Genomic DNA, 144,179 nt, shown 5'->3' with positions numbered 1-144,179 from the left:
GACCTTTCTAAATCGGTCTACTTGTTCAGGGACATAACAATTAGGCTGCCAAAAAATTACTTTGTAGAACTAGAAAAAATAATAACAAAATTCTTCTGGAAGAACAAATGATCAAGATTATCAAGAGAATTAATGAAAAAAGCATACAAATGATGATAGTTTAGCAGTACCAAACCTAAAACTATATTATAAAGCAGCAGTTATCAAAACCATTTGGTATTGGCTAAGAAATAGAGTGGTGGATTAGTGGAATGGGTTATATACACAATGCACAATAACCAAGGCTTATAGTAATCTACTATTTGATAAACCCCAAAACTCCAGCTTCTGGACTCACTATTTGACAAAAATTACTAGAAAAGCTGGAAAATAACTGGAAAATTAAAAATCTTTATAGGCTTACATCTTACACCCATACCAAAATAAAGTCAGAATGAGTACATGATTCGTGCATAAAAGATGATACCATGAACAAGTTAGGAGAGCAAGAGATAATTTGCCTATCAGATCTTTGGAGAAGGATGGAATTTATGACCAACGAAGAACTAGAGAAAATTATGAAAGGCAAAATGGACAATTCTGATTTATTAAATTAAAAAGGTTCTGCACAAACAAAGGCAACAGAAACAAGATTAAAAGGGAAGCATAAACCTGGGGGTCGGGGAGATTTACAGCCAGTCTAATTTCTAAACTCTATAAAGAACTGCATAGAATTTGTTTGTACCCTCTGGCCCAGTAGTGCCATTACTGGGTCTGTATCCCAAAGAAATCATAAAGGAGGGAGAAGGACCCAAATATGCAAAAATGTTTGTAGCAGATCTTTTTGTAGTAGCAAAGAATTGAAAAATGAGTGGATGACCATCAATTGGGGAATGGTTGAACAAACTGTGGTATATGAAGGTAATGGAATATTATTGTTCCATAAAAATGATGAACAAACTGATTATAGAAAGGCTTGGAAAGATTTACATGAACTGATGATGAGTGAAACAAACAGAACCAGGAAAAAATGTACTCAGTAACAGCAAGAATGTGCTATGATCAACTATGAAAGACTTGGTTAGTCCCAATAGACTTTAGACAGAAAATGCCATCTGCACCCAGAAAAAGAATTAAGGAGACTGAATATAAATCAGCATATGCTGTGTTCACTTCTTTTTTCTTTTTGATGCCCAAATACATCCTATCAACATATAAAAGATTTGATTATTGCATCAGTGATGCAACTTAAAAATGAGTCTCCTTTAACTGAGGCTTTGTCCTGGATTGGACAGAGAGTGATGTATTTTTTAGCCACAACTACTCTCAAAGACCCCCAATGCAAAGGGTATGGTCTAAGTTGGTGGAAGAAGATCCCAAAGCTATGATATGATATAACCTTAAAATGTTGAAATTTTATCTATATGCATGTTTGAATAGTAAAGGAGTAGAGGGGATAGAGCTCTTGGCCTAAAGTCAGGAAGATACGAGTTGAAAGCCAGCCTCAGATATTAACTAGCTAGGTGACTCGGGGTGAGTCACTTAACCTTAGCTTTCTCATTTGTGAAATGAAAAAATAATAGCACTTGCTTACTAGAGTCCTTGTGAGGTTAAATGAGATAGTTGTCAAGTGTTTTACAAGGCTATATAATTGCTAACTATTATTAGTTTTTATAGTCAAATATAATGTCATATTTATCTTTGTCTTTTCCCTCAATGTCTAGCACAAATGTTTTGTTGTTACTGTTCAATGGAAGAATGAATAGAAACATATGAGTAACAACTGTCTCATCAGTCTCATCTTTTAAAAGGAAAGACAAAACTGTGGTTCATAGAATTCTGGAAAATATATAAATTATTCTCTTGTATCACAGGGGAAGACACTTCTCAGAATATGATGATGGAAAGTCTGCATTATTCAGAATTCTGCAGGAAATATCTGTCCTTGTAGATCTTTAAGAATAAGAAGGACAATCTACTGATGAAAGCTAATAAAATAGCACAACCAGATATTTATTGATGTCTACACTCAACTAATAGATGTTTATACACACACACACACACACACACACACACACACAAATATATTTATTATCCCTCCAAACCCACCCCCTCTTGTGGCAAATAACATGCCTTTTTTCTGCTTGATTATTCCAAAGTTTTAGCGTTTGAGATGAAGATTTAAAAAGAGACTAGTATAATTCCTACATCCCTACTTCCCATTTCTCATCACCTCTTCTTCAAACATATAACTCATTGCTCTTTGGAGGAGGAGAAAAATAAAGGAAGGAACAAGACAAAAGGGAGGGAATAAACAAAAGGAATAACTGAAGAAGGAATACCCTGGATTATCCTAACTAAAGAACAAATATGTATTTGTTATTGAATAGTTTGGTTCTGTCATCATTAATTTTCTCTGTAACTTTTTGGATTTCACCTCTCTAAGCCTCAATTAGCTCATCTCAAAAATGAATGGGTTGAATTAGATGATTTCTAAGGTCCTTGCCCATTCTGCCATTTGAAGATCTCATAAAATGAAAAACATTGAAAATTCACATTTGTTTTTTTCCCTTCTCTTTATCTAGCCTCATATCATCACTTCAATTATTCTAGATATTTTATGTCAGATCATTGACTTCTACTATAATTTTGAATCAACATTTCTTAGAAGGGCATCAAAATTAAGCCAATTTCCTTTTGAGGCTTGGATAGGTTCACTTCAACATCAGTCCCTTGTGTCTTAGGCCATTTATTAAGAGAGCAGTGATCCTTTATTGACTAATAAAAATCAGTGAATAGGATGACAAGCTTAACCTCATGCTTTCATATTTTTCTCTTATGTTCTTATTCCAAGAAACACTTCTGGGAAATATCTTTTTACTGCTAGTGTGCCAGATTCTTGTAGTTTCTTTCCTATTTTTCATGTGCCCCTTTTAACAAAACACAAATAACTAAATATGAATTAGGTCACCACACAAGAGTAATTATAATGTCTTAAATACTATTTTACCTTCATATAAAAGGGAGACAAAATGTGATTGTAAGTCTTTTCAAATTGAATACATATGTGGATTTTGTGGAATCTGACTTAGAGTACAAAGAAATATTTCCATAATTTCTTGGCTCCTGGCCATTTTCTGAGTAACAAAATGTCACTAACCTGAGGTGGGTATAGACACTTTCACAGGAAAGTATCTTTAAAAATGACTTCTATTTTAGTAAGGAGAATGGAAGGACCATGGTAACTGGGATTTCACTGGCTAAGTAATAGAAGCAAATTATATATTAGGCTATCAGTGGAAATTCTCTATAGGATGCTATTTACCCTTAAGCACTGGTATAATGTGTAATTGATGTGGGAAACATTTATTTTTATTTATTTATTTGTTTATTTGTTTTTACTGAGACAATTGGGTTTAAGTGACTTGCCCAGGATTACATAGGTAAGAAGTGTTAAACATCTGAGAAAAGATTTGAACTCAGGTCTTCCTAAGTTCAGGGTTGGTGCTCTATCCACTGTGCCACATAGTTGCCCCAACAGTTATTTTTATAAAGGAGAAAGAATTATTTAAAGAATCACCTGAAAATTATGGATATTTTCAACATCAGTTATGATGACTTAGACATTTCAAAATCCAGTTGTCAAGGGTTTATAGAATCCAGAGGGTTTGTGTTGCCTTAAAGAAAACAGTGAAGGGGCGGAGCCAAGATGGCGGAGAAGGCATACACAACTTGCTAAACTCCTCACATCCCCTCACAACCAACTATTAAATTCAGCCTCAAAAATAGCGCTTGACTGCTAAAATTCATGAAGATTAGAAGCACACAATTTACCAGCTGAAGGTAATCTGGAGGATAACCAGGAAAGGTTTGTCCTGAGGGGCCAGGAACAGACCAGCACAAGCAGGGAGAGATTAGCATCCTCAGCAGACCAGGGGTGGGGGTGATCTCTGTGGCTAGAGAAGTTATAGAGACAACTCTGCTATAGGCTAACTGCTCTGCCTTGATTACAAAGCAGTAAACTGGCAGAGAAATTAAAGCCTAAAACAAAGGGTACTCTTAAAAAATGCCAGAACCTAACAAGATCTGGCTATAACCACTCAAACCCAGAAGTGACCCAGGCAGACCCATAACACAGCCCTGCAACCCATCCTGCACTATGGGGATTTTTCTGGGCAGTTACAAATGTGGACAGCAGTGGGGCACAGCCAGGTGCAGCCTCTAATCTGTGGAGAGCTCAGCCTGGGGCAATAGACTGTGCTTCCCCAGCAGACTGTGCTTCCCGGGACAGAGGCACATCCAGTCCCTGCAAGGCTATTCACTGCTCAGCCGCTAATACCCACAGCCCCAAAGTGGGCTTTGGCTTGAGGTAATGAAAATTTCACTGCTCAGCATCTAGTCCTAGGGCAGTTGTTAACCCACACAGCAGGGTTCTTTGCAGGGCAGTTTCCCAGCTTAGCCCTTGGAGGCCTGAGTTACTTCTGGGTGGGGAATTCTGTACCTCTTTGTAGCTGTTTGGCAGGACAATCACCCATCCATACACCTATCACTGCTCTGCAGAGGAAGCTAGTAACCTCCTGGCCCTGAAGGCAGACCCTACAGGCTTTAAAAAATGAGTAAAACAATCAAAAGGATGATCGATAGCTTCTATACAGAAAGAGAGCAGCTTTTCAACCCCAAGGAGACTAATAGCAGACAGTCTCCAGACAATTGTTGGTCCCCAACACAAAAGGCGCTCCTAGAAGAGACTATTAAAAACCTTAAAAAATAACTAGAAGAAAAATAGGGAAAGGAAAGAGAAGCTATGCAAGAGAGCAACAACCTGAGATGTGAATTGGAAAAGGTAAAAAACTCCCAAGAAGTGCAGGGAAACAGAATTTGTGAATTGAAAAAAAGAAAATAACTCACTAAAAAAAAAAAAAAAAATTAGTGAAATGGAAAAAAATTCCATAGAGCAAAACAACTCATTTAAAAACTCAATTGGACATATACAAAAAGAAGTTTTAAAAAGCTACTGAAGAAAATAACTCACTAAAAATCAGAACTGAACAAATAGAAATGACTGATTCATTGAGAAATCAAGAATCAGTCAAGCAAAATGAAAAAAATGAAAGATTGGGAAAAAAATGTCAAATATTTACTTGGAAAAAGAAACAGACCTAAAAAATAGATCTAGAAGAGATAACCTAAGGAACATTGGACTACCCAAAAATTATGATGAAAAAAAGAACCAAGATACTATTTTACAGGAAATCATCAAAGAGAACTGCCCAGAAGTAATAAAACTGGAAGGTAAAATAAGAATTGAAAGAATTCACCAAACACTTTCTGAAAAAAGACCCTAAAATAAAAACTCTGAGGAATATTGTGGACAAATTTCAGAATTTTCAGACTAAAGAAAAAAATATTACAATCAGCCAGGAAAAAAACAATTCAAATACTGTGGTGCCACAATAAGGTTCACTCAAGATCTGACTGCCTTAATATAAAAGGATGGAAGGACCTGGAATCTGATATTCCAAAAGGCAAAAGAACTTGGATTGCAGCCAAGAATAAACTACCCAGCTAAGCTGAGCATTTTTTTCCCATGGAAGAAGATGGACATTTAATGAAACAGAGGAATTCCATTTGTTTCTAAGGAAAAAACAAGATTTAAACAAAAAATTGATCTTCAACCACAGGACTCAAGAGAAATAGAAAAAGGTAAAAGGAACTCTTGAGAACTGTATTTCTGTTGTGGATATACATAAAAACCACATGTATAATTTGATTTTACTGATACAACATAAAAAAAGGGAAGTAGAAATGGAAAGGGGGTAGTGTCAGAAAAAGGGAAAAGGAGAGATAAAAAGAGAGAAACTATATCCCACAATGAGGCAAAGGAAACCTATCATATCTGAGGGAACTTAGAGAGGGGGAGGAACTGTGAATCTTACTCTCATCAGAGTTGACTCAAAGAAGAAATAATTGACATATTTGTATTACAGAGAATCTTCTCTCATCTCATTAAAAAGTGGGAGAGGAAAAGGGAAAAGGAAAAAGAGTAGTAAGGGAAGGGTAAAAGAAAGGGGGAGGGATTCAAAGGGAGAAAGGAGGGATCGTAAAGAGAGAGAGCTGCATGACGCAAGTGGGACCTATAAGTTTAATACCAGGGAAGGGGGTAAGAGGGGCAAGAAAAAGAAAAAGCATAATCTGGGGATATTAGGATGGCAGGAAATACAGAATTAGTAATTTTAACTGTAAATGTCAATGGCATGAACTCTCCCATAAAGCACAAGCAGATAGCAGACTGGATCAAAAGCCAGAACCCTACAATATATTGTTTACAGGAAACACATTTAAAACAGGGAGATACATATAAAGTAAAGGTAAAAGGCTGAAACAGAATCTATTATGCTTCAGGTGAAGTCAAAAAAGCAAGGGTAGCTATCCTTATCTCAGATCAAACAAAAGCAAAAATTGATCCAATCAAAGGAGATAAGGAAGGAAACTAGATCTTGCTAAAGGGTACTATAGACAATGAAGCTATATCAATATTAAACATATATGCACCAAATGGTATAGCATCTAACTTCCTAAAAGAGAGACATTAAGAGAGTTGCAAAAAGAAATAGCAAAACTATAATAGTGGGAGATCTCAATCTTGCACTCTCAGAATTAGACAAATCAAACCACAAAACAAATAAGAAAGAAATTAAAGAGGTAAATAGAATATTAGAAAAATTAGGTATGATAGATCTTTGGAGAAAACTGAATGGTGACAGGAAGGAGTATACTTTCTGCTCAGCAGTTCATGGAACCTGTACAAAAATTGACCATACATTAGGACATAAAGACCTCAAAATTAAATACAGGAAGGGAGAAATAGTAAATGCTTTCTTTTCAGATCACGATGCAATAAAAACTACATTCAACAAAAAGTTAGGGGTCAATAGACCAAAAAGTAATTGGAAACTAAATAATCTCATCTTACAGAATGATTGGGTGAAACAGCAAATTATAGACACAATTAATAAATTCACTCAAGATAATGACAATGATGAGACATCATAGCAAAATTTCTGGGATGCAGCCAAAGCAGTAATAAGGGGAAATTTTATATCTTTAGAAGCTTACTTGAATAAAACAGAGAAAGAGAAGATCAATGAACTGTGCTTGCAACTTAAAAAGCTAGAAAAAGACCAAATTAAAAATCCCCAATCAAATACTAAGCTTGAAATTCTAAAATTAAAAGGAGAAATTAATAATATTGAAAGTAAAAAAAGCTATTGAATTAATAAATAAAACTAAGAGTTGGTTTTGTGAAAAAAATCAATAAAATAGATAAACCTTTGGTAAATCTGATTAGAAAAAGGAAAGAGGAAAATCAAATTGTTAGTCTTAAAAATGAAAAGGGGGAACTTTCAACCAATGAAGAGGAAATTAGAGCAATAATAAGGAGTTACTTTGCCCAACTTTATCCCAAGAAATTTGATAACCTAAGTGAAATGGATGACTACCTCCAAAAATATAGGCTTCCCAGATTAACAGAGGAGGAAGTAAATGGCTTAAATAGTCCCATTTCAGAAAAAGAAATAGAACAAGCTATTAATCAACTCCCTAAGAAAAAATCCCCAGGACCAGATGGATTTACATATGAATTCTACAAAACATTTAAAGAACAATTAGCCCCAATGCTATAAAAGCTATTTGAAAAAATAGGGAATGAAGGACTCCTACCAAATTCCTTTTATGACACAGACATAGTACTGATACTGAAACCAGGTAGGTTGAAAACAGAGAAAGAAAATTATAGACCAATCTCCCTAATGAATGATGCTAAAATTTTAAATAAAATATTAGCAAAAAGATTACAGAAAATCATGGCCTTGATAATACACTATGACCAAGTAGGATTTATATAAGGAATGCAGGGCTGGCTCAACATTAGGAAAACTATTAGCATAATTGACTATATCAATAACCAAATCAACAAAAACCATATGATCGTCTCAATAGATGCAGAAAAAGCATTTGATAAAATCCAACATCCATTCCTAATAAAAACCACGTGAGAGGATAGGAATAAATGGACTTTTCCTTAAAATAGTCAGGAGTATATATTTAAAACTGTCAGTAAGCATCATATGCAATGGGGAAAAACTGGAAGCTTTCCCAGTAAGAGCAAGAGTGAAGCAAGGTTGCCCATTATCACCATTATTATTCAATATTGTATTAGAAAGCTAGTTTGGCAATAAGAGTTGAGAAAGAGATTAAAGGAATTAGAGTAGGTAATGAGGAAACCAAACTATAACTCTTTGATATGATGGTATACTTAGAAAACCCCACAGGTTCTAATAAAAAGCTATTAGAAATAATTCATAACTTTAGCAAAGTTGCAGGATACAAAATAAATCCACATAAATCCTCAGCATTTTTATACATCACCAACAAAATCCAACAGCAAGAGATACAAAGAGAAATTCCATTCAAAATAACTGTCATTAGCATAAAATATTTGGGAATCTATCTACCAAAGAAAAATCAGGAATTATATAAACAAAATTAGAAAAAAAAACTTTCCACACAAATAAAGTCAGACTTAAATAATTGGAAAACTTTAAGTGCTCTTGGATAGGCCAAGCTAATATAATAAAGATGACAATACTCCCTAAACTAATCTATTTATTTAGTGCTATAACAATCAGATTTCCAAGAAAATATTTTAATGATCTAGAAAAAATAACAACAAAATTCATATGGAAGAGCAAAAGGGCGAGAATCTCAAGGGAATTAATGAAAAAAAAAATCAAATGAAGGTGTCCTAGCTGTACCTGATCTAAAACTCTACTATAAAGCAGCAGTCACCAAAACTATTTGTTATTGGCTAATAGATTAGTTGATCAGTGGAATAGGTTAGGTTCACAAGACAAAATAATCAACTATAGCAATCTAGTGTTTGACAAACCCAAAGATCCTAACTTTGGGGATAAGAATTCATTATTTGACAAAAACTGCTAGGAACGCTGGAAATTAGTATGGCAGAAATTAGGCATGGACTTACACTTAACACACGTACTAAGATAAGATCAAAATGGGTCCATGATTTGGGAATAAAGAATGAGATTATAAATAAATTAGAGGAACATAAGATAGTTTATCTCTCAGAGTTGTGGAGGAGAAAGAAATTTGTGACCAAAGATGAACTAGAGACCATTACTGATCACAAAATAGAAATTTTGATTGTATCAAATTGAAAAGCCTTTGTACAAACAAAACTAATGCAAACAAGATTAGAAGGGAAGCAATAAACTGGGAAAACATTTTCACAGTTAAAGGTTCTAATAAAGGCCTCATTTTCAAAATATATAGAGAATAAACTCTAATTTATAAGAAATCAAGCCATTCTCCAATTGATAAATGGTCAAAGGATATGAACAGACAATTCTCAGATGAAGAAATTGAAACTATTTCTAGCCATATGAAAAGATGCTCCAAGTCATTATTAATCAGAGAAATGCAAATTAAGACAACTTTGAGATACCACTACACACCTGTCAGAGATTGTCTAGAATGACAGGAAAAGATAATGCAGAATGTTGGAAGCTATTCCTTCCAACATTTATCAATTGGAGAATGGCTTTCTTCTGTGAGAAAACTGGGACACTGATACATTGTTGGTGGAGTTGTAAATGGATCCAATCATTCTGGAGAGCAATTTGGAACTATGCTCAAAAAGTTATCAAACTGTGCATACCTTTTAATCCAGCAGTGTTACTATTGGGCTTATATCCCAAAGAGATACTAAAGAAGGGAAAGGGACCTGTACGTGCCAAAATGTTTGTGGTGGCCCTGTTTGTAGTGACTAGAAACTGGAAAATGAATGGATGCCCATCATTTGGAGAATGGTTGGGTAAATTGTGGTATATAAATAATATGGAATATTATTGTTCTGTAAGAAATGACCAGCAGGATGAATACAGAGAGGCTTGGAGAGACTTACATGAACTGATGCTAAGTGAAATGAGCAGAACCAGGAGATCATTATATACATCAACAACAATACTGTATGAAGATGTATTCTGATGGAAGGGGATTTCTTTGACAAAGAGAAGATCTAACTCTAATTGAAAAATTGATCACTGATGGACAGAAGCAGTTACACCCAAAGAAAGAACACTGGGAAATGAATGTAGACTGTTTGTATTTTTTTTCCCAGGTTATTTTTACCTTCTGAATCCAATTCTTCCTGTGCAACAAGAGAACTGTACGGTTCTGCACACATATAGTGTATCTAGGATATACTGTGACATATTTAACATGTATAGGATTGCTTACCATCTGGGGGAGGTGGTGGAGGGAGGGAGGGAAAAGTCGGAACAGAAGTGAGTGCGAGGGATAATGTTGTAAAGAAATTTTTTTCAAAATAAAAAAAATTAAAAAGAAAAAGAAAACAGTGAAATAGGACAGCTAGGTGGTGCAGTGGATAGAGCACCAGCCCTGAAGTCAGGATGACCCAAGTTCAAATTTGGCCTCAGACACTTAACACTTCCTAGCTGTGTTACTCTGGGCAAGTCCCTTAACCCCAATTGCCTCAGCAAAAAAACCAAAACCAACCCCCCGCCCAAAAAATAAAATAAAACAGTGAAATTACCTTGTCAGACAGAAGAGGCAAAATGAAAAAAAAGAAAAAAAAAAGGCAAATCGTTCCTAATTTCTCAGGGCTTTCGTATTAGAATTTTGTAGATAGCCAGAGTAACCCATATGGCTAAGATTAGAATCTGGGGTGAGTAACATAAAGACTGCTGATCTTAGAGTCAGGAAGACCTGGGTTTAAATACTACCTCTAATATGTATAATCTAAATGAGGCTGGTAAAAACAAAGGAGGTTTATTTAGGTACAGAAGAGAAGGATATTCAGCAAAAATACAGCATCGATTCAGTTGAGATCAGCTTCCTTTTGTTTGTTTTGGCTATGTTTGTGTGCCAATGTGGCAAAAAAGAAAGGAACTTCTGCTTCCCTGTGGTCTGACTTTTGTATTTAAACCACTAGAAAGCTAAATCAATAGGCTGAGCTTTAATCTCCTGAACTAATTAAGTCTTGAGGTCTTTCAGTATCTTTCAGGGAAAGATTTAATATACATGATAGATAACTTAGCTAAATTGTTGTCAATTTGAACTCTATGGCAGGGCTTTCTATGCTGACAGTCAAATATCCTTTATTTAGTTGGGTCCAATTAAACTGCACCCATAGAGAGCCATATAAAATTGTTTGATCTGGTCACTTCCATTGCTTATGGAAATAGACAATAGTATATTAGATACAACCAATCCTTATCTATCCACAACCTTCAAGGAAAATTCTACTTTGTATTTCCAGTTTTTCTGGATACCCACTTTAAGCACTACAAAACGTTTTTTAAAAAAAGCAAAGTTGGATAAAAATCTTTCTACAACATCTTACATATTTTCCTGCTTTCTTCAGTAGTATTTACTTTAAATACATTAAATAATTGTAATGTGATTAAATGAAACTTTTAGGTTCTATTGAGATTTTTGACTTTTTCACTAAATTGTCCCCATAATATATTTTGTTTTTAAGTGTCATTTCTTTTTTTTTTTAAATATCTTTTTGAAAGAACCCATGCCAGGGTAATTTTTTACAGCATTATCCCTTGCACTCACTTCTGTTCCAATTTTTCCCCTCCCTCTCCACCCCCTCCCCTAGATGGCAAGCAGTCCTATATATGTTAAATATGTCACAGTATATTCTAGATACAATACATGTGTGCAGAACCAAACAGTTCTCTTGTTGCACAGGGAGAATTGGATTCAGAAGGTAGAAATAACCTGGGAAGAAAAACAAAAATGCAAACAGTTTACATTCATTTCCCAGTGTTCTTTCTTTGGTGTAGCTGCTTCTGTCCATCATGGATCAATTGAAACTGAGTTAGGTCTCTTTGTCAAAGAAATCCACTTCCATCAGAATACATCTTCATACAGTATCATTGTTGAAGTATATAATGATCTTCTGGTTCTGCTCATTTCACTTAGCATCAGTTCATGTAAGTCTCTCCAAGCCTCTCTGTATTCATCCTGCTGATCATTTCTTACGGAACAATAATATTCCATAACATTCATATACCACAATTTACCCAACCATTCTCCAATTGATGGGCATCCATTCATTTTCCAATTTCTTAAGCTATCATTTCTTGTTGCTATTCATGTATCTCTCCCACAATTCTTCTTCTCACTGCTAATATGCTGTTTCTAACTTAATTTTGGGCAAGAAATCAGATAAACAATCATGACAGAATAGGGCATAAAGAACAAGTAGTTCCTGTGTGAATGATTGAGTTTCAAGGTATTGGACACTTGCCTTGAGTAGTTAGAAATTTGTATTTTTTGGTCTATTTCCTAAATCCTAACTTTAATAACATCAGTCCACTGTATTTATAATTGCTTATAGATGAGGTATTCCTAAGTATTTTCAGGTAAAACCTTTAATTAATTTGATTAGAAAAAGGAAAGAAGAAAATCAAATTGATAGTATCAAAAATTTTTAAAAAATTAAACTTTCCATCAATGAAGAAGAAATTAGAACAATAATTAGGAACTATTTTGCCCAATTGTATACCAATAAATCTGATATGTGAAGAATTTGTGAGTATTTAAACTAGGAAATTCCCAGCATGTGAACTTCTTCCACCAATGCAAATTGCAATCAGTTATGGCTCAGTAGATACACCTGAAAGAATTTTCTGTGACATCTAGAGGTTAAATGACGAGCCTAAGGTTATCCAGTTTAGTAAGTAAAAGGCAAGATTCAAACCTAGCTTTTCCTAACACTAGGTCTAGCATTCTATCTACTAAATATTGACTAAAATTAAAAATATCCATGAACAAAAGAATATGTACTGCATTTGAATAGTATATTTATTTTACAAATATAATCAACCTTAATTCCTTTTGTGGGATATATTGGGAAATTTGATTCTAATTTATTTATGGCATAAGTAATATTTAAGATTCTAGGTTTATGGGTATTACATTTTAGGAAAGACATTGAGAAAATAGAAATTATCAACAAAAGGACAGTGAAGATGACAAAGGCCAAAGGATCACAAATTTTAAAATGAAAGAAGAGTTATCTACATATAATTAAATCCACTAATTTTCCATATGAAGAACTGAGGCCAAAGGATATTTAGTGACCTAAGGAAAGTTCAAAGAATTAGAACTGTCTTGAACTAAGGTCCTTTGAATCCAAATGCAGAAGTCTTTCAAGAAAACCACATTGCTTCCTTTCTCAAGTTCACATAATATAAGAATAATCATTTGAAGAAACTAAAATATTTAGTACAAAAAGAAGACATATGGAGAACATAATAGCTATCTTTAAATTTTGGAAAGGCTGTCACATGGAAGAATCTCTAAACATCTCTCAAGTACGATATCACAATAGGATTTTAATTGCTCTCCTTGATTCCAGACAGACAAAACAAATATAATCCTTTTTCTAAAACATGACAGCCTTTTAAATACTTGAAATTTACTGTCATGTTGTTCTTTCCTCCTGCTCTATACAGAATTGCCCTAATTCTTTTAATCAATTCTTGTACGGCATAAACTCAAATTTCTGTTTTGGTCTCCTTTTTCTGGACTTTCTTCAGCTTATCCATGCATTTTCTAAAATTCCAGATGCCAAAATGACCTTAATATAATATATGTAATCTGATTAGAGTGAAATACAGTGCTGTAAAAACTCCCTTTTCATATAAGCTATCAGTCATCAAACAGTTATTATGGATTTACTATATGTCAGATACTATACTCGGTAATGAGGGTGCAAAGAAAAAATAAGTATTTAAGTCCCTGCTTTCAAAACAGGAACATTCTTTATGATACATACTATCACAAGAGGCATATTTATAATAAGGAAAGGAAAATACTAAACGGTAGGGGGGACAGAAAATGTTTCATGCAGAAAATGGTGCTTCACCTCAGGATTGGAGAAAACAAAACATTTTTAAAAGGGGGAATCCATTTAAACCATGGAGAAAAATCCAATGTAAAATTATGAAGACTAGAGTCAAAATTACACCTCTAGTTAAGAAGTCTAAGATTATCTTTCTTCTGCCTTCATATTATACTGTTGACCCATATTGCACTCCCAGTATATTAAAATGCTTAGAGACATTTTGAATGAACTTCTGTCTAGCCCTACATCACCCATCTTGTATTTAGAAAATCAATTTCTTAAACCTAAACACAAAATTTAAATTTATTATTAAATGGAACTGATTAGATGAAGTTTTCTCAGTTTATGAGCCTAGACCTAAGACACATGATCCTTATTCCCAGAGCCAGAATATCAGGCCTTGAACCCTGGGATGCAGAAAGGCACACGAAGTAAGTAAAGTTACAGGAGGTGACATGACCCACAGGAAGTAGACACTATCCAATGAAAAGATTTGGGTCTTATCCTATTTAACTGATCTTCTACTTCCTCCTACTTGGGTTGAACACATGGTGAGAGCTGAGATTTGCTGGGTTTGCTGGGCCTCTCTCTGCAAGGTCTAAATAAATGCATTCTCTTTGTACCTGAAGATATCTGATTAGTTAATTTGGGGAAGGGGATCTAGGATTGGTCCCACACATTACTATGAAATTTAATTTTATTAGATATGTTCCAGTTTCCTAGCCTGTCAAGATCTTTCAGTCACTTCTCTCTGTTATTCCAGGTGTTAGTTATTCGTCAGAACTCGTGTCATCTGCAAAGTTGCTAATGATGTCATTCATCTCTTTGTCAAAATTACTGGTAAAAACTTTTAATTCCAGCTTTAGAGTGCTCTATTTGAGCTTACCTTTCAATCCCAATAGAATTATTCAAATGATTATTTGAGACAACTCATTCAATGAATTCCTAATTCTTCTAACCTTATTTTCTGGTCCACATTACTTTGTTTTTTCTACAAGAAGAGAGGGTGATTATTGCCTCTTGAATAAAATATAAGCTCCCATTAGACATTTAAAGCCTTTCTCAAAAGCTATCTCTTTAAACTAATTTCACATTATTCTCCTTCACACCCACTATATTCTGGTCATACTGTTGGACATGTGATTCCTTATATGCATAACATTACATTTCCCACCTTCCCCCTTTGCATCAGTTGTCCTTCATGTCTAAGATGCTTTCCATTCTCACAATAGACTCTTGAAATCTCTAGTTTCCTTCAAGGCTAAGCTAAGTTATCATCTTCTTTAATTGGTCTTCACTGATTGTCCCCTGTTATTAGTACTTCTCAATTATTTTGTATTTATGTATGAATATATGAGTTTGTACATAGACATACAAAAATATTTACTTATCTCTATAGATGTTGTATTAGTACCACAAACACTACTACCTGTAGAATATATGCTCATTGAAGGAAGAGCTGTTTTGTTTTCTATCCCCTAGCCCTGGCATAGTACTACAGATGCTTACTAAATACTTATTATATGAATTGAATAAATGAAAAATAATTAGATTTATTTAACTGTCCTTGATTTGGTGGATGAAGTGATGAAGTGATCAGGAAGACCAGAGTTCACATCTCGTTTCAGTCTCCTATTAGCTATGTGACCTTGAGCAAGTCACTCAACCAATGTATGCCTTAATCTACTAGAGAAGGAAATGGCATACAGTTCCAGTATCTCTACCCAAGAAAACCCCATGGATACTATAGTCCACAGGATCATGAAGAATCTGAAGAAAGCATAACTAGGAACAGAACAATGAGCAAAAGCTACACAGATAAAGGTATATGCTTAGTGTAAGGAAAACAAAACAAAATAAAAATTTTTTGGTGGTTCACATTATACAAAAATTAAAGGACATGCTTCCAAAAAGAGTAATTTCCTTCTCATTGGAGTGCATCAAGAAAGATTAGCTACTTTCCATATATGGAAGATTCTTGCTAATAAAAGATAGTATTTATATAATATTTAAGGCTTTCAAATGCTTTTACATGTTATTTTGTTTATCATGACCTCTTTGAAAAGTAGGTATTTTTTTAACATTCGAGGAAACCAAGATAGACAATAGTTAAGCTTACCCAGATTGACATTGTGTCTGAGGCAGAATTCAAATTCAGCTCTTTTTAACTCCTCATCTAGCATTTTATGACCTAAATCATCTAAATGCCCTTGTTCAGGTATACTTGATGACTAGATGACTTCTAGTCAGACTTGATGACTTCAGACAGACTTGATGACTTCTAGTATCTCTTCAAATTCTGAGACTGCTTACAATTATATTATACTGTTAAGATTTACAAAGAACTTTTTTCACTATAAGTAATATAATTATAATCTTCAATTTATAGATGATTGTTAGGATTCTTACAAGGTACTAAGTAAATAGAATTGAGGAGACAGGGGTTAAATCTAGTTTAGCATTGATTTAATCCTACAACAAATAATGGTTTCCTAGTGATATAATGATTGATGTATACTCAGTGTACAGCATATAAGCAAGAAGCTCTCAGAGCCACATAAGCCTACTAGAAGCTCTCGGAGGAGGAGACAGATTCATTCCATCTTCCACCTTTGTGCTGGCTGGAGGCTGAAGCTGGCAGAGGCAAAGGACTAGTGGCAGGAGCTCTCGGAACCAAGGAGAGAGATAGGCCTCTAAGAAAGCTAACCGGGCCCAAGGAAGGAGACAAGACTTGGAAAGAAACAATAAAGGATTTGGACTTTAACACCTGGCTGCATTTGGGATGATTACACTGAACTGAAATGAAGGCTGCCTCCCAGAAGCCCCCAAGAAACCTGCTCCCAGCGAACATTAAATTTTAGAGAAGAATATAACAGATGATGAAAACTGAAGCATAGGAAATTTATTTAATTTCCCAGTATTCCAGGAAGCTTGATACTGAACATCAGAGATAGAACTCTAACTCTGAATTTCTGACTCCAAAATCAGTGTCCTTATTGCCTCCTGAGAAAGAAGTCTTTGAGGTAATAAAAAAAGAAACTTTCTCTTTAGGGACCAAAATTAGTGATGGAAGCTCTACTAACAATAACTTAAGAGCAGCTTTTGAAACCAAAGAGGCTGAGTCCTCTCCTCAACATACCTCCTAATATTAGACATGCATGGTTGAGTACTAATTGCCTTATCTATATGTATCTATGCCCAAGATTCATTATATTAGGAAGAGTTGTATCATTAGAACATTGCCTGTCAATTTCAAAGGAACAACAGACACTAAAGTTGGGAACATTGCCAGGAACTCCTTCCTAAAGCATCTGATTCTCTGCCAAGATCAGTTCCCAAAACTCCATGAGTGAAAGATGGAATATGACCCATCCTCTGGACAGTGGAGTTGAGAGAGAGTTACAATGGCCAACAATTGATTAATTTTTGCCCATAGTGATTTCTTTGTCTTCAGTGAAGTATCAGAAAGAAAAGCAAGACTAGCAGCAGCTGAGGGTCCATGATGATTTAATACGAAGATGTCAATAGTCAGTTTTTAGAAATAAATATAATTGGATCTAGTTTAAGAGAATTGTGAGAGAAACTGAGGTTTAAGGAATATGAAGTTCTAGCATAACCCTAGGGGCACAAGCTATAATCATCTAGCTTGAAAAGTCAGGTAATTTTCAAGCTGGAGAGACCTTAGTCCTCATGTAGGTCAACTTCTTCATTTTATTTGCCCAAAGACACATTGCCAATTAGACAGATCCTCGACAGAATTAGAACCAACTCCCAACCTGCTCTTCTTTCCAAGTTTCACAACTTCCTCATTATTTAATGTTCCTCCCCATCTGTCAGTCAATACATTTTAAACATTCTGAAAAGGGTTTCCATTACTTATTTCACATTTTAAAGTCTTGGAAATTTTTGTAAATAAACTGAATCTCCCATGCAAAGGTAGATTCTCATATTCAGCTTTAATGGACAAAAGGAACAGGTGAATTCTTAGATCTTGGGCAGACTTCTATACTTCAGTTTACTCATTTATAAAAGAGATTGGACTTGACAATCTTGAAGGTCCATTCCGGCCTTTTTGATTCTTTATGATTCCATAATTCTGTAACTGTTTCATGAATAGTCAGAGAGCATCCTCAAAAATACTTATGATTAGAAAAGAATGCAAATGGTCATGTAAGAAAATTAAAAAGTGAAAGGATCTGTAGCCATACTATATTAAAGGAAAAGCTAGGTGAAGGCCTCTAGCATGGAAAACCAAATACTCAATAAAGAATTTGTGGAAATAACTTGTGGAAGAATAATAACATAAGAAGGCATGAATGAGTCATGACTTCCCTCTGCAGAAGAAATCCAGACTGAGGAGACCACAGATCCAGACATTTGCTAAAGTATGATTTACTTGAGTTAGTGTTATTCTGTTTTTATCAATCTTTCATTTATTGGAGTAATTATCTCAATTCATTCAGTATGTCTTCACAAATTATACTACTCTTTAATGTAGACTTGGAATGAATATCTTTTTTTTTTCTTTTTTTTTTTTGCTGAGGCAATTGGGATTAAGGACTTGCCCAGGGTCACACAGCTAAGAAGTGTTAAGTGTCTGAGGCCAGATTTTAACTCAGGTTCTCTTAATTTCAGGGCTGGCACTCTATCCACTGTGCCATCTAGCTGCTCCTGGAATGAATATCTTTATACTCATCCTCTATCTCCATGTAGTCTTAAAAACCATCCTATTTGGGCATTGACCCCTTACTTTTGACTAGCCAAGAGGGGAAGTGAAATCCACCACCATCTTCCCCTACAACAAACTCACAAAAGGAAATGGCTCTTGGAATATCCTGATTGTTTCTAAATCTTGGGGGTTTCTGCGGTTATTCTGTTCAACTCCTATTCCAAATAATAAATTGGGTTTCTTGGGAACATTTCAATAACAGTCCTGACAAAGACACATTCCAGAACTACTCAAAATAAAATGTTTTTGCTTCTTCCAAGCTCTATATCAAAAATATAGCTTAGTGTTGTTGGGGTTAAGCTAATGTAAAGCTGAATAAGCTTGACCTTACCCAGAAGTTTGAAAGCTACACCCTACCTCCCACCCCCTTCCACCAGTGAACAGCTGGGAGCTCTTGCGTGTGGGGGGCTTGACTGACATTCACCCACTAATTTTCCAATCCTGAATATACACAGTGGCCTCAGATGGCATATGAAAAACTGGGGTGATTTAAGCCTGGCCAAACTTAATTGTATGTCTCCCTCTCTAAATCATACGGTCTTCTATTCTTTTAAGCATTTTTTGAGATAACAGAATCATATGGCATAAAATTTTCTCTTTTAATTTTAATAGCCTTGCTTTAATTATGGATATAATAGCTCATGTTTATTTTTTTTTACTTATATAACACTTTCCTGGCAAATAACTCTATGAAACAATTAATACAAGTAATGTCATATTCTTTTTACAGGACAGAAAACTAAAGCTCAGAGATGAAGTAACTTGCTTATGATATAATTAACACAGGTGAGCATACACCTTCTTGACCATAGTCATTTCTTTGTCTTCAGTGAAGTGTCTGAAAAAAGAGCAAGGCTGGAAGAAGCTGAAGACCCATGATGGGTTGCTAAGAAAAGGTCAAAATTAATCTATTAGAAATTAATATAATTGAATCTAGTTTAAGAGAATTATGGGAAAATTTGAAGTTTAAGGAATCTGAAGCTCATACAATCATAGATCTGGCATCTGTTGTTACAGATACAGTCAGTAAGCTGACTGGGGGAAAATTCATAAACAGGATAAAAAAGAGAAAATAAGACTATGCAGTAAAAAAAAAAAATAGATTGAAAACTAGGTAATAGTATTAGCTTTTATACTGCTTCTACCACTAGAATACATGATTTCACATAACTGAATTTATTTCTTCATCTCTAAAATGAGTGGGATATAACTTCAATCAAGAGCTCTCCACTTATTTTATGTCATGGATCCCTTTTTAGAGAAATAATTTTAAATAATTGATTGAAAGGCTAAATTTCAGCTAGAGACTTGTAAAAATAAACTCATAATTTCTTCACTTACAAATTCATGGGTTCTCTGAAATCTATCCATGAACACTTAGGAAAGATGGGAGTAACTTCAAGTTAAGACTCCCCTTGGACTAAATGATCTCTGAGATATCTTACAGATTTTGCATGTTCTGGTTCTAAATGCAGAAAAAGCCTTTACTTTCATTCTATTTCTTTTTGTCACTCACATCTGGTCTATTTTTCTCTCCAATTCTATGGTGTTCTAAAAGTTTAATTCTGAAAGTCCCTTATAGTTCTAAATTGATATGATTCAATGAACTACATATATGACTGAACTAATATTAGAATTTAATAAACTTCATTGGTTGCACATTCTGGAAAAAAAAAAACAATATAAGAAAAGGGATCAACGAGGGAACAGCTACTTGAGATTTGAAGGAAATCAAATGGAGTGACCAGTAGATCAGAGTGGAGGTGATGATGAACCAGAAGCAGAATCAAGTTGAGAGGAAGAAGAATATGATAGCCTGAAAGAAAAAAAAAAAAAAAAACTAAAGTAGGAGTGGAAAATGTAGAGTTCTATTCCCTGATCTTGACCAGGGACATGTTCTATGTCACTTGTAAGTCATAGAGAACTTTGAAGAAGAAAAAAAAAGGGGAAAAAAACTCTGAAGATATGGGGAAGAATAGAGGAAGAGAAAGAATAACAATATGGTGAAATAAAAGGGTAAAGAAAAGAAATAGATACTACTTATCTGTTGATTTAGCAAGAGGGTATGAAGGATAAGGGCAGCGACCTAGCAAGAGATTATATGGGAATATTGTTTGTTTATTCAGTTAGAATAAACCTCAAGGGAAATAGATGAATGTATTCAAGCCTTTGGAAGTAAGGATTTTGATGTGACCTTCAGATTAGTAGATAAATTGGATATATCTTTTGGAGAATATACCAGAAAAAGAGGGACCAGAAGTACATGAAAAATTCTGGTCTGTAATGTTCTTGGTTTTTTGGAGGTCTTGGAGCAGCCTTCCTTTCAGCAAAGTAATCACCACGAGAAGAGCCAGGTATTAAAGTCCAAATCCTTTATGATCGACTTTACAATCTAGTTTCCTTGCCTAGGTCCTGGGCCAGCCTTTCAGACCAGCCTTGGTCTCGGTGGGGGAAATACAGGAGACCAGCCACCATGATGTTGTGAGATGAAGTGAATGAATCTGCCTCTAAGTCCCTTTCAAGTTTGTGTCTGGCCTTTCTGAGTTTCTCACTTTGGCTGAGTTTGTTGCAGCTTTATATGCTCTATTTAGAGTATAAAACAATCATTATATCACTAGGAAACTTATTTGTTGTAAGATTAAATCAATCATATTAAATTTAGAGAACTATTAATCACCATGCTAAACTAGATAACCATTGTCTCATCAAATCCACTGAATTAACAACTTGTAAGAATCCTTGTTTTAAGTACAGAGTTCTGGCCCATAACACTGGTCCACTTAAGGCTAAACACTTAATTCATTTTTATTGAGAATGAGGGTACATAAATACAAATTCAAGCTAGGTTAATATGACATTTAAAGTTTCAGTCAAAAATAGTATCTACAATCTCAAGCAACCAATCCCTAAGTACACCATAAAGAATGCTATTGGAAACAACTGATCAAGATAATTTTGATACTTTCAAAGATTCATTACTTCATCATCAGTTGAAAAATTATCTGTATTGATAAACTCATGAAAGAATATGATTCTTGACAATGTCTTCCATTAATTTCCTATCAGTTATTTTATCCAATATGTTGGGAGGTTTGCTCTCATCCTTTGAGTATTTTGTGGTTCCCACACTGGTTATCACTTGCCATTTCATTCTTGCTACATCAAAATGAGGCACTTAACTTGGCTAGGTAGGTATTTTACACCCTTCTCCTGCAAAGTTATTTGGGGTGATACAGTACAACTGATTTTTTTCTCTATCATCTGTCATTCTGTTGCTCTTTGGATTCATCATTTTGATTGTGGTATTCTATGATTCATAGACAGATGGTGTTAGTAGAAGAAATGTTGCCAAAATTTTGGAATGGGGAATGAGGGGAGTATATTATGCCACACAGAAAGAATTTATAGGATTTTGCTGTTCTATGTAACTTATTGGATCCTGGGGAAGATCAGATAAGATCAAACTATATAGAAGCAGAACTTTGTTATTGAGATTGGGTCTCTCTAATCCACTCAAACTGGAAGTGTATTGATAACTCCCAGAATGGACCACACTACTGATGGTGTGGAAGCTTGGACTTACTCTATATCCAGCCTGGGTGAGTTTGACCCTTCTTAGGTAGCCTGGTGTCCTCTGCTTTTGGGGTTCAAACTACAGTTCAAAGCTCCTGAATTCAACTCCTCACCTCCCCAATGGCAGGTCCTATTGACATGTTCCATTGTTTCCTCAGAGGATTGTAAAAGCAAAGAAAAGGGAAAAAAGAGACAAAAGAATCATAATGTTACTGATAGAAAATGCCTAGGTTGACAGAAATATTAAAGTTATTATTTGTAAAAGAGTCAATAGGGGAATTGATCAGAAGGAGGCAAATGTTTTGTATAAAAGTAGAGACTAAAATAGGTGAAAGAAACAGTAAAAAATTAAGGTTTTGAAATAATATGAGATCAATCTATAACATTTATGAAGATGTTATTGATTTCCTAGCAGGAAAAAGAATTATAAATATATACCTGCATATTTACATACATAAAGGTTCATCACCAAGGCCTGTTGTCAGTAGGGTAATGAATTTTTCAGACTCAGCAATTCTATGACCATCTACTGAGATGAGGAAGCGTTACTATCTGCATTTTATCTGTATCACCATCATCAAGCACAGAGACTGGCATGTAGTAGGCACTGAATCCCTAGGAGTCCCCAAACTGAAAAATATTTAAAGTATAATCATGGATTATAGATAAATTACCTAGATTCAAGTCAACTCTACTTCATAATGTTCTTGTAAAAGTCATGGGAATCCATTTCTTAAGTTGTAAAATGGGGTGATTGGATTGAATTCTTTTAATTCTAAACAAATGATCTGTGCAGCATAAGATGATTTATATAACATTTTAAATTTGCAAATTACTTTACTTAAATGTCTTCTTAGTTATCCTCACAACAACCCTGTGAGGTAAAGGCTGTTATCATACCCATTGACCAGATGGAGAAACGGGCTCAAAGAGGTTGTATAAATGCCCCAAGTAATACTGCTAGTAAATAACTGAAACAAGTTTTAAAATCAGATATTCCTGACTCTGAGTCCAAAGTTATCCATTCTGCTACCTAGTTGGCCTAAGATCCAATTATATATGCTTTGTATGGCAGATAGATCCAAATTTTCAGGTTTTATAGTGAATGTAGTAATGAATATGGAGCAAAATGGCACAGATATACAATTTTTCTCAAGTATTTATTATCTATATGAACTTATGCTTCCTCTTTTACCTCTCAGGGGTTCCATTTTATAGATGTAGTACTGGAAGGAAACTTAGTAGCCATCTAGAACAATCTCCTTATTTTGGAAATAAGGCAATGACAACCCAAGGAAGGAAAGTTATTTGTTCAAGATCACAGAAGTAGTAAATATCTGAGTCAGGATTTCATCTTAATTCCTCTGGCAAGAGAGTCAGTATTTCTCTCTCCTCCTTTTCCCCCCTGCCCCCAACAATTTCATGCTATTTTCTTTTCCATACTTATACAATAAGAGGGTTGTACAAGATGCCTTCCATCTCTAAAAAGCATGACTTGAGCTAAACAAACTAGTATATAGTATTGATTTGTGTTTCTAATATCTTTGGCCACATTTACTTTCACAAAAATAAAGTTCACATTAAATCTTAAGATGAATAAAAGTTGTCATTATATTTATTTTATTGTTAACATGATTCAATTCACTGATGACTATATGGTTGAAAAAAATGATATTCATGAATTTCTTTTTCCTATAACTTTATAGAGTTGGTTAAGATTTTCAGATGATGAACATGGCAAGGATTGATGTGTACTTTGTTTTCCTAATTCTGTCATTTAGAGTTTGGAATTTATATTGCCAATGTACTAATATTTTTGAAGATAGTTTTAGAAGTTGAGACATATATTGGTGTATTGGGTAGAACTTCTCCTGTTCTATAATGGAGGTCTAAGTTGATGATATACCATGATCAATGGTGCCAACTTCCATTGCAAATTTCTTTGGTGACTATTGCTCAAGTTCAGTGACTTTACTTATTCCTGATATGATCGGAAAAATTGCAGGAACTGTAGTCGAAATCATGAGTTCAAACCACCTCTGACTCCTGAACTATCATAATCAAGTCACTTAACTTCACTGAGACTGAGTTCCCGCAGCTGTAAATAATTATACCTGAAAGATGTAAACTGTATAAGGTATTCATGAAATCCAAATGTGATCCATTCTGTAAACTTTAAAACATTATATAAATTGTACTTATTGTTATTATCATTTTTACCTGCAGTATTATAGGATTAGGAGTTAAATGTGACCTGAGGGATTTCATAATATTACAGATGAAGAAATTAAGCTAAAATGACTTGTTGATTCAAGATTTATATCCAGGTTTTCTGTTTCTAAAATCTTGCTGCTACACCACTTAACTGCTTGATGTAATAAAAATAGCTCTGAAGTAGGAATCAATTATACTTGGTTTCTAAATCAAATTCTGCCTTAACCAACTATATAGCCATGAACAAGAGACTTTACCTCTCTGAACCTTGATTTGCTCATCTGTAGAATTAGAAGGTTGGACTTGATGACCTTTTAAATCCCCTACTATATTTAACATTCTATGATGAAAGAAATATGAAGAAATGAAGAAAGCAGGAATCTAAAGGGCTTGCTAGCCATAAAATCATAAAATCTACCACACCTTTGGATCAGGCAACTGTATGCCATTCACATATTACTTTACTTTTGTTGTTCTCCTCCTTTATGTGTCTATATATCCACAGAAAATGTCAATGCCTTTTTTTTAAATGAAGTATTTTCTTTATCAAATAACAATTCGTATTGCATTGTACTTTAACAATTCACATTTGCAGTGTAATATAAAATTAATTGTTTAGCTTTCTCAGAACATTCCCAAGAGGCAGTGTAGTTTTGAAGTAGTGTTTTTTCTTTGAAGTCAGAAGATGAGTTCAAATCTTTGTTTCACTAATTGCCACCTTTCTAATTTGAAGCTAAACATTTAACCTCTTCTTGATCTTGATTTTCTTATCTGAAAAATTATAGCAGTGGACTAAATAATCTCTAAGGTTATTTCTAGCTCTAAATATATTCCTCAAACTTGGTGGTATAAGCATCATTAGCCTCATTTTATGAATAAATAAGTAGATACTCAAGAAAAGTTAAATGAGCTATACAAAATCAAATATCTACCAAGTATTGAGAAGGAGGATTGAACTTATTTTCCTCACTGCAAGCCTAGTACTCTTCATATTGCTCTTATGTTGCCTCTGGACATAACATTTATTAAGGTCATTTAAATAGTAGATCTTTGTTGGAAAATAATAACAATGAGGGCAACAACTACATTTAATGTAATACTTTAAGATTTTCAAAGTATTTTAAATATCTCCTTATATCTTCAGAACAATTGGTGACGTAGAGATAATTACTCCCATTTCATAGGTGGGGAAACTGTGCCTAAAAGAGCTTAATTAACTTATTCAAGATTACACTGATAAGTAAGCACAGGCATACAAACCTAGTTCTTCCTTGATCCAAGTTCCATACTCTATCACTTGTACCACCTCCCTGCCTTAAGAGAAGAATTACTATTTTCCTTCTTTATTTCTGAAGCTAATGGAATTTTACTAAAACTCACTTACATTTAGTTCCTTGAAAAAAAAATTACAGGTGATTGGAATTATTTGCAGTGTTAGAAGTTTTGGGTTTCTTAGCTTACATTAAATCTGACACTGCCAAGCATAAAACACAATGCTAGAGTATAGATTCTGACTCCAGGATAGTGGAAACAATAGGCAAGAGACTAAAATGTGCAAAGAAGGGGTAAGAATATCACTGTTCTGCACAGAGCATGCAAACCCTATTTATCAAATTGGAGAAGACTGGAACTGCATTCTAAGCAGACTTTTTATTGAGGCTTTATTGAACAGAGGCTGGAATAATCATACATCTTAGCTGTGCACTAGAGAGAATCAACTTCATCCTTTGATGATAGCATCTAATTATTTACTGATCTCTCTGCTGATAAATTGTAGGTATTTTGTGAAGTTTCTTAGAGCAAAATGGATAGAGTCCAAGTTGCCATCTTGATGATTCTCTTGAACTTTGAAGTAATGATATTACAAAGTTGGCTTTTTTCCAAATTGGAGAATCTTTATAAATGTAGCAACAAGTAATTTATTTAAGAAGGGGCATAAAATGTCCCAAAGAATCTATAGTCTGCCTCTCCCTGTTGCCAAGATACTGTCATTTTAAACTGAAAAGTTTGATTTCATGGATGTCTTCTATACAAACTATATAGGATGTGATTTGACCATGAGTGGGTCATTCTAATTTTCTGAGCCTTGGTTTCTTCACCTATAAAAAGGTGATAATAAATCTCATACTAATTTTTTGTTAGGATCAAATATAATAACTTACATTTAAATCATTTTTCAAATCAGAAAACACCATCTAAATGTGAGCTGTTCTTACTGCATCACAATTTCCAGACATTAAGTATTATATAAATACAATGTCCAGATGATCAGCAAAATTATTATTTGACTTTGACAATTAAAGTATAGCCAAGGGAAATTCTACCACAAATAGCCTAGAAGCAGCTAAGTGGCAGCTAACTAGGCCTGGAGTCAGGACAACCTGAGTTTAAATTCAGTCTCACTGTGTAATTCTGACAAGTCAATTAATACCTATTTACCTCAGTTTCATATTCGGTAAAATGGGATAATAATAACACTAACCTTCCAGCATTGTTGTGAGAATTAAATGAGATAATACTTGGGAAAAACTTCACACAGAGCTGTTGTTTAAATGTATCAATTGTGTCTGATTGTTCATGACCTTATTTGGGGTTTTCTTGAGACTTCTCTAGCTCATTTTACAGATGGAGAAGTGAAGCAAAGAGAGTTAAATAACTTGCCCAGGGTCAGACTGCTAGCAAATGTCTGAGACCAGATTTGAATCCAGGAAGATGAGTCTTCCTGACTCCAGTCCTCTCATTCTATCCACTACCTCACCTACCTGTCCAATCTGGCACTTTTAGGTACTTTATAAATATTTCTTTTCTTTCTTCCTTTTTTCATTTTTTCTATTCTTATCACAATGCAGATACAGTCATAGTATTTCTAATTTGAAAACTCAACATTGTGAATGAGTACCCACTGGGTAAAAGTTAAGTCAAAACTAAAGCTGTTTCTGGTGGGCACAAATATCTGGAAGCAACCATAGCTTTGCCATGGGCAGAAAGAAAAACAATGGAGTAGGGTAGGAGTGGCCAAGACCAGAAGCCAAGATAATCAGACAGTGAGGGAAAAAATATTTTGGCATGCAGAGGAAAGGCCACACTTTGGAGGAAGAAAGGGTCACACAGTAAAATCACAAAGGTCGGCGTATATACCATTAATCTAATGGTTGAATATGAAGTCAGAGGCTAGAATGTCAGACTCTAAAGGATGTGTGTCTGGCTATTCTGGAATCAGTATATAGAAATCCAGATCAGACAAAAAAACAGCCAAAATTGTATACTGAGTTCATAAGCAAACTCTATAGATGTAAGTTGGGCATTATGGTGAAAAATATGTTATGCTACAGTCTCCTTGAATTGTCCTACCTCAGTTACTCTGCCCCAAGACCTCAGGCTATAATCATTCCTCTTAATGTTTGATAGGATAAATTCATTAGAATATCAGGAGCCTCTTCCCATCTCTGGTACCTCCCTCCATTATGTCATCCCCATCCTAGGTACTTCTCCCCATTATGTCATTCCCATCCAGGTGCCTCCCCCATTAGTTCATCCCCATCCCAGGTACCTCCCCCATTATGTCATCATTCTTGTTACCCTATAAAAGAATCTTTGTATCTGACATTCGCTGCTGGATACTTTCAGATGAGAGTCCAATCCAGTCAAACTATCCAATAAATTAATAAATTAAATTGTTCTCTAATCTCTATCCTGACTCAGTTTTTCTGGCATTACAAACAGAGTTGAGGAATAAACTCAAAATCAAAAACCTGTATGCAGGTCCTAATGCCATCACCACTAATTCCTAAATCTTGGTCCTCCATAGTCTATATTGATTTTAAGCAATCTCAGTATCCACAAATAATAAGTGGCAGTTCTGCCCTGATTCTGAGCTGGACAGAGTTCTATCAATGTTGATGTCCTGGGATGTCCAAAGAGGCTGAGAACTCAGACCTCTGGGAGGTTCTTCAAGTTCTAATTAAGTTTATATTCATCTTGTTTAATGACCTATGGTTTTAACTTATCCAGAGGACAGATCAGACCATAATTTTTTCTTACTTTAATATTTAATTTAGGAATGTAATTGAGAATGTTGGTAAACAAATCTTCACCCATATTATTCAACTGTGTTTCTAAGGTAAGTGAGGTAAGGTACTTTAATGAAAGGTACTGTTTGGGGAACAGGAGACCTGGGTTCTTTTTCTGATTCTGCATTTATTGGTAGTATGACCTTGAGCCACCCACTTAACCACTGTGTTTCAATCATTATCCTCATCCCAATATGGTATGGTAGCATTGGGGTAGGGGATAAAGGTAGAACTACTTCCCCTAACGATTATGGGACCATGAATCACTATAAGAATAATATAATCTCAAGACAGAATTTGAACAAAAAGAAAACTTTTTTTTAAAGGAAAGTGTCATGTTCTTCTTCTTTTATATAATATATGATGGTTCTCTGTGAGAGCAGGTTTCTTGGGGAAGTTTTCTGGAGGCAGCCTTAGTTTCAGTTCAGAGTAATAATCACTCCAAATGCAGCCAGATGTTAAAGTAGTTCTTTATTATTTCTTCCAAAACACCCCAGTTAGCTTCCTTTGGTTCCGAGAGCTCTTGTTGCTAGTTTCAGTCTCTCTCTGAATCTTGGTTCTGCCCGACTGCAGATTAGCTTCTCCCCAATTTAACTCTCACTCTGTCAATATTCCGAAGTGACTTCTGGCTCTAGCTCAACTCCGACTACTGGCTTCTTCTGAACTGACTCTGACTGACTCACAGAAGCTCTTTTATTCTCGGTGTAAAAGGTTGACTACTTCTCCGAGAGTGATATTATAGGAGGTGTGAATTCACAAAGTTACAAAGTTAACTTTGTGTATCTCCCGTACTTGTGAACTCCAATGTGTGAGCTCTAATGTGTGACCTCTAATGTGTAAACTCTTAAAGGTACAAACCCAAGCACACAAGCATTGCTTCCATCAATTCCACTTAGTACCTTGTTTCAAGTTCTAGCCCAAAACATCTCCTTGTAGGATCAGATCAATCATACTGAACCATGCTAAATTAGATAATTATTGCCTCTATCAATTCTAATGACTTAACACTTTGTAAGGATTCCAACAAGAAAGCTCTATTTATTCCTATGTTTTCTAGTTTTTTTTGTTTGTTTTAAACAAATACAAAATAGGAAAGGAGAGGAAAAAACATTATCAAGTACACAGCAAAACATGACAGTATTCAAAATAAAAAGCAAAAAATTTCCATTTCAAGAAAGCCAATATAACAAATACTACACATCATTTTCATAAATATCTTTTTTATTTTTGCTTCCTTGCAGGTTTTCTTTTTTCTCTGCTACACACTTTTTACTTCACTCTTTCCCCTCTCCTCCCCGAAGGCTATAATTAAGCATGGAAATGTGTATATATATATATATATATATATATATATATATACACAAATGTATGTATGCATATACACATTATATATAGATATACACATATATATAACCATACACATATATACATTTATATGCATTTATGTAAAACTACTGCTTGTTGTTCTTTTCTTTCTCTGAAGCTGGAAAATATCTTCCTTCTTAAGTCCAAGTCTTTCCATGTTTTTCTAACCCCACCAATTCACCATTTCCTACATCAGAACAATATTTCAACCTTTTGCGATCTAGTTATTTTTTAATTAACGTTATATTTATTCAATATTTGTCAAAGAACATTTATCAAATATTTATTTTGAAAAGTGCCAGATACTGGGCTAAGTACTGAAAAATATTATTTAGGAAAGATTTAAAAGGAAAGCAATTCATTGTAATAAAGATAATACTTGCCTATATGCTGTCTAGTTATTTTAAATAGCCTAAAAGAGTATTGAATAATTAGGCTAACATATAATAGTTAGATTTTTTTCCTCTTTTGATTTAAATATATTTTAGCTTTAACTTTGCCTAAGATCATGATTACTATCCCTGCACTTTTACATAAATTCTACTCCTGATTTTTATTATGTTTGTATGTATCTCTTATTTCTTATTCCTCTTGACTCCTTTGCTTTATATTTAACCACTATCTTGCCATCCTATTACTTACCCTACCTCATCCTCCAAAGATTCCTCCCTTATTCTCTCCCCTCATACTTTCCCTTTGCCTTCTTTTTTTCTGAATTTAGGACTTTGATACCATCTATGTTTGTGTGTGTGTGTGTGTGTGTGTGTGTGTGTATGGATGGATATAATATATTCTTGTTATCCCTTTCTTATTAATTACACACCTTATTCCTTTCTATTAATCACAACTTTTCTCTACACCTCTTTATTTTATTCTCCTACTCTCTTATTTTTTTATAAATTCAACAGACTTTTATTGTTTTCTAAATGTATATACTATCTTCTCTTTAACCCAGATCTGATGTGAGTACGGGCCCTTCTAAAAGTCCTGCTCTTATCCTCTCCCTCTCCCTATCCCCTTACCATCTCATTTCTTTCTGAATTTAGAAGATTTTTATACACACACACACACAATTTCCTTCTTTAACCCATTCCCAGAATTACCTGCTTTCTTCCTGTATCATTTTCTGTTCTTCCTCTCACACTTATTTGTATATGATAATTACTCTTTCTACCCTTTCCTATACAGTTTCACTTTTTATACTCACATCATGCTCAGTTCTATCCCAATCTTTCTTTGGAACTAACCAATTATTAATGACAATCTTAGGCATATGGTTTACATTTCCATGTATAAAATAAACAGTTTGTCTTTATTGGGTCCTTTGTAATTAATCTTTGATATTTGCCCTATATTTCTCTTGAATCTTGTATGTCATTTTAAAAATTAAGTTCGGGTCTTTCTGCAACAAAATTCTGAAAATTTGGTGATTATTAAATATCCTTTTTTCCATTCAGCATTAGGCATAACTTTGCTAGGTATGATGTTTCCAGCACAATCACATTCTTTTCTTCTTCAATATATAGTATTCTAAGACCTGACATCTTTTAATGGATCTTGTGTGATTTTATGATATTCCTATAGGTTTTCCTTGTAGGATCTTTTTCAATTAGTAATGAAAACATTTCTTCTATTTCTATTTGGCTTCTTGTTCTACTACTTCAGAACAATTTTCTTTAATCATTTCTTGTATCATAGTATCAATTTTTTTTTGATTGTACCTTTCAAGTAGTCTGGCTATTCTTGTGTTTTCTCCTCTTGATCCATTCTCCAGATGCATTATCTTTGTTATTAAATGTTTCATAATCTCATATTTTTTCACTCTTCATATGTTATAATGTTGCTGGCTTCCCCTACCCAATTCTTGTTTTCATTGAGTCATTTTCTTTCTTAAGATTCTTGATTTCCTTTCCTAATTGGCATTCTTTGTTTTCATAATCTTCTTGGGCTTTTTAAAAATTCATTTTTAAGTTTTCCTCAGTCTCTCTCATTTGATTTTTTTAAGTCTTTTTTTTTTTTTTTTTTTTTTTTTTTTTTTTTTTTGGCATTTCAGCAACACAGCTAACCTTGATGTCCCTTACCAGCAGACGTCCTCTCAATCATCCTGATTTAGATACTGGATTTCTTACGGTGTTAGGAGGGGTTGGAGGGTTAGGGAGTAAAGTTATGCTTGTGTGTGTGAAAATCCACTAGACTGGGGCAAAAGCTTCCTTCCAACTAGCCTCAGGGCTCAGTGTTTACACTTCACAGGGCCCTAACCTCCACTGTGGTATGCTTCTTTGTATCTTCTCAGTTATACCCAGAGGACTACTGTTCTGTCCCAACTCTTGTTTATTTTTACTGCTCTACATTTGCTCTGAGGCACTTTTCTGTCTTGTTTGTGGGAGAGATTTGAAAAATTTGGAATTTTATGACCTACTTTGCCATTGCCCCATAATCCTCCAAAAAAGAACTTTTCAAAATGAACTGTTATCTCTGGACTGCTTAAGAAAACTTAAGCATGGCTGCAAAATGAATTGAAAGTATCAACTTCCTTCTTTTGGTCTCTGAAACATAAAAATTAGAAAAGAACATTTACTGAAGTACTTATAATAATAAAATAAAACTTTTCCTACTATTGTGTTTCTAGGAAGCAATAAGAAGTAACAAGTGTAGTAAAGGGTATGTGTGTTTTGTTGAGACAGACATTGTTTGCCTGTGAATACATAAAATCTTAAAATAGGTTTAAAAGAGATAAAAAATGGGTGAATAGTGCTCTTTTTTAAAACAAGTTGGTAAAAATATTAGCTTGCTGATTTTAACCTCCCCGAAAATTGATTTATTCCTCCAAGTATTTTCTTGTTTGATTTTCTTCTCCCTGCCTTCCCCACTTCCCCATCCCTGTTCAAACAGAAATGTTTTAAACATAGCAAAACAAACAAACCAAAAAATATGTGTCAAACAAGATTAGATTTGATGATCTTTAAAGTCCTTTCAACTCTGAATTCTACAAGTTTTTGTTTTGGAATGGGATTGAGGCAAATTGTGCCCCCTTTGACTTTGGGGAGAAGCAATGAGGATGAACTCTGAGAAACTCTCCTCTAGGAGAGGCCCAGCCTCAGGGAATCAAGATAAGCAGTTTCATTCTGTTGGAAATCTTGGTGGGAACTAGTTGCATCCTATATTTAGTTGAAAATTATCCAGGAACACTCCCAGTAGCTCAAACTCTCAGTTAAGTGGTCTCATTCAGTTGGAGATCTTGACCTGATATTCCTATTGAGTAGCTTGAAACTCCAAAGTAAGTATTCTCTTTTCAATTGGAAATCTAGGCCTGGGAGAATTAACAAGATTGAGGGATTCTCATTCAATTTTGAATGGAAGCCCGAACCTCAGAAACCTAATAAAAGACAATTCTGAACTCCAAATCTTTGCAGAAGTCTGAAATAGGATTAGGCACAGATGCCTGCCAGGACTCTTGCCCACTGTGAAGATATTCTCCTCAGTATTAACCTTTGCCATTTTCCCTGACAGGACCTTACCACTACAAAGTTTGTCTTCCTAACAAAGCTGGCTTCTCAATGCCAACAATAAAATTCTCTTTTGCCTCAGAATTTCAGATTTTTTAATTCTTTTGCATTGGACCTGTGTCAACCAGAGGGTATTCCCCACCTCTTCGCTACCACTAGCACCACATCAAGATGATCAAAATTACCCTCAAATGTTCAGCATTTCTATAAGAAATGATAGTGAAAAAGGAGACAGAGAAAAATTTAGACAAAGAAAAAAGAATATCAATCAAATTCTTTTTTTAAAATTTAAACATTGACCAAACACGTATTCATGTGTCATCAATTTTATAACAAAGGACACCAAATTGTGAAAGCTTAGCCATCTAATTGGTCTCACTGACTTCAGTCTTTTCTATACAAGTGCCAAAAGAATTACCTAAAATGCAGATTTTTATGTCACATTCCCATCTCAAAAACCTTAAAAAAAAAAAAAAAGCCTCCCTATAGTTTCTAGGATAAAATCCAAATTTCTCAGTCCAATATTTCAAAGCCCAATATATTTCAGCTTCAACTTATATTGTCCTGTTTACTTTATGTTAAACTCCTTCATTTATGTTTCATTTCAGCAAAACCATACTACTAGTTGATCTAGATATTTGAAATCACATCTTATCTTCAAGCATTTCAACTCTTCAATAGAATGTGTTTCTGTCTCACTTTAACTGCTCAGATTCTTACTACCCTTCAAAGCCCAGAACTGCTTCATGAAGACTTCCTTGGTTTTACCAATTGTTGCTTTTTCTTCTCAAATAATTATAGATTTACTTATGTTTGTGCTTGTTATATCTCACCAGTAGAATGTCAGCCTCTCAAAAGCAATATTATTTCATCTTATTCTGTGAATTCCCAGGACTGAAAATAGTGGCTCACACACTGTTAAAGTGAGTCACTAGAGGTAAAAAGACAAAAGTGAAACAATTCCTCTGTTCAAAGAGCTTACAATCTATTCAGAAAAATCAATATGTACATATATAGCAGGAAGTCATTCCTCCTTAGTTTTTCAAAAAAGACCAATGATTTCATGAATGAGTGATGCTTTACTTTCAGGTGAATTGGATTTAAGTGAGGCAGAGTTGTGCAAATTCTCAGTCTCATTCTCTCATCTAGAATTATTAAAGTCCAGAGGCAAGACAAAAGTTCAGATCACTCATGATGGCCTAGGAGAGAGTGGATGACCTTGGAATCTTCCAAGTCTCACCAAGCTTTAAGTGCTCCATAACACTTGTTTCTGGCACCTCCATGGTTATTAGAACAAACTATTCTTAATCGTCCATTCCACTGAAAATCTTCACATGCTTGGTCTGCAGCTTAACCAAAGCTATCTACTTAGATTTTAGATAGATAGAAAATAGATAATTTTGAGAGAAAACAGGTAGGGGGATTAAACAGAGTTGTGAAGAGCAATGCTTGAGCTAAGGGCCATGAAGAAAACTAAAGATTCTAAGATGAGAAGTGAAACAGGAGACAGAGTGTGATAAATAAAGGAAAATCAAGATAAAAGTTCTGGGAATGGAGCCAAGATGACAGAGTAAATGCAGGAAGCTGCTCAGGCTCCCCCAGTATCTGTCGAAAACCACATGAAACCAAGCCTCTGAACAGAGTCTGAAGGAATGAAATCTCTCTCCAGCTCAAAGTAGACTGGGAAAACTTCAAGAAAGGTCATTCTCACTGGGATGAAAAGAGTATTCAGCCCAGCTCAGACTAGTTCTGGGAGAGCCAGGGAGAGGATCTGAATCACAGCAAATCAGTAACTAAGACCCTCGTCCTGGCTCAGTTGAAGAGCAAATCAGTGGGGCGGTTTCCAGTCCCAGCTCTGAAGGAAAACTCTAAGAAAGCAGGTTGTTTCCTGGAAAGAGTAGGCAAAGCTAATACCTACAAACACAAGGGGCACTGTGCTCAAAGCCAAGCCTCAGAACTGCACAGGAAGCTTGGGACAGTGCCCCCTTTACATCAAAAGCAGACCTCAACCTCAAAAGTAAAATAATAATAATAATGAAAATACTAAAAGAACAGGAAAGAAAATGAGCAAGAAACAGAAAAGAACCTTGACCACAAAAAGCTACTATGGTGACAGGGCAGATTTCTCTCCCAATATGATTCATAAAACAATAAGTATTAAAAATAAATAAAATTACTACACTAAATAAAAAAAATAGTAAGACATCTGATTTGGTTAGATGATAGCAAATGTGTAAAGACATTAATACAAAATGAAACTGAAAAGTTAGGTTTAGTAAAGCAACACAAGTACACAAGCAGTCTGGGGTTCCCAATGATGCAAATGGGCATATCTCTGATTCAAACTCTGTCATGAGCTTAAGAGTAATTTTATTGTGGAGAATGCTTTCACTAATTGCCACCATAATTATTGAGCCATTCCCAATATAGTTCCCATTTACACAAAAACCAATCACTATGACAACATTAGTTTTTAATCATAACACATTCACTCAATGTGAAGTTACTTCAGGAATAATTAAGATATCATACTCCACACATAAATGTACATCACCCTCTCCCACCTATATACTTGATGTCTACAAGAGAAGCAGTCAGATAAACATGTGCCAAACAAATTAAACCCAATAGGGAGGCACATGAATGAAGAAATTCTGTGTGCTAAGGTAACTCACAACTCTGAACTTCAAGTCATAATATCTTTGCTCTATTCAGTAACAACCTGAACTACATAAAGAGTCTTTTCTTTTCTTCTAGCTATTCCCCTTCTGGTTTTCACTGCTCTCTTGCTGGGCAAATGCATTCCTCTTACATATTTCAAACTGCTGAAGCAGAGACAAGCTCTTTTTGCTCATAAATATCCTTAAAAGAATTTTTTTAAATGTTACACTTTAATAATAACAAGTCAAGGAACTTCAAAGTTCCTATAGATGACTCTGAACAGTGCAGATAAGTTCAAGCAGTTCTTTACTCAGAAGGATTCTACATTGTCGAATCAGATTCAAACCTATTCTGTTAGATATAATATATATCATTCCTTCTTTTTTCTCCTCTTAAAAAAGGGGTAGTAAAAAAAAAAAAGGAAACTCTGAGATGTTTTTACTCTCTTAAACCACAGATAAGAACCAAGGTAATAGATAATGCTATAAAAGACCATTATGGATCTCTTCCAACCAGCATACTCCCAGCCTTTTCTATAGACAATCCATAAAACAATGCTTCTCTGCCAATCAATAGGTTCCAAGTCCAATAATTAGTCTTCCTGTCAGTTGAATATTTTTGCTAATACCTTCCACCTCAGTTTCAGTTTCTCTTGTTATTTTATTCTTCTCTTGATTAATTCTTTGCTTCTAATGGTTCAAGAGCCTCCTAACAGGTCAATGACATATTTCCCTTTTGAGACAAAATTAACAAAATCTAATTTTTTGTCAGTGGTGAATCTTCCAGTTATCTCCAAATAATTATTCATTTTCAACTTTGCAAGTTGTAGCTTTTCAGACTCTAAAAATAGTCACATGAAAATGATCTGAGAGATCATAATGTCCTATATAGTCTTAGCAATTTTTCTGTCCTCAAACAGGTCATTTTATCCTTTCATCTGAAAGATTGTTCTTATTCTAGAAATCTTAAAACATATATCTGTCCTCATATTTTAATGAGGAAAAATTCATTTCTTCACACATGGATTTATTTTTCATGCCCAAAAGTTCTTTTTATTTTCCCTTCAGGAACCAAACTGAATTCAAAAGGAGCAGTTTCCTAAATCCTTTAGAAGTTGATTTAATTGTTTTCCGTATTTTTCTTTCCTTTTTCCACAAAATTAATTTTCTGTCCCCCCAAATTCATTTTCTGCCTCTTTCATCAACCAAAAGTCTGACATATAAAAGGATCATTACGTTGTACTAGAAACAAGAGAAATATCTGAGAGAAATTTGGGTAATAGAAATGAGTTAGGATGATATGATTTTGAACTAAATCTGGAAGAGGCATAAAGGATAAATTGTTTCTTTCCCAATGATATATTTATCAACTCTTAGCTAAAACTGTAATGAGGGACTTTTCCATAGTTTTATAGAATCATAAATTTTAATGTTTGAAAAAACTTTCACCATCCGTCTCATACCCAAATGGAGTCTCCACCTTATTATCTCATTGGCTTATTTTTAACTATGTTTTTTTTCTCTTTCTTAAAAAATTAAATTGAAAAACTACTGAAGGGTATCCCCAGCCCCAAGCAGCCCAATATTATTTTTCTGCCTATTTAATCTTAAAATCAAAGTATCAAAAAATTAGAGGTCATGTTATCTATTCATCTTTTGCTAAGTTTTGAGTAATGAAGACCTAAATTGAAACTCTGCTTCAGATATTTACTAGCTATGTCATATTGAGCAAAACACTTGACCTTATTGTGCCTCAGTTTTCTCATCTGTAAAATAATAGTTAGATTTTGTAGACTCTAAAGTACTTTCAAGCTCTACATTTTTGATCCCAGAAATCAGGAGCAAGGAAACTTGGCTTCTAATCTTCACTCTGCCATTAACTATTGTATGACCTGAGCATGTGACTTAGTTTCAGTTTTTTCATTTATCAAATAGAAATAATAATGCTTTTCCTACTTACCTCATGGAGTCTTTGAGGTAGCTATATGAAATATCATGTAGCAAAATAATTTGAAAAACAAAAAATATTTTGTTATGACATGACACTATTATTGTCATCATTATTATTGTTATTATTGCTATTAATATTAGCTTAAGTTTACTACTACTGGCTCAAAAAAATCAATTCCTTAATCCACTCTAAAAGCAACTTCACTTTGATCAATTTTTTTTATAAAGATACCTCCAACCTCAATAAAAGCCACCCCTCAAAAAAAAACAACTCTTAATTTTCCAGTTGGCTACATAGATCTAATTAAAGCTAAATTATGTGAAAAATTGATTTACCCAGGAGATTTTCTCATCAGTGAAACTGATGTGCATGTTAATGAAGTGCAACAGTAAAAGGATTCTGTCTGTCAAGGCACAAGAACCATATCTGAGGGTGGGCATTAAAAGGTTGGGTAAAAGATTCATTGATAGATTGAAAGGAGCCTTAGCAAAATTGAGGGATGTTAACCAGCCAAGGTCTTGAAGTATCTCATGGAACTCCCTTTGAGGAGAATAGCAATCTCTGCATTTGGGGCTGAATCCTAATTCATTAGGCCTTAGAATAGTGGATAAATAGCTGGCTTTAATAGAACCATACTGTTCATTTTAGGTACCATCCTTTCTGATATATCACTGAAGGATTTGTTAAAAAGTCAATTAGTCATTGCTCTTAACAATAACATAGATTAATGATAAAAAAAAAAGTAATAGAGAATGCTATATTGAATTCTCATATCATGGGGCATGAAATATATTCTATCTGCCAATGAATACCTTTTTCACAATCCAAGTATACTAAAGGCAGTTTATCCCAGCCAGAGATTGAGATGACACCTGTAATTCACTTTGAGCATCCTAAACAACAGCACATATATTCTTTCTTCCCTGTTTCTTCTTGAGATTTTATGCAAAAGATTAGAATTTTATAATACTACAATGGCCTGAATGCTTAGAGCAAGACTATGGACTAGATGACCTTGAGGGTCATTGTTCAACTCTCAAATGATCACAGTCCTAAATATGACAGCCATTAAAGCACTCTCTCATCCCAGTACTTTATATGCTAAAGGTCTCATTCAAACTATTGCCAACACTTCAAATAAAAGGTTGCCCATGCACCCATAATTCTTTAACATCCAGCTCCCCTACAAATATTTCTGCATCACAAAGATTTCCATCTGGAAACCTCCTTCTGAATTTTCAATAGTCTATTTCTTATTTCAACTCCTGCCCCACTTCCTTATATAAATAAAAAGAATATATATATTTTTATATATATATTTAATATATATAAGGATATATATAAAGACATATATATCCTTATATAAATAAAAAATTTGAAAAGGAGCTGATCTGGAAGTATAAAAAGGAGGTGAACAGGAGCAGAAAAACATATGTATATTATTTACACTGTATTTGGTACTGGTAAGTCTGATCAAGCAGGTCCAACCTATATGAGTCATAATTAGAGATTCAGAAAGTGATAGGCAAGTAACTTGCATCAACTTGCTTAGTATCATATATGATTTTTAAAACCTGTATTTCTTGTTGTATGTAATACTGCCTTTTCTACCACTAGCAAAGGAGTTTGCAGATCATAGGACATCCCTATGTTTCCCTAGGAGTCTTTTTTGGTCCATGCTCAAAATATTCATTTTAAAATGCCAATATGCATTTAATGTTGTGTGTCTAAATGGAGCTCAAGAGCAAGACCCGGTTTGAAAATACATTCTTGAATGGACTTAATAACAATTTTCATCACACCAAAAAGATAGAGGATACAAAAAAAAAAGAGAGAGAAACTGATCCCTGAAGTTGAAATGATAGGATCTCATTGAAATAATGGAAAGGAGATCACTCCATCCTTGATAAAGATAAACTGAAAAGGTAGATTTGAAAAAGAAAGAACTGTGAGCTATGATTAACCTGTTCATCCTAAAGGATTTTTTTTCCCTAAAGGTTTTTTCTCTCTCCCTAATTGTAGAAGAATGCATCATGTCCTGATTTTCAATAATAAGGAAAAATAATCATCAAGGTACTATAGGTCAGTGAGCTTGGTGTCAGCGACAGAAAAATTCTATAATGTACTAATAAATGGAAAGTTTGTGAATGTCTTCTAGGCAAGGCAATAATTAATGCAATGCATCATGACTTCTCAGACTAACCTCATTTTCTTTTCTGAGAGACTATGATACTGGCAAAGGAATAGAATGCTATAGACTTAGTTAACCTAGATTTTAGTGACACATTTGGCCAAACTTTTCATTATATTCTTGTATGCAAACTGGAGAAATGTGGGCTAAATAATGGTACATTTAAATGGATTCAGGAGTCATTGAATCAGAGTAATCATGAATGAGCCAATGTGAGCTTAGTGTACCTCAATTCCTTCATCTATCAAGTTGGAATAGTAATAGCTTCTATTCCCAGAGTCAGTTTGAGGATAAACTGGAACAATACTTATAAAGTACTTTGCAAATCTTAAAATACATATGTTAGTCACCATCCACTTATTTTAGTCATCATCATTACTATTTTTTGTTAATTCCATTTGAAATGTAAATGACTATTATATTATTAGATATAACCAATATAACTAAAAGTAAAAAGAATCACAGAGCTAGAAGCAGAGTTATTCTACGGTCTGCTCATATATTCTGTGTGACAGTATTTACATCTCAGAAACCAGCAAATACTATAAATTTGAACTTGATTTATGGTTTTGTTGATTGTCTAGACTTAAGAAAGTGGAGAAAGTGTTAACAATTCAGATTAAACTTAAAAGTGCCCTGTGGATACATATTTTTCTAGAGAGTTGTTTATTAAATATTTATAACCACATTCCTAATTCTAAGGGACCTTGTTGATAATTTAGTTAAGCCTATCATTTTGCAGAAGAAACTAAAACCTTAGAGAGTCAAAGAAAGTTTTCCAAAGACACATCATTAATAAAGACAAAGAGCTGAATCCAAATCTCCCAAATATGAGATAACTTGTAGTTTTAGTGCTTGATGCTTTCCCCCCCCCACCTTCATTATTCACAGATGTCATTGTAGAATAAATTAAAGTATTAGTACCTTATTCTGAACATTTAAAATGAAACTAGTGAAAATAATTACATTATTAGATCTCAGGTAGAATATGAAGTGAATCTGATTGTTTTGTTTTTGTTTACTTTCCCTCTTAGAAAGGCACAAATAAAATGGTATCACTGGCAAGTTATTCTCTGCCTGCTTTTATTTGGTAGATTCCATATAGCCTAATGTACTATGCCTGACAATCAAATAGATTTATGCCATAATCAAAAAAAAAAAAAAAGATTTATGCCGTAATCATCAGAGTTGCTTTCTAGGACTCCTCATTACAACTATTGATTCTCATTTATTGCATATATCTCATAAAATAAGCTGGTAGGCACAATAATTTTTGCTAAAAACTATATTAGGTAACCTAGATTGCATATATTTAAATATTGATAAGCCTTGAAGAAGTCAAATAATTCAAACATGATCCCCCCTGTGTATTTCTGAAGACCATTAAAAAAACCATTCTTTCTGAGAAATTTGAATACCCCTTCTTAAAATTTAGTTTAATAGCCTCTCTCAATGTTATAAGTAAAAACTAACTGAAGACAGAAAATTTTAGCATCAAATAAGAAAACAAGTCCTTTGTGGGGTCTACATGTCACCAAATGATTAATTCTTTTTTTAAAAAAATGACAACTGCTTATTTTGGTAGAAAATTTATTCTAATTTTAATATTGTATAGTCCTACCCTAGAGTGTACTAGAGAAGGAAATAATAAACCATCACATCTTTGCCAAGAAAACTCCAAATGGTTTTGTGAAGCATTGGACATAAATGAACAATGACAACAAAAAGTATGGAGTGTTCATGATGTCACAATGGGGTGCCTAGTACAAGTCCCAAAACAAATTCTTTCATCCAACAAAAAGTAGATCCCAAGGAGGAAGATAAAATTCCAGATCCAATTCAAATCAAGTTTGGAATTTCAGCATATCAGCAGGTCACAATCACATTTATATAACAGTTAAGACTGGATGAAAAGAACAAAACAATTGGACTAAAAGATGCACTTGCAGTCATAGAATCACCATAAGTATATATAAAGAGAATAGACCAGAACACTCTGGGGAAGCATTTCCAGTGGCATTTGCCCTTAAGGAGATGTGCAAAGAACAGTGTCATGGAGAAGATGGATTTGAGTCTATATAGTAATATAACAGGTGAAGGGAAAAAGATGGCTTATAAAAGCATAGGGGCCAATCAAGGTGGGGTTAAGGTTGCAGTGGGAAATAGATTATAGGAATTACAGAGTTCTTAGAACATCAAAATATACAATGAAATTGAAAATGTAGAGTGAAATAAATGGGTAGGGAGCAAACAGAGACATTTGGTGTAGCCAGGCATTATGATATGATGGGAAGGACTTGAACTTAATTTAGTTTGTAGTGATGGTGAAACAAAAAATAGTTTTAGAAGGAGGGATATGGACATCAGTCAAGTAAAATAGATGTTTGGGTCATATTTTAGATGACATATGTATTATTGTAGAAAAATTTAATATTTCTGAGTCTCTATTTTGTTACATTTAAAATAGAAATAACACTTTTTGAAAATGAAGCCAATTTCTTTTGTGATTCAATGTGGCACTGTAAAAATTGTTCTGGATTTCACGTTAAAGTATCAAAGTTCAAATCTTGGTCCTGTCAGTTCTGCATCTTTAAAATCAGGGATTTTATTAGATGGCCTTTAAAATATCTTCTGGTTTTAAATCTGTAATCTTTCTATGATACTTTGTTCATTGAATTGTTGTGAAAATCAAATATGATAATATTGAAAATTCTATATAAATGTCAGCTCTGATTATTAATTATATTTAACTATTTTTAAAAGTTGAGGAATAAATGGGGAGAAATGAGATGAAATGGGATGACAGCTGAGACAGAAAGGTTAAGGGAAAGTTGTTAGGACTCAGGAAACCTGACTAAGTTGTAGACAGATGAAAAGGAGCCAATAGAATGGGAGATATTAAAGATACAAGATGCATGTCAACAGAGAGACAGAAAAGGAGAGAGAGAAAAAAGGAGAAAAATAGAGAGAGAGAAAAAAGGAGAAAAATAGAGAGAGAGAATGAGAGACTGAAAGAGAAAGAGACTGAATAAGAGAGAGAGAATAAGCAAGCCACATGTAAAGAATAATAGTACAGTGAAGGAAAGAAGATGGAAATGGAGAAGAATTATTAGAGAAGAAAAAAATTTTGAAGGACATAAAAGGAAAAAGAAATGGGGATGGGTGGTCACTTCTTTCCTATACAGGCCTATATTAGTTATATTATATTGAAGGCCTATATTATGAATATGTAGTTTTTCCTAATCCATTTAATGATAGGATCATAATAAACCTTCATTTTAGGGATTTTTCTATATGACCTGGAAAGCAATTAGTAATTCACACTGTTTTTTTGGGGGGAGGGGCAGTGGTTGGTGGTAAGCTATAGATAATGTATATATTTTCTAAGAATTTGTGAGGTGATATCCATATTATGACTTCAAAGATGAAAGGGAACTCCTTTCTATGTATGTAACTTAAACCTCTATGTAACTTAAAATTTAGATTTCCCTTTCACACTAAAAGGTTAAGTTCATAGGATCATAGGTTCATTGATTTAAAGCTAGATGGAACCTTGGGAACCAGTCTAACTCCTTAATATTCTAAATAAAGAAATTGATGCCTAAAGAGGTTACATGCCTTGTCCAATGTCACATAGCCAGTATTAGAATCAACATATACACAGATCTTCTTACTCCAGAATCAGTGCTCTTTTTACTGTAACATATTGCCTCTCCATGGTATCACTGACCCATGACCACACAAGCAATATTTAGCAGAGATAGTACTTAAACCTAAATCTCCCTGATTCCGAGACTATCTCCTTCTAGATCTTGTACCAAATTCAGCTACAAAAATCATTAAACTTTCTAAGGCATCCTTAGTCACCTTTTCATGAAGCTTTGAGAAAGAAAGTACAAATTCTAAATTTTTTTTAGATGCAGGACTGCTTTTGTTTTTTAGTTTAAAGATATCTTTCTGGTCTGGTAAGGTATTTAAAGGCAATAAAATAGAAGTGGTTACTTTTCAATCTAAATTTGGGCAATATATTATAACCAAAAAAAGTGCTTCAGCAAGGCCATTTTTTAGCAACTGTAAGCTTAAACTTTCTTTAAAAAGGCTTCCTCCATCTCTCTCTGTCTCAGTATTTTTGTCTCTGTCTCTGTCTGTCTTTCTATTTCTCTGTCTCTGTCTCTGTCTCTGTCTCTCCTTATTTTTCTCCATATGGATATATCTGCACTATGAGACAATAAATCCAGGAAATTCTACATTTGTTCTATCTCATTGCAAAATTCTAATGGTTAGTAAACTCCAGATGGGTCTTGCTTCATTGCCTACCACCTTGTACATCCCAGCTACTTCACAGAACCTCCCTGAAGCCAGTAATGAATAAAGTGCCATCACTCACCATTCCCAGCACTATGTTGCCCATCTGACAATGCAGGGTGTAAAAATACTTCCTAAAGATCAGTAAAGTTTTTCCTACTTGCTGTCCTATGATTTACATTGACTTTGGCACAGAGGAGCAAATAAATGGCTAGAGAAGATAAATAACTTTTATTCTAGAACTCAAGATTTGTAATATAAAAAAGGAAACATAATACAATGGAAACAGTTGTTGTCAGTTACCTTAAATAAGTCCTATTACCTGTTTCCTCAAATGTTAAATGGAGGAACAGATTGATCTATTATTCTTTATCTATGATCTTTAATCCCTTGGAGGTCTTTTCTTGATTGATTTAAAGCAACCATTCCCTTCCCCTCACAATACCTTAGTTCTAATGTGTCATTGAGTATGAGTTGCAATGGTCAGAAAGGGTCCATGTGCCACCTCCATACCTCAGAGAGCACAACAACAAAGAAAGTCAACCTCAGAAAGTTACTCACAACCTCAATCTACATAACAGAATTCTCAAATATATTCAATTCCCTCACTATAATTTTTATGCTTACCACACTACGCATGTAAAACACATACACACTACACACAAATGTAACTGCCAGCTTGAACGACTGAAAACTTAATTTATTTCTTGGTAGTCGGCCCCAGAATATAACTGCAAAAATACTGAAAGAGAAAAGTAAAAGCATATCATTCTTAGAGGGCTGGCAAGGCATTTATATTCACTCTAAGTATAGTAGACTGCACTAAACACCTACAAAGTAGACTCACTGAAGAGTAAGATAGAATTGACTTTTTTGAAAAGTACTGTTCTTATTTATTCCAGCTCACTCAACAGTTAATTATTTAGCACTGTCATTAGAGGGATGGTAGAGGGATGATGCACTATCAGCCAACCAGACAATAATTCTTAAGAGTATTGTATTGGTCCAATAGTTAGAAAAGATAGCTGATATCTAGTTGAGACTCCTTACTTTATTAACTATATGACCTAAAGCAAGCATCCTCTGAGAGTCTCAGCTTCTTCCTCTACAAAACAAGAGTAATTCCGGTTTTACCAATCTCACACAGTTGTGAGAATCAACTGAGCTCATGTAGAGGGAAATGCCGGAAAACGATTACACATATTTTGTTGTACAAATATCATCTGAGTGCCTACTTTGCTCAAGGCAAAATGGCATCATAGAAAATGCTGATCTTGAAGTGATAAAGCCCTGAGTTAAAATTTGATCTCCATTACTTGCTAATTGTGTGAATATGGGCAAATCACTTAGTCTCTGTAAGAATCAGTTTTCATATTTTCAAAGTAGAGATTAATAATAACTCTAATTAATAATAGCTTTAAAACAGAAAAGCTAAGTGGATCAATAGATAGAGGACTGAGCCTGAAGCCAGAAAGAAGGAAATGGCAAACCATTTTCTTTTCCAAGAAAATCCCAAATCATGAAAATTCAGAGAGGACTAATTGGCAAAACAAAAATGAAGGAACCTGGGAGAATTCAAAATACCTTATAGTCATCTGCAGAATTCCTAAAGAGGTACTGGAGTCAAGTAACATTCTGGGTTTGCTGTTGTTGTCCAGTCTTTTTAGTTACCTATCTTCTGTCTGTTTTTATGAGGCAGCTATGTGGCCAAACCTGGACTAAGGAACACGTGAGTTCAAATCTGTTTCAGACACTTACTAGCTGTGTGATCCTGAACAACTCACTTAACCTTGTGTTACTAAGTTCACTCATCAATTAAATGAACTGGAGAAGAAAATGGCAAACAACTCTAGTATCTTTGCTAAGAAAACATTAAATAGAGTCACAAAGAGTCGGGTATGACTGAAATGACTGAACAACAACACAAATTTCTATAGACTAATATACATAATAAAGGAAAATAGGAATGTGTAGAAGTGTATAGACAGCTAGACTGCTAACCCAATAAGATCTGGGTTCAAGAACCTCCTTTGACACATAATAGTTGCATTATTTTGGATAAGTCAATTAACAACTAAATGTTATCAGACTTAATGTATGTTGTTAGAGGAAATTTAGAGGAAGTTTGATCTTTCTTTTTTTTGCAATTGAATATACTATCTTTTATTTACATTTTAAAATCTAAATAGTTTTCTGGGAACAAAATCTGGCAGATGATGGTTCTTTTTATTAGACTTGAACCTATTTAAAAACCTCCAGAAAATCTCAATGTTTGTTTTTTAGGGGTAAGCCACAAGCTCATTTTAGTTGAAAACAGATTGAATATTAGTTATTTTGCAATATCAAAGTGATTCCATGACTCTAGATATCCTCCCCACCTCTGCCTTAGAAGTCTCTCAGACTTTTATGTAGAGGTTCCACTGAATTAATTACAATAGTGATGGACATTTTATATTTGTAATGATCCAACATCTATGCAAACTTTTCACGAGGTAACCCATGGTTATTTCTCTTTTCTAATTCCTCAGGATCAAATTTCCACCATGTTTCAAGTTCGTGAAACTCTACTCAGTATTCTTTGCCTATAGCCATTTGCACATAAGGTTTCATTTCCCAAGCTTGGGTATTAGTGTCATCTATTATAACTGGAGATCTTCCTTGATCAATAGCTTTCTTTGCTCTACTTTGGTTCCAATCATGAGCATCACCAAATTGTCTAACATTATATGAATACCAATTTCAATGCTGAAAATAATCATCAGTGCTGAAGACAATGGCATCACAATTCTGACCAAGCTGAACATGAGACAGTGCTATTTTCCCTGAAACAGAAAGACCTCTTAAAAGAATAAATAGCCTCTTTAGGTTACTAACGGAATTGGGTTGTTAAAAAAACATAGGTTCCATTTGTCCATTAACTACATATTCAGTGTTTCAATCAACTGGCTCATTACTAAAATATTGCTCATCACCATAGAGTGAATGTATAGTACTTAACCAAGTATCTTCCTTTTCTTCATCAGATATTAAATTGTCATTGTAATGACCTTGATAACATAAACTAAATTGTTCCTGAGGAGGTTTAAATTCCTAACAATTACCTTCCAAATTTTTTTTCATTCTCAAGTTCCTGGATTTCTTTGTAAAAGTGAGATAACTCATTGTCTTTTTTCAGTTTATTAGAAGGGTTCTGTTTGTTTTCTAGTCCACCAGTGACTTTTTTCTGCATGATGTTTTCTTTCATCTCATTCATTTTCCTCAACAATTTTGTAATTAGGTCCTATAAATGCTTTGCTTATGCTATAGTTCATTTCCTCTCCACTAACTGGGATAGCTACCTTGAGATTTCTTTTCATGCGAATTTCTTTACTATTTCCAAAAACATAAGTAAAGTTATTTCTGATATCACTGATGTTCATGGATAGTACTATAGGAATTTCATGCTATAGCTCTTCTGAATGAAATGATTCAATAATATCTGGCTTTTGATAAGAGATTATGTCCTCTAAAGGTTTCAACAAATTTGTAATTTCAGTCTTGCTTTCTTGTGTTTTTCCATTTTCCTTGTCATCAAAAATGGATAAAGGTATCCAGTTATTTTCTGTTTTCTTTTAGAGTCTGTGAAAATGGTCACCACCATCATGGGATATGATATGTTTCTTCTCTTGATTTCAGTTTTTTAATTGCATGTTTCACTTGCTAGGTTTTTTTTAACCATGTCCCAGAGACTTAGCTTAATTTTCACAATAATTCATCTGTGTACAAGAAGAAGAAAAGCAAGCCCGGGAGGTCCCAGTTATCCAGGGTGGTGACTATGGGTGAGCCCCTGGAGCTCTGTCCACAGCCAGCAGTGTCTTCACTCTCCAAGTTTGGTCTTTCAATAATGAAATCCCAAAACCAGTAGCAAAATAAATAATGAATACATTATAAACTTATTAGTCCCATAAATGGGAAAGAAGTCAGAGACTAAAGAGGGGCAAGAGCTCAGAAACAAACCTTGGCAACTTGCCAATTTTACCAAAGTCTATCCCTGTGCCCTCACTTCATTTGATCATTCTGCCTGTGATCTAGGAATTTCCTTTTACTCCCATGAGGCTTCTCTGTCTCCCACCATCCTTACTTCACTGCATCATTTCCCCTCTTTCTCTGTATGCTATGACAATATCAACTAACAATAAACTGACCCAGGAGGAAGATTTTTTTTAGAAGAAAAGGCTGCAAAATATTTGTTTCTCCATCTGTTCAAAGCAGAAACCTTGAAGGAATAGTTTATATCAGTCTCTGTGGGGCAGGATGCCAAAGGAATTTCATCAAGGCCATTTGAACTGGTGGCTGAAGTGTCCTGGGTATTAAATTAAACATTGATCAAACACACTGCAGTTATGAATCAAATGAACAGTCTTCTTCTCCCAGGTTGCACTTCCAGTAGGAATTTAGGCCTTTTAAAATTCCAAGGTGGTCAAAATTCAAGTGCAATATTTAGGGAAAATTGAAAATGTAAAATTGGATAATATATTACAGAACCTGACCCTGCTCCTGAGAACACTTGCTTTGGATTATTTGGAGCAGCTGTTGAGTTATACAGTGTGCTATAATTCTCTATTGATTACATATCATAGTGATTTGTGCTAGAATCAGGGAGAGTGTGTCCATTGTTTTAGTTTCTTTCTTTCTGTCTGTCTATCTATCTATCTATCTATCTACCTATCTATCTGGCTGCTATTTGTGTGTCATTTTGAACAAAGATCCTATATTAAATACATTAACAGTAAAATTAATATAAGATATTTTAGAGAATAGCTTGATGTTATTAAAAAACACCATTCTATCTCCCAAATGCAATCTTCTTCCTGTTCAGTCCTGGACCCAGTTAATTATACATCTATAATGCTTCTCCCAGATAGATTTACTTATGGATCAGCTCAATGATTCTGTTTTTGACAGTGTGCTGATTGCATAGAGGCCTAGAAAATCACAAACCTCTTTTAAAATCTCAAGAATTTTACCTAATAATGCAATTGGAGAGAGGAAGCATGATATTATGAGTAGAAGTCATTCCTCAGTAAGTATATCTTGAATTCAAAACTTCTCGAACCTACTACCTGTCTGATCCTGCACAATTTACTTCAACTTTCAGTTCACCAAGGAACACTCCAAGACAAAAAGTTGCAGAAGACATTCTAATTCATACTAGTAAAGAGGAATTCCTTTGACAAGGATCTTGCAATGTAAAAGAAATGCCAAATCTGAAACCCCAAAAAGGAGAGAGGAAAAGTGGATGAGGATTTACAATTATCTAGACCAAGATATGCCAATAGATAGGCAGCCCATATGTAGAAATTAATTCTTTTAGAAAAAAATCTTTTGAAACTTATATGGTTAACTCTTGAGCATTGTATCTTTTTTAGGGGTATACTTAGAAGGTGTAGGTATAATTTGACTTTGTTGTGATAATATAAAAAAGAAATTAGTGGTAGAAAAGAGATTGTACTGTAAGAAGAGGAAAAGGGGAGGTAAAATAGGGTAAATTATATCACATGAAGAGGCAAAAAAGACCTATTACAGTTAAGGGAAAGAAGGGGAGGAGATGAGCAAAGTTTGAACCTTAATCTCATCAGATTTGGCTCAAATAGAGATATCATACATATTTAGCTTGATATAGAAACTCTTATGGGGAAGTAGGAGGGGAAAAGGCAAAGGAAAGGAAAGGCTAAAGAAAGCACAGTAGAAGGGGGAAAGTATAAGAAAGGAGGAAGGGGATGAAAAAGAGGAGGGCAGATTAAGAGAAGTGGTGATCAGAAGTAAAACACTGGAGAAGAGACAAAGAGGGAAAAGAAAGAGAAAAGTATATTTTGAGGGAAAAAATTAGGGTGGCAGGTAATAGAGTTTCATCATTTTAACTTTGAATGTGAATAGGACAAACTCCCCCCTAAAACAGAAGTGGATACCAAACTGGATTAAAACTACAATATGTTGTTTACAAAAATTTTTAAATCTTGAAAATAATTCAATAAATAACTTTTAAGTACTTACAATGTGAAAGGCACTGTGCTAAAGACTCGGGATGCAAATACACAAAATGAAACAAATTCTGTCTTCAGGAGGCTTATATTCCATTGTAGAAATACAATATGTATTAGTACCCAAATATATAAATAGCAGGCGGTGGGCATTAAGAATTAAGAGTAGGAAAAGGGATAAAATAGGATTTTACAGCGACCTTTGAAAGACAATAAGAATTCTGAGAAGTGGAAATGATTAGAATATGCTTTCCAACTATGGGGGAATGAAAACTGAGGAAAAGGATAGAATGTCATGCAATGAATGATCAATATTTTGGTCTGGTTAGGAACATAGTTCATAAAGGTGATTAATACAAATTAAAGCTAAAAAATAGAGTGCTTCTAGGCTTAAAAACTGCTCTGTTTTGAGGGAGGGAAGTAATTTATTCTATTGACTAGAGATCCATTGAAAAGTGTTTTTTTTTTTTTGTGGGGGGGCATTAAGCAGAAGTATAATATCATCACAGTTATAATATGTCTTAGGACTACTAATTTGATCACTGTGTCAACATTGGATTGAAGAAAGAAAGGGGAAGTAGAGAGACTTATGAACCAGAATATTCAAGATGAGAGACAATGAGAACCTTAATTAGTGGGGGCAAGGTTATATGTGTAAAGAAAAGGAGACAGATGTGAAAAAAGTATTATGAAGATAGAAGCAATAAGATATGGCAGATATTTGAATTGGGAGAATGAAATGGGACAAAGAATCTACTGCCAATTTCAAGGTTATAATGAGGCACATTACAAAGAGCTGAAAGAAAAATGGGGCCAAATGTACTAAATAGACAAAAAAAAAAAAAAAAGCCCCAAAAACCTATTGCTGTAAGGCACATGGGGTAGAACCTGGTTTTTTTTTTTTTTTTTTGTAATAGCTTTTTATTGACAAAACATAGGTCTTTGGGGAAGCCTTCTTTTCAACAGAGTAATCACCACAAGAATGGCCAGGTGTTAAAGTCCAAATTCTTTATTGCCTCCTTGCCTGGGCCCTGGATAGCTTTCTTGAAGCCCTTCAGACAGGCCTTGGTCTCAGTGGGGGTAGCAGGAGGACAGACCAGCAACCACAGTGGTGTGACATGGAATGAATGAATCTGTCCCTCCTTGGCTCTTAGAGCTTGAGCTCCCACCTTCAATCCTCTTGTCTTCTCTGGCTCTAACTCCGGCTGAGTTTGTCCCAGCTTTATATGCTCTATTTTAATTACATCATTGTATGTGTGAATCTTCTAGAATAGGTGTTAACCCCTGCATTTTTTATTTCCTTCACAGTCTAATTGTACACTATTTCAAAGTCCAATTCTTTTTGTACAGCAGACTATTTGGACATGTACACATATATTGTATTTAACTTATACTTTAACATATTTAACATGTATTGGTCAATCTGCCATCTTGGGGAAGGGGTGGGGGGAAGGAGGGGAAAAGTTGAAACAAAAGGTTTTGTAATTGTCAGTGTTATAAAATTACCCATGCATATAACCTGTAAATAAAAAGCTATAATAAAAAAAAAGAATAGGTGTTAACCTTGTAGAACTATATTAAGTACTAAGTTCATGTACTGAACTAGAGAACTATTAATCATCATGCTAAACTAGATAACCATTATCTTAGAAATTCCACTGACTTAACACCTTGTAAGAATCCTTGTTTCAAGTACGAGTTCTGGCACATAACAATTCATGGATAATTTTTCAACATTGACCCTTGCAAAAACTTCTATTACAACTTTTCTCCTCCTTCCCTCCACCCCCTTCCCTAGATGGCAGGTAGTCCCATACATGTTAAATATGTTAAAGTATAGGTTAAATACAATATATGTATACATATTTATACAGTTGTCTTGTTACACAAGAAAAATGGAATTTAGAAAGGAGGTAAAAATTACCTGGGAAGAAAAACAAAAATGCAGGCAAACAATAACAGAAAGAGTGTAAATGTTGTGTTGTGGTCTACACTCATTTCCCAGTGTTCTTTTTCTGGGTGTAGCTGGTTCTGTTCATTACTGATCAATTGGGACTGATTTGGATCCTCTCATTGTTAAAGAGAGCCACTTTCATCAGAATTGACCCTCCTATAGTATTGTTATTGAAGTGTATAATGATCTCCTGGTTCTGCTTATTTCACTTACCATCAGTTCATGCAAGTCTCTCCAAGTGTCTCTGTATTCATCCTGCTGGTCATTTCTTTCAGAACAATAATATTCCATAACATTAATTTACTTAGCCATTCTCCAATTGATGAGCATCCATTCAATTTCCAGTTTCTAGCTACCACAAAAAGGGCTGCCACAAACATTTTTACACATACAGGTCCCTTTACCTTCTTTAATATCTCTTTGGGATATAAGCCTAATAGTAACACTGCTGGATCAAAGGGTATGCACAGTTTCACAACCTTTGGAGTATAGTTCCAGATTGCTCTCCAGAATGATTGGATCCATTTACAACTCCACCAACAATGCATCAGTGTCTCAGTTTTCCCACATCGCCTCCAACATTCTTCATTATCTTTCCCTGTAATTCTAGCCAATCTGACAGGTGTGTAATGGTAACTCAGAGTTGTCTTAATTTGCATTTCTCTGATCAGTAATGATTTGGAATACTTTTTTCATATGAGTAGAAATAGTTTCAATTTCATATCTGAAAATTGTCTGTTCATATCTGTAATGGGGTGAGGCTTGAGTTGATGCACTGAGGTCCCAAGCACGTGAGGCTAAATAGTAATTGGACCATACTCTATTAATATATATGCTTGGAGAAAGAATAGCCCCCGCCCACTCTCTGTGCAAGTCCTGATGTGTTGTATAGGAAATGACGATTTTGGTGGGGAGAGGCAGAGAGGCAGAGAGGCAGGAAGGGAAGGAGAGAGAGACGGATGGCTGGGTTCTGTTCTGAGGGCTGCTGGTCTCATGGCTTCTGGTCTGGCTAGCTTCTTGACTCAGCTGCACACATTGCTATTGCCGATTCCCTCCTACCTCCGATCTTTCTTCATCTCTACTGAGAATAAAGATTGACGATTTCCCACTAACCTGAATTCCTGACTCCTGCTGATTTTAAAATATGCGGTCATCACACATATCCTTTGACCATTTATCAATTGGAGAATAGCTTGATTTCTTATAAATTATAGTCCATTCTCTATATATTTTGGCAATAAGGCCTTTATCAGAACCTTTAATTGTAAAGATGGTTTCTTAATTTATTGCTTCTCTTCTAATCTTGTCTGCATTAGTTTTGTTTGTACAAAAGCTTTTTAATTTTATATAATCAAAATTTTCTATTTTGTGATCAATAATGATCTCTATTTCTTCTTTGGTCACAAATTCCTTCCTCCTCCACAGGTCTGAGAGGTAAATATCCTACGTTCTTCTAATTTATTTATAATTTCATTCTTCATGTCTAGATCATGAACCCATTTTGATATTATCTTAATGTACACTGTTAAGTGTGAGGCAATGTCTATTTTCTGAGATACTAATTTCCAATTTTCCCAGTAATTTTTGTCAAATAGTGCTTCTTATCCCAAAAGTTGAGGTCTTCGGGTTTGTCAAACACTAGACTGCTGTAGTTATTGACTATTTTGTCCTGTAAACCTAACCTATTTCACTGATCAACTAGATTATTTCTTAGCCAACACCAAATGATTTTGGTGACCCCTGCTTTATAATATAGTTTTAGATCAGGTACAGGTAGGCCATCTTCATTTGATTTTTTTTTTATTCACTCCCTTGAAATTCTTGATCTTTTGTTCTTCCAGATGAATTTTGTTGTTATTTTTTCTAGATCAGTAAAATAGTTTCTTGGAAGTTTGGTATAGCACTAAATAAATAGATTAGTTTAGGTAGTATAGTCATCTTTATTATATTCGCTCACCCTATCCAAGACCACTTAATATTTTTCCAATTGTTTAGATTAAGTATTTCTGTGGAAAGTGTTTTGTAGTTTTGCTCATGTTAATTCCTGACTTTCTCTTGGCAGATAGATTCCCAAATATTTTATACTGTCAACAGTTATTTTAAATGGAATTTCTCTTTGTATCTCTTGCTTTTGGATTTTGTTAGTGATGTATAAAAATGATGAGGATTTATGCGGATTTATTTTGTATCCTGAAACTTTACTAAAGTTTTGGTTTAGTACAAGTAGTATTAGTTCCATTTTACAGAGCTGGTATGTGTCTTAAAGACTTAAATGACTTGTCTACAGTCACACTTACCATCTAGTTACTATCTAGAAGGAAAGTCACAGAATTCTTACTAGAATCATGAACTTTCATCTCCAAACTCAATGTTCTTTTCACTGAATCTTTTTTTCTATGTTATTTTGTATTACCTCATCATAATATTCTAATAAAGCAGTTTTCAAGTTTCAAAATGCTGGAACATCCAATGACTATTAAGTCAAGGAATTTGACGTAGTCCCAACTTCCATTCTTTTTGACAGATTGTTATTGTCCCATAGAGAATAGTTCAGACTTGTCTTTTCATTCTGCTGAATAGGCGGCAGCTGTGTTATGGACAGTGGCCTGTAACTATCAGGAGAAAATAACAAGTAAAATAATTACAAATAAGGCTTATGGCCTCAGATGTCTACAGACCAATGCCAAGAACATGGGCAAAATATTAATTAAGTGCATTGGAAATTTTAACTTAAGTTGGAAAATACCAACTCTTGTGTTTCCTTGACACTTAGTAAAAAGGAAAACAGGATGAGATATTGGTAATAGAAAGGTGTACCTTATTTAAAAGCACCTGATCACCTGGAAGGGAAAGAGGAGTAGTTGTTAAAGAGATAAAGTAGTCCAAGCTGACAAATGGGAAAGTAGAAGGTGCCCCAGATTTGTTTGTACTCAATAAAGGCTAAATTCATCATGCAAATGCAGGAAAATACTGTTGACACTGCAGAGATGAAAAGAACAGGCACATGACAGATGGAGGGGAAATGAACAGCAACTCAACTAAGGCAAGTTATTAGCAGGCACCATCATTGTTGAAAGATAGGCAGTTGTGATGATGTCACATTCTTCTTTAAATTAAACAAATATTTTACTCTTCTAATTTCAACCCCAAAAGAAGTATGGCCTATTGCCTAGAGAGCTAACTTCAGAGAAATTCTGGGTTTAAGTCTGATCTTTGATACATATTAACTATGTGACTATGATCAATTCACTTAATTTCTCAACACCCCAAGCAGCCCTCCTATACTCTAAGTTGCTAAGAAGCTATCAACCTCCTACTTTCTTCATGCTCATCTCCACCTATTGGTTCTGCTGGGTCTCTTTAAATCCCCACTAAAATCCCACATTCACAGGAAGCCTATCCCAAACTCTCTTAATTACTTCCCATTTATCCTGTATATAACTTGCTTATACATATTATTTGTCTGATGTCTCTTCCCTAGTCGATTACAAATTCTTGAGAGTAGAGACAGTTTTTTGACTCTTTTTGTACTCCCAGTGCTTAGCACACTACTTCACACAGAACCAACACTTAATCAATGTTTATTGATTGACTACCTGATGAACTCAAAGGTCCACTTCCCAAAATCAAACAAAAAATCTCTTCAATCTATTAATACTGGTTTGCCCTCTGCAAACACAAAGTATATCTGATCTTTTGCACATGCAGTCTTGAAAATATTGAAATAAAATTATCATATCTCTCTTTTCTCTTCCCTTGCTAAACAGAAAATCCTGAAGAGACTAAGATTGACCTTATGCTATTTATGTATTGATCCTGTTTATAATTAATTGATTTTGTTCTGTAACTCCTTAAGTAAAGGTTCTTTGTCTCTGAATTTAGTTCAGAATTCAACTGGCTTGTATTGAGCTAAGTTTAAAAATTCAGCTCTTCTTGCCTCAAGGAATTTAACTGATCTTGATATCTAGATGTTAAAGCAAGGGAGTTGAACCTGATCTTTTTATGCAAGCAAGCAGTCTTTCAAGGATGTCTGTCCAAATGTTTAGCCTATTATCTCACACCTGGATTGAGACAAAGATCACTTCTTAGTCTCCTGAGAAAATAAGAGGCTCTTCATCACTAGATCCCATTACCAAACTTCTAACTAATCATGTTGTTACCCGTGCTTCAGCTTTATAGCTAATCACGTTGCACTCAGTCCCATAATGTCATCTATCCTGTTTTTTTGTTGTTGTTCTATATTCCCCAAACCCAATAAAAGAAGAGTTGTCCTTTTACTTAGGATATTTGGCATAAATGACAGCAAGTCATCGCTTTATTGGTAGGCAATGTGCCTCCTGTTAATATATGTTATATTAAGATTTTAGAGATTTGCCTGAGTTTACTTTTACTTCAAATTTCACTCAAGACAATCACCAGTTCCTTGAGCCAGTCTTCGTATACTATGGTTTCTAAACCCTCATAATCCTCTTCATTATTCTCTAAATATTCTCTAACTTCTCAGTGTTTCTCTTAATGTGTGCCATCCAGAATGGCATATAGTACTTCACATGCTCACCAAAAGTGCTCAATATTGTCATGATGGTAAACCAACAAGTCAGACACTATATCAACATAGAACTGAAATGGGTACATGATTTAGATATAAAGGGTGACAACACAAGCAAATTAGGAAGGCAAAGAATGGTTTAACTATAAGATTTATGGAAAAAGGAAGAATTTCTGTCCAAACAAGAGATTAAAATAACTATTTGAAATACAAAATGGATAATTTGATTATATTAAATTTAAAATATTTTACATAAACAAAAAAAAAAATGCTAACCAGATTAGAAGGAAAGCAAAAAGCTAGGAAATGATTTTTACAACCAGTGTTCCTGAAAAAGTTTCATTTATTTGTGGTTACAAAAAAATTGAAAATTGACTGAACAATTAGTCGAATTGTAAATGACTGAATAAGTTGTATTTCATGAATGTAATGGGATATTTATGTGCTACAAGAAATGATGAGATGAGAGAATTTAGAAAAACCTATAAAAAAAGATTTACATGATCCAATGCTGAGTGAAATGAGTAGAATTAGGAGAACTTTGTATATAATAATAGCAGCATTGTGTGATGATCAACTATGATACACCTAGTTCTCTCAGCAATACAGTGATCCAAGACAATTCTAAAAGACTCATAATAGAAGATGCTATCCATATCCAGAAAAAGAAATATAAAGTCTGAATGCAGATCCAAACATACTATTTCCACTTTGGGGGGGGGGGGTTCTCTTTTTCTTTCTTGTGGTTTTCCCCTTGTGTTCTGATTTTTCTTTCACAACATGACTAATATGGAAATATGTTTAATGTGACTATACATAGGTCATCTAAAACAAATGAAAAACAAAACAAAAAACACCATCAAGATGAATAATATTCCCCCTTAATGGAAAATTCTCCTGTTCACCATATTAATAAACAATGCCTCCTGAATAGTCTAATCAGAACTCCTAAATACTATAGGACCTTTTCTCAAAGTAATATAGAGGCAGTCCAAAATGATTGACTAGACAATATACACAGAAACAAAAATATAGATGAAGAATGCATATTTGCCTACATTGTGACATGTATTTACATGGTTCAGTTGACATTGCCAAAGAATTCTTCACTAGGCTCCTGGTAAAGAGCTTCCATTAGTCTATCAAAGAAACAGACCTAGCCTATTACTAGAATTATCTGAAGCCCTTCTAGAAATGTCATTGCATTTGGCACAGCCGTTGAGCTCTTTGGGATACCTCCATATTACAGTGTGACATTGTGGTAGGTTTGTATGAATATATATGTCAAGATAGGACTGAAATGGACACATTATTTAGATATAAAATGTGACAACAAGCAAATTAGAATAGTTTAATATAAGATTTATGGAGAAGGGAAGAATTTAAGACCAAACAAGAGATTAAAAAAAAATTATGAAATACAAAATGAATAATTTTGATAATTTGGATTATATTCAAATTAGAATTAGAATAGTTTAATATAAGATTTATGGAGAAGGGAAGAATTTAAGACCAAACAAGAGATAAAAAAATTATGAAATACAAAATGAATAATTTTGATTATATTAAATTTAAAATTGGGATTGGAATGAAAGATAACCTATAAAAATCTGTATCCTATATTGATATACATGAAAAGTAAATATAATTAGACAATGAATCCTAGCATTTGGGGAGGACTGCCATAGAGGATTTATAAGAAAACATAGACAAGTCACAGAAGATTAGTAGACATGTATACATTGTAATCTCATAATTGGAAGGAGTGGTGTATCTATATCAGTGAGGTCACAAATCACAGATCCATTGAAGTAAGGCAAACACTTTTATGGGCAATATTTAATTATTCCAATTTGTGTGTGTGTGTGTGTGTGTGTGTGTGTGTATGTGTGTGTGTATGCTTGTACGTGTGCACATGCTAAACATAAACTGAAGATAAATAATAGTCTTGATCCATAACCAAATCAAAGAAGGAAGGTTGGAGGGTTGGATAATACTTTTAATGTTGTCTACGCGTTCCCTTCTGCAAAAACAAATATTTTAAATTCATCATCTCTTAGAAATTATATTTGGCTATTAATCCTAGAACACCAAAGTTTCATTTTTAATAAAATTATAGATTACTAAAAGGGCAATGATGAAATGCATCATAGATGACAGCAGCATATTATCAATGATGACATGCAAAAGAAGTATAAGACATCACCAAGGATGTGTATGATCAAAAATGGTAGGAGATTAGTCATATAGTCAGCTAGAGGGATGGCACATAAGCACTCAAAATGTTTTATAGGTATCCATGAAAAAAAATGGAAAAAATTAGAAGTCTTATAATGCATTGATGGGGGAGGGATCCTTTATGGAAGATATGGATCCACAAGAGATGAGAAGTGGGTTTCAATCTGAATTATAAAGTAAGTGCCCATAGAAATGAGATAGCTGATTTATCAAAGCATTACTTCAAGACAGTGAAGACAGATGATGAGTGTTAGCCAGTTAATCAATACCCCTATCAGAGTTTGGTCTTTTGGTTTTGCATTTTCAATCCCTTGGAATGCTATGACTACAGCTAATCCTGGGATACACAGTAAAGCAGAAACAACTTAATTTTGAACAATTCTTTATAATAATAAAACATCAATTCAAATCATATAATCCTCACAACCATGTTGAAAAGTAGGCAGTGTGTGAATTTTTAATTTCTATTTCATAGATAAGAAAACCAACATTCCTATCAAGATTAAAAGAGATTTAACAAAAGTCCCCTAGCTAACACTCCAATTCCAATCCCTTTACATCATAGCAGGCTATAGAAAAGCATTGTTAGTTGTATTTTGTCCTTTCACACATTTCACTGTATGAGAACTATGGTGTCATAAAATGGAAGCCACTGCACACATGACAGACTCCTGCACTTATCTCTTACAGTATCTCTGTTTTCACTCTGTTGACTTATATCCATCCCATTCTGACTTCTTTCTGTGCTTTCTGATTTCTTTCTGCTTTGGGATTAATAAAAATCCTCAGAGGAGCTGCTTATCTTTTACAGGCATTGGATTTATAATAAAAATTGAATTTCATTTTGGAAGAGAGATGGAAGAACAGTTAGGCTGAGAGAAAAAGTATTCACATGATATTGAGGGAAGGCAAGAGAGAGACCAAACAGGCATATAGTTAAACTGATGTGAACCTGTTCTTCATGCTTACTCCCAGAAACATGTAAAAAGTTATTAAATTTCAGAATAACACAAGGAATATAAAACTATAGGTTTCCTTTTGACTCAGACTTTGAATACAGCATGAGATGGAGCAATCATCTTACTTACAGGTAAAAGGATGTCTTAACTGGCATAAAAGATGGTATTAATGTTGCATAAAATGGTGGTATGACTGAAAGAGTACTTAACTCCAACTTCCAAGTCTTTGGTTCAAGCTATAACTACAGAACCTAGAATTATAATCAAGTCACTGGGAAAAATAATTCATTTGGTCCCCTACTCTATTCCAATTAACGTTAATCAATTTGATAGAACAATCAAAGTTCTGTATATAAGGCCTCAGAGCTGTAAGCCACAGATTTTAAGTTGACCTACTTAATTACTGGAAGTTAACTAGAAGCTTTTCTTTTTGGTGTTTCCTTGTCATCATGATTAAGTCCAGTGTGATAGAGGGGACTCAACTACATGGAAAATAATCCACTAAGTTTTTGTATCTCCAAACCAATTTCTTTTCCAAAAGGAGCAGGTGACCATCTTATGGTCACTTAGATCACTGATGGAGAGTTTGTGGCATTTCCTTCTGTCTAAGCTAAGGAAAAACCCATTCATCTTATGTACATCTAGTCAGTGAAGATATTCTTTGCTTCATCCAATTTGTGACCCTGATGACAAAACATTTCACTTATTTTAGCCTATGCATCATATGAATTATTCTGTATTGGGATAGCTGCTCTTGAATGTCTGGATATCTAGCCCTCTAAATATAGGACCCTACAAGGAGGAGGCATCTCAAATCACGAGGAAGATCTGAGGTCCACTTCATTAGAGAGAACCATGGACTAATTCTTTAACAAAATATAATTGACTCATAGTTTGGCCTAACTCTTTTATTGTAGATTGGATAATTTTAATCTAGCCAAAGGAGACAATATGTGCACATGTAGGCATACACAAAAGAGACACAATCTAATTTGGGATGGAGAAGGTGTAGAATACTATAGCCATAGGGTTGAAAGGATCAGAAATGCCTGTGAATAGAGTAAGATGTTTGAGCTAAGCTATGAATGAGCCTCTAGGTGTTCTTAAAGGTGTCTGTGAGGACAGAGTGCATTCCAGGTGTGGGAAATATGTATAAGATGTGTAAAGACAAGAAAAGAGAAAACTGTATGAGAAAAATCAAAAAAAGCCATTCAAGTTGGTTCATAAGAAATGAAAAGTAGATTAGGGCCAGATTGTGATGAACTTTCAATGATAAATAGGGGACTTAATAACTGACCCTTAAAGGGATAAAATTCATTAAAATTTATTATATAATGGAATGACAGGTTCAGGCTGGCACTTTAAGAAAATCACTTTGACAGTTGTGTAGCAAATGAATTAGAGCGGAAAGAAAATTGAGATTAAAAAATATAAACAATCCAAAGGATATGACAAATAGTATAAGAAATGACAAAACCAAGGTAGTGATTGAGCAGTTAGGGAGCATGGTAGATAGAGTGGTAAGTTTGAAGTCAAGAAGGCTTCTCTTTCTGAGTCCAAATTTGGCTTCAATGTGACCTTGAGTAAATCATTTAACTGTGTTGCCTCAGTTTCCTCATCTATAAAATGAGATGGAAATAAAATAGCAAAATATTCCAGTATTTTTGCCAAGAAAATCCCAAATGGGATCCCAAAGAGTAAGAGTCAGACACAATTACTGAACAGTGCAAAAACAAAGAGGATAGTTGCGTGAATAGAGAGGTTGAGAGTATGTCAGCTGTGTTGTGGAGATAAAAACAACAATATTTAGTCAACAACTGGTTATGAGGAGTGAATGAAAACAAAGAGTTGGGGATGACATTAATATTTTGAACTTGATGGATTGAAAGGGTGTTATGTGTCAGAAAGAAATAGGACAGTTAGTGTGAAAATGGCATTTGGAAGGAATATAATTAGTTGTTTTGGATTTACCGAGTTTGAATTATTTATGGAACAATCAAATTGAAATTCCCAATATGAAGTTACTAAGGCTGAAATTCAGAAGAGAACGTAAAACTGGAAATACAGATATGGAAATCATCAGCATAGGGTTGATAATCAAAACTATAGGAACTGATGAAGTCTCCAAGAAAATATGGTGCAGGAATTTTTAACCCAGAAAATGTATGTATGTGTGTGTGTGCTACATTAATCTATATTACATAGATGCATTATATGTATATTTGCATGTATAACTATATTTCAAGTAATTGTCTCCTTTGTAATCTCATGTATTTTACTTTACGTATTTAAAAAGGGCTCATAGATTTTACTATAGTACCTAAGAGGACCATGACACAAAAATAATTTAGACTCCTTGGTGTAGAGAAAAAAGAGAAGATCCAGGGAAAAGATACAGGAATATACACAGATGTGTCACAATGTGACATGAATGAAGATCTACATAATGAGACTAAGGAGTAGTCAAAAAGGTTAGAATAAAACAGAAAAATCACAAAATGCCAGAGAGGAGAAAGTGTCCAGGAAAAGAAGGTGGTCAGCAGTGTCAAGTGAGGCACTAAAATCAAGGATGAAAATAGAGAAAAGATCAGCAGATTTAGCAATTTTAAAACCACTGATAATTATGGAGAAAACTTTTTTTAGTTGAATGATGAGGTTACAAGTACATGGTGAAGATTAAAGAGTTCAGTGAAAGGAGAGGAAAAAGAGGCAAGGTTTGCGCACAGCTTTAAAAAACATAAAAGAAAAAGGAGACTAATACAGGATAATAGTTTGAGGATAAATAAATATAAGATAATTTAAGAAGAGAGATTAACTGGAGGAACCAGTAAAGTATTTCATTGGAAGTGAAGATTAAAGAAAGCTAGAGACTTAAAGAAAGCATGGAATACAGCCTCTATCAAGGCTCCAAGTCAATAAATGTAATTTTTAATTTAGGGAACATAAAATAAGTCAGTTTTGTTGTAATATAGTTTATTAAATGGGGAAATAAGAAGTAAACATGAAAATAAATGGGAAAACAAAAGAGTCGGTAAGTGGGTTTAAACAATTTTCCTGTAGAGTATGCTGTGGATATAGAGTAAAAAAGACTAAGCAACTGATTGGATTGAAAAGGAGAAGAGAACAGGGTTAATGATTCTGAAATTACAATTCTGAGTGACTTGATTAATTACATGCCCTCAACAGAAATAGATAAATGCTGTTTAAAAAAGTATTATGCATTTGAATTAAATATGACTTTCTTAGAAATATTTAGGATCTTTACTCCATCTCTCCCACACTTCTTAATATAAAAACCTGGCAAAAGCATGCCTCACAGACATAGTGATTTGGTTCTACACCACCACAATAACGTGAATACCACAATAAATCAAGCCATGCAAATTATTGTTTTTCCATTACATATAAAATATGTGCATACACTATTCTATAGTCTATTAAGTATTCAATAGTATTATGTCTAAAAACTACACATACCTAAATTTAAAATAATTTATTGCTAAAAAAAAAAATGCTAACTATTATTTGAGTCTTCCATGAGTCATAATCTTTTTGCTGATGGAGGGTCTTGCCTTGATATTAATGGTTGCTGATTAATCAGGGTAGTGGTTGCTTTCCTGTAGGTTGGAGTGTTTGTGATAATTTTTTAAATGAAGACAATGAAAATTGCCATATCTATTGACTCTTCCTTTTACCTGAACCTTTAGAGGCCAGTATAAGATTATTAATTGGCTCCATTTCAATATTGTTATGTCTCAAGGAATAGGGAGGCCTAAGGAGAGGGAGAGAGAGATGAGGTTGGTGGAGCAGTCAGAACACATACCACATTTATTAAGTTCACATGTAGGCCCAATTCATGATACCCCAATATAACTACAATAGTAACATCAGTGATCACTGATCCAGTTCACAATAATAGATATAATAATGATGAAAGAGTTTGAAATATTGTGAGAATTACCAAACTGTGAGCACATGATATTGAAAAATGGTGCCAATAGAATTGCTCAACACAGATATCTCTTTATAAAGATCAATACCTCTTTGAATTTCAAAATAAGAAAATTTTAAAGATTTTCAAGATTGATGTTGAAAGCTTTTGGGAGCCAAGATGACAGAATCAGCAGTCACTTCCATACTTACCTCCAAACAATTGTAAAATAGTACCCTGAGACAAATTGTGGAACAACAAAACCAACCAAAAGATGGGATGAAACAATCTCTTAGCCCAAGAAACTTGGAAGATCACCAAGAAAGGTCTGTCTCAGGCAAAAGAGAAATGCAGTCCAGGATAGAAAGCAGTCCAATAAGCCAGCAGCAAGCCCCACTTGAACAAACCTTAGGGAGATTCTGAACTTCACCATGATGAAACAGGCAAACACCCAAACCAGACAAAACTCCAAACAAAAATGGAAAGTGGTCTCAAACACAGAAAGAACTCATGAAAGAGCTGAAAAGGGAGCTTAAAAATCATCCAAGACAAATATTTAAAAAAAAACTGAAAAAAAAAAGAAAATTTGTGAATTATGGGGAGAGTCAACAGACTGGAAAAAAGAAAACAACTGCTCAAAAAATAGAATTGAATAAATGGAAAAAGAGATACAAATATCCACTAAAGAAAATAACTTTTTTAAAAAGTACAATTGCTTGAATAGAAAAAGAACTGCAAGAGCTGAGGAAAATAATTTCTTAAAAGTTGGAATTAGGCAGGTGAAAAAACAAGACTCTGTGAGACATCAAAAATTAATCAAATATATACAAAAGGATGAAAAATAGAAGAAAACATAAAATATTTCCTTTGTAAAAACAACTGACCTGGAAAATAGATAAAGGGAAGGCAATTTCAGAATTACTGGATTACATGAAAGCCTTAATCAAAAGGAAGACTAAGATAGCATCTTTTAAGACATTATCAAAGAAAACTCTCCTGATATCCTATAACCAGAGTGTAAAATAGGCATTGAAAGAATCCACTGACCCTCTCAGGAAAGAGATCCCCAAATAAAAACTCCAAGGAACTTTATACCAAATTACAAAACTGTAAGCTCAAGGGAAAAAATTCTGCAAGTGTCCCCAAAGAAACAATTCAAATATTGGGGAGCCACACTGAGGATTACATAGTACTTACCAGCTATAACATTAAAGGATCTGAGATCATGGAACATGATATTCTAGAAGAAAAAGGAACTTAAACTACAACCAAAAATCATCTATTCAGTAATATTTAGCATAATGCTTCACAGGAAAAATAGTCATTCAGTGAAATAGAAGAATTTCAGGTTTTCATAAAAAGAATCCTAGAACTGAACAAAAAACCTTGATTTCCAATATCAGGACTCAAGAAAAGCGTAAAATGGGGAAAGAAGGAAAGAAAACATAAGGGACCAATGGAGCTAAACTGTTTACATTGCTACATTGGAAGATGATATTTCTTAAAAATTGTAGCACATTTGGTAAAGCTGAAAAGAATATACATAGAGAGTATAGGTATAAATTGAATTTTAGAGAATGACATAAAAAAACTAATGAATTCTCATCCATCCATGAGGAGTACATTGGGTGCAGAAGGAAGGGGAGGGTTACAATAGAATAAATTGTTTCACACAAAAAGGCATAAAGAATCTTTCTGTTCATCCTTTCTTGTAGTACAATAGTATTCCATTACATTCATGTGCCACAACTTGTTCAGTCACTTCCCAATCTATAGGCATCCCTGGTAGCAAAGAATAAGAAATTGATGGAATACCCATTAATTATTATTATGCTCTATGAAGTTATGAACAGGTGCATTCATAAAAATATGGAAAGATGGACATGAAGTGATGCTGAGTGAAATGAATAGAACTAGGAGACCATTGTATGCAATATCAGCAACATTGTGTGTGGACAAACTTTGAATGACTCAGCTCTTCTCAGCAATACAATGATCCAAAGCAAGTACAAAGGGCTTTATGAAGAAAAATGCTATCCTCATCCAGATTAAAAAAAAAAAATAGATGCACTATGAATGCATATTAAAACATATTTTTTTGCTTACTTCATTCTTTTTTGTGTGTTTTTACTTTTTAATCTATTTCTTCTTTTACAACCATGATTAATATGGAAATTTGTTCTATATAAGAGCACATGTATAATGTACATCAATTTCCCTACCATTTTAAGAAGAAGGAAAGGAAAGAAAGGAGAAAAAATTTCAACTCAAAATCATGTAGAAAATGAATGCTAAGAATTGTCTTTACATGTAATTGGGGGGAAATATTATTTTTAAAAAGACTCAGGTTGAGAGCCAGAGATAAAGAGAAATAAAGATAAGATAGGTAGCCAGATGGGACATGAATCACACCTCAGAAACTTACTAGATATATGACCTTGGGCAAGTTAACATCTCTATGCCTCTGTTTCCTCACCTACAAAATGGGGACAATACCTCCCTCATGGAGTTCTTTTGAGGATCAATTGAATTAGTATAAGAAAAACATTTTGGAAATTTTAAAGTGCTACGATGGGATAGAAATGAAGTAATGTTTCACTTTTTTCTCCTCCAGTCAAGGAGTATGAGAATTATTGGTACTTAAAACAAAATTACTGGTAATTCAAAGAGCACTAAGCCACTGATGGTGGGGAGGAGAAACAGAAATCTGTCAACTTAACAATTAAGTGATCTTGGGAAAGACACTTTCTTTCCCTCTTAAAACTTTTGTCTCATTATCAAAAGAGGGGGGAAAAAAGCTGTTAGGTAAAATATTCTCTAAAGTAGATACTTTATTTAATTCTAATATTGTATGATTTAAATGATACTATTTTAGGGTACATGTTTATTTTTTTACACCTTAGTGAGAGTGCATTTTGCTATAAAATTTAAGCAACAACAGTAAAATGAGTTTTTCTAAAACTTAACTACTGATGAACAGTTTTCTTATGAAATGAACGATTAGGTAGCAATATCAATGAGATCAGAATTAATCTTCTCCAAATATTACATTCTACTCTATGAATTATGATGCTCCTTTTATAGGATTGGCACCATGGAACATAAATCATTCCTGCATCACTTAATTCTGGTAAGAAAATGGAAAACATTAGGAAAAAAAAAAAAAACCTTTGTTTTATCCAATGAATTATTCCATCATCTGCCAAAAAAAAATAAAAAAAATTCCATGACTATACGGAAACAATCATTTATTCATGTCTGGAGTCATATTTGCTAAGACTTCCCATAGGCGTGTTTAAGCTCTGTCTTTTACTATTGTTTGGTGTGGAATACTTCCTAAGGAATACATGTGAGTCACACCAGTATACATGAATGCAATATTAGGCACACTGACAAATCTGTGTGGGATCCACTCACCATGTGTTTTGTCATTGCCAGAGAGAGTTGTTGATAAACACACTTGAATCAACAGACAAAGATGAGAGCAGCCTTAAGGCAAACAAGATGTATAACTCGTAGTCTGTAATCAGTGTGAATTAGAGAGCTTGTCAAATAAATTCAACACTTGGGTGGGGAGGGAAGTGTTTGTTCTACAACTACCTAAAAATTAGATACATAACTTGACTAGTTTGGTATAAAAACTTTCCTAGGTCTTTCCCCTAGTTGCTTAGGGGGGAAATCAAGTGTTTAGATTCACTGCTTGTTAGTGTCATAGAATGTTCAAGTTGAAAGGTGTCTTGAAGAGGTATTTAGTATCTCCATTTTGCAGATAAGGAAACTGAATCCTAGAGTAATAGCAATTTTCTCAAAATCACATAGCTATTGAATGACATTAGCTGAGATGTGGGCCCTAATTTTGTGACTTACATACCAATATATGTTTTCCAAAATGCCTGGCTGAAACAAGAAGGGCCTTAAAATTCATCAAATCTAACTCATTTTATAGAGAAAGCAACAAGATATGAAGTCACTATTATGGATCACATTGTGACTTCATAACAGAGCCAGGACTTGACTAAGATTTTCATTCCCTTTCTACTGTCTCATGATACTTCCATTTCCATGCAAGAAGACATCCCATAAAGGCTGGCCATGCTTCCTAGAGAAAATAGATCTAAACAGATTAACATCATCAACAATGTCCAACATATATAAATCTCATTCTGCCCTCTTACTCTACTAGAGTTAATCCTTGTATTGAACAGAATTCTTAAGTCTTTTGAAGCTAATTGTCTTTATAATGTTATATTAGCTGAATTATTCTCTTCTTTATGGTCATTTGACTTTGCACTAGTCCATCCAAATCTTTTCAGGTTTTTCTGAAACTATATTTTTTATCATTTTTATATCATATTTTTTATAGTATGGTTTCAGAAAAATTTTGTAATTTTTGTCAAATGATGAGTTCTTATCCCAGAGGCTGGAGTTTGAATGTTTATCAAATATCAGATTACTATAGGCCTTGAATATTGTGTCATGTGCATCTAATCTATTCAACTGATCTAACAATCTTTTTATTAGCCAGTCCCAAATGATTTTGATGTTAATTGTTTTATAATATAGTTTTAGGACTGATACTGCTAAGGCACAATTATTTGTATTTTTTTCATTACTTCCCTGGATATTCTTGACTTTTTGTTCTTCCAGAGAATTTTGTTATTTTTTCTAGTTTTATAAAAATATTTTTTCGCAGTTTGGAATGGCACTGAACAAGTAGAATAATTTGGGCAGAATTGTGATTGTTATTATATTTGCTCGGTCTATCCATAAGCAATTGATATTTTCCCAATTGTTTAGATCTGATTTTATTTGTGTGAGAAGTGTTTTGTATTTATGTCATATAGTTGCTAGATTTTTCTTAGCAGATAGAATATTCTATCCCAAAATATTCTATTTTGTCTACGTAATTTTAAATGGAATTTCTATCTCTTGCTGATGGGCTTTGTCAGAATATATAGAAATATTGATAATTTGTTTAGGTTTATTTTATATCTTGCAACTTTGCTGAAGCTGTTAATTGTTTCCAGAAAGTTTTTGGGTGATTTTCTAGAATTCAGTGATATATCATCATATCATCTGCAAAGAATGATACTTTTATTTCATCATTGTCTAGTCTAATTGCTTTCATTTCTTTTTTTCTTATTGCTAAAGCCAACATTTCTAGTACAATGTGGAATAATAGTGGTGATAATGAGAATCCTTGTTTCACCCCTAATCTTATTGGGAATGTATCCAGCTTCTCTCTATCACATATAATGCTTGCTGTTGGTTTTATATAGATACTGCTTATTATTTTAAGGAAAGTTCCCTTTATCTATTTGTTCTCTAGTGTTTTTAATAAGAATAGATGACATATTTTGTCAAAAGCTTTTTCTGCATCTATTGAGATTATCATATGATTTCTGTTGGTTTTTCTATTGATTTGGTCAATTGTGGTAATAGTTTTCCTGATATTGCACCAGCCTGCATTCCTGTTATATATCCCACTTGGTCATAGTGTATTATCCTGCTGATAAGTTGCTAAAATCTCTTTGCTAATATTTTATTTATAATTTTTGCATTAATATTCATTAGAGATTGACCTATATTTTTCTTTCTCTGCTTTGGCTCTTCCTGGTTTAGATATCAGATCCATATTTTTATCATAAAGAAATTTAGCAGAATGCTGATTTTATCTATTTTCCCAAATAGTTTATATAGTATTGAAATTAATTATTTTTAAATGTTTGGTAGAATTCACTTGTGAATCCATCTGGCCCTGTAGATTTTTTATTAGGGAGTTCATTAATTATTTGCTCAATTTTTTTTTTCTAAAATGAGATTATTTAGATAATTTTTCCCACTTTTGTTAAACTAGGTAAGATATTTTTGTAAATATCTATCCATTTTGGTTATATTGTCTGATTTTCTGCCATACAGTTGGGTAAAATAACTTCTAATTATTGTTTTTATTTTTTTTTCATTGATGGTAACTTCACCTTTTTAATTTTTGATGCTAGTGACTTAGTAGTTATTTTCATTCCTTTTTCTAATCAAATTGACCAAAGGTTTATCTTTTATATTGGGATTTTCCTAAAACTATATTTTTATAAAATTTTATAAATTACATTTAATGAAACAGTTTATTAATTGGTTCAATAATTTTCTTAGTTCAAATTTTATTAATCTTTCCTTTGTAGTTCAGAATTTCTAATTTGGTTTTTAATTGGGAGTTTTTACCCAGTTCATTGAGCTCCTCTTTCTCTATTTTATTCATGTAGCTATTTAGAAATATAAAATTTCCCATAAGAACTGCTTTGGCTATATTCTACAGGTTTTGGTATGTTGTCTCATCATTGTCTTCTCTTGGATAAATTGATGGATTGTTTCTGTGATTTGTTTTTGGCTCACTCATTCTTTAGAATTAGACTATTTAATTTCCAATTGGTTTTTAGTCTATCTTTCCCTGGACTTTTTATTGAAAATAATTTTTATTGCATCATGTTCTGAAAAGGAAACATTTACTATTTCTGCCCTTCTGCATTTGGTTGTGATGTACTTATGCCCTAATATATAATCAGTTTTTGTGTAGGTGCCATGTACTGCTGAGAAAAAGGTATATTCCTTTCTGTCTCTATTCAGTTTTCTCTAGAGGTCTATCACGTGTAGGCTTTCTACAATCCTATAAACCTTCCTATTTTCTTTTTTGTTTATTTTGTAGTTAGATTTGTCTGATTTTGAGAGGGGAAGACTGAGGTCCCCCACTAATACAGCTTTGCTATTTCTTCCTGTAACTGATTTGATATATTCTCTAGTAATTTGCTCTACCAATTTGGGCATATACATTTAATATCATTTACTACTTAATTGGGTATGTTATCTTTTATCAAGAAATACTTTCTTTCCTTATCTCTTTAATTAGATCTATTTTAGCTGAGATCAGAATTGCTAACCCTCCTTGCTAAGCTGAAGCATGATGAATTCTGTTCCACCCTTTTACTTTTACTCTGTGTCTCTGTGTCAAATATGTTTCTTGTTAACAACTGTATTTTTTAATCCACTTTGCTATTCACATATGTTTTATGGGAGAGTTCATCCCATTTATATTCATGGAATGAAACCACTCTCCAGTTCAAGATAGATTGAAAAAACTTCAAGAAAGATCAATCTCACTGGGGTGAAAAGAGTGGTCGATACAGTTCAAACAGACTCTGAGAAGGCCAGTGAAGGGTCTTAATTGCAGCAAATCAACAACTGGGACCCACAGTCCTGGATCAGAAGAGAAGCGGATCATTGGGGCAGCATCCAGTTACAGATCAGAAGGCAAACTCTGAGAAACTAGGCTGTTCCTAAAAAGAGAATGCAAAGCTCCCCCACTGCAAATACAAGGAATCCGTGTGCTCAAAGCCAAGGATGAGTTGCACAGGAAGCTTGGGACAGTAACCCCTTTACTCCAGGAGAAGAACTTGACATAAAAGTTTAAAAAAAAGAGAGGAAATCCCAAAAGAAAAGGAAAGATTATGATCAAGAAATAGAAAAGGATCTTGACCATAGAAGGCTACTCTGGAGACAGAGAAGAATTAAAACACCAATACGGATGAAGACAAAATGTCCACAGAGGAAATCTCAAATTGTGATATGAATGGGTCTCAAGCCTGAAGAGGTTTCTTTGAAGTGCTCATAAAAAAAATTTAAAAGGCAAATAATAGAAGTAGAAGAAAAATGGGAAAATAAATGAGAGGTATGCAAGAGAGAATCAACAGCTTGGAAAAGAAAGAGAATTCCTTAAAAACACAATTGATCAAATGCAAAAATTATCCATTGAGGAAAACAATACCTTCAAAAGTAGAATTAACCAAATGGGAAAATATAAAAGCTAACTGAAGAAAATCACACATTACAAACTAGAACAAGGCAAATGGAAGCTAATATTTCTGTTTCTGTAAGACATCAAGACTCAGTCAAACAAACTAAAAAGAATGAAAAAAATGCAAGAAAATGTAAAATTAACAAAGATGTTACAGCAACTTATCAGTAGGATAATACACTACTCCAAACGGGATTTATATAAGGAATGCAAGACTGGTTCAATTTTAGGAAAACTATTACCATAGTTGACTATATCAATAACAAAACCAACAGAAATCATATGATAATCTCAATAGATTCTGGAAGAGTTTTTAACAGAATACAGCATCTATTTCCATTAAAAACATTTGAGAGCATGAGAATAAAGGGTGCTTCCCTTAAAATAATAAACAGTATCTATCTAAAACATCAAGCAAGCATTATTTGTAATGAAGAAAAGCTAGATTCATTCTCAATAAGATCAAGATTAAAATGAGAATGCCAATTATCACCACTATTATTCAACATTGTACTAGAAATGTTGGCATTAGCAATAAGAAAAGAAAGAGAAATTAAAGGAATTAAAATAGATAACAAGGAAATAAAATTTTCACTCTTTGCAGATGATATGGCAATATACTTACTTAATTCTAGAAAATCATCCAAAAACCTACTGGAAACAATTCACAGCTTTATCAAAGTTGCAGGATATAAAATAAACCCACATAAATCATCAGTATTTCTATATATTACTGACAGAGCAAGAGATAGAGAAATTACATTTAAAATTACTTTAGACAAAATAAAATGCTTGGGGGTCTACCTGCCAAGACAAATCCAGGAACTATACAACACAATTACAAAACATTTCTCACACAAATAAATTCAGATCTAAACAGTTGAGAAAATATCAGTTGCTCTAGGGCAGTCTGAGCTAATATAATTTTAAAAAGACAATTCTACCTAAATTAGTCTACTTGTTCAATGCCACACCAATCTGTCAAAAATATTTTTATAGAACTAGAAAAAAAATAATAGCAAAATTCATCTGGAAGAACAAAAGATCAAGAATATCAAGGGAATTACTGAAAAAAATACAAAGGTTGGTCTCCTAGCAGTACCATACGTAAAACCATATTATAAAGCAGCTGTCATCAAAATCATTTGGGACTGGCTAATAAATAGAGGGGTGGGTCAATGGGATAGACTAGATACACACGACACAATAATTAAGACCTATAATAATACAGTATTTGATAAACTCCCAAACTCCAGCTTCTGGAATAAGAACTCACTATTTGACAAAAATTGCCGGGAAAACTAAAAAAAACAGTATATCAGAAACTTGACATAGACCTACATCTCACATCCCATAACAAAATAAGGCCAAAATGAGTACATGATTTGAGCATCAAGGATGATACCATAAGCAAATTAGGAGAGACAGGAATAATTTACCCCGTAAGATCTTTGGAGAAGGGAGGAATTTATGACTAAAAAAGAACTAGAGGATGAAAGACAAACTCAACTGTAATATTCTTTCTAAACTGTAATGTTCTCTTTTGGGGGTTTTCTTGGGGTTTCTGGAGACAGCCTTTGTTTCAGTTCAATAATCACCATAAGTGCAGCCAGGCGTTAAAGTCCAAATCCTTTATTGTCTCTTTCTAAGTCTTATCTCCTTTCCTGGGGCCTGGTTAGTTTTCGTATAGTCCAGATCCTTTATTATTTCCTTCCTGGGGCTGGGCAGCTTTCTGGAGAGCCTTTCAGTCTGGCCTTGGTTCCGAGTGCTTGAGCTCCTACCTGCCTTCTCTGGCTTCTGAATCTCCCCAACTGCATACTGGCTCAGGCTTCTAGCTTATATATGCTCTCTTATCAAAGGTGTGAATCTTGTAAAACTATAGTTAAGTACTAAGTACATATACTAAACTAGAGAACTGTTAAACACTATGCTAAATTAGATAACTATTGTCTCTATCAATTCCACTGACTTAGTATCTTGTAAGAATCCTTTGTTTCAAGTTCAGAATTCTAGCTCATAACACTGGAATATTTTGGTTATATTACATTAAGAAGTTTTTGTAAAAATAAAACTTCCAGAAAAAAGATTTAAAGGGATGTACAAAGCTTGGGAAATTTTTTTTTGACAATCAGTGTTTCTGATAAAGGTCTTATTTCTAAAATATTTAAAGAACTGTATCACATTTTTAAGAATATGTCTTTTACAGTCAAAGGTTCTGATAAAGGCCTCATTTCCAAAATATATAGAGAATTGACTCTAATTTATAAGAAATCAAGCCATTCTCCAATTGATAAATGGTCAAAGGATATGAACAGACAATTCTCAGATGAAGAAATTGAAACTATTTCTACCCATATGAAAAGATGCCCCAAGTCATTATTAATCAGAGAAATGTAAATTAAGACAACTCTGAGATACCACTACATACCTGCCAGACTGGCTAGAATGACAGGGAAAGATAATGCAGAATGTTGGAAGGGATGTGGAAAAACAGGGACACTAATACATTGTTGGTGGAACTCTGAATACATCTAACCATTCTGGAGAGCAATTTGGAACTAATGATCAAAAAGTTATCAAACTGTGCATACCCTTTGATCCAGCAGTGTTACGACTGGGCTTATATCCCAAAGAGATCATAAAGACACTAATGCATATTGGTGGACTTGGGAAATGATCCAACCATTCTGGAGAGCAATCTGGAATTATGCCCAAAAGGCATTCAAACTGTGCATACCCTTTGATCCAGCAATGCTCCTATTATTTGTATTGTATCCCAAGGAAATCATAAGGGATGGAAAAGAACTCACACGTGCAAAAATGTTTGTACCAACTCTTTTTGTGCTAGCAAAGTACTGGAAAATGAGTAGATGCCCATCAATTGGGGAATAGCTTAACAAGTTGTGGTATATGAAGTATACCTATGAAGATAATGCAATATTATTGTTCTATTAAAAATGATGAACAAACTGATTTTAGAAAGGCTTGGGAAAATTTACATGAACTGATGCTGAGCAAAACAAATAAAACCAGGAATATAATGTACACAATAACAGCAAGAATGTACAATGATAAATTCTTAAAGACTTGGTTCTTCTCAGTAGTACAGTGATCCAAAGGAATTTTAATAGACTTTAGATAGAAAATTCCACCTGCCTCCAGAAAAAAGAACTATGGAGATTGAATGTCAATCAGCACATGCTATGTTTACTTCTTTTTTCTGGTTTTTTTTCCTCTTCTGAAGTTTTTCCTCTTTGTTCTGATTTTTCTCTCCCAACATGATTCATAAAGCAATGTGTATTAAAAATAAATAATTAAATAAATAAGAACCCCCCCAAAAAAAATGTTAATGTGGTAGTAGAGAATAATTAAAGAGGGAATAGAAAGCTATACAATAGTTTCTTTATTTGTAAAGTAGGAAAAAAATTGCACTAATAACTTCACAGGGTTTGAGAATTAAGAAAGCTCTTTATGTTCATTCAATATACATTTATTAAATATGTATTGCATGCAAAAATTATGACATTTATTTAATTCCAGACTTAGTTCAATAAAAGATACTCCATGTTTTAATGAAACCTTTGGTTGGAAAAATATTTTTGACATTATCATTAGATAACCTGATTTCCAATTCTGATGCTTTTATTTACTCAAGTAATCTAGTGAACCCATTGGGGTCTCAAGTTCAAATTATTTCACAAATAATTAAATTATACTAGATGATCTCTTTCATGTATGAGTTCTCTGATACTTATGATTATTTAAAACAAATGTCAAACAACAACAATAAAAAGAACAATGTAAAAGAAAAGGAAAGCTCAGTTAATTTCTATGCTTTCTATTATTGTTAGTAAAAATGGGTGTTGAATTTTGTCAAAGGATTTTTCTGCATCTATTTATAGAATCATATAGGATTTTTTGAATTGTTTTTGTTATTGATATGGTCAATTTTATGGATAATTTTTCAGCTGTGCCTTTCTAGTATAAATCTTACCTGATTCTAGTTTATGATGTTCATGATATATTGCTATAATTTCCTTGCTATTATTTTATTTAAATTTTGCATTGATATTCATTAAGGAAGCTAGCCTATAGTTTCTCTATTTTTTGCTCCTTTCTGGTTTGGTGTCAAAATCATATATTTGTTAAATGTAATTTGGTAGAAATTCTTTTTTATCTATTTTCAGAGTTAATAAGGTATTGAGATAATATTTTCTTTTAACATACAGTAGAAATTCACTTTTAAATTTATCTACTCATAATTTTTATTAGAAAACTCACTGAAGACATTTATTTTCTTTTTCTATGATACGGTTGTTTAAATACTCTGTAAATATTCTGTTTCCTCTTCTTTTAATCTGGGCCGTTTTTGTAAATATTCATTCATTTCACTTACTTTCTAAGTTTTACTGGTATATAATTAGGCAAAATAGTTTTTAATAAATTATTTAATTTCATCTTCATTGATGACATATTCACCCTTTTCATTTTTGATGCTAGTAATTTAGTTTTCCTTTTTTTTTTTCAAATCAAATTAACCAATGGTTTATCTATTTTATCAGGATTTTTTCCATAAAAACAGATCCTAATTTGATATATTAACTTTGATGCATTTTGCTTTTAATTTCGTTATTTCATTGCCTTTCAAATTTTACATTTTACTAATTAATTAAGGAGTTTTAATTTGTCATTTTTTTTTAGTTGTATGCTCAATTCATTAATCCCTTTTTTCTCTTTTTTTGTTAATGTGCGCATTCAGAGATAAAAGTTCATCTAAGAACCGCTTTGTCTTCTTGCCTCATATTTTGGAATGTTGTGACATTACTTTTAATTCTCTTTAATAAAATTGTTGTTTCTATGATTTTTTCTCTAAAGAGCTCACTCATTCTTTATAAGTAGACGATTTAGTTTCCAATTACCTTTTAATCTATGCTTTCATAGACCTTTATTATTGCATTATGGTGTGAAAGGGGTTCATTTAATATTTCTGTCTTTCTCCAATTGATTGTAAGGTTTTTAATATTCTAATATGTGATCAATTTTTGTGATATGCCACGTACAGCTAAGAATAATGTATAATTCTTTCTATTCCCATTCAGTGTTCTCCAGTGGTTTATCATAACTTTTCTAAGATTGTGTGTGTGTGTGTGTGTGTGTGTGTGTGTGTGTGTATCCTGGACTTCTTATTTACTTTAGAGTTAGACTTATCTGGCTCTGAGAGGAGAAAGTTGAGGTCCCTTACTAGGATAGTTTATTTTCTATTTCCTGCAATAATCCATTTAATGTTTTTTTCCTTAAGAATTTGGATGCTGTGTCATTTAGAGCATATATGTTTAGTATTTATTTTGCTTCATTGTCTTGGTTTATTTCAGAAAATGTAGTATTTTAGAAAAATGTAGTCTTCCTTGTTGTGCATTTTAATTAGGTTTATTTTTGCTACCAGATTGTCTGAGATCATGATTGATATCCCTGCTGAAGCAAAATAAATTCTGCTCCACCCTTTTGTTTCAGCTCTACATGTGTTCCTGTTTCAAGTGTTTCTTGTAAAGAACATATTGTTGGACTATAGTTTCTAATCCATTCTCTTATCTTATGGATGCATTCAGCCTTTTCATATTCACACTAATGAATATTCACTGTACATTTCCCTCCATCTTATTTTCTTCCATTTATTCTTCTGCATCTTTTTTTTTTCCCTCTTTTCTAAACTTTATTTTGCTTCTGACTTTGATGTTTCTATCTGCTGTCCTTTTTGTCATCCTCCTCTTTCCTCCTACTTCCCTATCGGGAAATATAGATTTCTATTGTTAGTTGAGTGTTTGTGTGTGTGTGTGTGTGTATGTCTGTCTGTCTGTCTGTAAAGCCTCTTTTAATCAAGTTAGATGACTGTGAGGTTTGGATATTGCCTGTTCCCTCTCCTCACTCATTTTCCTTTCCAGTATAAAAACTCTTATTTGTATGTCTCTTTTATGTAAGAAAACTTTTTTCATTTTTTTTTCCCTTCCCCATTCTCCCATGGCACCTCTTTTAATCAAGTTAGATGTATGTGTATGTATGTATGTATAAAGCCTCTTTTAATCAAGTTAGATGTCTGTGAGGTTCAGGTATTGCCTGTTCCCTCTCCTCACTCATTTTTCCTTCCAGTATAAAAATTCTTCCTTGTATGTCTCTTTTATGTAAGAAAACTTTTTTCATTCTTCTTTTCCCTTCCCCATTCTCCCATGGCATCTCTTTTTCTTCCTTATGTAATTTTAACATTTTCCAGGCATAATCAAATCACTTATTCATCCTTTTCCTATATTGATTATTTGATTAATTGCTCCAATAATCATAACATTATTCGAAGTTATATGTATTGTCTTTCTATATAGAAAGATAAACACTTTAAGCCTTTTGAGTCCCTTCTCATTTCATTTACATGTTTATCTTTTTATATTTCCCTTTGAATCTTTAGTTTAAATATTAAATTTTCTATTTTGCTCTGGATTTTTCATCAGGAATTCTAGAAAATTCTCTATTTCATGAAATATCTATTTCCCTCAGAAGGATAATATTCAGTTTTTTTTGGGTAGGTTATTCTTGATTATCATTCTAGTTCCTTTGCCTTCTGGAATATCATATTCAAAATCCCTCTATTCCTTTAACCTGGAAATTGCTAAATCTTATGTAATCCTGATTGTAGCCTTATAATATTTCACTATTTGCAATCTTTTCTCTTTGACCTAGGAACTCTGTAACTTAAATATAATATTCCTAGTTTTCCAGAAGTGATATGTGGATTCTTCTAATTTTTATTTTACAATCTCAATCTAAAATATTGGGGCAGTTTTCCTTGAAATTTCTAGAAATGTGATATTTATGTTCTTTCTAGGATGGTGGTTTTCATGTAGTCCAATAATCTATAAATTACTTGTCCTTGATCTGTTTTCCAGGTCTGTTGAGTTTTTTAGCAAAATATTTCATATTTTCTTATAATTTTCATTCTTTTGACCTTGTTTTATTTTTTCTTATTGTCTCACAAAGTCATTAATTTTCATTAATTATCCAGTCCAAATTTTTAAGGAATTATTCTTCAGTGAATTTTTGTATTTCTTTTTCCATTTGGCCAATTCTGTTTTTAAGAATTTTTTTTCAGTACTTTTGTACTTTTTTTTATCAAACTATTAATAGTCTTTTCATATTTTTCCTCTGCTTTATTTCATTATCTAATTTTTCCTTTATAATATGTATTTGATTTTGAAAATCATTTTAGCTCTTCCAGGAATTCTTGTTGGGCTTGCATCCAATTCATATTTTTTTTTGCAACTTTGCTTGTAGCTATTTCAATTTCCTTGTCTTCTGAGTTGTCTTGATCTTCTCTGTCTTCATAGCAGTTTTATGATCAAGTTCTTTTTGTTGTTGTTTGATCATTTTCCCACCTTTTTCTTTAATTTGGAACTTTTTGAATGTTGGACTCTGTTCTCAGTGTGAGGAGGGACACTTTCAAACCTTAGGCTTTTTTTGCACTGTTGTTTCAGAGCTAGTTCTGGGAAAGTTTTCGATGATTTCAAAGTGGAATGATTGGGGAGAGGCATAGTCACTGCTTTCTTGTTCTACACTCTGTACCCAGGAAGGGCCCCTGATTCCTTGGAAGTGCACTTCTATTCCTCAGAGTCTCTTATCCCTAGCTACTAGAAGTAATATTGCTAGACAGGAGCCCTGGTCCTTTGAGAATAGATATTATACTGTTCCTAAGGCCCATGATATCTTATGACCAAAAGTGATATTGTCCTTCAAAACTTCCACTTCCTCCATTGAATTGTGATCTAGAGATGGTATAGGCAATGAAGTTGCCAAAACAGTATTTGATCCTGTGTCCAATGCCAGCACATGGATTCCCTATAATTTCTTTCTGAGATGTTGTCAGGTACCCTTACCATCATTAGCTTGGGAGTTCCCAAAGCTGTTATTGCTTCTATTGTTATATTTAGTCCCACCACTAGTGTTTCATTAATGGTAGCTCCTGGCCAGATCCCCTTACATGTCACAGATTTCCATTTCTGACCTATATTGTCTTAGGCTACAGAATGTCTAGCTCTAACATTTTGTTATCTCTATCACTCTGGAATTTAATTTGAGGCATTATTTTAAAATTGTTTAGAGGGGAGTATTGAAACTGCATAGTTGAGGGTTTTCTTTACTCTGCTATATTAACTCACCCCATGCTTTTTGAAATGGTTGTACTGATTCAACAACAATGCACTAGTGTTCCTATTTTCTCATAATCCCTTTAAAATCAACTATTCTCATCTGTTGTCATCTTTGTTAACTGGCTGGGTGACATTGGCATTTCTCTTATCAATGATTTGAAGCTTTTTTCCTATGATATTAATAGTGTATAATTCTTTTGAGAACTGTTTGATCATTTTCTTTGGCTTCTTATCTCTTGAAGAATGGCTTTTGCCTACATATTTCTATCTTTCTGTTGTCTTTATATTTTGGATACCACAACAAAATCTGAAAATGTAATAGAAATAAGTTGTCATCATAATATTGTATTTTACTTATGAGTTATTTTTGTTAGAAGGAATGTATTGTTGAGGAAGCTAGTATTTAGAACATGGTCCTAGAATCAAGAGAACTTGACTTTAAATCCAGCCTCAGACACTTAACATTCATTAGCTGTGTGACTTTGAGCAAGTCACTCAACCGCAATTACCTTGCAAAAAAACTCAGACAAAAAAGTGAAAGTATATATTGTCACATGATCAGGAATCAGACAACTTAGGTCACAGTCCGGTCCTGTCCCTTATCAGTCTTGGGACACTGGGCAAACTATAGCACTGCTATTATTTAGCCTCAGCTCTTCATTTGTAAAATGGGGATAATGATATTTTTCCAACTTAACTTATAAGCCAGTCATGTGTATCAAATGAAATAATGAATGGGAAAATGTTTAGAGAACTAGAAAGTGGTATGTGAATATAAGGATTTATTTTTCTTATATCCATTAATATTTACCAATATCAATACCTAAAGGATCTTTAGTTTTATGTCCAATTTGTGTGTGTGTTTAATCCTTTTATAATCATAAAGAAAACAATGCTAATCATCTGCTTGACTATTTTCTCCATACATTGAAATATCTTTTCTTCTATTGTACACATATCATATGTTATTTTTGTACTGACTGATATACTGCTTTGTGATTTTTCTCTTAAATTTCTTTGTCTTTTTCATCTCCTCCAAATATACTACCAGGTCCTCGCTGTCAGAGACTAGGCTTTCTAATTCCTTTGAATTACCCAACAGGGCCTAGTATACTGCTTTGTACCTAAAGAGTCTTCACTAACAATATTAATATAACCACTGATTTATTATTTTTCAACTAACATACATACTGGCAAGTAATTGATGTATACCAGCTAACAATAAAAGTCAAACATCTGTTAGTTCCACTATATATTTTAAATTTGAAACTGAAATTGATCATAGAACAAATAAAACATGACTTAACAGTTTAGATATGAATTTTTCTAAACTTGATTTTATTACAGAATATGTCTTTTGCACACAAATACACACACAATTTCTTTCAGCAATAGACACAAACTATAATTTAGTTTCGTACAATGATGTGATTATGATTGTACGTTATGTAGCTAGAGTTCAATTGTGTTTTATCCGTTATTATTGTTAACCATTATGAATATAAAAAGAACATTTTTTATCTTCCTTGACTCCCCAAAATAATTTAAAATTAATTCAAAACTCTCAAAGCTATGTGCTATTTTATTAAAGTACTGGCATTAATAAATCCAAACACAGTGATAATGTCATTCAATAAGCTTCTGATTATAAACATCAAGTGAGACATAAAATAAGAATAGAATGTTCACCACAATAATTTGCTACTCTCATGGAAAATTTCTTATTACTTAATCCAATTGAAAGAAAGATTTTTCTATGAAGACAAGGCTTTTTTCAAGATTTTCCTTTTGGAAACTGTTTTGTACCCCCTGAAGACTGGAGAATTTCTTCAGTGAGAGCTCTGATGATTTGAAAAAAATCTTAACAAGTTAGGAAAAAATAATGGATAAAAAAATTGCCAGATTATGTCATGTGGTCTGATAGTCTATCTCTTGAGTATATATGCATATATGCATATATATGCGTGTAAAAAGAGAGGAGAGAAAGGAAGGGGAAAAAATAAAGGGGAGAAAGATATAAGAAAGGAATAGACATAGACAGAAAAAAAGTTGGGTCAAGAACTGAATAGGTGAAAGACAGCAGGCTGATCATATTTGGACAATTTCATGATACCTTTAATGACCTTAAGGTCTTTCTCAGCTGAAAAATACATGTTTTCAATAAAAATATCCAAGTAGTCATAGTTATAAATCTTAGAACATCACAATTTCCAACTGGTTAATATTTTGGGTGACCCAAAGGGCAATAGATAAATTAATAATGTGTTCAAGGAGACTGGAATACATTTCCAATAATAATTTATACTCAAGAAGGGACATAATGTTTGTTCTTTGGAGTATATATATCTGAAAAGGGGGACAGGATGATCTAGTTATAAAAAGAGGTCAATTTAGGGCACTCTCAGGACTCCCACAAATTATAAAAAGGCCTAAAGCAAAAAAAAAAAAAAAAATCTTCTGTAGAACACTCCATGGAAGAATATGGGCAAAAGAACCTCAAAAGAAGGCATAAATATGTTGCAATATTTATCAATGAAAATTTCACAGATCTATTTTAGTATTATTATAAAGAAGTATAGAATATTGGCAAACATATTTTGCCAGAAAACAATCACTGGCAATACAAGTGTGTATATATAATACTTGTTTTCTTCACAACTAACTAGGAGTTAGTACAGCTTGTGTGTGTATATACATATATATGTGCATGTGTATATATGCACACACATATAAACAACATATGTATGCATATATAGTGTATATATATATAACTTCAAATATAGTATACTATACTAGTATAATATTTACTATATATAAAATATTTCTATAGGTATATTTATACTTTGTGAATATATAGTGTATATGTGTATATATATATATATGTATATATATATATATAAAGGGTACATATTTTACATATACACATGCATGTACACATATTATTATATACTCTCTTCTCTTTATGTGATCTATTTCCAGCCTTTATAACTTTTCAAGGAGTGTCCCATATGGCAGGAATGTTCTTTCTCCTCATCTTTGCTTCTGAAATGTCCAAACTTCTTTCAGAATTCAGGCTAAAATAATCATTACTACATGAGAGCTCAACTGGTACCCTCAGCAGATAGTGGTTTCCCTTCTTTGCTATCTTCTATCTTCTCTAATATACTGTAGTATATTTACTATATATGTGTGCTAATTGTCTGAGGTAGAATTTGAACTAGCATCCTGACTCCAAGTCAATGGTCTATCTATAAATCTTTGACAAAGTACTTAAATTCTCAGTTCCTCAGATTATCCTCTAACTCTATAATTGGTAAATTACCAACTCTACATTGATTTAAAAAAAAAAAAGGTATTGGTATTTTGCTATCAATAATTCCTTGCATTAATTAAGTCACAGTTGTTGACTTAAAAAAGTGTTAATATTCTTGGTTTCAGGGATAATCAAAATGAAATTGGTCCTGTTTTCAATGAATTTATATTCTTCTGAGAAGATATCACTGATAGATAATTGAATACACTATGAGAAAAGTTGAAGTGAGAGAAAGTACTCTCAAATGGGATGCTCAGAGAATATTTCAAAAAAGAGAGGCGGTAGTACTTATGGGGAGCCCTAAAGCAATGCAACAATTTTGAAAGGCAGAGATGAGAAGAGGAGAGGAATTCTGACATGGAGGCAAAACAGGAGAAGAGGAAGCAGATTATGAGAATTCAAAGAAGTGGGAAATAGAATGTCAAGTTCAGGGATCTTGATAATCCAGTTTTTAAAGAAAAGTATTATGGAACTAGCTTAAAGAGATGGTGAGAAGCAGACCATGGAAAGATTGGAATGCTAATTTAGGTTTTGTCATAGAAAAAATAATGTGCTACTGAAAGTTGCTGAGTTCCAAGCTTGGTGTGTCAGATTTGTGGTTTAGGAAGGCAATTTTAAAATGTTATTTATTACTTATTTGTTTTAAACATTTTTTTCTTTTTGAATTTTTAGTTCTAAGAAAGGGAGGGAGGAAGGAGGGAAAAAGGAAGGAAGGAAAGAAGGAAGGAAGAGAGGGAGGGAGGAAGGAAGGAAGAAAGGAAGGAAGGAAGGAAGGAAGGAGGAGAGGGAAGGAGGGAGGGAAGGAAGAAGAGAGGGAGGGAGGGAGGGATGGAAGGAAGGAAGGAGGAGAGAAAGAGAAAAGAAGGGAGGAAGGGAAGAACGAAGGAAGGAAGGGAGAAATTACTTCAATTTGTACCAGTTCATCAGTTCTCTCCCTGAAGGTGAGTAGCATTTTTTTCTTCATGAATCCATTGAATTGCCTTTGATCAATTTATTGATCAGACTAGCTGAATTTTTCACAGTTTGCCATCATTATAACACACTTCTTATTATGTAAAATTATATTTAAGTTCTTTTGATTTCACTTTACATCAATTCATCTAGGACTTGCCCTGTTTTTCTTTTTTCTGAAATCACCTCCTTCATCATATCCTATAGCAGAATATTACTCCATCATAATCATTTGCCTTAACTTATTCAGACATTCCCCAATGGATGAGTATCTCATAATTTCCAATTCTTTGCCACACAAAAAGAACAACTATAAATATTTTTGTATCAGTAGGTCCTTTTTTTTCCTTTGATCACTTTGCAATACAGACATAGTAATGATATTATTGGGTCAAAATACATGCAGAATCTTATAGTCTTTTGGGCATAGTTCCAAATTTTTCTCCATAATGCTTGAACTATTTCACAATTCAAAATGGTTTATTACTGAGCCTATTTTTTCTTATTTCCTCTAGTATTTGCCATTTCTAATAGATGTGAAGTGGTACTACATACTCACTTTAATTTGTATTTCTCTAATTATAAAGTGATTTTGAGCATTTTTCATATGTGTTCATAATTTTTTCATATTACATTATTACCTATGTTATCTTTTAGCTAAATGTAGTTTCCTTGCTTATTCCTTTTAATTAGGTCTATTTTTGCTTTTGGTTTGTCAGAGATCATGATTTCTCTGTCTGCCTTTTTTACTTCAGCTAAACAATAATAGATCCTGCTCCTGTTCTTTATTTTAGCTCTGAGGTTTCCTGATTCAGGTGTATTTCTTATAAACAAATTGTTGGAATCTAGTTTCTAATGCATTCCACTAGCTGCTGCCATTTTACAGGTTAGCTCATTCCATTCACATTGTCATGATTATAAATTGTGTAGTTCCCTCCTTTCATTTTCTTCTGATTATCACATGGAGAAGGGAGACGGGATTGGGAACGGGGCCACTATGCAGCTATATGATACGAAGAATAGAGCACAGGGTCTTGAGTCAGAGAGATCTAAATTCAAATCTGACCTAAGACACTTACTAGCTGTGTGAAACAGGACAGGTCACTTAACACTCAGTTTCTTCATCTGTAAAACAAAGTGGAGAAGGAAATGGCAAACCACTTCAGAATCTTTGCTGAGAAGACCCCAAAGAATCAGAAATACTGAAGTGACTAAAAAACAACTACTCTCTCTTTCTTTTTTATACTGTTCCTCTTCAAGTCTATTTTGCTTCTGACTACTGCCTCCCTTAATCTGTCTCCTCCTTTATCATCCTTGCCTCCATATCTCATCCCCTTCCCCTCCTTTTTATCTATTGGATAAGATAGATTTGAGTATACTGAGTTATGATGTATATTCTTCCATGTTTGAACCAAATCCAATAAGAATCAGGTCCAAACATTGCTCACCCATCCCCACTTTCTCCTCTGCTATAAAAGCTCTTCCTTGTATCTCTTTTATGTAAAAAAGATTTTCCCCATTCTATCTTTCCATTCCTCCTTTTACCATTGCATCTCTCTTTCTCATCCCTTTATTTTTTGGCTGAGGAGGAGGAGGCAACTCACATGCATGCCTTTAGTCTATATTGATTCTTTCAAACAACCAAATAATAATAAAATTCTTAGGAGTTACATGTATTCTTTTCCTATTTATGAATAACCGCAGTTTAACTTTATTGAATCTTTTATGATTAATCTTTCATGTTTATGCTTTTATATTTCTCTTGAGTCTTTAGTTTGAATGTAAAATTTTCTATTCATCTTGTTGTTGTTTTAAAACAGGGATGCTCGAAAATCCTCTATTTTACAATATACTATCTTCCCTTGAAGGATTTTACTCAGTTTTTCTTGGTAAATTATTCTTGATTATAAATCCTAGGTCCTTTACCTTCTGGAATATCATAGTCCAAGCTCTTCTATTCTTTTAATCTGGAAGCTGCTAAATTTTATGTGATCCTGACTGTGGCTCCATGATATTTGAATTTTTTTTTGGTCTGGCTGTTCATAATAATTCCTCTTTGACCTAGGAACCTTAGAATTCAGCTATAATATTCTTGTGAAGGTTATATATTGGGATATTTTTCACATAGTGATTAGTAGATTTTGGTACCTATTTTAATTAGGACAATTTTGTTTCTTAAAGTATATTTTCATCAGTGCTAATTTCCTGCATCACATTTCTTTTCTAAAATTTTTATCTCCCACTCTTATCTTTTCTTTTAACTTTTCTAGGATTTTTTTTTTGGACTTTGTCCCAGTTAGAATTTTTCTTTGAGGCTTTGCTTGCAATTCACCCTCAGAAAAGTAATGTTATGCATTAGAAAGCACACTTAGAAATAAGAAAATTATTTAAGAAATCTGTTGTAGAGAATCAGGTGAGAGATGGTGAGGACTTGAACTAGGATAGAGACTATGTGTTTAGTGATAAATGGAAATCATAATGGAAATGTTATGGAAGTTGAATTGACTAATTGTTCATTGATAGAATATTGGGTAGGAATGAGATGGTAATGAGAAATGAGTCAAAAGCAATTTCAAATATGGATAACTAGCTTGATGTTGGCATCTTCAACAGAAATAAAAATGAATTTTTGGAACAAGACAAGGTTGAGCAAAAAAGATAATGAGTTCTATTTGGGACAAATGAGTTTGATATGCCTTTAACACATCCAGAAAGCAAGATACACTGACTAGTACAGAGATTTTAACCTGCAGATATGAGAATTGGGCATGCTATTTATCTAAAAACGATCAATTGCAATCTTTCTAACAATGTAAACATTAGCCATCCTTAGGTATTCTTGAGCTTGATGCCACTGCAATTTTCAGCCATTATTCCTGTCCAATGGGTCTTTTGTCAACTACAAATATGATGATTCATTAATTATTACCAAACTCCAGGGTATCTCCTTCTTCTCAGCTATACTAATTGCTTTTATGATTGCTTGGCAAACTTAGCAGTTAGGGAAAGCTTTGCATGGAAAAAAAATGCAATAATTCAAAACTGGAAATTGATAGCAAAAGAAAACATTGTGGCAAGAATACAGTTCTAGCTATGTGACTTTTTAAAAAAGTGTCTGGCATTCCAGTTCTTCCTCCTTAACTTTGCCAGTGGAGATAATTTCTTCTTGCCTATGAAACCTTAGTTTCTAGTGCCCCTTTTATGTTATTCTTTCTGTATTACAATGCAAGATTCTTAAGTAGGGACTATTTTGACTTATTGTATTTGTGTCCTCAGTACTGAGTAAAATGCCTAGTACCTAGTAGTCTTTTAGAAATCTCTCTCTCTCTCTCTCTCTCTCTCTCTCTCTCTCTTTCCCTTCATAATTACATCTATTTATCCATTTGTGTAGCTAGTTATCTCTGTCTAGTTTCCTTGCTTGCTTGTTTTCTATCTTTTTGTCTACAATCTACCTCCCTTTTAAAAACAGAGTAAGCTAAAAGACACGTCAATTCAAAAGACTGAATTAAACAATAATTCAATTCAATTAAACAAAAAATCAAATATTTATTATGAACAAAACTCTTTGATGAGTGATGGAGATAAGTAGGAAAAAATGCTTTTTCCCCTCAAGGAATTTATATTCTACTGGGGGAAGGAATGTGCAATATATAGAACTAAGCAAAAAAAATTTAATTTTCAAAGTAATTCAAAAAATCTTAGGAGGGAAAAGTGCTATTATATGGCACAGTCTTGTGTCAGAGATAAAATGGGAGCTATACTTTAAAAGAAGCTAGATATCTTATGATGCAACTATGGGAAACTATTGCATTCCAAATATAGAATACCACTTATGCAAAAGCATGGAGCTCAAAGGTAGAATATTATATGTAGAATGTTATGTAAAAAAAGATCAAAAAATCAATTTAATTATTATTGTCCAATATAGGAAGGAGGGTAATATGAAATAAGATAGATATTATAGAAAGTTTAAATTGTAGGGGAAGGATTTGACATTTGATCCTAGAATTAATAGAAAGTCATTGAATATTTTTGAGAAGTGATGTGACATGGTTAAATCTGTGTTTTAGGAATATCAATTAAGCAACTATTTGGAGAAATAGATTGGAGAAGGGAAATATTAAAAAGGAGACCAATTATTGTCACTCTAAGCAAGAATTGATGTTACTCTAATCAAGAATTTATTCCAGGTTGAAAGTATATGTGGAGTAAAGAGAAGGGGACAGAAAAAAGAAAGCTGTGAATACAGGATCAACAAGACATTTCAATGCTTGGATATACTAATTAAAGTTAAAGTTAAGGGAAGCATAAAGGTTGTGAACCTACAAGAACAAAATTAATAAAATTTCCTTATGTACGGAGAGACATATTTTGGAAGAAGGAATATATGCAAGAACCATGTATAGCCAAAAAATATTTGTGCAAGAGAGAAAAAGCAAGAATTTTTAAAACACATTCTTAGAGCTGTCTCAGCTATAAAATCTCTCTTTTTATAAAGCTGGCACTTGTTGCTTCTTCCTAGAATTGCTGATGTCACCTGCTGTTTTCATAGTTTTCTGTTGATCTTTCCTCCTTATCAGCTGGTTCTCTTTTGAGTTGTAGTTATGATGTAATCTCTTCCCTAATGATAAGTTTGTTGTAGCTCTCATGATTTAGTCCATGGAGCTGCTATTTTAGTTCCCTTGTTGTTGGGGCTTCTTGTTTTGCTTTTCTTTATTTTTGCAAGTCAAATCCATAGTAGCACCCAGCAAGTCAGCAGGATTAGTCTTTTAAACTTGGCTTCAACCTCATCAACCATATTCCCAAACTGGTATGTCTGCTCCTTGCATTGAGATCAGAAAATGCTTATCATGTCCCTGACAATTGGAATTGGACATGTAGATGTAATCTTGAGTTTCATTCTAGCCAGATTGAGCTGGCAATTCCTTATCATACACTCCTACAGCTGCACTCAATTTGCTATTTGTTCTCCCTATACATAGCAATGGTGTCTGTTGCATATGAATAAAATATAAAGCTTAGGAAGAAAAGAAAAAGACTTGGGAGATTGGGAAGAATTATCAATACTTTAATATTATTATAGATGATTATCTGCTGGCTGCTTTAGATAATATTGCAGCTGAAGACTGATCCAAGATTTACAAAAACTTGACCTAGAAGGAAATAATCAGCTAAATTTTGTTTGTATAGGTAATTTGATAAGTTTTATAGTGCTTTAATGGTTACAAATTGAACTTGTTGTATAGGTTGGGACTTCTGGGTATTTCTTATTATTTGTATGATATATTATTATGGCCTTGTTTACAAAAATTCTAAACATTTTTCTTCTAGTCTCATTAAAATAGAAATCCACGTAACTATGAAAAAATAGTACTAATGATATGGTAAATGTTCTGCTGAATCAACATATCAACAGGGTACAATTGTTAACAGATTAATTTCTAGAAAAGTCACCAAATAGACTCGAATTACTTCTATTTCTTTATATCAGATAATGAGATGTTAAGTCTGAATGTGATGGTGGTTCACTGGCATCAGTAAAGAAAGTTGATGGCTATGGACGTAATAAAAGTAATTTCATTGTTTTGGTTAACATTCTCATTTCATTTGTACCTATAAGTGTTTTGGGTATGTTATTATTTAGATCTCACATAAATATTTTGCCAAGTTTCTTTTCCTCCTTATTTGTTTTCTGAGGTTTTATTACTAATAATAATTTGCCAATCTCCTTCAAAATAATCTACAAACGAGCTTGTACTCAAAACCAGTGCTGCATTTGACCACTATGTTTTGTTTGACAAGGAGAGCAAATGTAAGGCACTAAACAGACACTTTTGGCCCTTTGGTTGTCTGTACTAATAGGTATCAATTAAATTTCTCTAGGAAATTGTGATAAATTCAATGACTTTGCCTTTACCCATTTCCCATTTTTCATAGATAGTTTTCATTCAAATTAGTTTAAGTTGTAATTTCATATATTATCTTTTCCTCATTATCGCTTCTACTAATTCAGTATTTATTTTGTTTTCTATTATTTTGTTTTTGCTCTAACTAGTTGGGAGTTTGAATGTATATACATATATATATATACACACATCTAATTTGGAAATGATTCTTCTGTCAGTAATCAGTAGTTTCTTATCTATTGGAATCCAGTCAATTTCAACCTTTTGTATTATTCTGACTTCTCCATTTCAAAGCTTCCAGTTGTCTCCTTGAAATAAAAAGGTCTTGAGGTGATCTTCACAGAGAAATATTGGAACTCATATAAATATATGCAAAGTGAAGAAAATAAAATTAGGGAAAACAATTTGCACAATGCCTACAAATGTGTTAATGGAAAGAACAAAAAATAAATTAAATGAACACTATGTCATCACAATGTTCAAGTATGATCCCAAGGAAAAGCTTTTAAAAGTTAACTTTATTCTTAGAAGAGATGGTGGGGAATAAGGATGGGGTAGGGTACAACATAGCACATACAAACAGACTTGGTTGCTGCAAAGATTAGTTTTATTGAACTGCTTTTATTATATAGTTTTCATTTTTTATTAAAAAAAATGTTTTCTTGTTAGAAAAGGATAAATAATATATTTAGAAATGAAGGTAATGTAACAATAAAATGTTATCAATCCATTTTATTAATGCTATAATCCTAATAGAATTCTAAGAAACCTTACATAATTTTTTGCCTCTTTCACTCCTTACTCCTAAACTACAATTTCTAAAACTATTTCACTATTTTCTCCTACATTCACCTATGCACTAAAATAATTGTGTATCAAGTTATTTGTTGATTTGGTCAGGGAGTTATTGCTAAATTCTGCATAGAACTTTCCTTCAACAGATATTGTTACATAATCTTCATTTATCTTCAGCTGTATTTTTGTCTGGGCTCATCATGAACACCACTAGACAAGATAATCAAGTATCATATGAAATTCTGATTCACTTTACCTTTGGGTATATGATGCAACAAATTTCACTAATCCTTTTGTTCCCCATACTGAAGAAAACATGTGAGCTATATTCCATCTAAGCGTAATTTATTTATATCTTCCAATCTCATTTATGCTAAGGTCAATTAGCATAGTGCAACTCCATTCCTCCAGTAATTATTTCAAGTCAATGTCATTGGATAGAGATCTCATATTTAGGGAACTTGGAATTTAATTGGCTTTCCTCATACAAAGTCCTGCATCTGCTGTCTACATGCCTTTTTACTCATTGTCTCATTGTCCCCTAGGTAATGTACACTTTTTTCACTTGTTAGAATTTCTAAATTTCTTTGAGGTTATTATCAAGCTCCACCTTCTACATGAAGTTTTTCCTGATTTCTCCTGTCACTAATGTTTATTCTCCCCAGATTAACCTGAATTTATTTTGATATGTTTTATATGTACACACACATATATGTGATCTTTCCTAATAAAATCCAACCTCCTTGAGGACAGGGACTATTTCACTTTTTTTGGTTTGTTTTGTTTTTTTATCTCCAGGGTCAAGAATCATGTCTGGCACATCGCCAGTTTTTTAAAAAAAATTCTCATTGATTAATGGAATTTATAAATACTATTTGGAGATAATCTAAAATAGTATAATTCTTGGCATGTTCTATCCCTTTTTTCTACTAATCTGCCACTATCACCACAAAAGCCACACAAGACTAAGGGATATATTCTATTTTTGTTTGTTCCATAGGTTGTCATTGCAAAAGACTATCACTTACTGTATGAGATTTGTCTGTACTTAATTAGGATAATCTTCAGAGAATAATCACACTGTCATGAGAATTGTCCTAGTTTTCTAGTTTGATCAAAGCTTCCATATTTCATATTCTGCTAGTCTTGACTTTATTTGCACAAGGTTAGTTCCATGGTATGATCTCTATGGCAAAATGAGTCATCATATTGGATGTACTATGGAGTAAGATAAAGACCACATTTTTAAATGAATTTTCTGATTACAATTCTAGTACCCTTTCCATCATATCACATATTTAGACCTATCAATGGGATTACTTACAAAAAGATCCAGTAAAATCCTATTACTTACATGATAAAATTTAAACTCCTCTGTTTGCATTTTGCAGCCCATCTCCATTCTCCCTTTTCAGACTTATTACACATTCCTTCCCTTCACATAACTATATAGATCAATCAAATTAGCCTTTTTACTATTTGTCTTACACTTTTCCTTCTGTCTCTGTGCATTTACAAAGCTATTCCCATCCTGTCCACTTTTAAAATCCCATTTTCTTTAAATTTCAGTTTAAAAACCATCTATTTGAATGTTTTCTTAATACTCCTAATTGTTAACATTATGCCCCACCAAAACAACGATGATATATTTTCATGAAAGTATGTTTGTGTATATATATGCGTATTCATAATATATGAATGCATATACATATATGTGTGTATGCATATGTACATATATAGTGTGTGTTTATATATGTGTGTGATATGTTCTACATGCATGTTGGCTTCCCCAATAGAACATAAGCTCTTCGAAGGAACTATTTTACTTCTGTTTTTATATCAACATGCAGAACAATACCCAGCATATATTAGGCATTTAATAAATAAAAAAACATTTAATAAATGTTCATGGATCATTTGAAAGTATTTGTTTTGAGCAACAGAATCACAGAATTACAGATAATCTCTGGATTTATTAACCCTATCTAACCAATCCCCTTTGTATCAATGATCATATAGCTCTATTTGATGTCTTTCAAAAGCTTGGGCTTTTGCCTGGACCTTATTATATTTAAAAGTCAGTGTAGCCATAACCAGCTATCCTTTCATTTTGTAATCTTTTGAGTTATGATGACACTTAGCACCATTTGGGAAGCAACATTTACATCCATTTCTTTCCCCAATGAAATGGGGCAAGCTTTCCAATGGGTTGTTACCATTTAGTAATTACAAATAAAAATGTCAGTGCTGTCAAGGAACATAACACACTTCATGGATCAAGACACAAGCTGTTAAAATCAAACTGTTATGGGAAAAGCGGCTGCTGTGCATATGCATTGATTAAATTCCTGGACATTAACTATTTTTAATAAAAATTGAATTTTTGAAAGACAGAACAGAGTTTTGAGAGATAAAAGAATGAAAATCTCATTGTGAAAAGAACCAGAAGCAAGGCTGCCTATGAATACCCATAAAATGGGAGTTGATTTAGATTTTGTTCAGGTTTTGTTGTTTGAGGAAGAAATTAAAGTATATGAACCTGTGACTAGTGATCCTTAATTATACACTGTGCTAGCAATGAAGTGGAAAAATATTTCACTCTTACCCTAGACATAGCTTATATCACAGGAAAGAATCCCTTCTCATTTGTTCATATTCACCAAATTTTAGAAAGGGTAGCTCTAATACATCAGGGAGACATTGTTTCTAGAAAGACCACTGTTTTATTGGAGTTTTGGGTCCTGACATTTTCTTGGGAAAAAAAAAAAAGAGAGATGAAATATTCTTCTTGAGCTGGTTAATAATCCTCAGTGATGAAAAGGCACAATTGCTCTGGGTACATTCAGTCTTTGAGAAAAGAAATCTAATTCTATGCCATGTCAACATTTCCAACTGGTTGTGGCAATCTCTAACACTTAACTTGATTCTTCTCAGAGGGCCAAGGGACAAAGCAAGGGAGGTGTGTACACAAAGTAGCTTAAAGGCAAGGACTTTAACAAAGAATTTTTTCAAAACTAGAAACAAAATTGGAATTCCTTAGTTGGTGAAATGGTGAGATTAGTATATGAAAGTAATGGAACATTATTCTGTTATAAGAAATTATAAATATGAAAAATTTAGAAAAATATATATAGATTCATACAGAAATGATACAAAGAAAGTGGAATCAGAGGAAAATATACAATTACAACTGATGAGGTCTTCAATGTTAGGTATGGTTAGCAGAGGAATTGATAAAAATTAATCCCTTAGGCAAGTAAGAAGAAAGCTGTGACAATGGAGATCAGTTTAGTTCATTGGTCCCACCCACTAAAGGTAATCCATTTAAAAATCCAAGTTATGTCAAGAAGCTGAGGCTAAAATTTTCCCTGTAAAGCAACGTATGGCCCATTACTTTGCTGCTACCTTCCTTTTGGGTTGGCCAATCACAGTCTTGTAGTGTCTTTTCCCTTCCCCCATGCCATGTGGTATCTCTCCTAACTCCATGATATTTCTTAACCCTACTTCTCTTATAGCTAACTCCTCTTTCAGGGGGCTAAGTGCCTTTTAAGATCTAGCCTACCAGCTAAGGGCAGGCCCCAGCCTCATAGGGTGCTCCCTTTCTCCTAGGTAATTGTGAGTTCCACAGAGGAACTAGTTTTTCATAGGCTCTCCCAACTCTGTTTCATATTTACCATTCCCAATGTCTATTGTATCTCTTAATGTTTTCTGTAACCTATTCCCCTAAATAAATCTACTTTTTGCCAAAGAGAATGGTGTTTATGAATTCTTCACATGACTGAACCCCAACTTTTGGTGCCTGTCATCATTTGGTGACAAACCCCACATTATGGATCACATCAAAAACATTTGATGAACAAAACTCAAAAATCTGATGAACAGAGACTGAAAGAAATAATCTTGCTTGAGCCCAGAGAACAGATGATGATAGACCATTGTATCCTCCCAATAGAGAGGTAAGGAATAAGATACTGAATGTGCTGTCAGATGTGGGTAGTGTCCATTGCTTTTGATTAACTATCTTTTTTTAAAAGCAAAGGCTCTAAGATAATGAGGGAATGCTTGGAAATGATATGTAAAAATAGACATTAATAAATTTAAAAGCAAAAAGAATTTTAAAAAATAGAAAATAATATTAAGGGAGCCTAAAAGCCACTGGGACAAAGACATAGGTGCTTTGCTTTTAATAAAACCCTTAAAATCAGTCATGAAAATTTATCCATTTTAACTGTGCCTTTATTTAGTAGAGAGGAGGAGAAAAGAAATAGAGATATTTCTGGAATTTCAAGATCAATGTAAGAAAATCAAGTATAGAAATTCTCTCCACCAATACCAATGATTCAATTGTTACTCATAATAAGGCAGCTAGCTAGATGACACAATGGAGAATACTAGTCCTGGAGTCAGAAAACCATGTTCAGATCTAGCCTCTGACACATAGAAAGCAGGAGTAGGCTTAGGAAGGATTCTTGTTAAATTTACTTTATGAGCATTTACATCTTGGAAATCAGTTTTGAATCATGGCTGTGTTTATTGTTTTGTGAATTGTTTAAACAAAACAGCAATGGGGAAATGTTGGAATCCTTACAAAGTCTTAACTCATTAGAGTTGATAGAGACAAAAATTACCTAATTTAGCATGATTCAGTATGATTGATCTGATCCTACAAGGAGATGTTGTGGGCCAGAACTTGAAACAAGATACTAAGTGGAATTGAGGAGACAATGTTTAAATCTAATTTAGAATTGATTTAATCCTACAACAAATAATGGTTTCCCAGTGATATAATGACTGGTGTGTACTCAGTGAACAGCATATAAGCAAGAAACTCTCAGTGTCAAGGAGCACTCTGGGAGATACAGAAGCCCATAAGCCCACTCTCCAAGGCGAAGTCAGATTCATTCCATCTTCCACCTTTGTTCTGGCTGGAGGCTGAAGAAAGCAGAGGCAAAGGACAAGCTGCAAGAGCCCTTAGAGAAAATAAACGTTTGGATTTTATCAGCTGACTGTATTGAAGTGATTATTACTTGGAACTGAAACTAAGGTTGCCACCAGAAAACCTCCCCAAGAAACCTGCTCCTAGAGAACCATTGTATTATACAAAAAAAAGAGAATACCACAGGGAAAAATTATAATAGAGATTAAACTTAAAGTATTTTGCATAATTTCCCCTAGATAAGTTTATTAAACATATACCAACACAACCTTGAATGACATTCAGACAAATATTTGAAGACAGCTATCGTGTCCTTCATAATTATTTTTCCATTTCCAGTTTAAACATCCCCAGATCCTTCAACTTTTTTTTGGTTCCCAGCTCTCTCACCATCTTGGTTATCTTCCTCTGGATATGCTTTAGTTTGTCAACATCAATCCTAAAATGTGATACCAAGAATTGAATATCACACTTAAAAGAGGACAAAATTGATTTGGCCTTGCTATACAGCTGACCATGGTTTCAAGACCATATGATGCTTTAAGTTAAATCAAAGTTTGCATTACCATTTTTGGCTGCCTAATGACTCTATTGGCCCATATTGAGTTTAAAGCACTAAACTCCATTTTTTCCACATTAAACTTATTTACCTGTGGAGTTGACTTTTTGTATTCAGTTTAAGATGTTATGTTTATTCTTATCATTATCCTTAGTAAAGTTAATCATTTTAGATACAGCCCATTGCTCTTCTTAGGACCTTTTATATCTTAACTGTTATACAAATGATAACCACCACTCCCAGATTTGTTTCCTCTGAATATTTTTAATAAGTATGACAATTATGCCTGTTTCCGAGTCCAACAGAAACTTTCCTATATTGTTACATTATTATTAGGGAGAATGATAGAATTTTTTCCTCAGGACAACAATAATAAACCCAAAATATATAGCATTAGTTCTTGTTAGAACTAAAAATCAATGACAAACAGTATCTAATTTCCTTCAGTGCCTCCAAGTTAACAGGCCCAGACAACCTAAATCTGAAAATACCCAAATATTTGGGAAGTGTTATTTCTGAGCTCTGCCAAGGATCTGGCAGAATAATGGAGAACAAAAAAAGGACTATAAGATTGGATGCCTTTTGGAGTCTTCCAAAAAGCTACATTTTGGGGGCTTGTCTGGAAGGTCTATTTCTATAAGCCCTAGAATTACAGATAAAATACTGAATATAGGTACATAATGGATAGATAGATAGATAGATAGATAGGAATATATAGATAAAAAAACAGATGTATAGATTTGTTTTTTGTTTTTCTAAACTGTATGGCTTTTCAATGTAATTTTTTTAGTCCAGATCAGGTGTTCTACCATAATATTACATGATAATGTATTTGAATATTCAGTTGCAGTATTGTTGTGATTATGATTTAAGCTAAAATCAGAATGGATGCTAAGTCTTTGAAGGCTTAGTGAGATGAATTCGAAATTAATCCCTATGAAGGACTTTTGATATTTGAAGTTCCTCCTACCACTAAGATCAAAGTCATTGAGGTCATCCTTCATGATGGATTGAATGATTTGGGGGAAGCAAACTATTAGACTATTTATTAGATGTTAAGAGCCAGACAGAGCCCTGTCTGGTCTGTAAATTAGCTATACAGGTGCCAATAGTCTTAAAATGATAAAATTGGGGGGAATAATACCCAGGAATTAATTATTATACTCTCCACAAAAGGAGACAAGATGGATACAAAATTCAAGACCAAAGAAGGAATTATGTGAAGAATTCCATGATAAACATATATGGAGAAAAGTTGACGTTTAAAGAAGAATAAGCTGAAATCTATGCAGTTGATTAATTACCCTATAACAAAAGAGAATCCTTCTCAGTGGAGTTGCCTTACACCTCTGTAGTGAAACTGTTCTGATCCTTGTTGTGACTGTCCACAGAAAGATTACAGAAGATGCAGGACAATGAAATGGAGAAACCCAAAAGCATCAGTGCCACAGAGCTCTAAACTGCTGCTGACAGGGGAAAGCAGGTTTTCTAGTGCTATACTAGAGAAGAAAGGAACACGAAGAGTAGAACAGGTCACTAGAAAAGGACTTCATGTATTATGGGAGCTATGCAACCCTTCATTAAATCTAAGGGGAAAAGCACAGCATCCTGTTAGGGCCAAAATCAGTTGGGATAGAGACTTTACAAACCACAAATTGCCTAAGGTAGGAAAAAGCTGAGATACTTCAAAATCAAGTCCCCAAGGAAACCACAGAGAATGGTTCCAGAAATAAGTAATAAGGAAAATAAAAATTATAAATTCTAAAGATCTCAAAAAGAAGAAAACCCAAAGACCTCACAAACAGATAAATCAACAGGAAAAATATAAGAATAACAGAAGAAAATATGGCCTCTAGATCTAGTAAATGAATTCAATTAGGGCAATTATGAATAAATGCTGCAGAGGGGGGGAGGTGGAAAGGAAAATGGTCCAATATTTGATGACACTAAGGACCCTATGGAATTTGAAGAGAACATGTTCCTGAGTGGTTCAAAAGATAAAGGAGAGTTATGAGAGCAGAATATATGTTCTGTACAGCAAAAATAAACAAAATAAGAAATTTTAATTCTAAAACAGCAAGCCCTACTAAAGAAACAAAGTAAAGAGCAATAGATTGGGAATGCAAATGCAAAGAAGTAAAGAACAACCTAAAAGAAGATAAGCAAAAAACAATAAAATATGTTCACTATGTAAGCAAAATATATTGAACTCTAAGACAAAATGTGACAAAGACAACCTAAGGATCTCAGGTCTTCCAGAAAAAATTTTAAGAAATAATACAACGATGTAGGAAATAATAGAAGGGAACTGCTCAGAACTCCTGAATATAGAAGATGAAATTATAATTGAAAGAATCTACAACTCAGCTCTAGGAAAAAAAAAAATAAGGCTGCAAACTTCAAAACATAGAATGTTTACATTTTATAATTCAATTCAGAAACAACAAGGTCTTCAAGTCATCAGGGAAAAGACCTTCAAATACAATAGAAAGGATATTTGAATTACTCAAGACACACCAAAAAAGGGAGTAGGCAATGGAACAAAGTGTTCCAAAGAGTAATGGAGATTAGGATGCAGCCCAGCATGACCTATTCAGTAAATCAGAACTTAACCATACAGAACAAAAGATAGATATTCAATAATAAAGAAGAGCTTGAAACATTTTAGAAAGATTAACCACTACAAAAAAAGATTTTTTGCCTTTCAAAAACCCCAAGTCATAGAAATGCAAAAGGAGTGAAACAAGAACAGTAACAAGCAACTGAGTGACTAGTGAGAGGTCAATAAGAAACTTCTTTTTAAACTTAGACAAAGAGACTTGGTATGTTTCCAAACAAACATACTAGAAGGAAGTAAGAAATCTAGTAGAAGTAACGGTAAAGGGGAAGAATGGAGTATTATGGGAACACCCTGCCTACAAGTGAATTGATGTTTTTGTTTTGGTTTAGTTTGTTTCATTTTGTATGGGGCTCTTTTTCAACCTGAGATGATACACAAAATGGAACATGTGCAAAATGATAGGAAGGAATGAGAGATGCTTCAGGGTCATATCAAGCTATAAGATTGAGGTGAAGGTGACTTCTGTTGTCTCAGAAAGAGAAGAGCTGACAGGAGAGTGAGTGAGTGAGTGAGGAGGGAAAGATTTAAAGCAAAGGAAGGAAAAAAAACTTTAATTTGGAGGTGCAAGGGGGTTTTACAATGAATGCTTCTTTGGGTTGAGAAAGATGATTGGTGTTTGATTCTGTGATTGGTGATGATGATTGGGGTGAGAAAGATGTTGCACTGGATGAATCCTGAGGGATTTTGAGCTTGAAAAGTTTGTCCCCATAATTAGGAGAGCAAGAGATAATTTCCCTATCAGATCTTTGGAGAAGGGAAGAATTTATGACCACAAAGAAGTACTAAAAAACACTGTCTAAGGCAAAATGGACAACTTTGATTATGTTAAATTAAAAAGGTTTTGCACAGACAAAACATGATTAAAAGGGAAATAGAAAGCTGGGTGGGGGGAGAGGAGGGAACCAGTATTTCTGACTGAGGTCTTATTTCTAAAATATATAAAGATCTGTGTCAAATTTGTAAGAATAAAAGTTACTCTCTATTGATAAATGCTAAAGAATATGAACAATTTTTAGATGACAAAATTAAAGCCATCTATAATCACATTAAAAAATGCTCTAAATCACTATTGATTAGAGAAATGCAAATTAAAACAACTCTGAGGTACCATCTCACACCTTAGATTGACTAAATGTTGGAGGGGATGTGGGAAAATTGGGACACTAAGGTGAGTGAGACCAGGTGAAGCTTTCTCAAAGAGTCTATGAGATGAAGTCAGTCAGACTAGGCCTAAATTACGTGATCCCTATTCCCAGAGGTCTGCAGACCAGGCCTTAGGCCCAGGTTGTAGGAAGTCACTTACTCTCTAGGCCTAGAGGTCTCTAAAGATCAGACCCTAAGTCAGCTCCAGGAAGTAACAGGAAGGGCCTTGATCCACAGGAAGGAGACAACATTGGTGACTATTGGTAAATGATGGTTACTTTCTTTTAGTTTATCCAATGAAAAGACTTGGAACCAGCTTTACTATTTCTGGCTTCTCAGATCAGGCACATGTTGGGAGCTGAGATGCCTCCTAGGTGTGTTTAGGCGGCTCCCCGCAAGGACTAAATAAATGCTTTCTCTTTGTATCTGAAGATTCTCTGATTAGTTAATTTGGGGAAGGAGGTCTAGCACCCTTCTCACACAAAGGCATTGTTGATAAAGTTATGAAATGATACAAGCATTCTGGAGAGAAATTTGGAGCTATAAAACTGTATATACCCTTTGACACACACTTGCGTGTGTATCCAGGGAAATCATAAAGAAGAGGAAAGGACCCACATGTGCAAAACTATACCATCTGCATCCAGAATAAGAACTATGGAGATTGAATGTAAATCAATACATGCTATATACACTTCTTTTTTCTCTTCTTATTTTCTCTCCCATGGTTTTTCCCTTTTGTTCTGATTTTTTTTCTCCCCTGATTTATAAAGCGATGGCTGTTAAAAAAATAAATTAGTTCGTTAAAAAAAGAAAAATTCAACCAAAAAAAGGGGGAAAAAAGTGTATTTGTCCTGGGAATTGAAAACTTTGGGGACAACTGGCACCTGGAAGAGTGAAAGAGCACTAAGAGTGATTTATAAATAAATGGAGGGGAGGAAAAAGGTAAACAAATAAAAGGTATAGATCAGTGAATCTGGGTGGGGGCCTATCTCAACCTTGGGACAAAGTCCTCTCTAACACCTGCAATAGCTGACATTTTTCTGGAAGCTAGACTCAAAGGAAAATCCATGGGGCAAACCCTACAAGGCAGAGACAGAAAGCACTTGGAGGGGAAAGCCTAGAAGGTATACCTTGTAAGCTTTGATAACATGAGGAATACAGAGAAAAAGAAAGACACCAGATAATTATAGGGGGCATGAGTGAGAGAATGACATTCTTGAGGCAACAGAAAGAGAAGATGGATATTGAAGAGGGTAAAAGAAATCCATTTTAAAAAAGGGAAAATAACTATGAAATTTAAAATTAAGGAAGAATACTAGCTCAAGGAGAGGAAAGGAAAGAGGAATATCAAATGATAAGGGGAGATCAGAGAAAAAGAAAGAGAAACAGTGGGAACAGGGTAATTTAAAATTAAAGTAAAATAATATAAGAAGCATAATATTGTTTTTAAGTAGGAGAGGGAATTTGAAACTGAAAAGTTCCTGCATGGACAACTTTAATAGATCAGGGCAGCTATGTGGTACAGCTAGATAGTAGATAGAACTCACTTAACCTTAGTTTGTTTAATTTTCCTTACCTGTAAAATGGGGATAATAATAGTACCTACTCCTGGGGTTTCTTATGAGGAAAAAAATGAAATAATCACTTTGATGTGCTTAGAAGGGTGCCTGCCATGAATAACTATTTTAAATATTAGCTTATTAGTATTATTATAGTAATTGTATATAGAACAGTACATAAATGTTAGCTATCATTATTATTATAGAAGTGGCTGAATGGGAAAAATTCTTTGGATCAAATTTCTCTAAGAGAAAAATACACACACACACACATACACACACACATGCACATATAACACTTAAGTTATTCCTCAATAGATATGTAGTCAAAGGATATAAGAATTATATATGTCATCAGGCCTGGAGTCAGGAAGATCTGAATTCAAATGTGGCCTCAGACACTTACCAGCTGCATATTCCTGGACAAGTTACTTAACTGCATTTGCCTCAGTTTTTTCATCTGTAAGTGAGAAGAAATGGGAAACCACTCCAGCATTTCTGTCAAAAAAGAAATTCAAATGGGTACACAAAGAGTTGGCTATGACTGAAATAACTCCACAACAACAAAGAATGTGAAAAAACAGTTCTCAAAAGAACTTCAAATTTTTCACAACCACATGAAAAAAATGTTCAAAATCATTAATAATAAGAGAATTACATATTAAAATAGCACTGAGGTTTCATTTCATATCTTGCAAATTGACAAAAATGACCCCAAAATGGCCAGTCAGTGTTGTATTGCATTGTGGAAGGGGAGGTAGATTAATACATTACTGATAAAGTTGTGAAATAGTACAACTATTTTAGAAACCAATTAGCAATTTTGCAGATAAAATGACTAAAATGTCCAGGCTCTTCACATCACAGAATCTATTGATTATCATACACCCTAAGAAAGTCATTGATAAGAAAAAAGTCTCTATACATTCCAAAATCTTGATAGCAAAACTTTTTTGTGAGAGCTAAAAATTAGAAACAAAATAGATGCTTATCTGTTGAGAAATGGCTAAACAAATTGTGGTACATGAATCTAATGGAATACTATTGTGCTGTAAGAAATTATGTAGGTAACAAATACATAAAAACATGAAAAGATCTTTATGAATTTATACAGAGTAAAGTAAATAGAGAAAAGAAATCTATATAATAACCACAACAATGTAAGGAACAATACAACAAAAAATCAAAAGTAAACATAACAAAATTATAAAGATCAAATGGGACTCAAATAAAAAGTTGTGAGAATACTCCCCCCAATACATACTAACCCTTCATGGAGGTGGGAAGTCCCCAGTTATTATATATTGAATATGTTTTCAGACTTTTTCAGTGTGTCAATCAGTTGTGCTAACCTTTATTCCACTCCAGAAAATGCTACTTATCATATGGGATGGTTCTCTAAGGAAGGATAGAAAATGATATGTGAAATACTATGTAAGAAACAGAAAATATAAATATATTTTATTTTTAAAAACATCATATAAGTTGTTCAAGGATCATATTTATGGATTTGAGGCTGAGAAAAATGGAAAGCAAGAAAAGAAAGATCAAGCTCTAGTAACCCCTTTGACACCACTTAAAAATCATTAGGACAAAAAGTGTGAGCAGATTTTTTACTCTTCTTGATATGTTTCTTTGATTTACATGCTAATACGGCATGTCACATATATACTTTTGTTATATATCCATATTGTATATTTCTACATTAAAAATATATTTTGTTATCCTATGAAACTCTGTAATGTGATGCTATGTGAATGTACTATCTGAGACTTGTGCCCTTGCCTTTGTTTTTTATGTTATTAAAGTGCCACAAATTTAATTTGTCATTTATATTGATGTTAGCAGCATGTTCTAATTTTAATAGCATGTATTAAGTATCTATACATGCATTTCACTACATGGTAAAATGATCATCATTCTTATGTGGAATTAATATCCTTATGCTGTTTGTCTAAAGACATTTTGTAAGAACACCTGAAGTAAATACATCCTGAAGTAATTTGCAGAGATGGTAGTCTTCACTGGGATTCTAGATACTAGAGGAATTAACAGTGTTGTAGTATTGAAAGTATGAATTTCTCTGATTTTGAATGTGCCCTGACCATATGGGCTCTTTAATTCATAGATTTGGCTACTCTTACTGCGAAGATGCATGCACCTCATCTGTGTTCTATGAATGTATAAAACAGAGATCAAGAAACTGAGACACACAAAGAGACAGAGAAATCTACTACTAATGACATAGTAACTTATGAGAGAATTTAGCCCTTCTGAATGTGGAAGGAAGAAAATGACTACATAATGCTAATTCATTTGTCAGAAGATTAAATATCTTCTTTTTTAAAATAGTTTGTCCTTTTATTGGATGATAATAAGTAAACAGAGCAGTGGGTGCTCTTTTTGAGTATAGATGGGGTCAACCCCATTTTAAAGTATCATAAAATTGAACAAACTTTTCTAAAGGGCATTGTGTGAGAAGGAGTACCCAGGTGCTACATAAGCTTTTTTTGTGTCATTCTTTTCAATTTAGAGAGCATTCTGCTTGATCAAGAAAACAGAAGTCAACATTTTTTTAAATGTTGGTGTCTGTTATCATCACAGTTTGTTTGTTGGCACTGTTAAGAGAAAAAGGAAGATCAAAGAAGGGAATAAGGCCTTTTGTTTGGGTGGCTGAAATAATAATAACTGCTAATAGAAAAAATTAAAGACTACTTGATTGTTATTTTGTATATATTCTCTTTGGCAAAGAAAATAGTCTTTGTATTAGAAAAGAAAGAGCAAAAATTTTATCTGAGATTTGATAAGCAATCTAAGTAAAGGGGAAGTAAAAATAGCACTTTGTTGTCCTTCAGGAATTCAAGCCATCTATCCCAGATGAACCCTATCCTTCAATACTGAAAGAATTGGCAAGTATGACTCTTTTTTTTTTATTATAGCTTTTTATTGACAGAACATATGCATGGGTAATTTTTCAACATTGTCCCTTGCACTCACTTCTGTTCCAACTTTTCCCTACTCTTCCTCTACCCCCTCCCCTAGATGGCAGGCATGTTGAACATGTTATAGTATATCTTAGATACAATATATGTGTGTGGATCTCTATAGTTCTCTTCTTGCAAAAGAAAAATTGGATTCAGAAAGTAAAATAACCTGGGGAGAAAAACAAAAATGCAAGAGGTCCACATTCATTTTTCAGTGTTCCTTCTCTGGGTGTAGCTGATTCTGTCCATCATTGATCATTTGGAACTGAATTGGATCTTCTCATTGTTGAAGATATCTACTTCCATCAGAATACATCCTCATACAGTATCGTTGTTGAAGTATATAATGATCTCCTGGTTCTGCTCATTTCACTCAGCCTCAGTTCATGTAAGTCTCTCCAGGTCTCTCTGTATTCATCCTGCTGGTCATTTCTTACAGAACAATAATATTCCATAACATTCATATGTCACAATTTACTCAACCATTCTCCAATTGATGGGCATCCATTCATTTTCCAATTTCTGGCCACTACAAAGAGGGCTGCCACAAACATTTTGGCACATACAAGTCCCTTTCCCTTCTCTAGTATCTCTTCGGGATATAAGTCCAGTAGTAACACTGTTGGATCAAAGGGTATGCACAGTTTGATAACTTTTTGAGCATAGTTCCAAATTGTTTTCCAGAATGTTTGAATCCATTCACAATTCCACCAACAATGTATTAATGTCCCAGTTTTCCCGCGTCCCCTCCAACATTCGTCATTATCTTTTCTTGTCATCTAAGCCAATCTGACAGGTGTGTAGCAGTATCTCAGAGTTATCTTAATTTGCAATCCTCTGATCAATAGTGATTTGGACAAGTATGACTCTTGTACCAGTCAGTAATATTTGAATGATCATGGAAAATGGAAGAGATTACTTAAAACTGGAGAAGGAAGAATGTCCTTTTTTTCTAGTAAAAGGAAGAGAACACAACATGCATAATATAGTCTGGTGAAATTCAATCTCTGTAAAAACTTTTAAATACATCATAGGATAAATGATCAGTTAGAAATGGAAGCAGTGAAACAAACTAGCACAGCTTCATCAAGATTATGTCATGCCAAACTAGGCATTGACCCACACCTAACAGCCTATACCAAGTAAGGTCTAAATGTGTTCATGATTTAGATATAAGCAAATTAGAAGAGCAAAGGATAATCTTCTCGGATCTCTAAAGAAGAAAGAAATTTGTGGTCAAAGAACTAAAATGCTTTATAAAATGCAAAATGGATAATTTTGATCATATTAAGTTAAAAAGTTTTTGTATAAACAAAACCAACAGACGAGATTAGAAGGGAAAGAGTAAACTAGGGGAAAAACCACATCCAAGAGTTCTGATAAAGGCCTCATTTCTAAAACATATAGAGAATTGATTCAAATTTATAAGAATACAAGCCATTCTCCAATTGATAAATGGTCAAAATATGAACAAATAATTTTCACATGAAGAAATTAAAACCATTTCTAGTCATATTTTTTAAAAAATGCTCTAACTCACTGTTAATCAGAAAAATACAAATTAAGAGAACTCTGAGATACTGCTACACACCTCTCAGATTGGTTAAAATGACAGGAAAAGGTAATGACGAATGTTGGAGGGGATGTGGGAAAACTGGGATACTGATACATTATTGGTGGAGTTATGAACTGATCCAACCATTCTAGGGATCAATATGCCCTACAGGCTATAAAATTGTGAATACCCTTTGATCCAGCAATGCTACTATCAGGTCTGTATCCCAAAGAGATCATAGAAAAGGGAAAAGGACCCACATTTTGCAAAAAATGTAGGGCCCTTTTTGAAGTAGCAAGGCACTAAAAACAGAGTAGATGTCCATCAATTGGAGAATGGCTGAATAAATTGTGGTATATGAATGTCATGGAATATTACTGTTCTGTAAGAAATGACCAGCAGGATGATTTCAGAAAGGCCTGGAGAGACTTACAATGCACTGATGCTGAGTGAAATGAGCAGAACCAAGAGAACTTTGTTCACAGTAATAACAAGATTATGTGATGATCAATTCTAATGGACGTAGCTCTTTTTAACAGCAAGATGACTTAGACCAGTTCCAATAGTCTTGTGACAGAGAGAGCCATCTGCACCCAGAGAGAGAGAGGACTGTGGGAACTGAATGTGGATCACAACACAGTATTTTCACTTTTTTGTTGTTTGCATTTTGTTTTCTTTCTCTTTTTTTTCTTTTTGATCTGATTTTTCATATGCAGCATAACTATAGAAATATGTATAGAAGAATTGTACATGTTTAATATATATTGGATTACTTGCTGATTAGATGAGGAGATGGGGGAAGGGAGGGAGAAAAAATTTGGAACTCAAGGTTTTGCAAGGGTGAATAACTTGTTGAAAGTTATCTATGCATATATTTTGAAAATAAAACTTTATAAAAATAAAAAGCTTTGAGTGCCAAATGAGAAAAAAAGATTATATCATTCCAGACCAATTATTTATTTCTTTTTCTTTGAGATGATTCATAAATTAGTAGATGTGAGAAATTTTTTAAAATAGAGTTTTTATGAAAGATTTTAATAAAGTATCTTGTACTGTTCTTATGGAGAAAATAGAAATATGTGAATTAGACAATAGGACATTTAGATAGATTTAGAACTAGTTGAATGGCCAGATTTAAAGGATTAGGTTAACAATTTAGAGCTAATCTGGCTAGAGATTTTGGTGAAGTACTCCCAGTAATAGTGTTTAGTCCTTTATAAAATATTTTTTATCATTTTTATCGGTGACTTGGGTGAAGCCATAAAGACATGCCCATCAAAAGTCCAAATAATAGTGAGGAATTAAAAATATTTTGATAGGCTAGGGCATAGGACTGAAACTAGTAAAATGAAATTCGTTAGTGATAAATGTAAAGCCTTATGCTTGGGTGTGAAAAAAATCTATCTAATGTATAAAAACATGGTTAGACAACAATTTTTTTTAATTGGGTTTTAGTGTACTGAACTTAATATGAGCCAGAAGTGTGTTGTGGCAACCAAAAAAAAATAATAAAAGTCAAAACAATCTTGAGACTTCTAGGAAGAGGGAGATGGTGATAGTCCCACTATAGTCACACTTTAAAAATGGCATTGATAATTAAAGAACATCCAGAGGAATTTTCCTGATTGTGAAAGGCTATAAGCCCACATCATATGAAGTTTGGCTGGGAAAAATGAAAAGTGTATAGACTGAAAAAGAGAAAACTGAAGAAGATATGATCTCTGTCTTTGCATTTGAAAAGCTGTCAAATAAAACAGAGATTAGAACTTGTTAATATGACCCAAGAAGACAGAAACAGAAACACTGGGTGGAAGTTATAGCCCACATCAAAACCAATGTGAGCTTGATAAAAGAAAAAACTTCTTAACCATTGGAGCCTTTCAAAAAGCAAATAATATACACACTTGTTATGCATGTAGAAATCTGTTATCCTGTAGGAAAGTAGGAAGGAAAGGGGATCCAAGAAGGGGGGATAGTATAGAAGAGAGGGCATATAGGGAAGGTGGGTGATCAGAAACAAAACATTCTTGAGGAGGGACAGAATGAAAGGAAAAAGAGAATAGAATAAATGGGAAGAGACAGTTAAGAAAAGTAATTATGAAAAGAATTTTTAAGCAAGTTTCTCTGATGAAGATCTCATTTCTCAAATGTATAAGGAACTGAGTCAAATTTATAAAAGAAAAAAAAAGAAACATTCTCCAGTTGATAAACAATCAAAAGATATGAAATCATGCATATCCTTTGACCTAACAATACCATTACTAGGCCTGAATCCCAAAAGAGATTTTTAAAAAGGAAAAGAACTTGTATGTACAAAAGTATTTATAGCAGCTATTTTCTTATGTCAAAGAATTGGAAACTGAAAGGAGGCCCATCAATTGGAGAATGACTGAATAATTTGTGGTATGTGATTATGATGAAATATTACTCTATAAAAATGATGAGCAGGATACTCTCAGAAAAACCTGGAAAGTCCTCCATGTGCTCAAGCAAAATGAAATGTGTACATAGTAACAGCAAAGTTGAATGACCAACCAAGAATAACATAGATTTTCTGATCAATACAATGATCCAATACTACTCTGAAGAACTTATAATGAAAATGTTATCCATATCCCGAGAAAGAACTGTTTGTATCTGAACACAGACTGAAGCATATTTTTGAATTTTTTTCCCCTGAGGATTTTTTGGGGGAAAAGGGGAGAGAAATCTATGTTTTCTTTTGCAACATGAGTCACGGAAATGTTTTGCATAACTTAACATGTGCTTTCTTAATGGAGGATGAGGGAGGAAGAAAGAGAATCTGGTACTCAGAATTTTAAAAACAAATGTAAAGAAATTGTTTTACATAAAGCTAGGAAAAATAAAAATATTAAAGCATAAATAAAAAGAGATCTTTTAAAATAGAATAAGCTTCATTCAGAAATGGTGGGTCTCCCCACATAAAAGGACTTTAAGCAAGGATAAATGTGTATGTTAAAATAGAATTCCTCCCAAGTGTGGGTTGAACTAGATGGTAATTTAAGGCCCTTCTGATTCTTAAACTCCTCTGTATGGCATTCTAAGCTCTTCACAAATTGATTCCAACCTGCATCCTCATCCTTATTGTATGTTTACATACAATTTTTTTTTTTTGCAAGACAATTGGTGTTAAATGACTTGCCAACGATTACATAGCAAGTATTAAGTGTGCGAGTCTGCATTTGAACTCAGGTCCTCCTGACTTCAAAGCTGGTGCTCCATCTACCATGCCATCTGGCTGCCCCCATTCTTATTTTATTTTAATACTCTCTCTGTACACTGTGGTCTAAATTGTCTTTTCTGTTCCTCATTTATAGGACTTCATCTCTGACTTCTGTTTTTGCACTGGGTTCCCCTCATGGCAGAAATACATTCTCTCATTCTTCCCTCTCAGAATGCCCAGTTTTCTTCAAAACTCAGCTCACTGGAGAGATTTACATAAACTGATGCTGAGTGAAACGAACAGGGCCAGAAGATCATTATATACTTCAACAACAATACTATATGATGATCAATTCTGATGGACTTGGCCATCTTCAGCAATGAGATCAACCAAATCAGTTCCAATGGAGCAGTAATAAACTGAACCAGCTACGCCCAGCGAAAGAACTCTGGGAGATGACTAAGAACCATTACATTGAATTCCCAATCCTTATATTTTTGCCTGCCCTCATTTTGGATTTCCTTCACAGGCTAATTGTACAATATTTCAGAGTCCAATTCTTTTTGTACATCAAAATAACAGTTTGGTCATGTATACTTATTGTGTATCTAATTTATACTTTAATATATTTAACATCATCCTGCCATCTAGGGGAGGGGGTGGGGGGAAGAAGGGGAAAAATTGGAACAAAAGGTTTGGCAATTGTCAATGCTGTAAAATTATCTATGCATATAACTTGTAAATAAAAAGCTATTAAAAAAAAAACTCAGCTCAAAGATCACCTTCTAAAGGAGGCTTTTTCCTAAAGACCTTAGTTTCTATCACCTTCCTCTAACAGTCTCTTTGCATTTATTTTGAACAAACAACTATATGTAAATATTGTTTCTCTTGCCAAACCTGTATTATAACTCTTTAAAGGTTTTGTCTTTGTTCAGTTTTGTCTTTAGATATCCAGTACCTAGCACACTGCTGAAATAAAATAGGTGCTTAATAGTTATTGAACACTTGATTGATTGATTGATTCTGTGATCATCCTATCCAATGTAAGCACAGGGCCTATTCCTTTTTTCATTCTCCTCCTGCTCTCAACATAGCTATGATGGTGATTTTTAACACATTTGGATTTTTTGACATCCTATCAATCTAAATTTGTTTTTGTCTAGTTCCTATGTATGTTAAATCTCCTTTTTTAAAAATGAGAAAATTGAAGCAGAGGAAGTTAAATTATTTTCCTAAGGTCACAAGTGTCTAAATTCATATTTGAACTCAGATCTTCCTGAGTCCAACACTACATATATTTTATCATCTTGTTGCCTAATCACCAGAAAAATAATTTGCCCATGATCATATAGAGAATATGTATCTAAGATAGAACTTTTACCAAGATTTTCCTGATTCCAAAGCTCCATATGCTTATATCATGCTGCTTTTCAAGAATGCTGTGAAATGTTGCTACTCCTGAAATCAGAAGTGAGATAAAAGTAATTGTCTACTGGAATATATTAAGAATTTTTATGTTTTATACCTTTAAGATAATGGTGACACTACTATGTCACAAAACTAGTCTGGAATTCATCAGTCTATGGTTTAAATCCATATTCAGACTGCTTGCTAAATGCTGCTTTCATCTCCCATTTGGGAACCCACCCCTCAATTGGAAAGTTGTTAAATAATGCCCATGATCCAGGAATATCATTTATTTCAGGCAGGAAGATTCAAACTTGCTTCAGAGATGTCATTTGAGGAAAAGCAAACATATTAAAAGGAAAAGAGGTCATTTGCTTTCCAATCAATTTGTAGTTAGTGAGTAGACTAGTCATTTGGCATAATGATATATTGTTGTATCAGTGGTGGCCTAGGATTCTCACTTATGGATGCACCACAAAACATTATTCTTGGCAGCCTTTCCATTCTGACAACAAACATACCTCAGAACATTTTTTGTGCTGTCAAATTTCCTTTCTTTGCCACTAACAACTGCAATGATTCCCCTTCACAGCAAACAGTGCTTAGAATTTCATTTTCCCTGTTTTACACCATGTCTAATTAGAAAAACATCAGCACTTGGGGGGAAAAAGTGGTCTGGAAAATTCATTATTGTTGCCAAGTTTTGCTCTCTATCAAGGACAAAAGAAAGCATATTCAAGTTGTTTTTAAAGGCAGCCAGACTATTTTAGGGTATGGAAAAGTAAAGAAAGTGGTGGAAGGTGGTTTTGATTACTCTATTAGAGAGAATAAGATTATGAATGAATGAAAAGGGATTTAAGTGCTTACTAGATACAAAGCACTATTAAGTTCTGGGAATACACATAGAAAAATAAGATTGTCCTTGCTCTCAAGGAGCTCAGGTACTAATGGGAGAAACAATTATATAAGATTGATCATTGGTTGACATAAAAGCAAATGTGAAAAAGTGGAATAACTAGTAAACTAGAAGATAGAAAATAGGAGTTTGAGTATTGGTTTGCTACTTATATATATGATATTGGGCAAAGTGTTTCACCATGATTAGGTTCAAGTTTTTTCATATATAAAAATGAGAATTATAGCTTCTTTTTTTAATAGGTTTGAATCTCTGCCTTCCTGTATATTGTCAATATAAGTAACTAAACTCTGCATCCTAATTTCCTCATCTGTAAAATGAAGAAATTTGAACCTCAAGTTCCCTATGGTTCCTTCCAGCTCTAAATTATGGGCTGATTTTGTTAATAGTAGATTTAGGATTTTAGAAGGATTTCACATAAACATCATTAGGAGACCTTTATTTTGGTATATTTTCTCCTGAGCGTGGTTAGGATAGAATTGTTGATTATACAGAAAGGCAAAAAACCAAAAGCACTTTGGTTCTTCATATCTATTGACAGATTTTTCCCTAGAACAAAGCTTCTGTTCAAGATTATAGTGTCAATCACTAGCAAGGGAGAGAAAGTCAATAAACCACACTCTTCTATTATTACTGAGCTTGACCAAAGCAGTTTCCTTACTGAAAATAGTGAAACAATTGATGTCTCGATTCTCCTTAACAACAGAATAGCTAAATACCTATCACCATTAGCATCCACAAAGGACGACAGCCCCAGAAGCCAAACTTCTTTCTACCAGAACTTCATCCAAGATCAGGTCCTCAAGCACCAGGACTCCCAAGCAGGTGCCAATCACAAACTCTATAGATAGGACATCTAGTGATTCTAGTCATTTCCTTCTACCATTATGAAATTAAGCAAAGAAAGTAGATTTAAAATGTGAGTTTCACCAGGCTTTTGTGGTCCTCACTATCTATTTACTATCCCAAATAACTATTCTAAACTCCCTTCTCTAGTTTTTGAGAACCCACTAATGGCACTGTTCTTTACCATCATAGGATGATTGTAGATGACAGTATCCATCAAATAATATTTTTATTATCCCAAACCAGTAAATTCCTTTCTCATCTTTTCTTTATCCCTTTAATTCATAATTTCATATTGTTAAGGCCAAAGCTCCTTTCCATTTTTCTATTCTTCAGTCCCTTTCTCTCAATTGATTTAGCTCTGCTTTCCTGGAGTCCCAGTTTTTTCTGTCCTCCTCTTTCAAAACAACCTCAAGAATTTCCCTTCTATTTTTAACAAATTTCATTTCATCTTATATCTCATCTTGCATTATTTTCAACATCTTGCACCCATGAAAACCTATTTCCTACACCTCAAAAAAAATCAGACCACTCATACGACCTTATTTCCCATTTCCTTCAGAAGAAGTCCTTGCTTTTTTCTTTATAAAGCAAATAAAGGAAATCCATTGTGAGCTATCTTTTCTCCCTTATTCAATATTTAAAAACCTCTAACCATTTTCTTCATTCTATTCTGCCTAGTTCCTGACTCTGATGCTTGAGCTATCATTTTCCTTATCAAAGCCAACCCATTTACTTATGCTTTTGAGACCATTTACTCTTCTTATTTCCTTTGGTGCTTGTCTCTTTGTTCATTCTCCCTTTTTTCTAATATGGCTATTGATGTTATTATTTCTCCAAGTTATTGGCTTATCTCTCCCCTTCCTGCCTATAAGCATTCCTTGCTGATCACTAACCAACTTTAACTTGACCTTACCTTTAAACTAATCTTATATATTTCTCCTCCAACTCAGTGAAACTCCTAAAAGAAAAAAATCTATATTTATTGCCTCCATATCCTCATTTTTCCTCAAAAATATGATGTCAGAAATTCCTTAGAATTTGGATTCTCATCTCAGCTGTCAATTACCAATACTTAATTGCTAAATCCCAGTTGGTCTTTTCTCAGTCCTTATCTTTTTTAAACTTTCAGCAGCATTTGATATTAACTTTCTTCTATTAATAAGTTATTTCCTTCACTTCTATGTTCATGACCCTCTTCTTGCCTGAGTCTTCTACAGTTTGGACCAATCCTCAATTCCCACCATTAAAACAATGCAAATGTTTTATTCATTATCTTGTTTGCCACTCCCTTTAAAAATGTGAGTGCCTTCAAAAGTTCTGTTATAGATCCTCCTTTCTTTCTGTCTTCAATTTCTTCCTTAACGATCTCATCAAATCCCTAAATTATCATTTCTATGGAGATGACTCCCAAGTATGTAGACCCAAATAACTTTTTTAAACTCTAGTCCCATTTTATCAAGGTTCATTGGACATCTCCAGATAAATAACTCGTAGGTATTTCAAATTCAACTCCAAAAAAGATGGCATTAGCTTAACCTTCCTTTTCTATAAACTTGCCTATTTCTATTGAGAGCCTCATCATCCTTCTATTTCCCTCAGGATGAAACTTTGAAGTTATCCTGACTTTTCTCTCCTACTTGTCTACCCCCATCCCATAACCAATCATTGCTAAGTTTTGTCAATTCTACTTTCATAATATGTTTTTCATTCTGGTGTAGTGCATAGAGTATGAGGTTTAGCCAGAAAAGCAAATTATGTTTCTGAGTATTACTAGCTATTTTATTAGATTGTGAGCTCCTTGAGAACATGGACTATTTTTTGCCTCCTTTTGCATCTTTAGTATTTAGTATAGTGCATGACATATAGTGGTTGCTTAACAAATATTTATTGATTGATTGACCCTGGAGCAATGACAATCTCTATAGGTTTCCTCATCTATAAAACAGAGCTCCAAATAAACCATAGTATTCATAGTACAGGACTGATGTAGGCAAGTGAGATAATATATACAAAGCATTTTGTATTTTAAAACACTGTATTAAAATTCACCAGCACAACCACTACTTTAATTCAGCCCTTCTTATCTCTCACCTATCTGGTTATAACAGCCTCTTAATTGGGCTCTTTGCTGCCAATCTCTCCTTTCCCCAGAACTTTCTTCATTTGCCTGCCAAATTAGTCTCTAATACAACTTTTAATAAAGTACCTCATGAGTTTGGCAATTGTTAATGCTGTAAAGTTACCCATACATATAACCTGTAAATAAAAGGCTATTAAAAAAATAAATAAATAAAAATAAAGTACCTCATGGTATCCTTGTGGGAAAAATGGGGAAATGTAGGAAGATTAGAAAATCTGTGGATAGCCAGAGTTAAATAGTCATGTTTACATTCATGACTATTTTGTTAGTACCTTATTTGAAGGCCTAAATGACATTATTAGCAAATTTATAGGTGACACAAAATTGAAAAGAGATATGGCTAATACACCAGATGATGGAGTATTGATGAAGTCCTAATGAAGTCAAGGCTTGAAAAGTTATTGACAGACTGCAATATTCAATTGAATCTAATTATAAGGTGATGAGTGTAAATTTTTATACTTGGGTACAAAAAAAATCAACCTCATGAAATGGGGTAAACATAGCAGTTATCCTGAAAAAAAAAAAAAGTGGATTTTAGTAGACTGCAAACTTAATATTAGTCAATAGTAGGAAAACACAGCCAAAAAATATTATGTGATTTTGTGATTCATTAAGGAAATCATGGCTTCCAGGAATAAGCAGGTGAAAATCTCACTATATTGTGCCCTCATTACACATTATCCTTAGGATTATGTTCAAATCTGAACACAGAAATTTAGGAAGATCATCGATAAGCTGGAAAGACTTTAGAAACTAGCAAATGAAATAATGAATGAACCTTAAATCTGTATTACATAAGCACTGGCTATAAGATTTTTGGGTGTTTTAATGATAAAAGACTAGTGGTGGGAGAGCATGACAGTTGTTTCCCAATATTTGAAGAATGAACTGTCTTGTGGAAGGAGAATCAGGCTTTTTTGCTTCACCACAGAGAGAAGAACCAAAAACGATGGATAAGAGGTACAAAAAGGGAAATTTAGGTTTTATGTAATGTACCAATTAGAGACTATAAGTGGAATGGGCTGCTTTAGGAGAGAATTGTTTTTTCCACATTGGAAGTCTTTGAGAACATTTTAGAAGATGGGTGATTAAGTATTCTATAATAGAGATTCTTTCCCATATTTGGGTTGGTCAAATGACTGCTGCTATCCTTTCACACTTCTAAATCTATGATTTTTACTTGTACAATGTCACTTTTTTAAATTGCCAAAGTCTGATTCTATATTCCAACTATACTACCATATAAAGAATTTCTTATAATAAGTGTAGGAATGTTGAAATACAAGGGAGAGCTGTTGGAATACATGGGAGCCACCTGACAGTGGCTGTTGGAGATCCAACCCAGAATGGATCTCCTCTTGTGAGAGGATGATACAAGGAGACTGAGAGGTAGTTGCTGTTCTCTGACCTCTCTGAGAAGCCATTGCATTGTCTGACCTCTCTCCTCTTCTCTCTGTCTCCAATTTATCTCATTCCTAGTCCAAAACACCTGTGTCAGCAAAGGCTGCCTTGTAGCTCCTTGAGATGTTATGATCCCCAGCTGTGGAGGCTTTGGAGAATTGACCTGTCCCTTAACATAGGAAATGTTTTTTTTTTTTTTTTCCCTGATGAAGAATGCCAATATTTACCTATTTTCAATAGAAAGTCTAATATTTCAATATCTTCCTTTCTTTATATTCCCAGTGATGGATACCAAATTACTTTTGCTTATTTCATTATTTGTTTTAATTTGAAAGCTTTTTATTTTCAAAACATATGTATGGATATTTTTTCAACATTGACTCTTGTATATTCTTTTGTTCCAAATTCCCCTCCTTTTTCCCATCCTCTCCCCTAGATGGCAAGCAATCCAATATATGTTATACATGTCAAACTATACATGTTAAATCTAATATATGTAAACATATTTATACAATTATCTTGCTGCATAAGAAAAATCAGATCAAAAAGGAAAGAAAATGAGTAAGAAAACAAAATGTAAGCGAACAACAAAAAAAAGAATGAAAATGATATGTTGTGATCCATACACAGTTCCCACAATCCTCTCTCTGAAGTTAGATGGCTGTCTTCATCACAAGGTCATTAGAACTGGCCTCAATCATCTCATTGTTGCAAAGAGTCATGTCCATCAGAATTGATTGTCATATAATATTGTTGTTGCCGTGTACAATGATCTCCCAATTCTGCTCATTTCATTTAGCATCAGTTCATGTAAGTCTCTCTAGGCCTCTGTAAAATCATCCTGTTGGTCATTTCTTACGGAATAATAATATTCCATAACATTCATATTCCATAACTTATTCAGCCATTCTCCAGTTGATGAGCATCCAGTTTTTTGCCTCTACCAAAAGGGCTGCTACAAACATTTTTGCACATATGAGTATCTTTCCCTATTGTAATATCTCTTTGGGATATAAGCTCAGTAGAAACACTGCTGGATTAAAGGGTATGCACAGTTTGATAACTTTTTCAGCATAGTTCCAAATTGCTCTCCAGATTGGCTGGATCTTTTCATTGTTTCACCACAATGTATTAGTTTCCCAATTTTCCCACATCCCCTCTAACATTCATCATTCCCTTTTCTTGTCATCTTAGCCAATGTGACAGGTGTATATTGGTATCTCAGAGTTGTCTTAATTTGCATTTCTCTGCTCAATAGTTTATTTAGAGCACCTTTTCATATGACTAGAAATGATTTATATTTCTTCATCTGAAAATTGTCTGTTCATATCCTTTGACCATTTATCAATTGGAGAACGGCTTGATTTCTTATAAATTTGAGCCTAATTCTCTATATATTTTAGTAATGAGACCTTTATTAGAACCTTTAAATATAAAAATGTTGTCCCAATTTATTTCTCCTCTTCTAATCTTGTCTGCATTAATTTTGTTTGTACGAAAACTTTTTTAACTTAATATAATCAAAATTATCTATTGGGTATACAATTATGAGTTCCAGCTCTTCTTTGGTCACAAATTTCTTCCTTCTCCACAGATCTGAGAGGTAAACTATCCTATGCTCTTCTAATTTGCTTATAATATCATTCTTTATGTCTAAATCATGAATCCATTTCAACCTCATCTTGGTGTTAGGTGTGGGTCAATGCCTACTTTCTGCCATACTAGTTTCCAATTCTCCCAGCAGTTTTTGTCAAATAGTGAGTTCTTATCCCAAAAGCTGATGTTATTATACTATTTTTTGTCCTGTGAATGTAACCCATTACACTGATTATTTCATTATTTGAAAACAGAGTTTTCCCTATATCTGCTTTCCTCTAAGGACCAGATAGAGGGAAGGGAAGAGGGAATGGACTTGCAATTTTGTTGAGATCTTTAGCAATGCTGGTCAACATATTATCTTCAACTAATAAGAGTTGCCTACAGCATAGATATGTGATTTCTTTTTTATTCTTTTTTCTTTTTGAAGTGAATTCTACAAGATTGCATAGTTAATGTGTCAAAAGATGGACTGAAATCCAGGTCCTGCCTCCAAAACTGCTTCTCTTTCCACTTTCTCTGTAGTTTCCACCAAATAGTCCTATTTTTTTTTTCCTGAGGCAATTGGGGTTAAGTGACTTGCCCAGGGTCACACAGCTAGGAAGTGTCAACTGTCTGAAACCAGATTTGAACTCAGGTTCTCCTGACTTCAGGGATAGTGCTCTAGCCATTGTGCTATCTAGCTGCCCCTAGTCCTAACTCTTTTGGAAATATACCAACTGCCTAAACCCTATTGCAGAGTTAGAACCTTTTAAATATTTAAAGATTACTGCCATGTCTTCTTCACTAAAACCTCACTTTTCTAAATAAATATACTCATTTGATTGAACACCCCATTTGTGATACCTTTCAGGTGCTTAATTAACCTTGGCAATCTGATAGAAAATCAAGGCAAAACAGGGACTATAAATCCATGCTTTATGGTATGCCAAGTTCTTTGACACCTATTATCTCATAGTGTCCTCATAACAACCAAATAAAATAAGTGTTATTATCCCAATTTTACATAAGGAAACCATACTCTTAAAGCAGAAGTAGTTTTTTCCATGTTCATAATCAGAAATCATCAGTCAAGATTTGAACTCATGTCTTTTCTCATATTGAGTTTAGTTTTTTATCTGTTTGATTTCTTGTCATTCCATTTTTCTTACCTCTGAAAAAATAATATATGACATATAATAGCTCAATTTGCAGTGTATCTAGCATGCAAATCACTTATTAAAAATAAATAAAAGTGGATTGGGGGCTCAAATTATATATACTGTATCAATTAGCTACATATTTGCATAATATATATATATAGACATGGCTGGATTCATAATATCCAGAAATGTGGAGGGAAGGGATTTAAAAATACAGATTTGAGATGATGCAGTGGATAGAGGGACCACCTGAATTCAAATCTAACCTCAGACAATGCTTCCTAGCTGTGTGACCCTGGGTAAGTCACTTAACCCCAATTGTCTCGGGGGAAAAATAGGTTTTAAAAATTCTGCAGTGAGATTTTCTTTTAAATGAAGGGATTGAACTGTGAAAATGTGTTGATGAATGCACTCTTATTTATGAATATCTCTGAACTGGTGATAAATGGGACTACAGCAAATGCTGACCTTTCTCTCGGCCTTGTTTTCTAATGTATTTCTTAATCAGATTGTGTGTTGTCCAATAGCAAAAATATAACGTGCACAAGAAAAATGTAATAGCCCTGGGTGAAAAAGAATTTTGAGTTTCTTCCTCTGAACATCTGGAACTTCTTCATTCTTCAACATAGTGATTGCCTTTGGTCAAGAGGAAATTTCTGACTGTGATGCTTTGTTTTACCTCCTATTCAGGGTGAAGGAAGGAGTTTCTGTTTAGCAGTGGAAACTTCCTTTTCTTTTTTAGATTTCTAGATATTATGGGTATGTGTTGGAATGATAATGTGAAGAATTTTGTTCCAGGAACCAAAATTGGAAGGATGAAATCTAGGTATTCTCAAAATTGTCTCTGATAGATCATTCTCGAACTGAGAGTTTTAGAAAACTTTCTAAAGAACAGCTTTTTGAATGAGCAGATCATGGTCCATGAAAGAGCCTTAAAGGTATTGGCATCCCTGTTAGAAAGTTGCTCTGAAGAAAAAAGAACAAAAAATAGCATAGTCCCAGTCAGCAATAATTATATTTGTAGCAAATAGTTTTATGGTTCATTGATATTTAGGAAGCATTTTGATATACTACCTCATTTAATAAATGATACTTTGTCTATTATTGACCTATTTGATCATAGATTTCAAGCTAAAAGAGAATGGAGATACCACTAAATACAATCTCTTCATTTTACAGATAATGAAAGAGTATGACTGACTAACCCAAGTTCATACAGCAGCTAATATCTGAAGAGAGTGGAAGACCCAGATCTTCCTGAGTCTTAGAACCCTGTTTTCTATATCCCAGCTTCTTAAACTGTAGTTCACAACCCAATAACAGGTCTTATAACTGAAGGTGAGGTCATGGAATTATGATTTATTATGTTTGATTTTACACCCAAGGAAAGAACACTGGGAAATGAATGTAAACTGTTTGCATTTTGGTTTTTCCTCCCGGGTTATTTTTACCTTCTGAATCCAATTCTTCCTGTGCAACAAGAGAACTGTTTGGTTCTGCACACATATATTGTATCTAGGATATACTGTGACATATTTAGCATGTATAGGACTGCTTGCCATCTGGGGGAGGGGGTGGAAGGAGGGAGGGGAAAAGTTGGAACAGAAGTGAGTCCAAGGGATAATATTGTAAAAAATTACCCAGGCATGGGTTCTATCAATAAAAAGCTATAATTATTAAAAAAAAAAAAAAAAAAAAAAAAAGAAGAAGAAGAAGAAGCAAAGAAAGAAAGAGTTTATATCTGCTGCCTTCCATGGATTCTACTCCAAGGAACAAGATGTCTCTCAGGATAAACTCATAACTTCTGGACTTAACATCATGCTGCTCATTCAGCCTTTATTGACTCCACTTCCCTCCAGCTTCCTCTCCCATCTGTCTGAAGGGCTGGCAAGTAGAGTACCTAGCTCCTTCCAATGTCTTCTTTTATAGAGGACAAAACCCAAACTCTTAGATCATTCGACTTTGCATCTGCTGTCCTGCCTAGTTCCAAGTCCACAAAACAAGATGCCCTCCACCAGATCCATTTTGGTGTGCCTTCCCAATGAATTTTCCTAACTCAGTTTGCATGTTTTCTCCCTCTTTAGACTGTAAAGTTATTGCAGGTGTGAACTGTCTTTTTAATAATTATATCCCCAGAACTTAGGATAGTGCCTAGAACATCATAGGTACTTAGTAAATGTTTATTGGATTAGAATTTGTACTCAAAATCATCCATCCAAATGAGAACCAAAATATGTGATCTTTGAAGTTTAAATAAGCAGCAGTCAAAGAGATGCAATCAGAGGGTAGACAAGCAGACAGTTATCAATATGATGGGAGACTGGCATTCAAGGAATATAAATTCTGTCCCTCTGGGACTTGAGGCACAAGGCAAGGATCAAGTGACAGGAGAATTCAATAAAGGAGTAATACCCATAATTGGGGAAGTTAGACATGAGACAAGATTCCCTTACTGAGGATCCATGATACCCAAGTCAGAATGGGACTAGCAGTAAATTGATTCAGAGATGAGCTGTTGAGATGCTTGAGTTAGTGCTCCTCATATTCTCATTCTCAAGGGACAAGATTGACCCATAATTTAGAGCATGTTAAACCTGTCCTCAGATATGAAGATTGAAGAATTGTAAGGGCAAGGAACCAGCAAGTCTTTTTAGTCATTCTCAATCCAAGTAAAAATAGTCTTCCATGAAACAGCTCCTCAGCACAACCTGGCGTGAAGTTCCATTAGAATCTTTTTCCTTTATAAGGATGGGCTTATTGTGTTTACCCAGATTTTCAAGGGACTTTATTAAAATAAGATTAATTTATATAATTCAAGGTTGGTACCCAGTTATGCTTTGAGAGGTTTTGACAAGAAAAATTGGTTCTATAAAAATATTGTAATTGCACGTCACAATAGTGATAGAAATTATGTACTGCATCCAGTTTCAATTTACAATTTTGACCTTTAGCTTCAAATGAATTTTAATAGGTAATTGACTTAAATATTTAGTGTAGTTCCAAGTCAATAATGAAAGAACACAACTTAAGTCTCATGAATAAAACAAGCACTATTATTGAGAGTAAGAGACAAAGAAAGATACAGAAAATGAAATAAAGACAGAGAATCAGAGATGAAAATGAAAGATAGAAGAAAAGGGAAAGGAAATGAGTGCAGAAATGAGAAAGGAAAGGAAAAGGAGATGAAGAGAGAAATGGAAAAGATAGGGAGAGTGGAAGACCATTTCAGGAATGAGGAATAATTAGGTGGGGGAGAAAATAGAAATGGAAGATGGAACATTGTGGATGAAAAACACAAAGAAGACTAGTTTGCCTAGACTATAGACCATGGAAAGGTTAGTTTTGGATGATGGTTGATACCAGGTTTTGGACATCTTTAATAGCCAAATGGAGGAATTTCTGTTTTATTCTAGAGACACCAGAGAACCACTAAAAGTTATTGAGTAGGGGAACAACATGGTCAGATCTGGAGAAAGGGACATCACTTTGGCAGCATAGAGGATAAATTAGAGTGGGAAAATGTTCTAGTCAGAAGATCAATTAGGAATAGAACAGATTAGAGTAGGATAGGGCAAAGTATAATAAGGTAAAGCAAAGTAGGATGGTAGAGGGAAGGGCAACATAAAAGAAAGAGAGAAGGGGGAAGATAGGAACCAAAGAGAAGTACAAGACAAGATTCTTGGGAAAAATTATCATTTCTGACCAAGAGACTTAGGAAAGACTACGTGGTGGCACTTGCACTGGGCTTGGAAGGATTTCTAATTGTGGAGATGGGGAAATATGGAATGAGAATGGGTGGGAGGGAAAAATCTAATAATAGGAAATACTGTAAACAAAGGTATGAAAGCAGAACAACAAAATATCAATATGTGGGGTTGTGTATGGAATACTCAATCAAGATCCAGATTCCTATGGAGTGCTGCTCCCTTCTGATAATTAGTGTTTATCTGCGCCCTTTGTCTACCCTCATCATCAGAATGCAATAGCTAGGTCAAAGGACAGACAGTTTCACACCTAAGAGTATTGGTCACAGTCCTGTTGTGATACTTGGGTGGAATTACTCCCTGGCATTAAGTCTACTCAAAAGCCTTTTGACTCAGCTTTGACATTCTGCAGTACTTTATTATCTCTGCCCTCTATAATGATAACTTACATTTTATAGGGCTTTGCAGCTTCCAAAGCACTTTTGTGCCAGTTCTGAGTCAGGCAATACAAGTATTATTATAATTCCCATTTTACAAATAGAAAATTGAGAATCAGAGAGTTTCAGTGCTTTATCCATGATTCATTTTTATTTACTGTGAAGTAGAAGTAAGATCATCTGACTCCAAGTTCATGCTCATCGCTTTATCACACCTCCTCCCTCTAGACACAGTATACTTGTATACTCTCCCATGCACTAGCTGACCTCCCACCATGCAGACAGCTTGGTCTGGCTGGGCTCCCAGTTCTGGTCTCTTCCTACCTGCCCCATTCTGTTGCTCCCCAAGATCTGACATGACATGAATCTGCAAACCCATGACTTTGCCCTCATTATGTTCTAACTAACTAAGCCAGAATGAGCCCCAGTCCAAAGCTTCTGACTATCAAATAAAACACCCTCATAAAACACAGCCATGAAAAACAAGGTTTCTACATAGAGATTGTGTAGAGAAATGTGGGAAAAAAGCACCACCCCATATGTCACTAAAGGCTTTTACACGAGAGATCTTGCTGTCCATTCCTCCGCTTCTAAATGGAATTATATTTCAGCTATTCCAAATAGGCAATTTCACCAGAGACAAGTAAGACTCAAGGGGAATTGTATTGAGATCTTGATTTTTAGAGCGTTAGTCATGTTATAACCAAATTGAAACTAAAGTGTTTGAATTAAACAACTGCAGTGACAAATAGGCATGCAGGTGCAGAGCTGTCATGGTCAGAGCATGAAGATGAATGTTATTATGGATCCTTATCACATGTAAAACATCTCCGTATAAGAAGCACATCAAGTGAGAAACGTTTTTCAGTGCCACTGTCTCTATATAGGACCTTTTACTAATTAATGTCACATTGCCTCTTCTAGATTCTTTCTAGGATGAAGGACAGATAAAGTGCAAGACACATACAGTGAAGAGTGTGTGGATGTCTTACTGGAAAATAGAAAATGTGTAGGGAGAAGATCCTATTCATCCTTGGAAGCAATATGGCTACTGCTTAAATTAGCCCAAGAAGAAAAGGAGGGCTTTCTACTTGAGGGAAATCCTATTTTATCTTAAATTAATAACACTATATGTTGATTTCTGAAATTTTGTTTTAGGTACGTGGATTTGAACTCTCAAACTAATACCAGCCTGAAATACACTTATCCCTTTTCTCTCCAACTTGGGACAATTTTCATGACTCAGTTCAGGTGCTACCTCTTTGGAAAAGCTATCCCTGAATCCCCAAGTCTTAAAATAATAATTTATAATGGTTGATTAAAAAAAAAAACATTGTTTTGGAAGTTCTGAAAATCTCTAAACCTCAATTTATCTGTATACCTCATATCTATTAATCCTACTTCAGATTATGTTGATAGGAGCCATAAAAATATACCTATAGAATGTAAGTTCCTTGAGGGCAGAGGTGGGGTCATTTTTTATTTTTGTATAACCTACGCTTAGTAAAATGTGTCACATATACTCAAATTTCAAATTAATACATTTGTACTTGAAAATTCTATAATTCATATTTGTCCATAATAAATTTTGATCTTCCTAAAATCAGCAAGGTGTTGTGTAAATCATCATACAAACTTCTTTGTCATACATTACATGCATTAGTAAAAGTTAAGTGAGGCATCAAGAGATAGCTATTGGATTTATAAAAATATCCACTCATCTTTGGAAGCAACCCTGGATAGCTCATAATATATTGATTACCTAAAACTGTGATGTCACTCAAAAGAGTTCAGAGAAAGATAATAGAAAGAAAATTTGAAATATGAAATCCAATAAAATTCTTTAACTTCATAGAATATTACACCAAAAAGTGACCTTAGAGAATATAGGATCATAGATTTAGAGCTAGAACAGACCTTAGAGATTGTTTAATCTAACTCCTCATTTCATAGATGAATTAAGGACCCAAAATTGTAGTCACTTGTCTATGATTGCTCAGATTGTAAGTGGCAGAGCCAGATTTCAAACTAAGGTTCTCTGCTTCCATATCCAATGGATATAATCCCAATAGATTTTCCAAGAATAGAGAGCAAGATCATAATAGAGCCAAATCTAAATACAATGAACTACATAGTATAGGCAAAATAGAGGAGGTAGCCAGAAATTGAAGGACAAGTAAATATTAGACAATTAAACAATTAGACAAATAAATATCCTCTCATCATTAAGAATCTGTTCTGTTGGAAATTATCTGGTTTACCCATGCAAGCAAATGTGAATTTCACAGGGATAACCCAACTTTTCACTACATTCTATCATATGAAGACTTGGCTTAATTTTTCATGTAGGAAGAAGTCCATGGAAAATGATACTCTGTAGGAGACGAGAGGAATAAATCAACATGATCTCCATGAAAGGTTCTGCTCCTCAGTTTTCTCAGCTGCCTTTATTATGGTAGGTGAATGGTAAGGCAAACGAGAGAGGGAAGAGATATTTGAAAAAGAGAAGACAAAAGTGTTTTCCATTTATTGATAGAGAATCAGTATAAAAAAAAATTAATTACCATTCTAGATAAAGGAATCCCTACTGATTGCCTACAACTAATCTCTATTCTTTCTATATATCCAGATATCTCATAGCAATATCTCTTAAGCAGAGTATCCAGTTGTATTTTTATTAAAGTGTTCAAGATATATATTTATTAAATTCCAAGGATGTGAAGGACCTAGTTTTATACTTGTGGTCCTTTTTCCCAGGAGCCAATATTAGTCCCAGTCCTACTCTTACCACTAGCAACAGCAGACTGGGCAGACCCACCTGACATAATCACCTGAACCATCAAGTAGTTGATTAGCTGAGGAAGTAGTAAAGTGGCTGGGAGCCACAGTGAAATTGGAGTAGGTCAAGTGGCAGTGCCTCTTCTTCCCCACTAATAGTCTCTTTTGTTTTTACTGGCCCCTCCATCCATCCAGCTGTGAAGCAATGATGACATATTCATTGAATATCCTGATTATAGGAGACCTGAAACAATCCAGTTAGGAGCACAGTTATGTTAGCATTCACTAAGGTCCACCATCAGTCTTTGTGCTAAGGTCATGGACTGAATGTTTGGTAAAGGGGAAGTCTTTTATGTGAAGGTCAAGAAGGCACCTTTGGGAAAGTAGTGAACAAGTTTGCTTCATGCTGGCAAGCCCTGATCAGAATTTCCAGGATGAGGTGAATCCCCTGGGACCAGGAACATTTGTGGTCAGTCTGCTTTAAAATGTCAGAAGGCTATTTGGCCATGGATCATCAACTCTGCTCAGGAGCTTGGGTGAAGTACATGACAAAGTCTATCAGGACACCAATTAGATTTTAACTTTACATAAAGTTACATCAGGTCAAATCATGATTTGTAAACCAAAATCTTATCACCAAAAAAAAAAAAAAAAAAAAAACCTGTTCCTGTTTATAGGGACAGTCCTATTGTTTATTAAGAATTTCACATTCATTCAACCAGCATTTATTAAGAGTCTATGGTAAACAAAACATTATGCTAATCTGGGTATACAAAACCAAATTTAATGCCAAAATAAATAGACCCTTACCTTCAATAAGTTTACATTTTTGGGAGAGTTGGGGAGGGATCATGAAAGAAGGAAGTTTTCTTATGCTTACAAAAGGAAAAAGAAATGTCCTCTTAATAAAAAAAATGTGTGCAAGTTTGTGAATAGCCTATCTTGCACACCATGATCATATAATAAATCCATATGTAATTTGTATGTTTGTAGTAATATAGAATTTTGTGGCTTAAATAAAAATTCTTCTGGGCTTAAATCATTGAATTTTGGAGCTGAAAGTGTCTGAAAGAACTGGGCAGAAGAAGAGGAGGAGAAGGAGGACAATGACAATAGAGATGATGAAGATGATGATAATGCTTCATGGTGATAAATTAAATTCCTCTCCTACACTATCTTTTTATACTTACAACAATTCTGTGAGATTGATAGTGATAATATACTGTGCAATAGTTTCATTTTACAGATGTTAAAATCTTCTTATAGAAATAAAATTATTCTCCCAAAGTCATGGGGCAGGGACTCTAACCTAGGTGTCAGGTTTGCTGACTCTCTGCTCAATGCTTTGGTTCTGGTAAGTCTCTAATACATCTCTATCAAAAGTATAGAAGAAGAAAAAAACTATTGAAGATATCTTCTTGATTCCAAATCTAGAGTCCTGTTCACTATGCCATACCTGAAATTATGAGGGCTACCTTGGTACCATGGACTAGAGATCCCTTGGCTTTTTCTGATGGCTTGCCTTTTAGGATTAATCACAAGAACATTACAACATTAGAAACTGTGTAATTATTAAGACCCTAGAATCTAAATTTCTCTTAAAACAAAAATATATTGGTCCAACATCTTAGAAAGATTATTTATTAACTTTCCTGTTATTTTCTTTTTCATTATGTTGATATTGAGATTCTGTTTTGATATATACTAGCAGCCTTTGGCAACAGGCTAGGGAAATGAAGTTTTATTCCAATGTAGAATGGTGAGAACAAAGGAAAAGTAGTAGGGAATTGCAATGAGACTGTCTGAGCTCTTTGAGGTGCCTTAGGAGGCTAGCTGATTGAAATACAGGTGATTATAATTCTAGAGCAGACTTTTCCAAATATAATTCTGCAGAACCTACAGATTGCGCCGAAGCTCATACTGGGAAGAAGAGTTGCCATAAAGTGATTACCTTGGGGTGAACTAGATGAAAAATCTTAACCAATTTCAAGGTCAGTTTGCAGTACTTTGCTGCAGATTCCATATGGGAACATGGTTGTCTTCAAATCGTTCAGAGCTCCCAAGGCCTACCCCAAACTAAAGTAATTTTTCTATCGTGTCCTAACTGACCTCTGAACAATCAAATAGCTACAGGCCCAAATTAGGGATTCTGAAATTTCTGGGTAGTATCTTTAAATAAAACTCTGTAATAACAACATTGCTATTCCCTTTTGGTGGCCCTCTATCCTGGGAGGTATTTATGCTGCTATGAATCCCCAATTCTCCCAACTCTCTTTACTTCAACTTTTTCCCATGAAATTCAAGGCTTCTGCAATCTGATTCTTTTTTTCCATACCTTATTTCTTTCTATCCTCCTACTAGAATTAAAGTGAACTTATATGTGATCTGTTCTTTAGTATCTAAAACAGCATTTTGTGCATAATAGGTATTTTGTAGATTTGAAATCTGAAATGCCCTATCCTATCTAGCATTTCTGCCTACTGAAAACCAAAGTTCAAAATGCAACTTTCTATGGTAAGCCTTTCCAGATTTTTCCTGCTGGTAGTGATTTCTCCCAACTTTGAATTTTTATAGTATATTCTTTACTTTACTTTTATAGAACTCAGAATATGCAGCCTTATAATATATTGATTTGCACACACTTAATCTTCCCTACTGGATGGCAACCTCACTGAGAACAGGGACTATCTTATTTATATTTCTTGCCAAGCTCCCGTTGCACCTAGCACACTGCTTTCACACATGGTAAGCTTTATAAAAGTTCATTGAATGAATGGCTAGAACCATTGGACCTTTCTTTATCTCTTCTTTCCTATCAAAACCAATTTGTCCTAAATCTCCTCCCTTTAGAGTTACATTCTCTCCTAGGTGGCATCAGGTTAATTAAACAGACTACCTTTTTAACCTTCTGATTCAGACCCAAAAGAGATAGTGGAGGTTCTTTTCATGTATATATTAGACTAGATGGGCACTGAGGTTTCTTCCAACTTTCAAATCTTGTGATTCTAAGGACAAATGATTACAGATGATGGGAAGAGGGGATACATAAAGAGAAGTAAGTACTCCATCCTTGAATTATTGTTAGAGAAGGAGAAAAAATTGAAATATTACTGAAAGGAATCCTATGTTTCAGGAAAACAGATTTCAAAGGTTTCAGAAAAGAAACAAATAATATAGTCTAAAATTATAGAAAGGAAGTTGCTCTAAGAAGTCTGGGAACTCTCAAGAATAAACTTTTAAATATATATGAAATATATATGTACAAATGATTCATATAAGGTAAAAGTAATCTAAAATGATACTTTCATATACATATGTATACACATATATAAATACAAATATGTGTGTGTGTTTACAAAAATGCCAGTAACCAATTTATACTTTTTAAAAGACATATTCAGAAAATGAAAGGCAATGAAGGATGAATGACTCAGTGGGAGGTGAGGTAGCTGCTGAAATACTTTCCAATTCTAACATTCTGTGATTCTGTAGTCACAAAGCCTTTTAATGATATTGTCCTTGACAAAGCAAGAATGAGCTAATTTTGGTAATGAATGCTAAGGACAACAACAATAAAATTTTCATGTGCATATATATGTGTGTATGTGTGTGTGTGTGTATGTATATATATATATATATATATATATATATAGAGAGAGAGAGAGAGAGAATTATTATATGTAGTGCCCAGAACTAAGTATAATACCTTAATGAGCTTTAAAGATGTCTCTCAGTGACATCTCAGATTCCCATTAACTATCCTTTAAGACTCTTCTTTTCTTCCAATATTATAAACTGATCCACAGGGAAAAAAAAAAAAAAAAATATATATATATATATATATTTTTTTATATATTTATGTGTATTATATATGTATCCATGTATATATACATGTATATATGTTGCATCATTAATATGTATGCACTTCTGTTCTTGTGTGTATCAATTCTTTAATTTTCATCTTCTATGTCTTTTAAAAAGTCCTCATTGGTAAATGGTATTCTTGAATACATATTTATTTATATTTATATATGTATGTATGCATACATATGTGTATGTATGTGTCCTTTAAGAATACTTTTTTATCTTATAAAAATTATTTATGCATATATGTTTAGGAGTTCATTCTTGAAAGTTCCTGTAAGATCCCTCTTTTAATAATCCCAGTATTATAAAATAATGCACACAATGACATATATATATAATCTACAAGTATATAAATGTATATGTAATACATATTATATGTCTTATACATAAGATAGTTCATAAGGATCTTATATAAATAATAATTATTATATATTATAATTGCATGTGTGTGTGTAATTTTATTGCTGTTGTATAATCATCATAAGGAAGAAAGATTTTACTTGCTCTGGTTGCTTCCAGAACACAGAATAAGGCAACAATAGGTGAATGTTTCATTGAGAACTTTTTCTTTAAATCCAAGAACACCAAGGCCCTAATGATTAGTTCTGTCCCAAAGTGGAAAGGATTGCTTCAGAAGCTAGTAATTTCCTATTCCCTAGATTTCTTCAAGCAGAGACTAGATAAACTCTTGCCTGGAAGGCTATAGAGGGAATTCCTGTTAAAATATGAGTTAAAAGAGATTATTTCTGAAGTCCTTGCCAATTTTAAAAATCTCTTATTTATGAACTGTGATTACTGAGTAGTAAGCCACTGATTTCTGAACTTTCATTCTGGAAGACCATTAATCCTCCTGGATAATCTTTCTTATTTGTTGTATTTCTTATCTGATCTCCTCTTTAGACAATGATTATTGTCTCTGATCCATTCAACTCCTCAAATGATAATCCCAATTAACTAGCTCTGAATTGAGCTTCCTTTTTTAGTAACATTAATGTGCATACCTTTCACTTCCAAGGTTTATTTCCCCAACCATAAACCTCAGCTTTAATCATATGTTTTCTTATGCTCTTTGCTCTCTTGCTCCCTCTAGTAAGAGCAACTGAATGGCACACTGGATGGATCACCAAGTCAGGAGTTGAAAAGACTGAAATCAAATTCAGTTTCAGACACTTATTTCACACAATTTACTTAACTTGTTTGTCTTAGTTTATTCACTTAGGGATAACCTAATGGAGGGGGAAGGCCCCTAGGATGACACAATGGAGGGAGGTTACTGATATTCTAATGACATCTAAAATGGATAAACCTTTATCCTGTCCTTAGTTTATTCATTAAAGTGGGGATAATAATGGCACCTATCTCCTAGGGTTGTTGTGAGGATCAAATGAGATAACTGTAAAATGCTTGGTATTAAATAAACACTAGGTAAATTTTAGTTATTATCTGTCTATATCAATGGAATATATGAACCAAAACTTCTTCCCACCTCTCTCATATTGGGAAAAAAGTATCTGTAAGCATCATGGAGCCTATACTTTCATAGATCTTGTCAAAGCTTGACCCCAGTCCTGTCCAAGGATGTGGATGAAGAGGAGACTAGTTTCTTAAATCTTGTCATGTTGTGCCAAAGTTTCCTTTTAATGTCCTGACCTAGTTTTCCCATTGTCCTATTTAGTTATTCTGCCTCAGATGAGATAAAGGTCTACCTCAGTTGCTCTGCCCCCAAACCCCAGGCTATAATCATTCCCTCTTAAATGGTTGATGAGATAAAGGTTTTATATCTTTAGATTATAGACATTCCTTCTTAATGTTTGACAGGATAAAGGTTTATCCATTTTAGATGTCATTAGAATATCAGTAACCTACCTCCATTGTGTCATCCTAGGGGCCTTCCCCCTCCATTAGGTTATCTCCATCCAGGTACCTCCCCCATTATGCCATTGTTCTTGTTATCCTATAAAAAGCTTGCTCTCTGATACTTAATGGCTGGATTCTTTGAGATGATAGTCCTGTCCAGCCCTGGGACCAAGATCCATTTGGTCACAGTATATCTCTCCATTTAATAAACTATTGAATTGGTCTCTAACCTCTGTCTTGCTCATTTTCTCCTGCATTACAGTCATGGAAATTAGGACTCATTAACATTCACCAACAGTATGTCTGGATAGCTTGTATGACATCTTTACAAATATGGATCCCCTTGAACACATTGGCTACCTTGGGCAAATATTTTCTTCAATCATACTAAACTTTTGATCCAAAACAACTCTATAATCACAAATCTTGGAGATTCTTTTTTATAAATCACCATTGTGGGTTTCCTCTCTCCACCTCCATCCAGGAATTAATCCTGGGAACTTCCTAATTAAATTCAGTTCTGGATGTCACCATACTAATAACCCAAGTTAATATCTTTATGAAAATAAATATTTATTTGGGACAAAATTAAAGTTAAGACTCTAGAGTTAAGAAAAATAATTAATCAGCACCCAAAAGGGCATGGATCAACCAACTTTTTTATTTTGCAAATAAAGAAACTTAGGTCATGAGATTAACAGTCTTGCCCTAGGTCACACAAGTAATAAGTGTCAAAGGTGAGATTTGAATCAAAGCCCTCTGACTCCACATCCATTGAACTATCCACAAAGAGGTCTCACACTCCTCCAGAACCTCATATCTCTGATAGGGAAGGCTTGAGCAAGAGAAGTGCTTTTTATAGTTGAAGTGAGAAATTGGAAACTTTGCTAATGAAAGCTCCCACAGCTCCCAATCAATATTCACCATCTCCTCATAGCTTTGGAAGTATTCTCTCCTTGCCCTGTGGAGTCTCAAGTATACTCTCAACTTCTGGCATTCTGAAAGTGCTTGCTTGCTTGATCTCCTCAAAAGCTTATCTCTCTAATCCAAGGCTGTTCCATAAGAAGATCACAAGACCTGAGGAGAAATTAGAGTCCTTGGCCTGAACCACTCTGAGAAATAAAACACTTTCTCTATTGGTCATTCTGTTACATAGTTATATATTGTAAAATGGACATATACAGAGATTATTAGGGAACTGGGATAGGATCTATGATTTCATTGACTTAAGGAGCTACCAAATAATGAAGTTCACTTTATCAAAGCTGGATAATTTATTCTCTGTATTTTATAAACTCAGAGCAGAGAGAGGGAACGTGACTTATCTAGAACAGATGGTAAGCATGTATCAGAGGCAGGACAAGAATCCAGGTCTTCTTGATTATAAGTCTAGATCTCTATCTATGGTACATGCTGCCTCTATACATAATAAATCCTTCTTAAACCATGATGAAACATAGTTCTAAAGCACAAAGGATTAATAGCCACATTGAGATGCCCCCATGCACCTCATCCTCAGTTTGAGAAGAGAAGTTGATTTGAAAGAATTATTTACCAGTCTATATATCACAAAAGCCATGTTCTACATCCAAAGTCCATCTTCCTGAACCCCTTCAGGTGCCAAGGCTAGAAATTACTAGATAAATATAGCCTTTCTTTGTTAGAAAGATACCTCTGAAAGCCATTCACATGGTCCAAAATAGCCCCTTCTTCCAACTTCCCTTATTCTATTCTCCCCCCATAATACATGAAGTAGCTGGGATTTAGACAAAACATACTTCATTCAATCATGACCATATCAGATATTTAACAGGCAGACAACAAACACTGGATATATTACTCTGAATAATAGAAGATCCTTGTCTTCCCTGGGCATAGTAGGAGAGAGAAGACTGAAAATCAAACAGTTATAGGAAATATAAAGAACTATTAGAATTTCAAGGAGTAAGATATCACTTCTGGATAGTCAGGGCAAGAAGAGATCAAAAAAGACTTCATAAAGGAGTTTTTGGAAAAAGACTAAAGAACAGACCAGAACTTGTAAGTACAAGAACTGACCCAATAGCATATTGAAATAAATGACAATAACAATGTAAAGAATGTGTGATGCTACACCAAGATGCCCAAATCCTTACTCTACCTAGATAAGAAGTAGGGCCAATTCTTGACAAAAATGTGAAGTAAGTAATGGAATAAGCCAATTATCCTCCATGCTATATACTACATACACTCCCTACCCTCATTTTCCCAATAGAGGAAAATTATTTGATAAAAGAATTCACATTAAAACCTAATATTTTAATTGGCTAACTGGATTCTGGCTAATTACTTATTGATTATAAGTTTCATCTACTTGTGACAAAAGGTCTATCTGGGGTAATACAATGAGTAGCTTACCCACTTTGACAGAATAGAGAGGTAAGTGGACTTTCAAGGACTGCTAGAGAATCACGATCACCCTATAACCACAGATAAGACAGCTATGCCCCAACTCAGAGAGAACCCTAATCCCCAGAAAAATTCACACATTAGGAAATATAGAGGACATCTTTCACTGGTTATTTATACTACTGCTACTACTGCTGTTGTTTAGGAACCATATCTGCCCCTCATCAGCACAGTGATTCTGTGTCAGAATTACTATTTGCATTTTAAAAGAGAATATCTTTTTTGTTTTTAGGCAAAAGAAATTGATTTCTAATGAAAAAATTTTTAGCACTGTAGCACCAGGATGGTATTGCTAATTTGGAAGTATGGACCCTTCTTACATAACCCCTCAAGTCACAGTGTCTGGCCTTCTCTATCCAATTTAAAGGCCTGAACTGCTAAGAGCTGCCCCATAATGGATAATAGACTGTGACAATTCTTCAGCAGAGAGGTCACTCCATTGTAATGATTATTCCTCAGATTGAAGCTAAGATTCCAATATTTTATCTTTTGCTATATTTCATGCCTGGCTGAAAGTCTTCTGTGTGTGCTGATGGCAATTAATTTTGCCTTTTGTGGGACTAGAAATATATACTGCATTTACTCCAAATTATTTTCCATTGTTCACAAGCAAAACTGGAGGAATTTATGAACTTCTATGGGTTTGAATATTCTAATAATTTATGCCTTACACTATTTGCAGCTCTTTTTGGAGTTTATTAGTTTTTCTCTCAAGGTGAGAAAGAACATGGATTTTGGTGATAGAGAGTTTTAAGGTCAATTTATTAACTCAGGGCCAATACTGCCAGTTGAGTTAGTGCCTGCAGGTCATAAACTAGACATTTGGGGAGATGCATTATTTCAGGATGATAGGATTCCTTCTTACTTAATGGAGTGGTAATTTATAAAAGAACAACCTGGAGGCCAGTAGCTACTACTGACACACCCACGGAAGAGGAAGCCACCAGCATTATAGTGGGGTCATACCTTATTACTGCCTTTAGAGTTACTCTGCGGATTTGCCTGACATAAAGGGATAAGGTATGGAGGGAAGAAAATTTCAAGGGGGAAAAAACATATTCTTATCATTAGGAAGCATTTCCAATCAAAATAAGGAGACATTTGAATTTTCTGAGAGAAACCTAAGTCCTTTAAGAATAGATTCCATTCCCCATTCCCTAGCTACTACTCCCAGGAAAAAGTAGGACAGTCAGGCCCAAGGTTATAGGAGCATAAATCTAGGACATGAAGGTATTTCTGAGAGTTCACATATAACAGAAGATTGACTTGGGAATCAAAGGGTCTTGGATCATATTCTCCCTGTGATGTTTATTAGCTATATGATCTTGAACAAGCCATTTACCTGCCTCAGCTTCAATTTTTTTATCTGTCAAGGGAGGAGTTTGGACTAAACATCTAAGCTTTTTATCCCCTTCTTGCATATGAGGAAATCAAGGTCCAGAAAAGTTGACTGATTTGTCCAAGATCACACAAGAAGTTTCCAGAACTAGAATAGGATTGACTTTTTCTTTCAAAAACAAAAAGGGAAATTACTACTTATTTGACTGGAGTTGATATTTTTAATTTTTCATTTTAATATATTATATATTATGTTAATATTAATATATCAATAATTATTACTATATTAGTAATTAATGATGGTGATTAATAATATTAATAGAATATAATGTATACTATATAATATATAATATATATTAATATAAAATATTCATTTTATTAATGCCTTTTGTTTTTAAATCATCTTCATTTCTGAAGACATTCTTCTTCCCATCCATCAATCCATTATTGGTGGAAAAGAGTGAATTAAAAAAAAAAAAACACAGAAAAAACAATTTAGTAATACTTTAAATTTTCTGTATTTGTTATTTCTTATACCTCAATAAATAATATTTCATTCCAATCATGTACTATGATTTATATACCTTTCTTCCAATTCTTTACAACCACAAAAAGTGAATATTTCTACCTGAATTTGACATCCCTTGAGTTTATACGTAGCAGTGGAATCTCTGGTTCAAAGAGCATAAATTTCTTTTTTTTTCTTATTAGCTTAATTCCAAATTGTTTTATGGAATGGTTAGACCAATTCAAAATTCCACCACAACCATAATTCCTTCCATTTTGATTATTTCTACCTTTTATAATCTTCACCACTTTTCTGAGTATGAGGTGACACCTAAGATTTCTTTGATTGATTTTTTTTTTTATTAGCGATTTGGAGAAATCTTTCACATGTTCTTCAGTGGCTTACAATTCTTCTTTTGAGAACTGTTTATTCATATCTGTTGACCAGATGTCAAATGGGGAAAGCTCTTTCTCTTAGGTATCTGTGCTAATTTCCTCTATATCAGGGATGAAAAACAACAACCCAACCCACTGTCCATACAAAGCCTGTCAAATCATTTGTTCTGGGCCTGTCAAAGCAATTGCAGGTGATGATGAGTTGAAAGCTAGTACAACAACTTCCCACTGCTTGAGATTTTAAGTTGGTAATTTTGTATGGCTCATGAATGATGTTATAAACATCCAAATGGCCCTTGGCAGAACAAAGATTTCCCACTTCTGTTGTACATGAATATATATAGCTCTTATCATAGATATTCAATACAAAGATTTTTTTTTCCTGATAAAACTTTCCTTCTTAAGCTAGCTTTGTTGATTTTGTTCATGTAAAAGCACCCTAATTTGGGAAGTGATATACTTTATTTTTTATAATCTCTTTTATCCTTTGTCTAGTATGAAATTCTCCCCCTTTCACACCTGTGAAAGATTTCAAATGTCATCTTCTGATTTGTGTGCAGGTGTATGTATACATACATGTGAGATAACATTAAATATTTAGAAAATTATCCACATGGAACTAATTGTAGTAAATGATATGAAATGTCAGTTTAAATCTCATTTTTAGGGCTAGTCCATTCAGACCAAAAAGTGGGGAACTAGGGGTATATTTGCTCCATTCTAATTTCAAAACAAATCTCTTGTGTCTATTGAATATGGATTTCCATGTGCTTTATCAATAAACACTTGCATGGCTTCCTGAACCTGTGGGCCCATATCTTAAGCCCTTATCCTTTATTTATTAGCTTATTGTCTTTGCTAGGAATCCTGCTGGTATCATCCATGTCACCAAGTTGAGTTAGGAGATTAAGATTAGTCAGGGAGTGTGACTCCAACCTGGATGGATTAATGCCATCTGAAGAATATTTTCAAGCAAATGTTAAAATAAATCAAACTGAGGTCCTCCTTTCCCTGCCTATACATAGGCCAATGGTCCTGACCCTGAGAACAGCCTAACAGAATGTATAGAATCTTGCCTATTTGTTACTGCTTTTTTCTACAGAAAACCTTACTTTAAAGGCAGTAATGTGAAAGCCTTTACACAGATTCATTTATTAGCTGTCATCTGAGTCCAGGCTGAGCATTCCAGGGGTATCACAAATCCAAATTCCCATCTTCCTGCTTGCAGTAACTCCCAGTTTCCCATTTGCAATAATGATAGAATCATAGCTGAAGATACCTTTGAGTCCAAGCCCAGATGGCTACATTAACTTTGAAAAATTTGGGAGGAAGGGAGAAGGGGAAGCAGAAGAAGGACTAAAAACATACAAGGTTTTACTTGAAATGTTTACACAGCAGTCATTCAGAACACATTGACTCCCTGTTGTTGGTACCTCACTTCACACCTGGCTAGGCCACAGCTGTTGTTCATTTGTCAGCCTTCAATGGTAGGTGGTTGATCTGAGGTCTTATTTTGACTGGAATATGTAGGGGTGGAAGGATCAGCTTATATGCCAAGAATAGTTTTAAACTTCCATTTCTATGGAGAATTTCTAATTAACTTAATAACCAGCTTGTATTTATGATATTCAATATAACATATATTAACTTGACTCTTCCTTTAGACTAATTTACAGGGTTGAACTACTCTATTGAAAATTATTGATATACACCAGAGTTAAGGAGGATGTGAGAGGGAGGAAATAAATTAGGCACTGCTTCAATACTTTAATACCTCATAAAGTTTTTAAAAAATTATTTTGTGAGGAAAGAATGTACAAAAGAATCAATTTTTTCAAGTTTAAAATTCAAAGCAGGGAACATACAAGAACAAATCAAAATATAATTGTCCCATAGTGAGTGTATGTGAGAGAAAGACAGAAATAGACACAGAGAAAGCCAAGAACTCCAATACTTCCCAAAGTTTCAGAAAAAAAATATTTTATCTGGTTCTCTCCTAAATGGTTTTATACTATGACCTTGAATGACTTCTTTCTGTTGATATAAATTTTCTATCTTCCTTAAGCAAGCACCCATTTAAGAACAGTATTTCTTGTGTTTCTTTTCATGATACACACACACACACACACACACACACACACACACACACCCATCCCTGAATCTGCCAGCAGAGATCCTTCTGCTAAGAGTTTCCATCCTTTTTGGTTTCATCATCTCTTTTTAGGATTTCTCTCTCCATTAATTTGATAACAAAAGCTTTAGTTATTTTCTTGTAGGCATACCATACAAACCTAAAGCAAACTACAGGAAGGAGGGAAGGAAGGAAGGAAGGAAGGAAGGAAGGAAGGAAGGAAGGAAGGAAGGAAGGAAGGAAGGAAGGAAGGAAGGAAGGAAGGAAGGAAGGAAGGAAAGGAGGGAGACAGGTTTTGATAGATCAAAGGCAAGCTTTTCTATTTAAAAATTTTGCCTAGGTTTAGCTTGTGGTTTACCTAAAACATATGTGATTAACCATCTCAACTCTTTTCCCTTCCCTTTTGGAATTATCTCACAAAACATTCCCATTATAATTTCAATAACCTGGATCACTTGCCTCAGAGGAGTAATGTAAGTGGGTAGAGATTGGGAATGTCCCTCTACATACCAAGACATGAGGGAGGTACATTGTCTGAGGCCTGATATAGACAAGAGGAAAACAGATCATAATCTCACCATAATCTAGCATGGATTTGAAAACAGAAACTCATTTGTGAAGTACAAGAAGTGAACATTCTACTAACCCCTGAGAGCTGTTTGGATTGAAAGGGCTAGGGCTGTCCAATTGTACAGAAGGTCTCCAAAAAATTGAGGTCTCTCTTTGCCAAAAGTCTGCTGTAAACACACTTGCCTTTGGAATAAATGCCTAGTGGTCCCTTTATACAAAGGAGAGCTATCCCTGGGGAAATGTGATGAATGTTTTCTGCAAATGAACTAAACTATAGGAAGCATCACTACAATGATTATTGGAAACTGTACAACAGCTATCAGTGCAGAGAACAATAAGCAGGGCCTATGAAGAGTAACCACTATCTGCACAGAGGTGATAGGAACTACAGAAGATATTGAGCAAAGGGTGATAAGCACCGGCAACTAAAGATACCTGGCCAAATTTTCTGAGGAAGAAGCAATAGCTAGCAAAGGGACTGAATAGGGGAGCAATGATAGGAAGAACATTCTGTGACTATGGCTATTGTTATTATTATTATTATTTTGTAATGTACATAACCTGTGCAAACCCAGGTTGGGTTTCTCACTGGAAGCAGGAGGTTTCTCTTTATGGAGCCAGAATTTATTATGTATCCAGTAATTTGTAAATTTAATGGATCTATATTTGGGATCTTATATACCTGAATGCTTATAATGGGAAATGTTGCATACTCACAGAATAGTGACACAACCCAGGTTCCATATTGGTGGGGCAATAAGCCAAATAATTGAATTTTTAAAAATATATTCTGGTATTTTATTTTTCCAAGAGAAACTCTCTAAGATATGTTTACATGCATATTTAAATTTTTAGGTATTTTGGAGTCATTTGCCAGGTGTAATGTGGTGGAGAGAGGTCTGTACTTAAGTTAGAAGAAGTAGTTTTGAATCCTCACTACCATTAAGTTTATGATCTTGGACAAGTCTCTGAATCTTGGTTCCTTCATATATATAATAGTGCACAAAATTTACATAGCAGAATCACAGAATTTTAGAATTGAAAGGAGCTACAGTGGCCCATATCTGAATAGCAAGTCTTAATTTTACTCTGTGAAATTTCCAACTATTTCTACCACCAGCTCTACCTTCTAATGCCAAGTGAAACAAGCTTCAATCCATGCTCATAGGATTACTCCTTACCTTATAGAGTTGTTGGGAAGACAAAATAACATGTGCATATATGTCAGGAGCTTGGACTACTATGAGGCTGAGGGAGAAAAATGGAGACAGGTGGGCCATACCATGATTATCTCCTCATTTCCTACCTGTGCAGATTATGGGAAATAGTATTTCTAATTCCAAGCATAATATTTAATATTAGCTAGCATGTATACAGTGATTTAAGATTTACAAAGTTGTACCCTCACAACAACATTGTGAGGTACACATTATATTATTATGCCTATTTTACAGATGGGGAAAGTGAAGCAGACTTAGGATAAGTGACTACCTAGGGTCACATAGCTATTGGGTTTCCAAAGCTAAATTTGAACCATTGTCTTCCAGTGCTCAATCCTAAACATCACCTAGATATAACTAGCTATATTTAGGAGAGTCAAAGAGTAGTCTCAGGGCTTACGCGTATCAATCATCCCTACAGTTTCCTAAGTCCCTGACAACTTTCTTATAGCTGAAATTTATAGCAGTATAATTATGAAATTAAGCCATGATCATGACTGTGGGCTCCCCACTTTTCCTTCAGGGCATTCATTCTTCATTCTTTTTTTGAAAATTGCTAGTTCATTTTCACTGCTTACTTTGTGCTCAGTTTCCTAATGAGTTGTTTTCTGAAATTCATGTAGAATGTGATAACCCACTCATAGACTCTCCATCTTTGTAACACCTGAAATATTGTGGGCAATGCTGAGAAAATTGGCCTTTGGGCACTGAATGTTCTATTGTTAGACTGAATTTGCTTTCAATAATACTATAATAAACCGCACATGTAGAAATGCTGAGGCATTATTGTTCACCTAGCACAAGAACATGAGTCTGCACAATCATTTCCTAGTGGGCCTTCCTGCAGAGAGCCTTTCATCACAAAGGTGAAGCCAGGTCAAGTGAACTTCAATTGATTGCCAAGAAAGTAAAATCAAGGAATGCCCATAATTGTGAGGCAGGGAGTTTTCTACAGCACAATCTTTCACCAGTTCATTTTATAAAGAGATATATAACAGAGAGAAGGGAGGAGAATTGAAGCCCCAATAATTAAAGTTTTCTTAACTTTAACCAAGCACCATCTGCTGTTCTATAAAGCCTCATGCTAAGTGAATCTTGAAAGTGAGTTTAAAAAATTCTTTTCAGAGGAAAATTAATCCTAGCTTTCATGAATTAAAAATATTCAACTCTCCTAATACCATTTTTTCCTTCCTGTTCTTTTCTTCCTTTCCCTTCTTCTATCATCATCATCATCAATGTTCTTCTCAACTGTGGATATATATATGTGTATATGTATATGCATATGTATATGTCTAAGCAAATATGAAGTATATTTGAAGTTAGCTCTTGCCAGCCAAACCTAAGGAAATCTGCAATGTAAAGTCACATGACATGATGTGAAATTTATCTTTGACATGCTCAAGCATCTCCTTCTGTGACATTTATTTTTTGGCCTTTTTCAATGAAGAAGGGATAACCATTCTTTATGGGTGAAAACAGACTGGTATAGGTTGGTATCCAATATCTGAAGTAAAAAAGCCAAAGCTTTCAACACCAAGTTCTACCACCAGAGGAGGAAATTCCAGAAAGAGATGAAGAAACTATAAAATATGAAGACCTAAAGCAGAAAGCTCTTCAATGAAAGATTCAAGCGGGGAAGAGAGTGAACAATGGGTAATTATTTATTTTTTTAAAAGGGGGATTTACAATTTTTAATGGATTTTTCGATCAAGGAAAATCTTCCTGTATGTTTTAGAGGTAATAAGAGTAACAGGATACTTTGTGCTTCAGTTCCAGACAGCTTTACTTTCTTTATAACATGATGGATTTTTTTTTAAGCAGTTTTCTGTTTTCAATTGTCCTTGTTACTATTTTCCTGATGTTTTATGAGACTTTTCTACATTAAAAATAACTTTTCTTTATGAAAATGATAATAAAAAGCCACTGAGGAGAACATGATGGATTTTTGATTAGAGGACATTAGAGGACAGAATCAGAAAACTTGGGTTCAATTTTTGCTACTTATTAAAGATGTAAAAAGACAAGACATATATTGCTAGGAAAAGTAAAATAAAGGCTACCATTCTTTTCATTCTTATCCAATTAGCTTAGCTCTTGTGATTAGCATAGAACAGAAAAGCACAGTGAGAGAGATAGAGAGGACAGTTGAAAGCAATTTCATCACCAATTTTCTTTTACCTTTATTTCCATTTAAGAAAGTAAAGTCTTGACCATGCTTCCCCCCAGTCAGAGTATATGATGTGTTGTTGGTTTTTTTTTTCCTTAAGAATTAATGGATTTCTGACAACATGCCAAATGAAACTTGAATAGGGAAAGTCAGAGAAGATAAAAGAGGAGGGAAGAGTTTGTAGAGAAGATGGGATCTTAGCCTGAGTACTTGCCAACTTCTGGTATACATTAGTTGAAGAGAGGAAATAATTCATTACCATTGGCTGAAAGAGATGTGGTTTTTCCCTATCAAGTGATGGCTAACTAACCACAACAAACACTGAATAGTAGAAAGAATATTAGGTAGTCCTGAAGATTGTTGATTTTCTGAAAATCAGAAAGGACAGAGAGCAATGTCCAGTGAGAACAAGTCTAGTAGAAAGTAGAGTTGTAATTATCAGGGATTTAATTCCTGTCAATACATTGATGATTCCAGAGGCCCAGTTATTTGGAATGCTCCTTACCTGCTGAGAGAGAAGTGATGGGACTAGAAGGTGAAATACATTTTAGGAAATGATTGATATGGGAGTGTTTTGAGTATGCATGTCTATAGCTGAGTTCCTCCTCTCTTCCACACTCCCTTCCTACCTCCACCCCCCTTTGGGGAAGGCAGAAGAGATGTTTGTTAACTAAAAAAAAATTAACTTGGAAATTATCAGAGTCTCTGAAGAATTTTGGGGATACCACAGCAACATGTGACCTCTGCATTTGTAACCTTCTACAGAAATGTGCAGACCATGCACATTCTCCCCATATTTAGGTCCCATTTATCTACATAGCTAGATTCATTCTTCCCACTAATGATGTATGTAGTTTTTAGAAAGTGGACTACAGGTTGTCAGCAGGAAGAGATTCTGGTTTTGTTGTCTTTTTGTCTCTAAACAATATGGAGAGCTCTTAAGGAGGAATTTTCCCTACCAAACAAGTAAAATAGTACTTTGTCTAAAACTTAGTCTTGAAGATTTGTTATGGGTACTGAGAGTGTAAGGAACTTCTCTGGGGATATGCAGTCAGTACATGTCAGAAGCAAGACTCAAATCCAGGTTCTCTCTTAAATCAGTTCTCTATTCACTGTATCAAACAGCCTCTATCTGTCCCTTTTGTTATTCTGCCATTTTATTAGTTACCTTTGTTTTGAATGTTGTCTTCTGGCTTACTGTTAAAAGCAAACAGACTGAGTGAAACTATTGAGACATGGAATGGAGAGTGTTATGATCCACAAAATACCTTAAACCTGCACTAGGTTTCTAGGATTCATAAAGTGCTGCAGCTGTACAGTCCCATTACTTTGTCTCTCTGGTCCTCAATTTTTCATCTCTCAAATAAGAGGGCTAGACTAAAGCTTATTCCAGTTCTTATATTTTCTGAATCTAAGATTCTATGAGTAGGATGCATGATTGTCTAACTCACTTTAGAAGCACATACTGGCACAATTGAGAATTGGCTTAAGGTAAAAGGAAGATCCAAATACAAATCCAGCCGTAGACACTTTCTAGTTGTGTAACTATGGACACACATCATTTTACCTCTGTTTGCCTCAGTTTCTTCAGTGTAAAATGGGCAT

General features: G+C 34.0%; 1 pseudogene; it reads right to left on the bottom strand.

Annotated features, from left to right (window-relative positions):
• Positions 1-46,891: 46,891 nt before the first annotated feature.
• LOC100920241 lies at positions 46,892-123,674 on the bottom strand (annotated as a pseudogene).
• Between the last annotated feature and the right edge of the window lie 20,505 nt (positions 123,675-144,179).

This window comes from Sarcophilus harrisii, chromosome 2, assembly GCF_902635505.1.
Source record: "Sarcophilus harrisii chromosome 2, mSarHar1.11, whole genome shotgun sequence".
Taxonomy (NCBI): Eukaryota; Metazoa; Chordata; class Mammalia; order Dasyuromorphia; family Dasyuridae; genus Sarcophilus; species Sarcophilus harrisii.
Note: the sequence above shows the minus strand (reverse complement) of the source record. Positions and strands in the feature narration are given on the sequence as shown.